This window comes from Oryx dammah, unplaced genomic scaffold (genome assembly GCF_014754425.2).
Source record: "Oryx dammah isolate SB20612 unplaced genomic scaffold, SCBI_Odam_1.1 HiC_scaffold_27, whole genome shotgun sequence".
NCBI classification, from domain to species: Eukaryota; Metazoa; Chordata; class Mammalia; order Artiodactyla; family Bovidae; genus Oryx; species Oryx dammah.
This window is the reverse complement of record NW_024070211.1, coordinates 130288782-130432960: the sequence shown is the minus strand read 5'-3', so window position 1 is coordinate 130432960 and position 144179 is coordinate 130288782. Positions and strand designations below refer to the sequence as shown.

At 42.6% G+C, this 144179-nt stretch overlaps 2 protein-coding genes across 3 annotated transcripts; one reads left to right on the top strand and one right to left on the bottom strand.

Annotated features, from left to right (window-relative positions):
• The first annotated feature begins 47813 nt into the window (after window positions 1-47813).
• On the top strand, window positions 47814-72597 carry NEMP2 (nuclear envelope integral membrane protein 2). Of its 2 annotated transcripts, none has more exons than XM_040227843.1 (9): window positions 47814-48032; window positions 55964-56079; window positions 62412-62643; window positions 62794-62866; window positions 64191-64284; window positions 65103-65217; window positions 66771-66999; window positions 70477-70653; window positions 71357-72597. In XM_040227843.1, the coding sequence occupies exons 1-9, from the start codon at window positions 47927-47929 to the stop codon at window positions 71496-71498; spliced, it is 1284 nt and encodes a 427-aa protein (XP_040083777.1). In that variant the 5' UTR covers window positions 47814-47926; the 3' UTR covers window positions 71499-72597. The 2 variants fall into 2 exon arrangements, with proteins under 2 accessions (XP_040083777.1, XP_040083778.1); XM_040227844.1 differs by lacking the exon at window positions 47814-48032 and adding an exon at window positions 49957-52475.
• Window positions 72598-80556: 7959 nt separating this feature from the next.
• MFSD6 (major facilitator superfamily domain containing 6) lies at window positions 80557-140467 on the bottom strand. Its single transcript, XM_040227811.1, has 6 exons — window positions 138379-140467; window positions 110258-110355; window positions 87436-87597; window positions 86519-86617; window positions 84857-85137; window positions 80557-82836 (listed from the first exon to the last, which is right to left on the bottom strand). The coding sequence occupies exons 1-6, from the start codon at window positions 139932-139934 to the stop codon at window positions 82633-82635; spliced, it is 2400 nt and encodes a 799-aa protein (XP_040083745.1). The 5' UTR covers window positions 139935-140467; the 3' UTR covers window positions 80557-82632.
• Window positions 140468-144179: the final 3712 nt, after the last annotated feature.

Sequence of the window (144179 nt, the reverse complement as noted above, 5' to 3'; positions counted from 1 at the left end):
AATATGAGAAAGCCTCAGAGAACTGTCTCCATTAGCAAAAAGAAAGAACCAGCAACAACAATAGGGAAGTGGCACTCAAACACCTGGTGACTGGGAATTCCGTCCACAGCTCCTGCCACCCTGTGGGTTATATACCTGGACGTATTGGGAGCTGACGATCACACAAATACATTTCCAACCTTCCACAAGAGGTTGTGGAATAAAATAAAAATCCTCACAAGAAGAGGAAGAATCTGAGAATTTCACACATCACAGTGACATCACAAGTCAAGGTGTTTTTTTTTTTTATACTAGATTAAACTCAAGAGCTATTGAAAATTGTTGAAGCAGTATGATAGGTATTTGGGGATGCTTTTTACTGATCATTCTATAACTATGTGTTTTAAAGTTTTTTGTAATAATTAAAAATTTCTTTAAACAATGTGAAAATAACAGAATTCTCCATTGAAGAGAACATGCTCAAGATAAAAACCTCTGATAGTTGAAGATGGTACAGAATATGTCTCCACTAGAAAATAGCTACTGTGGTAGGGAGAAGAAAAATACGTATTTTATCTATAGATATTATTGAAATTTTAGTTTTAGAAATGCTTGAAGTATTTTAAATATGGGGACAAAAACCTGGGATGAAAGAAAATTGAAGAATTGAATTTTACTGGATAGACTTAACTGCTGAAGAGATCTGGCATCTAAACCAAACATCACGAAGATTCCAGGGTTCACTGAGAAGAAGGAGAAGGAGCTTGCAGATGTTTACAGCAGAGGTTGCTTCCATATCACAAATGGAGCAAAACCAAACTGACCGTAAGAGGACTCTAGTCGTCCATTCTTTCATTGTCAACCGGGTATCACCACCGGGCTCGGTGAGTTTATCTAAAAAAAGAGAACAGGTTTAAAGATTGATTTTTTAAGAGAAGGGGAATGAACTCATCATCTTCAGTATTTTTCTTAAAATTATATTATCCTTATATTGCGATAGTTCTTAATTAGGATTTAACCATATTTACGGAAAGGAAGTAGAGAATGAAATCTGAAAGGGGACAGGTACAGGTGACACAGGTCTGGACTGATTCAGATCAAATGAAATGATACCTCATCAAGCTTGGGAAGTGGTTAGAGAAGTAGCTAGTAACTCTCTGCATGGGCCATCAGCAGACAGTAAGTGAGTCGTGGGAAAATTAACCTAACCTATGATTATAAAATGGTCCTCTCTGAATTATTGAAATCCTTAGAAATCCTGGAAATAGAATCCTTACTGCCCTGTTCCTCTGACCCCTGTTTTATAACTGCCACAACCCCATATCCCAGGAAAGACAGAGAAGGGTCAATAGGCTCTAAATTAAGAATTACTGGAAAGACTAAGATCCCTTAGAAAGATGATCACTGAGAAAGGGTGTTATCAAAATATGTACAATCTTGACGAAGCCCAGGAGTGCTGTGTAGCTCTGTGCCAGCTGCGCCCAGCAGGGCAGCAGGTAAGGGCATAGTGAGGGGGAGGGAGCCGGGAGGAGACCCAGCTGGGACTGAAGCTGTGCTCTGTTCACTTGGCTGTGCACTTGCTCCAAAAAGGGAGTGCCCATTCCTCCACTTGAGTGCCCAGAGGGCATGGTTTCCCTTACCCGCTTACAGCCCTGTCTGTGTTAGCTGTGGCTCTCAAGTGAGAGCATCTCAAATCCTGGAATGTTTCAGGGCATCCATTGAAATTCTATGAAAGTAGTTTAAAGACAAATAAAAGATGGCATTACTTTATACAGTGGGTAGTAAACATATGGAGCTCATTACCCTCAAGATGTTGCGTAGTTTACAAATATAAATAGGATAAAGAAAGATTCAGATAAATTCATGCTTCTTAGATTCATATGAGCTGCTAGAGCATTGTTAGAAACACACGGGGAACGTCTCCAAATGCTTTCAGGGAAAGCACCGTGTTTGTCTGCGAAATGTCCTGGAGTACCGGTGCCATGGATTAAACAGGCAGCTCTCTGACTCTCCGAGTTTCTCAGCACCCACAGCACTCGGGTTAGATTTTAAGTAACTGAGGGCTAAGCTTCTGTATCATAAGGATTTTCTTTACATTAACAAATTACATAAAAAATTTTCTCAACGGTGAGTATGAAGTTTCATGTGATCTTAAACCTTTTCTTGAGAACTTGGAATTGTCATGAGAAATGTACCTTTTGTACTGGGCTGTAAGAGAGTGCTATGTTAGGACCCAACTCAGATGTGTGGCACTATTTGACTCTCACCTAGACCCACAGACTTATTGTGGTTGTGTTTTTCATTTCTTTTCAGTATTTGTGCTTCCTTTACGTAAGATTTTTAAAATCTTCTCTCCTGTTCTTCAGGCTTCTCTTTTCAGCCTTGTGAGTGGGCTTGCAGGGAAATCCCTTTCACTCCTATTAGGCAGCTCCCACCTCTTTGACTTCAGAGCAAAGCGCCCAACTCCCTTCTGTATCATGTCATCTCAGCTGTGCAACAGACCTCCCCTTATCTCACTGCAGCCCTCAGAGACCAGGCTGCACCTTTACCAAGCTTAACTGAAGTGTGGGAAGTAACAGAAGAGCAGGACATCGTGGCACCGCTGCTGGATTTGGCTCCCTGGTCCCCACCCTCTGGGATCTAATCTGAGGTGAAAGCTAATATAATAGAAATAAAGTGCAAAATAAATGTAATGCACTTGAATCGTCCTGAAATCATCCCCTCTGCCTCCTAGTCCATGGCAAAATGGCCTTCCACGAAACCAATCCCTGGTGCCAAAAAGGTTGGGGACCCCTGAGCTACCAGATGAGCTTACCCCAAACCCAGCGAGCCTCAGACCCATTCTGAGTCCTCCACAACAACTTGCCTGTGTAGCTCCCACCACTGTCCTGCTCAGGCCGACCCCAGAAGCAGGTCAAGGTATCCACAACTCCAAGTTCAAGCCTACTGCCGAGCTCCAGACATGGGAAGGAGGTGTTTCCTTCCCCCAGTTTGGAGCCCACTTCTCCAGTTATCATTGGCCCAGCAACTGATTACTTTTCCTAAGATGACAGACCAACAAAATCATGAACTTGTCTCATGGTTCCCTGTAGGATAATGCATCAAAACACACCAGTACAGTATCAATACATTCTAGATTATTTGACCTTAGGTCGTGAAGAGTCAGACATGACTGAGCGCCTTCCCTTTCACTTTTCACTTTCATGCATTGGAGAAGGAAATGGCAACCTTCTTGCCTGGAGAATCCCAGGGATGGGGGAGCCTGCTGGGCTGCTGTCTATGGGGTCGCACTGAGTTGGACACGACTAAAGCGACTTAGCAGCAGCAGCCGCAGCAGCAGCCCACAGACAGGGCTTCCCAGGTAAAGAACCTGCCTGCCAATGCAGGGTGTAAGAGACTCGGGTTCGATCCCTGGGTAGGGAAGATCCCCTGGAGCAGGGTACGGCAACCCACTGTAGTATCCTTGCCTGGCTCCCCACGGGCCCTGGGGAGCTGGTGGGCTACAGTCCATGGGGTCGCAAAGAGTGGGACACGACTGAAGCCACTTAGCACACACACAGCCCACAGACATGAACAGTCTGGGCCCGGTTGAGGCCTACCAAGGGCATTTCTGTCCTTTGCGGGGCTGTCCACTAGTGACATGCAAACTTGCCTACCCCTCCTCCACACAGTCTCCAGATTTTGCTTCTGAACAAGGGTGTACACAGATCTCCAAATGAATTAGTGATACTTTATAGGCACATTTGCTCTTTGACAATAAACATTTATCAAGGGAAATACAATGTGCAGAGATGTAATTCTTCAGGTTACAAAACAGACATTTGTTGTTGAGTTATAAAACAAAGATGTTTAGCAACTCAGAGTCACCCTGATTGAAAATCACCAATTCAGAACAAGGTCTTTGCTTAGATTTGACACCAAATGACTCATTCTGTTGATTTTCCCAAAATAAGAGAACAGTCTACCCTGAAGGTGAATTCTAGCTGTCATCTCTAGGGAGGAAAAAACTGACTATAGCTTTTAAATCCCTTTTCTCCATCCTCTGTCCATCAAGTTTTCAAAGATCTTTAAGGCTAAGTTATTAGTGCAATCTCCTCCTTAGGTAAGTGTCTTTTAATAGATTCTAAAACACACTTATTTTATCATATTCATTTTAATTTTTACATTTCAACATCTCTGAAATCAGGATGCAATCCATGACAGTCACACTTTAACAATCACACTTTGCCAAGCAGTGTTCATGACATAGTTGCCTACATCCATGAGAAATTAGTCCATTAAAAAATGAGCCTACCGAAAATATCATGACTTGGCTGTTCCCATCAGGGCCTGATTGGATAACTGCAGAGCTTCAGACAGCAAATTGTTTGAGGCTATCTGAGACAGTATAAACCTGTTGTCTGAAAACCTTCCAGCACCTCCCAGGAGGATTCATAAAGCTCCACAGTTAAAACATGCATAATGGGTGTTACTGGTTTGGGAAAAGTTGTTGAGCTAAAAATGGAACCCTTTTAAGAAATGCTGCCTCACCCATGCTCTTGGTGGCATGGTGTCTGTAGAAAATCACAGATACCAGTTACTGATTCAAAAGTATTCAAAAGTGATTCAAAACTAAAGCCTCTACATGTACAGAAGTTTCAGAGAATACTTTTTAACCAAAATATAGTTTATTTGCAGTCTTGTTTTAATTTCTGCTGAATAGCAAAGTGATTCATTTATGCATATATAGACATTCTTTTCCATATTCATTTCCATTATCATAGGCTTATCATAGGATATTGAATATAGTTCCTTGTTCTATATGGTAGGACCTTCTTGTTTATCCATTTCGTTTGTAATAGTTTGCATCTGCTAATCGCAACCTTCTACTCCATCCCCCGCCACCTTGACAACCACAAGTCTCTTGTCCATGTCTGTGAGTCTGTTTCTGTGTGATAGATATATTCGTTTGTGTCATATTTTAGAGTCCACATATAAGTGATATCAGATGATATTCGTCTTTCTCTTTCTGACTTACCTCATCTAGCATAATAATGTTCAGGTCCATTCATGTTGCTGCAAATGGCACTATTTCGTTTTTTATGCCTGTATGTGTGGATCTCATCATCTGTGTTCATTCATCTGTGATGGACATTTAGGTGCTTTCCACGTCTTGGCTGTTGTGAATAGTGCAGCCATGAACACAGGAGTGCATGAATCTTTTCGAATTAGAGTTTTGTCCACATATATGCCCAGGAGTGGGGTGGGTGGATCGTATGGCAACTCTAGTTTTAGTTTTTGAGGAACCCCTGTACTGTTTTCCATAGTGGCTGTATGAACTTACATTCCCACCAACATTGTGAAAGGGTTCCCTTTTCTCCATGCCCTCTCCAGCATTTGTTATTTGTAGACCTTATAGTAAGGACTGTTCTGACTGGTGTGAGGTGGTACCTCATTGTACTTTTGATTTGCCTTTTTTTAATAGAAGACTTTGTGTGCACCCTGCGTTGCTTAGTTGTGTCTGACTCTTTGCAACCCCATGGATTGTAGCCTGCCAGGCTCCTCTGTCCATGAAATTTTCCAGGCAAGGATACTGGAATGGGTTGCTATTCCCTACTCCAAGGGATCTTCCTGACCCAGGGATCAGACCTGCATCTTCTCCATCGTCAAGCAGAGTCTTACCTCTGAGCCACCAGGCAAGCCCTGTGAAATACTTTAACTGATTTATTTTTATTAATTTACCCTCTTCAGCATGCAAAAGAGTGACAAAAGATTTTTTTAAATCTATGGTCTCAACTCAATTCTGAGCTATAAGAAAGCCTGAAGTCACAGTTTGACAGTGTTTCCCTCCCCCACCCCCAGCTTAGACACCTGTAAACGAATGGTTCATGTGACTGAAGAGTGTCCTCACCTGGCTGTGCTCTGTTTAAGTAGACTGTGCATGATACCAGTTCTGGCCGGAGGATGTGGATGGAAAGTGACTTGTGTTACTTTGCAACCCAAGCATAGGAAAACTAGGTCTTGATTGCTGGTCACTTTTCTCGCCTACTAAACCCTGAACCTCTCATAGAGACGATGGTGCCTTTATCACTCATGGCTCCTCAGTGACCAAGTCGAACAAAAGCCTCAAGGGACCCTGAAACAAATTTTTGTTGCGTAAGCCCCTGGTGTGTGGGGTTTGCTTTCGCCACACCCTGAGTCTAGCATATCCTTACTGTAATATAACCTATAATAACCAGTGATAGCTTACACTTGGTGAGATACAGTCCAGGCATACTTGGTGGTGTGTAAGTGCTCAACAGCCAGCACCCATGGGGGTGAGAGGAGTCCTTGACATGTAGTATTTGTCTGTTTTTGTGGTGTGGTGTAAATATTCCATCATGTCCAATTTTGAGTTATCAATGTGACATCAACCAGCTTTCTAAATTCCAGCAAATTTAATAATTGACTCCCATGACCCAATATAAGTGGACTCCAGCATGCCACCATGTAGCATACACTTTACATCTTCTCATAGAATATCTCTTGGTTTTTAACACCCAACTTCACAGAACATACATCACTCTCAGCATATCATTTTGGGGCTGATATTTTTATGGGGAAAATATATGTTTACATACTCAAACCTCAGTAGAACATTTTTATTTTTTTTAATTTTTATTTTTACTTTATTTTGCTTTACAATACTGTATTGGTTTTGCCATACATTGACATGAATCAGCCACGGGTGTACATGAGTTCCCAATCCTGAACCCCCCTCCTACCTCCCACCCCATATCATCTCTCTGGATCATCCCCGTGCACCAGCCCCAAGCATCCTGTATCCTGTATCAAACATAGACTGGCAGTTCGTTTCTTACCTGATAGTATACATGTTTCAACGCCATTCTCCCAAATCATTCCACCCTCTCCCTCTCCCACAGAGTCCAAAAGTCCGTTCTATACATCTGTGTCTCTTTTGCTGTCTCGCATAGAGGGTTATCATTACCATCTTTCTAAATTCCATATATATGTGTTAGTATACTGTATTTGGTGTTTTTCTTTCTGGCTTACTTCACTCTGTATGATAGGCTCCAGTTTCATCCACCTCATTAGAACTGATTCAAATGTATTCTTTTTAATGGCTGAGTAATATTCCATTGTGTACATGTACCACAGCTTTCTTATCTGTTCATCTGCTGATGGACATCTAGGTTGTTTCCATGCCCTGCTATTATAAACAGTGCTGCGATGAACATTGGGGTAAACGTGTCTCTTTCTGGTTTCCTCGGTGTGTATGCCCAGCAGTGAGATTGCTGGGTCATAAGGCAGTTCTATTTGCAATTTTTGAAGGAATCTCCACACTGTTCTCCATAGTGGCTGTACTAGTTTGCATTCCCACTAGAACATTTTTAAAAAGCAAATATGCAGGGAAAATAACTGATAGTCAGAATCATGTGCACAGACTTTTAAAAGTGCAAATCATCAATAAAGATGAGTTTCTGTGTCACTGGTACTAAGATGTGAAACTGATACTAAGAGCAGCTGGTAACTTCTGTGTCCGTTCTTTTATAATCAGTAAGCTTGCTTAGTCATTTGATATCATAATATGTCATTTGTTACTTACATGTACGCATCTTACTATGGTTTCATTACGTTTTCAGAAATTTGTTGGTGGTTTAGGGCCAATGTGTGACACATTATAATTTTTCCCATTTGAAATAATGGGAAACAGGAGTCCAGTCAGTTTGTTTCATGTACAACAGCTGATTGTCAGTAATGAATTACTGTTGTGAGGTGGGAGGTGTCGATTATGTAAATTCTAAGATCTTTAGGTCTTATGAGCTTCCATATGAATTTGATGACATCTATTTGCCTACTCGGGGAATTTTTTGCATAATTCTTCGTTTATAGTTGTGTTCCAGATGGACAGTACTGCCGGGGAGCTAAGTTGTGGATGGCTGAAGCAAAGAATTCCTACATTTATAATATAGTTAAAAATATATGGTACAACATTAGTTACTGTCTATTCTGAGGTGAGAAACAGGGTGGAATCTAATTAGTTCTGATTCATTGATGCAAAATAAATCAGTCACCATTGAGAAGATGGTTAACAACCTTTGCTAGTTCATGTACTCAAATGTCTTTCCTTTGGACTGAATCTTCCATCTTTTGACCTTCTCAATCCTGAGGAGTCAGAATGAGACCGAGACCCTTCTCGAGACTTCTCCCCGCACTGTCATTTCCCCCACTCCTTTCATCCTGGGTAATGTCAATCTGCAGAGATGTGAAAAGGCCATTTAAAGCAAGTTCACCTATTAAAATATACTTTTCTACCTGTCACAGGGTCTGACATTTTCCTGATAGCACCTTATCCTTTTGTGTCCTGAAGATGTGGAGTCTTACAGATTCCCCGGGGAAAGGTTGCACCTTAAATTCTTTACCGTCTATTTCATTGGAGGATGTTAAGACAATTAGTTGAGGTCAAAGCCCTGAGAGAAAAGATTGAAGTAACCTCTTAGGGAAAAGCATGTTCTAAGAAGGGAAAAGAGGGGTAAGAAGAGACTAAAACATACTTCATTTCCTTGTCAGTGTAATTTGGCATTCTCAAGACTTTGCGGACACCCTAAGAGACCATGTTATCACTGCCCTAGTTGAAAAATTTGAAAATGTGTCGGGCTCTTTGTGACCCCAGACTGTAGCCCACTAGGCTCCCCTGTCCATGGAATTCTCTGGGCAGGTATACTGGAGTGGGTTGACGTCCTTCTCCAGAGGATCTTCCTGTCCCAGGGATGGAACCTGGGTCTCCGGCATTGCAGGTGGATTCTTTACCATCTGAGCCACCAGGAAAGGAGATGCCAACCCAGATCCACACAGATTCCATACTCCCTCACAGAATAAATATTGGCCAGTGAACAGAGCCAAGTTATGGTTTTCAAATGGCATCACAAGGCTCCTTTCCTTGTATACTATGAATTTTGTGATTCCATGCATGGGGTAGTATTGAGTCTTATTCCCCTAATGCACTGTGTGCCCTTGCCCAGGCAAATAGGCGAATACCTGCAATTCCCTCAGCGCTTTCATCTGCATTGTAGATTCTACAGCCTGGCTTCTTTGAATGACCTGTGGACAAGTATCATCGGTATCTCTTTGAAATATATTGAGGGGCTTCCCTGGTGGCTCAGTGGTTAAGAAACTGCCTGCCAATGCAGGGGACACGAATTTGATCCCTGATCCAGAAACAAAGATCCCACAAGCCGCAGGGTAACTAAGCCCTTGCACTGCCACTACTGAGCCCGAGCTCTGGAGCCCAGGGGCCACCAACTACTGAAGCCCATGTGCCGTAGAGTCCGTGCTGCTCAGCAAGAGGAGCCACCGAGATGAGAAGCCTGTGCACAGCACCTAGACAGTAGCCCTGCTTGCTGCAGCTGGAGAAAGCCTGGGTGCAGCAACAAAAAGACCCTGCATGGCCGAAAATGCAACGAATTAAATAATAATTTTTAAAATGCATCATTTGATGCATACTTTAAAAAAAGGGAAATATTTTGTATATTGAAGAGAATCTTAGGCCCATCCCTTACCTACTAAGTCAGAATCTGCATTTTGATCCATCCCCAGGCACACTGACATTTGAGGAGACTTGTCAGCAGTACTCGGAAAGCTAAGGAAGCTCTAAGGACTTCTTGACTATCTCTCAAATGAGCACTTCGTAGGTATCTGTACTTGGTGCTTTGCAGATATCTGACAGTTTTTTTTTATCACTGAAGAGAACACCTGTGGTCCTCTTTCTTGCTGAGTCGCTTCAGTTGTGTCTGACTCTGCAGGCCTGTGGACCACAGCCGCGAGGCTCCTCTGTCCATGGGATTCTCCAGGGACGAATACTGGAGGGGGTCTCCATGCCCTCCTCCAGGGGAGCTTCCCCACCCAGGGATCAAATCCTTGTCTCCAGCATCTGCTGCATTGGCAGGAGGATTCTTTACCAGTGGCACCGCCTGGTCTTCTTTCAGGACTACACAAAGTTGGACTGCATGGCTCATAAGAGTCGAGGCTATTCAGGAATGACTGATCAGAGTTCCAGCCTGTTTGCATTGAATACTTCTCCCTGGTATATGACAGGGCCTTCTTCTCTATATTCAGTTTGCTTCAGGGTTACTGTGGTGTACTTGGGCCTCAAGTTCTCTCTGTATTTCTATGCTGTACATACAGCCTGTCCAATAATAGTGCTAATCACACAGAGACATTCTTTGTTAGTTGACCATTTAATACTATGATCATTTCATATCTAAGGCACTTTAATGTTTGAAATAATTCTGTATTGCTTAAAGCAATGTGTAGTCCTAGAATCATAAAATCTCAGGGTTTTTACGTAAGGCTTCAGGATATCTTAAATACATGTCTCATTTGCTGCTAGACACCCAACAACTGGTCCTCTTCCCTCTATTTGAACATTTCTAATGACATAACAAATACCACTGAAATTGCACAGTTCAGATTTAGCCTTGAACCCACACCTGGTCTCAGGACTTAATGAAACCCAGGTTCTTTATGTCTTATTGAAGAGAGAATTCAGTGAGAGACAAAGTGATAGGTTAAGAAGTGGATTTATCTACAGAGATACACATCCGTTAGAGAGAATGCAGTCTGAAAAACAAACAAACAAAAAAAAAAACCAAAGAGAATGCAGTCTGTCTCAAAAGGTAAGAGTAGTGTTGAAATATGGAGTGGCTAGTTTTTGTGAGCTGGGTAATTTCATAGGCTAATGAATGGGAGGATTATTCCAACTATTTTGGAGAAGGGGCAGGGACTTCCAGGAATTGGGCCACTGCCCACTTTTTGGCATTTTGTGGTCAGAACTGTCATGGGCCTGGTGCGTGTGTCATTTAGCATGCTAGTGTATTACATACAATAATGAGGCGCAAGGTCCACTGGGAAGTCAGATCTTCCACCATCTTGCATCTAGTTGGTTCTAACTAATTTATGTCGTATAATCTTGGACTATGTCATTCTTTTAAAGGTTAAGCCCTTTCCCCTTAGCTCTTGTTTCACCTCCTTCTAGTTTTGAATAGTTGTAATTCATGAAAATTCTTTCTCACACTGGATTAAAATTTATTATCTAGTTGTCTTTATAATTATTTGTTCATTGCAGTTATTAATTCTACATTATATTTCCCTTAGCTGGTTGATGTATTCTTTCTTGTTGCTAAGAAAATTGGGAGCCAAGACACAGAAATATTACAGCACGGTTCCAAAGGCCATCAGAAAGCACATGAAAGAAACCAAGACGAGAAACTCTCCTTTCTTTCTAATTTATGGTTCTATTCACCAGACTGTCTGCCAAGAAATACTGCTCTGTGACCAACACTATGATAATAACGCAAGCAAAAACATCAGTCCCTGGGAAAGATCATGGATCAGGGTGTGGTAAAAATCCAGAAACTGTGTCCCTCCCTTTTGGGGTCAGAAATCTGGCAGCCACCCTGGGGTAGGATCTGTGGCCAGAATCCAGCATGGGGAGCTGATGCGTTCCCACAAGGAGATCTGACTCTGGCAGCTGGCAGTTCTCCTTTGTGAAATGGGTGTTCCTGGCACTGCATGAAAGTTCTCCCGCCCTCCACACTCTTTTTTTTCCTCTCCACCCCCGCATTCCACACCCTGCAGCACACACCCTCCCACGCCTACATCAATAAAACCCCTCCCTAACCTACCTTCTGCACACACATGCCCCCACAGCCTCCTCTGCAAACATGCCCACACCCCTCTAGGAGGCCCACCGGGCAGCCCCGGGCTTTCTGTCTCACGCCCTCGTCCTCGCTTCCGCTCAGCCTCCTCAGGGCACCTTACACCACACTTACCACCCTTACCTCCAGTTCTCACATCATTTCTGTTTTACTTTGGGATTTTCCTTCACCTCATCCCAGCTCAGCCCGCTTGGCTGCCAGGGCTTGGGAAGGCTGGCACTGTACTCTTGTTCCACACATGTGTCAGCTGGAGCTGTCACAGGCAAGAGAGTAGTCAGCCTGCGTGTGCCTGCCTGTTCTTCTCCCATAGCCAGTCTAAGACGGAGGATGGCAAGGAGCTGGCAGTCAGTCCTATTTCTGGAAACTGTAAGAACTGTTTTGTTTTCCCTCTTGAAATTACTGGAGGGACAGGGCTGGCTCTACGGCAGTCACCATCATCCCTCCTTCCCTCTGACTCTGTCGCAGGCTTTTCCGACCCTCCTTCAGATGCCCTTACCTTATGGGGCCCGGGGGTGGCATCTGTTGCGTCCTGTTCATTGTAACCAATCACTCAGGGTAGGAGACCCTACAGAGGTTATAAAGGGCAATGAAAGAGGGGAATTAGTTTGATCATGTTTAACCAGATCTTTAGACTTCCCTGGTGGCTCAGATGGTAAAGCGTCTGTCTACCATGCGGGAGACCCGGGTTTGATCCCTGGGTTGGGAAGATCCTTTGGAGAAGGAAATGGCAATCCACTCTAGTACTATTGCCTGGAAAATCCCATGGACAGAGGAGCCTGGTAGGCTACAGTCCATGGGGTCGCAAAGAGTCGGACACGACTGAGCGACTTCACATTCACATTCATTTAGATAATTTAAATATATGCTAGTCTTCTGGAATCTACCTACAGTTATAATACTGAAAAAATAGTGCTGAATCAATGAAACACAGCACGTATCAGTTTACAGAACTTCTGTGCTTGTACTACCTGATATCTTCACTAGGATTTTAAAGTGGCATTCTTGGGCAAATGATTTGCCACAGTTGCTTCGGTTTCTTATTTTTCCTGGTGAGGCAGATGGTAATTTGGCTAAATAAATCTTAAGAACAATGGGCATCCTTTATTTCTTCTATACTAAGAACTCTTGAATTTTTAATAACAGCTGGTGTTTACATCAACTAAATATTAAGCAATACCCTACCACATTGCGTTGGACATTAAACAAGCAAGTAAAATAGATACTGTTTTTGTTCACTGAAAATTTACTGTCTAAAAAAAGATATCAATAGGACAAAAAAAGTGAATAAATAGCCAGAAACAGTTTGATCACTTTCGTTTCACATTAAAAGGAAAACAATTCTGAGCCAGTGTTTTCCAAAGAATGAAGTCCTAACATAAATTCGGTGTTCCAGAACTTACTGATTTGAGTCCCATGCTCTTCTTCCATTTTCCCCACTAATATAGTAGTCTACACACTGGACTCATTGCTTCATAAACATCATCTGAGCTTTCCCACACACTCCTGGGGTCCTGTCATTTATACGCCCCTCACAGTTCCCAGCCACCAAGTCACAGGTCATTTTATAGTTGTTGAATAAATATTTGCTGAAGGTAAGCTTCATGAGAATAGTGCAGTTGTATATGGGGGTGGGGGGGGGGCAGAAGTAGAACTTGGCAGCTCCTGGAATTAAAGAAAGGTACGTCACGCCCTCTGGACTTTCACAGTGCCTGCTGTTTCCTTACATTAAGCCATCGCCCTTTAAGTGTTCTTATTCACCAACACTGTTTGTTCCGTTGCCATAACTGCCCAATAGTGTTAATACCTTTCATGGCTTTAATATGTGCTTATTCAGCTCCACAGGTCCAGGCTTCACATATCTTTGGACTGGGTTTTGCCAGAGACTTAACAGGTTGCTATCGCCACATGTATCCAAAACACGCAGAAAACAACTCAGCACAGTACAAGTGGAGACTAGAACCAGACCCCCACAAACTAGCTAAATCATCCTCACTTCAGTCCATCGTAGAAACACTGTTTTCAGGGGCATATAAACATTCACTTTTCCTTAATTTCTTCCCTCCGAGGAAACAGTTCATCTCTCCCATCCTCTTAATGCTTTGGTGCATTTTGTTGCTTCCTGTTTTATTTAATATCTATATTTATTCATTTAATACTGATAATAGAGTTACATTTATAAACAGGGCACAGTAAGAAATTAAAGATGATTTAATAATAGAACAGTTACAATAGTATATTTTAGTAAAAGTTGTGTGAATGTGGTCTCCCTCTCAAAATAGCTAAGGCTTTTCTGTCCTCACTGAGTACTTATCACGTTCTATGGCTAGAACTCCTGCAGTTCGAGGTGCTACCACGAAACCAGCATGAATTTCTTTTTCCTGCTTCACAATCTCACAGGTAGAAGGTTCACTCTTACCATAGGTGTTAGGACCCTTTGCATATGATTGTGTTCTTTCCTTATTCAGTCAAGAACTCTCACTTTTTCACTTAAAAGAAGCACTCTATGGCTTTGGTCTACTTGAATTGCGGGCATCACTGCTTTTGCGCCTTGGGGCCATCAAGTACACTAAGGGTTACTTGCACAGGGGCACAGCTGCAGTAGCAGCCCCCGCTGTTGGTCTGATCACCCAGGTGGCCTCTCCATGACAAGCAGGAGGGACGTGCTGAACCAAGGGGTGACCCACGTCCCAGGCAGGATGCAGCTGGATGACGAGAGACTGTCACTCCGCTCAGAAGGGCACACAATTTAAAGCGTATGAGTTATTTCTGGAGTTTGCCATTTAATGTTTTTGTACCTTGGTTGACCATGGGTAACCACAGAAAACATAACCGTGGGTCAGGGGGGACTATTGTACTCTTTTTAACCATTAATGTCAATGTCTGCCTTTTCCTAACCAACAGTTTTAAAAAATAAGAATCATAAGAGAGCAATTTTAATTTCATCTCACCCACTTGACCACCTTATATCATGAGTTAGAGGTATCTACAAACTGTGAAATGGCTCATAAGGGAATAATGAAAGAGAAGAAAAAGTTTTGAAAGTTCTATGAACTAGATGATCAGGTCATGAACAGATGAGAGCTTTTTTTAAAAAAACTGTATATTTTGTGAATCTTTAGTAATATATCACAAGGAAATTCTGAGTTTTTAGTAGAGTAAGTAAAAGTTCCTTGGACTGCAAGGAGATCAAACCAGTCACTCCTAAAGGAAATCACTCTGAATATTCACTGGAAGGACTGATGCTGAAGCTCTAATTCTTTGGCCACCTGATGCAAAGATCCAACTTATTAGAAAAGACCCTGATGCTGGGAAACATTGAAGGCAGGAGGAGAAGGGGGCAACAGAGGATGAGATGCTTGAATGGCATCGTCGACTCAATGGACATGAGCTTGAGCAAGCTCCGGCAGATGGTGAACCAGGGAAGCCTGGTGTGTTGCAGTCCATGAGGTCGCAAAGAGTCTGACACAATTTAGCAACTGATAACAACAGCAAAGTAAACAGAATTTTAGTTTCTTACACCAGATACTTTAGAATTTAAGCTTTGGTGTTTTTTTTTTTTCAGCAATATTTATTAGAGGTAGCAGAGCTTCCTGTTGGAAGCATTTCTACATTAAGCAGAAAGATTTGCCTTTCACTCCCTGTGGTCCACTGTCGATCACAGGAGGTACATCTGAAGCAGCACATCAAACCTCTGAAAGAGTCTGTACAGGTAAGATAAATAAAACTCTGGATACCTAGCAGGACTTTAATGACCGATACAAACAAAAAGTCTAAGAACTTAAGCTTCAATTTAAAAATAATTGAACAAAGCTTTGCGGGGTTAGGTGTGAGGCTAGAGTGGTGAGTCCGTAGGGCAAACCATTTTGGGGGATGGAGGGGAACTGAAATTCTGGGAAGCACTGTAAAAACAGCCAGAGTCCTGACAGTGAATTCATAACTGTCTGGGCCTGGAGGGTGACATGGGCTGGATGGAGAGATTCCAGTGACGGCTCAGAGGTGTGGCATTTCTCTTTGAGGTCATGAAAGTTGTCTAAAATTGATGGGGGTGATAGATAACACAACTCTGACAGTTCTAAAAGCCACTGAATTGTAACTTGAAATGGTTGAATTGAATGGTATGTGAATTGTATCTTAACTGTTAAAAGACAGACAGAGACAGAGTCAGTGTTTGGTTTGAGAATTTAATCCAACTCATTCTAATCAGACTCATTCCACTCCAATTTTGAAACCATTCTTTTCTTTCTTAATTAATTTTTAATTGGAGTAGTTAATAGTTGCTTTACAGTGATGTGTTATGTTCTGCTGTACAACAAAGTGAATATGCTGTGTGTATGCATAAGCCTCGCTCCCGCCCTCCCCCGATCCCACTCCCTAAGTCATCACGGAGCGCTGAGCTGAGCTCCGTGTGCGATACGGCAGCTTCCCAGCAGCGCCTGTGTTGCACGTGGTGATGTACAAACGTCAGCGCTGCTCTCCCAGTGCGCCCCGCGCGCCCCTTCCCTTCCGTTCACTATCTGCGTCTCTGTTCCTACCATGGAAATAGGACACTGGTGAAACCATTTTTTTCTTTTTATAAGTATATAAATCTTAACTTCTGTCAGGAAAAATGTAGAAGGTATCTGAGTTCATCTTATTTCTTCTGTGGAACAAACAGGGGCTTGAATAGCAAGCTACTGTATCTTTGATTCAATTTCTGTGTATCTTTCAATAAGTTTAAGAAAATAGAGGTGTTGTTGCAGGATTAACTATCAAATTTAGAAAACAAAAGTAAAAGAAAATTCACATAATGATGTAAGTAATTTAAAAATTGTGCCATAGACTTCCAAAGGCCAGGAAAAAAAGATAGAAGGAAACACACCAGATTTGAATCCCAGCTCTGCAGCTTTCTAGCTGGATGTTAGGCAAAATACTAACCATTCCAAGCTTTGTTTTTCTCTTTTATAATGGAGGCCTTTATAATATGCAGGGTTATTCTGAAGATTAGAGATAATGTATAAAATTGCCTGGCAAATAGAGGGCATTGAATTATTGAATAGAGGGTAGTAATTAGTATTATAAAGGACATATATTGAATGCCTATCATGGGCCCAACACCTCATTCATGTTATTTTATTAATCCTGAGAAAATGTGCAGCAGTCAGAATAGGCTTGGTTATACTGCAATAACAGACAATGTCAAAGTCTCAGTGGCTTCAAAAAAACTCAAAGACTTATTTCTTACTAAGTTCACAAATCCATCACAGGTTGGCTTCAGGCTTTGCTCTGTGCCGCCCTTAGTCTAGGACTCACTTGAAGAGCTGGTATGATCTGAGATAAATAATGCACCTGCAGTCCAGGAGATGAGGGTTCGATCCCTGGGCTGGGAAGATCCCCTGGAGAAGGAAATGACAGCCCACTCCAGTATTCTTGCCTGGGAAATCCCATTATCAGAGGAGCTGGGTGGGCTACAGTCCATGGGGTCGAAAAAGAGTCAGATATGGCTTAGCAACTAAATGACAACAAATGATCTGAAGTATTTCTGATCATATGGCAAAGGCAAAAAAGAACGTGGCGTATAACACACAGATCCTTGAAATGTATGCCTGGAGGTGACACTTGTTACTTTTGTTTCCATTTCACGGGCTAAAGAAAGTCATATGGCTATATCTCTCTTCAATGGAGCAGGAAATTACATTTTTACCCTGTGCATCAGTTCAGTTCAGTGTGCATAGCCGATGATAAAACAATGTCTGTCAACAATCTTAAAAACAATATTTATCAAGAATCACAATCTTATGAGGAATTTTTTGTCCATTTTAAAATAAGGAATTGAGGCACAAGGAACTTGCCTACAGCTGTTTAACTAGGAAGTGGCAGAATAAGAGATTCAAACCCAAGTCTTGTGTTTCCTGATCATTCCAGCCAGACCTTGAAAACCGAAAATATTCTACCTACAAGGATATGTGGATATGTCTTCCTCCCCACGCTCATAGAAAAATATGCACATTTCCTTTGGGAACAAATTGATACTGCCTTCTTAGAAACCAATTTGGAACAAAAACATTAAGAGTCATACACTGTTCACATACCCTTTGACCTAGTATTCCCAGTTCTGGGAATTTTCCTAAGGGAATCATTCCAGGAAGATTAAAAAAAATACATACTTATGGAAAAATCTTTTGTGACATTGTAAAGAACTGGAAAGAATCTACATTCTCAATAATAGGAAGAGTCAAAGCATTATTGATTATACACACATTAATTATGATAAAGCTGTTGTTTTATAATTTTGAAGACCATGTAATAACATGGGGTAAAAGCTTTTGATTGACATAATGTTAAGTAAAAAGCAAAGTAAAATGGCTTTTACTGTATCACAACTCTGTGACACATTTGTGTGGCAAAGCTACACACTCCACATTTGTTCTCTCTTTTCTCCTTCTGGTAAAAGAAACCCCACCTCCAGTTTTAGCTGGTCCCAGCCATGGAGGGCATTTCCCAGCCTCCTTTGAATCTAGGTATTGCCCCATGACTAGGTTCTTACCAATAGAGCATAAGCCGAGGATATGTGTACACTCCCCAGTTTTGACCAGAAATGTTCTCCATCCCTTATTTGCCCCCCTCGGAGAAGTCAATGGCAACCCACTCCAGTTCTCTTGCCTGGAAAATCCCATGGACAGAGGAGGCTGGTAGGCTGCAGTCCATGGGGTCACTGAGAGTTGGACACGACTGAGCGACTTCACTTTCACTTTTCATTTTCATGCATTGGAGAAGGAAATGGCAACCCACTCCAGTGTTCTTGCCTGGAGAATCCCAGGGACGGGGGAGCCTGGTGGGCTGCAGTCTCTGGGGTTGCACAGAGTCGGATACGACTGAAGCGCCTTAGCAGCAGCAGCAGCAGGAAGGAAATGGTGACAACTGAAGCAGTTGCCTTAGGTTCAAAAATGAAAGTAACACATTAATGGAAAGAGGAATTTCTTATTTTTTGTAAAACTTCTTTAATATAATTTACAGCATATTAAAAAACAGAGACATTCCTTTGCCAACAAAGGTCCTTCTAGTCAAAGCTGTGGTTTTTCCAGTAGTAACGTATGGATGTGAGAGTTGGACTATAAAGAAAGCTGAGTGCCGAAGAATTGATGCTTTTGAACTGTGGTTTTGGAGAAGACTCTTGAGAGCCCCTTGAACTGCAAAGAGATCCAACCAGTCCATCCTAAGGGAAATCAGTCCTGAATATTCATTGGAAGGACTGATGCTGAAGCTGAAACTCCAATACTTTGGCCACCTGATATGAAGAACCGACTCATTTGAAAAGACCCTGATGCTGGGAAAGAGTGAAGGCAGGAGGAGAAGGGGATGACAGAGGATGAGATGGTTGGATGGCATCACCTACTCAACGGACATGAGTTTGGGTAAACTCCGGGAGTTGGTGATGGACGGGGAGGCCTGGCGTGCTGCAGTCCATGGGGTCGCCAAGAGTCGGACACGATTGAGAGACTGAACTGAAAACTTCTTTAATATAATTTTTGTTATTTTTAAAAGGTAAGAAAGTGTTTTAGCTATAGTCTTAATGTCATTAATAATCAAAACTTGCCTTTCTAAATAATCAAATATTGCCTTTCTAAAAGGAAAATAGATCTCATATTTGTGGAGCTGTTTGAGGAAAACCTAAAACATATTTCAGCTGGCTTCTAGTGGCTTCCTTGGTGGCGCTAGTGGTAAAGAACCCACCTGCCAGGGCAGGAGAATAATAGACAAGGGTTCAGTCCCGGATCAGGGAAGATCCACTGGAGAAGGAAATGGCAACCCACTCCAGTATTCTTGCCTGGAAAATCCCATGGACAGAGGAACCTGGCGGGGTGCATTCCATGGGGTCGTAAAGAGTTGGACACGACTGAAGCAACTTAGCATGCATGTAAATGACATTTTTGCTCCAGTCTGGGCAGCTTACAATTTTGAACCACTAGGAATGATTAGGAACATGACTGGAAAGGACTATGGATGCAGAAGGCATGCCGCATTGTTAGGGGTAGAGATACAAGAGTCTATACTGCCCTGGGGCAACATGAGACTTTCAGGCTGTGGTGGGGGGGGGCGGGGAGAGGCAGTGATATCATCAGTACAGGTTATTAAGGGAGAAAATGGGAGAAAGGGAGGGAAAAGAGACAAGCTAGTTACTGTTCAGTTTTACTATGTCTAACACCTTTCCTTTCATAATGCTACTGTGGAACATAGCATTTATTAGTTCAAAGCCCTGTGGTTTGTCTTCAGGGATCAGCATTTTTAAGTTATCTACCAATGCAAAACCTGGCAGATTTTGCATACCTGGAAGAATTCCTTTTTAAAATTGTATTTATGTATGTATTTTTGGCAGTGCTGGGTCTTCATTGCTACGCACAGGTCATCTCTAGCTGCGGTGAGCAGGGGCTCCTCTCTAGTTGAGGTGGGTGGGCTTGTTGTGCCGGCTTCTCTTGCTGCAGAGCGTGGACTTGAGGGTGCACGGCCTCAGTAGCTGCGCCTTTGGGGCTCTAGGGCACGTGCTCAGTAGTTGTGGCGCATGGGCTTAGTTGCTCCGTGGCATGTGGGATCTTCCCAGACCAGGATCAGACCCAAGTCTCCTGCGTTGGCAGGTAGATTCTTTACCACTGAGCCACCAGGGAACCCCCAAACCTGGAAATTCTTTAATAGAGAAGATTGTCACAGCTACCTCTGGTTTCAAAGGAAAAGATTTTAATTTAAGTAGAAGATATGTGGGGCTTCTCAGGTGGCTCAGTAGTAAAGAATCTGCCTGCCCATGTAGGAGACATGGGTTCTATTCCTGGGTGGTGAATATCCCCTGGAGAAAGAAATGGCAACCCAACCTGGTATTCTTGCCTGGGAAATCCCATGGACAGAGGAGACTGGCAGGCTACAGTCCAGGGAGTCGCAAAAGAGCAGGACACAACTTAGCAGGTAAAACAAACAAAGCTGAAGATATATTGATAGCCATCATTTACTGATCACTTACTATATGCCAGTATTCCAAGTACATTATATATTTTAACTCATTAATTCTTCCAAATTCCTATTAAATAGGTATGATTATTTTTATCTCCACTTTACAGAAAAGGAGACTAAGGCACAGAGCACTTAAGCAATTTTCTCAAGTTCACACAACTAATAGATGGAAGTCAAGCAGTTGCTTCAGAATCTGTTTTACCTTCTAGCTACACCCCCTTAATCATTGAATTATTAAATCCAACAAAAATATATAATCAAAACTTCAATTAATGAACTTGCTAATTAGTCTTCCTTAATATATATTGTGTCAGCTTTTCTGGCAGTATTTATGAAATAACGAATTGACAGATTATTTTTGTTTGAAATGAATTACACAGCAGTTACTAAAAGCATGTTGTAAAGACTGCTGTTTCCCTACCAAATACTCATTCTCCTCTGTCAAATTAATGGAACTCCTAGCTCAAGCTGGACATCATGTCACCTACCTAAGAGACCATAACTGGCTACTGAGTTTCCAGCTATTGGCCATGTGACTGCATTCTGCATAAGGAGACTTAAATGGGGATAGGACAGTGATTTCTACCAAGTCTTCCTGAAAGAGAAAGGGCATACCCTTTCCCTCCTCCATCCTGCTCTTTGAGGTGTGGATGTTCTGGCTTGCATTCCCTGAGCCTTAGCAATAAAACAGCAGGATCTTCGATGATTATGAAGCCACTATGCTAGCCTTGGGTTACTTTCTCCAGAATTCTTTTTGCAAGGGGGAGTAATCGGATTGTTTAAGCAACTATCTTGGGGTCTCTATTAAGTTCCTTGTAGCTGAATTTAATAACTCAAAATCATACATAAACTTGCTGCTGCTGCCGCCAAGTCGCTTCAGTCGTGTCCGACTCTGTGCGACGCCGTAGGCGGCAGCCCACCAGGCTCCCCCGTCCCTGGGATTCTCCAGGCAAGAACACTGGAGTGGGTTGCCATTGCCTTCTCCAATGCATGAAAGTGAAAAGTGAAAGTGAAGTCGCTCAGTCGTGACGTGTCCAACTCTCAGCAGCCCCATGGACTGCAGCCTGCCAGGCTCCTCCGTTCATGGGATTTTCCAGGCAAGAGTACTGGAGTGGGGTGCCATCGCCTTCTCTGATACATAACCCTAATGCTATGTAATTTCCAGTCAGATGTGGAAGACATTGAAAACCATCTGAAGGCATGCAAATTAAACTATTCTTATACATTTAATAAGGAAGCAACTTTCTCCAGACTTTAAAGAGCTGTCAGTCCTTATAATGGATTTTTATGGCACCTGTTGAGGAAATGCTTCCCAACCTTTTTCATGACAGGGCACTCAAAGAAAAATTATAATCAGCATTCAGATCTGCATAAAACAGGCTATTCTTGGCCAGAGGCTACTAATTCAGGGTGCCTGCCTACCCTAAGCAATTCCTAAGGGATCCTAAGAGATCAATTTCTCAACCTCCCTTCCTAAGCATAGCTGAGCTTTAATAGGAAACCACAATGGATAAATTGGCTCTAAATACTATTAGATAAAATTTGGATCTGGAACTTTTTCAAAAATCAGTAAGGCTTGAGAAAAGTCATGTAAGTAAAGTGTGTATTGCACTTTATTGTTGAAAAAAAAAATAGATTCATTGCAAAGCTAGCCAGATTACACAAAGGGTATTTCTTATTTCACATAGGATATTTTTTAATGACTTCATTATATATGTTCATGCTAGGTATTCCTTTTATACCCAAAGTGTATTGGGAAGGTCCTAGTGAGTCAAGCAAAGAGGCATTTTAAAGAATGAGTTTATGCTCCTGAACACTAGTGCCTGAGTTCTTCATCTATTAGAGGAAAGAAGGGAACCTTTATTGATCATTTTCCATCCACCAGGAGCTTCCAGATATGTTTTCTCATGAGCTGCTTACACTATGTCAAGAAGATGTGAAAGATTTTAAAGATGAGGAGCCTGCAAGCAGCAAGGCTTAGGAACCAAAGCCCTTCCTAAGTGTCTGCATGCCTGAGTTCATTCTGGCAAATTAATTGTTTTATTTTTATTTAAAAATTGTGTTCAATGTAATATCATCACAAGTCTACAAAATCAAATGGTTTTAATAGTGAAAAATCAACTCCAGTTCTATCATCCCCCCCAGTCCCTCGGAAAAAGTTTTCAGACTTTCCCTTTAGTTTTTATTTATTAAGTTATACTTAACATACAATATTAGTTTCAGGTATACAACATAATAATTTCATCCTTTGTACATTACAAAATAATTGCCACAGGAAGTCCAGTTACCATCCATCACCAAAGTTGTTAAAATCTTATTAACTGTATTCCCTATGCATTCCTTACATCCCTGTGACTCCCTGGAGATTTTTTAAATGGTTGCCTCCATAACTCAAAAATAATATGCCTATATTATTTGTCTTTCTGAAGTTGTTTATATTATTTCCATCTAAGTTACAAACGTGCAGAGTTTAAAAAGCCAAATCTCTCTTCAGTGTCTAAAAGAAAAAGAGATCACCTTTCCCTGAACTGTCTGCAAGTTCTGGTTCTTATTCCATCCCCAGGGCAACCACACTCACTCTCAGCAGTTTCTTCTGGTATTTATCTCCACATTTCTACCGCTGTTTCTTGATTTTTCAAAGTTCCGGGTGTTATCTATGACTTTTTTCTATGGAAGATGTGGATTTGGCCTCTTATCCCCTCCTCTAATTCTCCCAATATAGTTATGCCGCTGTTCAGTGTTTATATAGTGAGTTGTGTCTGACTCTTTGTGACCCCATGGACTGCAGCACGCCAGCTCCCCTGTCCTACGCTGTCTCCTGGAGCTTGCTCAGATTCATGTCCATCGAGTCGGTGACACTATCTAACCATCTCATCTTCTGCCGGCCCCTTCTTTTGCCTTCAATCTTTCCCAGCATCAGGGTCTTTTCCAAAGAGTCAGCTCTTCTCACCAAGTGACCAAAGTATTGGAGTTTCAGCTTCAGCACCCGTTCTTCCAATGAATATTCAGGGTTGATCTCCTTTAGGATGGACTGGTTGGATCTCCTTGCAGTCCAACGGACTCTCAAGAGTCTTCTCCAACACCACAGTTCGAAAGCATCACTTCTTTGGCGCTCAGCTTTCTTTATAGTCCATCTCTCACATCCATACCTGACTACTGGGAAAACCATAGCTTTGATTATATGGACCTTTGCCAGCAATGTGATGTCTCTGCTTTTCATTACACTGCTAGATTTGTCATAACTTTCCTTCCAAGGAGCAAGTGTCTTTTAATTTCATGGTTGCAGTCACCGTCCACAGTGATTTTGGAGTCCAAGAAAAGAAACTCTGTCATTGCTTTCACTTTTTACTTTTATATTTGCCATGGAAAGGCATGGCAAATTGTGTTTCCCTGATGGTTCAGTGGGTAAAGAATCTGCCTGCAATTCAGGAGGCACAGGAGACAGCGGTTCTATTCCTGGGTTGGGAAGATCCCCTGGAGGAGGAAAATGGCAACCCACTCCAGTATTCTTGCCTGAAAACTTCCATGGACAGAGGAGCCTTGCAGGCTACATTCCAAATGGTCGCAAACAGCTGGACATGACTGAGTGATTAAGCACATGGCACAATGAGACCAAATGCCATGATCTTAGTTTTTTGAATGTTGAGTTTTAAGTCAGCTTTTTCACTCTCCTCTTTCACCCTCATCAAGAGGCTGTTTAGTTCCTCTTCGCTTTCTGCCATTAAAGTGGTACCATCTGCATATCTGAGGTTGTCAGTATTTCCCCTGGCAATCTTGATTCCAGCTTGTGATTCATCCAGCCTAGCATTTCATATGATGTACTCAGCATATAAGTTAAATAAACAGAGTGACGGTAGTTAGCCTTGAAGTACTCCTTTCCCAATTTTGAACCAGTCCGTTGTTCTACATCCGGTTCTAACTGTTGCTTCTTGACTTGCATACAGGTTTCTCAGGAGACAGCTAAGCTGGTCTGGTATTCCCATATCTTTAAGAATTTTCCACAGTTCGTTGTGATCCACACAGTCAAAGGCTTTAGCATAGTCAATAAAACAGAAGTAGATGGTTTTCTGGAATTCCCTTGCTTTCTCCATGATCCATTGAATGTTGGCAATTTGATCTCTGGTTCCTCTGCCTTTTCCAAATCCAGCTTGTATATCTGGAAGTTCTCGGTTCATGTACTGTTGAAGCCTAGGTTGTAGGATTTTGAACATAACCTTGCTAGCATGTGAAAAGAGCACAGTTTTACAGCAGTTTGAACATTCTTTGGCATTGCTATGATGAGGAACTCTGTGTGTGTGGATGGGGTTTATAGGGTGGTAGTTCACTTTTGGATGGTAGAGAAAACATTTTGTTTCTTCTCTGTCAGGAAGCATTTAACAGGAGGCTTCCTGTGTGCTGTTTTGGATCTGTCAGGAATCCTCTGTTCCTTATTAATTCCTGAATATTCAGGAATTAAGAGGAGAGTCAAGCCTGTCTCAGGGCTGAGGGATCCAGGCATTTCCTTTGTTAGTTTTTCTATACGATGATAAGTATCCTCTTCCTTCTTGTGAACCATATGGTAAAAATGATTATTTACAACTCTCTTTCTCTTTAATATGGATCGCTTATGTTTGTAAGTCTGGAATTTTCATCTTTATCTTTGCTGAAAATAACTACAGTATATATGCCCACACCATGTTGATTAAAACACCTTTGCTCCATCAGAGCTTTGGTTCCCGTGTCTTGCTTTCTCTCTCTCTCTCTCTCTCTTTCTCAGGCTATTTCTTTGGAGCGCAGAGGCTCTCTGAGTTCACTTTCTTGCCTGGGCTTCTAAGACCCTCTCGAAAAGGCGCTCTGCGCCTTCAGCCCATCAGGAGGGCGCCTGAGGCCTCCGTGAACAGAGCAAGCCCCGTGCAGGGGCTTTATTGGCTTTCTGCATAAACCAAGGAATATCAGCCTGTTTCTCTCCCCTTTACTTTCTTATCAGTCGACTCTGGACCACCAGGATCCGGTCTATTAAAGGACCTCAACACTTCTCTGGGTCTGTTTAGCTTTTTTCAGAAAAACATTCCTGTAATTTCATGCCTCAGGAAGTGACTTTTAAACATTTTTGACAAAAAGAAATCATTTTTCATCATGTCTAGCTCACATATGTATATATGCACACTTATACAAGGCATGCCCATGTGTGTGTGTGTATACATATATATGTGTGTATATATATATATATATATATGGAGAAGACAATGGCCCCCCACTCCAGTACTCTTGCCTGGAAAATCCCATGGACAGAGGAGCCTGGTAGGCTGCAGTCCATGGGGTCGCAAAGAGTCGGACACGACTAAGCGACTTCACTTTGACTTTTCACTTTCAGCATTGGAGAAGGAAATGGCAACCCACTCCAGTATTCTTGCCTGGAGAATCCCAGGGATGGGGGAGCCTGGTGGGCTGCCGTCTATGGGGTCGCACAGAGTTGGACACGACTGAAGTGACTTAGCAGCAGCAGCAGTAGCATATATATATATGTATGTTTATGCAGAAAAGTTTCATGAAACAACATTTATCTCTTCTACATGCACTCTGATATTTTCTGTTTAGTCTGTTGAATTTTATTTTCTTGAATATTTTTGACAGACCTTGTGTTTTACCAGTCATATTCTCTGCAGTGACAACCTGGTTGCCACAGTTGCTGAGTACTGCTGGTGGGCAAGCTTCATCTGTCAGCCCCTCCAGGGATTCCCTCAGTTCAAAGAGTTGACATGCCCAAGGTCATACGTCCAAAAAGGGAGGAATATATTAATTTTCTAGGGCTACCATAATAAAATACTGTAGACAAGGTGACTTAAACAAGAGAAATTTATTTTCTCAGCCTTCTGGGGGCTAAAAGTCCAAGGTGAAGATGCCAGCATCTTCTTTTCTCTTTTTGGCTGCACTGTGTGACATGTGGGGTGTCAGTACCGCGACCAGGGATTGGATCCATGCCCCCACAGTGGAAACACGGAGTGTTAATCACTGGCCCAGCACGGAATTCCTTTGCTTACTTTTATTGTTTGGATGCACCGCACTGCGTGTGGGATCCTGTCTCCTGAGGCCCCTGTCCTTAGCTTGCAGATGGCCACTTTCTCACTGTGGCCTCACGTGGCCTCTTCTCTGTGCAACCCCCGGATGTTTCCTTCTTTTCTTGTAAGGACGCCAGTCACACTGAATTAGGGCTCTGCCGAGGGCCTCGGTTTAACTTACTCGCCTCTTTGAAGACCTAGTCTCCCAATCAAGGATAAAGGGGATAAAGGCTGGCGACTTTGGCCTGACTGGGGCAATTCTGAAGAGCTGCTTTAGCTTCTGTGTCCCCTGTGGGCTTGGCTGAAGTAGTCACTGGACCTTGAATCACAGCTCTACTCTCCTTTTTGTCTAGTTCTTGTTTCCTTCTATAAGTTCTGATCCCAAAGTCTCTCCCTGATGAATATTCCTGGGCTTCCCAGGTGTCAATAGTAGTAAAGAACCTGCTTGCCAATGCATATAAGAGACCCAGGTTCGATACCTGGGTCAGGAAGATCCCCTGGAGGAGGGTATGGCAACAGACTCCTGTATTCTTGCCTGGAGAATCCCATGGATAGAGGAGCCCGACGGGCCACAGTCCATAGGGTTGCAAAGAGTGGGACATGACTGAAATGACTTAGCATACAATGAATATTCTAAACTCTCAGTTCTGTCTCAGAATCTGCTTCCTGGGGAGCCCAACCAATGACAGTGTGTGTTATGACCCATTAAACTGATTTCCTAATCCACTCATCACAACTGATTTCCTAACCCACAGTTTGAAAAAGCCTGGCCTCAGGGTTAGTTTCCTGATTAACAGTGCTTTGATAGTACGGCAGTGGAGAGGGACAGGTGGTCCAGCCATTCCCAATGCAGGCCTCCAGTTCACTTGGTTGTTTCCATCCCCATGCCTTACCCATGTCTTCTAGAGATCTGATTTCTCTGATTCCCAGGCCTTTCCTAAGAGTGTCTCCAGGAAATAAATCCCTCCTCCTCCTTGACTTCCCTGGGTGCTCAGATGGTAAAGCGTCTGCCTACAGTGCCAGAGACCTGGGTTCAATCCCTGGGTGGGGAAGATCTCCTGGAGAAGGAAATAGCAACCCACTCCAGTATTCTTGCCTGGAAAATTCCATGGACAGAGGAGCCTGATAGGCTACAGTCCATGGGTTTGCTAAGAATGGGACACGACTGAGTGACTTCACTTTCCTCCTTGAAGAAGGGAGTAGCCTGGCTCCTGATTTTCTGTGCCTGGGGTTGTAAGAGTAGGTGACTGATCCATATATAAGGTTTCAACTTTTGCTTTACATCCCACACCTTACTCTTACTTTCTGCCAAATGTGGTGACTCCAAGTCCTGACCGTCTTTCAGGTTCTTCATAGTGAAATATCTTGCTTATCTTCAGCATCCCCAAGTACACATACTTTAGATTGTGACTTCCTTTCCCATTGGGCCAGTTAAATTTCCTCCATTCTCTTTCCACCAAATATTTATTGACATCTTGCATCTATTTATAACCCCTCTTCTGATTTCTGCTGAGAAGAGATAATGTGCTGTATTCCTTTCACCATCTTTAGCTGGAAGCTCACAGCTGGAAACAATGTCGTGGCAATCAGACCCCCTCTGTTGCTGTGGGGTGGCCCAGGAGGCATTTATTTCTTGCTTTTCATACTTTGCTTGCATCTTTCTATGTGAGGAGTTTTTTTTTAATATAGGGATGTATAAATCATATAGAAATTAAAAGTCCTTATGAACCATGATGAGCTCTAAGATTAAATATGATACAAAAGAGAAAGTGATTAAATATGTAAGACAGTGGACCCAACATTGTGGAAATTTAAAGGAAAAAGGTAGTTATATTCAACGTAAAGGGTAAAATAATGGTGGATGAAAAGTAAAATAAAATTGGCCCTAAAGGTTTAGTATTGATAAGAGAAATTACCAGGGTTAGGTAACAATTTTCCAGCCTTATTAGGCATGGTACTTTAGCCACCTGATGCAAAGAACCAACTCATTGAAAAAGACCCTGATGCTGGGACAGACTGAGGGCAAGAGGAGAAGGAGGCAAAAGAGGTTGAGATAGTTGGATGGTATCACTGACTCAATGGACATGAGTTTGAGCAAACCCAGGGAGATAGTGAAGGACAAGGAAGCCTGGACAGGGACCCATGCTGTCCATGGGGTTGCAAAGAGTCAGACATGGCTTAGCGACTGAACAATAACTCAGAAATATAAATACGAAAGAGAAATGGTCCTAGCCTTCCTTCAAGGAGTGCACTTCAACTTAATATTGGAGAAGGCAATGGCACCCCACTCCAGTACTCTTGCCTGGAAAATCCCATGGATGGAGGAGCCTGGTAGGCTGCAGTCCATGGGGTCGCTTAATATAGAGATAGCCAAACAACAAACCAAAACCAAAAAATATCAACACAAATTCAATTGTGCGCTTCTTAAAATCCACCCCAATGCTCATATTTCCTATTAAAGAGTGGATTTGTGATATTGAAGAATAGATTCTGTTCACACCATGTATCATATGATCTGAGCTCCTTGGAAAGATAAGTAGTTACCACAAATGGGAAGAAACTCCAACAGCCTCTTTCTAATTCTTCATACTTTAAATACTGAGAAGGTTCAGGAATGACTCTCTAATGCTGGGATTGTAGGCATGGCAACATCAGGTTGAGGGTGATTTGAGGAAGGCCTTTCTAGTAGCCTTATAAATACACACAGGGCGTACAGGCTGGCCTCTTTGCCTCCTCTGGGGCCTGCCTCCCCAAGAGTATGCCTTGGCAGGTTTTTAATGAGTGGGGTGACCCTTGTTTCTGGTGTTGGCTCTGGAGTTGCTCTGGCATGATCCACAGCCAATTAATCTTGTCAGGCAGCCTGTTGATTCCAGCTTTAGCTCAGGTACTGGCATTACAAATAACCATCCCAACGAGCCACTGTCTCATTGGTATACCCATTCTCTTCAAGATGCGAGTAAAATACTTCAGTGTGGACAAAAGATAAGGACAGCTATTGTCACTGAAAAAAAATTGCAACATGAAAATACACATATATTTTGGTAGGGTTTTTTTTTAAATAAAAAAACCCAATTACTGTGTATGAGGGAGTTTTGGAAGAGTAGTTTAAGAATCAAAGAACAGTTTGTCAACTATTCATGTGTGGATAGAGCTTGCTAATTAAATAAAACATGAAGATCATTGAAAACATTATTCTTCCCCTCCCTTAAGCCATGCTTGTGCTTTGGTTGCTGAGCAGTGGAAGCATGAATGTGTCTACCTGTGTGAAGGAGAGCAGATGCGCAGGCGGACTTGTAGGAGAACAAAGGAGAGCTCGACAGTAGGTGCCAGGTCACTGAGTGTGAGTGTGGGCAGAGGCTGGGCCTGTGAGTCAGCAAGGAGGAGGAGGCCAGGCATGTGTGGGCCATGAGTGGGCACAAAGAGAAAACAGTGCAAAGCCATTTTGCGAATGTGACTATCTTAAGAAAATACCCATCAGTTCAGTTCAGTTCAGTCGCTCAGTCGTGTCCAACTCTGCGACCCCATGAATCGCAGCACGCCAGGCTTCCCTGTCCATCACCAACTCCTGGAGTTCACTCAAACTCACGTCCATCGAGTTGGTAATGCCATCCAGCCATCTCATCCTCTGTCATCCCCTTTTCCTCCTGCCCCCAATCCCTCCCAGCATCAGTCTTTTCCAATGAGTCAACTCTCATTGGAGTTGAGGTGGCTAAAGTACTGGAGTTTCAGCTTTAGCATCATTCCTTCCAAAGAACACCCAGGACTGATCTCTTTAGAATGGACTGGTTGGATCTCCTTGCAATCCAAGGGACTCTCAAGAGTCTTCTCCAACACCACAGTTCAAAAGCATCAATTATTCAGCGCTCAGCTTTCTTCACAGTCCGACTCTCACATCCATACATGACTACTGGAAAAACCATAGCCTTGACTAGATGGACCTTCGTTGGCAAAGTAATGTCTCTGCTTTTCAATATGCTATCTAGGTTAGTCATAACTTTCCTTCCAAGGAGTAAGCATCTTTCAATTTCATACAAAAAAGCATTAGAAAACAATTCATTAGCAATTCTAATTTTGAAAAACAAAGCATTGCTGATAATGCCATCTCACAGATAGTCATTTTGAATTTTTTAAATGACGTTTTTCAGAATTATATGTGTGTTAGCCCGACGACAAACCTAGACAGCATATTAAAAAGCAGAGACATCACTTTGCCAACTAAGTTCAAAGCTATGGTTTTTCTCACATATGAATGTGAGAGTTGGACCATAAAGAAGGCTGAGTGCCAAAGAATCGATGCTTTTGATCTGTGGTGCTGGAGAAGACTCTTGAGAGTCCCTTGGACTGCAAGGAGACCAAACCAGTCAATCCTAAAGGAGATCAAACCAGTCAATCAAAGGAAATATTCATTGGAGGAACTGATGATGAAGCTGAAGCTCTAATACTTTGGGCACCTGATGAGAAGAGCTGACTCATTGGAAAAGACCCTGATGCTGGGAAAGATTGAAGACAGGAGGAGAAAGGGACAACAGAGGATGAGATGGCTGGACAGCATCACCAGTTCAATGGACATGAGTTTGAGCAGGCTCCAGGAGATGGTGAAGGACAGGGAGGTCTGGCGTGCTGCTGTCCATGGGGTTGCAAAGAGTCTGACATGACTGAGTGACTGAACTGAATTGAGTTAGCCTGATAATTAGTGGTGAACCTACCAGTGTCACTGAGGGAGAATGTTTCAGCTTACATGCAGTTCCAGCAGTGAACTCACTCAGAGTTGCCTCTATAAATGAGTGGCCCAAGGCAGAACAAAGGAGCAAGTTGAAGACCCATAGGTCATTGCGCTGCTGCTAAGTCGCTTCAGTCGTGATGTATGCTTAAATTTTCTACCTAAAATAAGCTTAAAGAAGAAAGGTGGTACTTTTCTCCTCCTATCTGTTAGGCAACAGCATCTATATTGAGTTTATTTTGTAATTGTACATGGGATTTTTTAAAATCTGCATGAAAGTGTGAAACTGAAGAATAGACTCATACAACATTAGGGTGAAGAGGAATCATAGAGCTCATCTTGATGAACAACCACATCTCTAGAGTGAAGTACAGATTCAGAGAGCTGAAAAGGACTTGGCCAAGGAATAGAGTGGGGAGTCTAGAAAGTTTGATAAATCGGTCAACCAATCGGAAGCAAGGGCACCGGCCCCCACCCACAGCAGCCTCCTGAAATAAGTGTTAAATGGGAAGCTCAGAGGCAGAAGCTGAGGAGTGTTCACAACTCCACAGAGAGGTAAGAGGCAGGAGGAGAGGCACGTGGACTGGCGCTGCAGAGAATGCAGACTAGGAGGAGCCCTGTCTGGTGCTGCAGGGCCCGTCTGTGGACCACAAGCCCGGGCAGGAGACACCCAGTCCATCTGTAATCACAGGAGCTTCCTGGCTGAGAAGTGGCTTATCAGACCAGAACTTAGCTAGAGTTCATGTCCCATTGCTACTGTTCTTAGCCTGTGTTTTCCCTCTGAGCTAATTCCGATCTGCTGGGCTTGCTGCTTGCTGAACTTCCCAAAGAGAGAAAGGGCTTGTCAGATTTTTTCTTTTCAGTCAGCCCAGTGAATCCCAAATAAAAGATTTCTTGTCTTTCTCTTCTCTTTTACTGAAATCCTTTAATTACCATTTACCAGCTCTTCATGCAATTTTTTTTTTTTTAATGTGTTGAGGACATCCAGTCAAGGGTAAGAGGAAACAGTTGGGCAGCAGTTAAGTATACAGTACTTTTTCATTTTAAGTAAAATAAAAAACTAAAACCTTATTGTTTAAAAAAGTAAAATTGGTAGCCTCCAAGACTCTCCTGGGGTGGGGGTGGGGGGCACTAAAATGGAAAATCTATCTACAATTAAGTAACTGAACTCATTATATTATGAGAATACCTGTGATGTTGTTTGTAATGCTGGTGTTTTGGCATTTACTTTGTAGAACATAAAAATGAGTTTATAAAGTCATTTATAAAAAATGATTCCTTTATAAAAAATAAACATCAATGGTGCTATGGACTAACCTAAAACAAACAGACTGCTAGTTATTTCTCTAGCAAAAATGGGCTTATTTAGTATTAACAATGAGTTGCAGTTCACAGTGTGCAACCGTGGTGAGCCTCACATGCAAGTGCCCCCCAAAATGGAGAGGAGAACGCTTATAGCGGGGGAAGAAGTGCGGGGCAAGCAGGTATAGTAAACAGGGAGTCCATGGCTTTTCAGCGGGTGAGCTCTGACTGTCAGGCTGGGCTCTTACCAGGGAAGTCTTGCTTCTTCCTATTGGGCTCATCCGAGGGCATGAGAGCTCCCCCTTCTGGTCTCTCGACTTTACTTAACTGAGATTTCTGTTCATTAATTTTTTACAGGCTGAATTTTGTCTCCCCTTCATATGTTGAAGTCCTAAACTCAAGTGCCTCAAAATATGACTGTATTTGGAAATCGGGCCTTTAACGAGGTAATTAAGTGCGTATGACGTCTTATGCTGCTGCTGCTAAGTCGCCTCAGTCGTGTCCGACTCTGCGACCCCATAGACGGCAGCCCACCAGGCTCCTCTGTCCACGGGATTTTCCAGGCAAGAGTACTGGAGTGGGTTGTCAGTGCCTTCTCCGATGACGTCTTATGAGCGGGCCCTAATTCAGTCCAACTGGGTCTCCTTGTAAGAGATTAGCAGAGAGACACGCACGGAAGGGAGATCCCGTGAAGACACAGGGAGAGGTTAGCCATCTACAAGCAAATGAGAGAGGCCTCAGAAGAAACCAACCCTGCTGACATCTTAATCTTAAATGGTAGCCTGCAGAGCTGCGGGAAAATCAGTTTCTGTTGTGTCAGTCACCGGGTCTCCAGTACCTGGTCTTGGCAGCCTTAGCAAACTAATGCCAACGGCTTCACAATGTGCTACATTGTGCCCTCAGGTGTTCTCTATCTGGGAGAGGGTTAAAGTTCAAGACAGAGATTACTCTCTCCCACTTACGGGTCTTCTCAAGTGGGATGATTGGAGAAGGTTCTGTTTGAAATAAATTATCCTAGGAGAGAAGGGGACAGGCTGCAAGAGAATGAATGGTCCTGAGGGGAGCAGAGAAAATCTGGCCCCAGGGAAAGGGCGTGCAGGCTCCCAGAAAACAGAGGTAATGGGTTGATGGGTCCTGTGAACCTCGTTGCCTCTTCCTTCCCAGTAACCTCTCTACCCCTCCTGGAAGAATCATTAAAGTGTTTCTTAATGAGTACAGTTCTGTTTCATTTGAAATATTAATGAAGTATATAAATTCTCTGGTTACCTGAAGTGCAGTGCAGTAGGGGGTGTGCAACCAATTTAGTGGATTGCATTAACTTTTCCTAGATGAACGAGATTAGGGTGGACAGTATAAAGGTAAATAAAGTTTCATCAAATTTTTATTTATATCAATAACCTCAGATATGCAGATGACACCACCCTTATGGCAGAAAGTGAAGAAGAACTAAAGAGCCTCTTGATGAAAGTGAAAGAGGAGAGTGAAAGAGTTGGCTTAAAGCTCAACATTGAGAAAACGAAGATCATGTCATCTGGTCCTATCACTTCATGGCAAATAGATGGGGAAACAGTGGAAACAGTGTCAGACTTTATTTTTCTGGGCTCCAAAATCACTGCAGATGGTGATTGCAGCCATGAAATTAAAAGATGCTTACTCCTTGGAAGGAAAGTTATGACCAACCTAGACAGCATATTAAAAAGCAGAGACATTACTTTGCCAACAAAGGTCTGTCTAGTCAAGGCTATGGTTTTTCCAGTAGTCATGTATGGATGTGAGAAGAAAGCTGAGCGCTAAAGAATTGATGCTTTTGAACTGTGGTGTTGGAGAAGACTCTTTCCCTTGGACTGCAAGGAGATCCAACCAGTCCATCCTAAAGGTCAGTCCTGGGTGTTCACTGGAAGGACTGATGCTGAAGCTGAAACTCCAATACTTTGGCCACCTGATGCGAAGAGTTGACTCATTTTAAAAGACCCTGATGCTGGGAAAGATTGAGGACAGGAGGAGAAGGGGACAAAAGAGGATGAGATGGCTGGATGGCATCACCGACTTGATGGACATGAGTTTGTGTGGACTCTGGGAGTTGGTGATGGACAGGGAGGCCTGGTGTGCTGTGATTCATGGGGTTGCAAAGAGTTGGACGCGACTGAGCGACTGAACTGAACTGATTATATAATGTGCCTATGAATTGGCATTAACACGTATTTCTTACTATAGATGGTGATCAAGGAAATTCAGAACCATTCCTCTAAGACAAAACTGACCTGTTCCCTTTCTTTCTTGAAATGCTTTATTGGACCCTCAGTGTCTACAGAACAAAGTCCAGAGATTTAGCAAAACCTTCAAACTCCCAAGATGGAGCCCCAGTCTACATGTCTGTATTTCTTCTCATGCTTTCATACTGAGGGGCACTTCAGGAGTTTGTAATGTGCCAGGAGGTACTAAGAGCCATCCGAGAACAGTCTATGTCCCCTTATCACAAAAATTTTGCTTCCTGATGTGTATGGAAAATATGCTTTTTGTATTCAATAGCACAGATATATTGTGAAATAGAACTTAAAAGTTGCACGAGGGGACTTCTCTAGTGGTCCAGTGGTTAAGAATCTGCCTTCCAGGCGGTGAGGCAATGAGGTCCACAGGACCCATTACCACTGTTTTCCTGGGAGCTTGCACGCCCGTTCCCTGGGGCCAGATTTTCTCTGCTCCCCTCAGGACCATTCATTCTCTTGCAGCCTGCCCCCTTCTCTCCTAGGATAATTTATTAAAAGGGGACACAGGTTTGATCCCTGGTCAGAGAACTAAGATCCCACACGCCCCGAGGCAACTGATCCCACACACTCTGGCTCCTGTACTGGGCAACTAGAGAAGACCAAGGACCACAGCTAGAGAAGCCTGTGTGCTGCAGCGAAGACCCAGCACAAACAAAATTTTTAAAATAATAATAAAAAGGACATGGATTTTACGAAAAGAGATTAGCATGCCTGGAGGTTGGGACAGGATTCTCTTCTCTGCCGTTCAGAGTATGCCAAGTGAACACTGGAAGAGCTGTGCTGCAAGCTCCAGAAATGCTGACCCTGTCCTTTCACATCTGCCACGAAGTGAAGCAACTCATGTCCAGCAACATGCAGGTATTGCGATGGCACATGGAGCCGCTCCAAGCGCTGCGGGCCACACAAAGCGCCCTGCTGGCACTGACCTTAGCCAGCAGGCAAAAGCAAACCACAGGCGCTGGAGTTTAGAAACTCAGGTTCAAATGCCGCTGTCTCCGGCTACAAGGCTCTTAGCCAGCCTGTGAGGGAGATCTGCCTGCAGCACCTGTCACCCTGTGGGTCCTCAAAAAGTATTTGACCATAGAGCTTGCCAGGCAGTTTCCACTTACTCCCATGTGGCTGCACAGGGATCTCTCCCAAACTGAGCCCTCAGAGGATGGGTAAACACATAGATGGGTTAAGAGTCCCAAAGCCAGTGTCCTGAAACAAGCCTTATAAGTCCTCTAAGCTCAACTGCTTCTTCTGAAAGATGGGACTCATAACAGTACCTCCCTAAGAGAGTTATTTTGAGGATGAAATAAGATAACATATATGAAAACACTGTGCAAACACACCTCCTCTTTTACTACAATGAAAATTATCATTTCTTTGATCATCAGCTTATACTTGCCTTATACCAAAGGTTTATATAAAGTTGGTTTCCATTAATACATGAAGTGAAGTGAAGTCGCTCAGTCGTGTCTGACTCTTTGCGACCCCATGGACTGTAGCCTACCAGGCTCCTCTGTCCATGGGATTTTCTAGGCAATAGTACTGGAGTGGATTGCCATTTCCTTCTCCAGGGGATCTTCCCGACCAAGGGATTGAACCCGGGTCTCCTGCATTGTAGACAGACGCTTTACCGTCTGAGCACCAGGGAAGTCCTCATTAATACATGGAGCACCTAATATTTTTAACTGGTTCAGGAACAAAGAAATGTTCTCTCTTTAATTGCACCAGAAGTAAAACAAACATTACACTGCTCCAAAGTTCTTAGGATTTTATGACATGGAAAATACATTTTCTAAACTCTGCTGAAGTTATAATAAAATTATCAAAGTTTAGGAAGTTATTAATAATTTTTGTTCCTAATTCTTGTGAAAATGTGGGCTTTACTTAAAGAGAGTAGTTTAAATCTATGTGGTGGGCTCTAGGGAGATGACTGCAGCAGCAGTGTAATTTTTAATCTAAATCTTAACATAAAATCATAGAGAATAACAACTTGGCAAAACTTAAAATCCCATGGACAACATTTATACTGATGCTTGGCTATAAGGCACCCATACAAACTTCAAAATACATGTGAGTGAGGGCAGACCACCAACAGCACCAAAACCTGAATCCTGTGTCAACACATGGACAGGAAAAGCTGAAAGAAGCAGTGAAGTTTGGCAGACTTTAGTGGACTTGAGAAGAGAATCCCTAGATGGCAAGGGCTGTTTATTGGAAAGCGAGTGGGCACGTTTTGCCCAATCTGGTAGGTGGTGAGTGCAAGGGGTCTGCTACAAAGACTGAAGGCGCTTAAGCTGCCCTAGAGACTGACCTGCCTTCCAGGACGGAGGGTCATGCTGAAGGGAAATACTCAGAGTGGAGTCAGAACTGAGCTGGGCAGAGAACAACAGAGAACATGTCAGATAAAAGTGGTGGAAGGGAACAGAATCTGGAAACCTCATAAAGCAAGGTGAGTCTTCTTAACAGTTCTTGAAAACCACAGAAGAGAGAGTTTATGCAGTTAGAAAAGTCACTCAAAGCCATGTCTCCTGCTAAAAGTTCTGTAAAGCCATTTTTACATACAAATGAGGAACGATAAGTATTGAGGCCAAATGTCTTGCAAAGTTATGTCTAAGAGAAACAATGAGCAGGATAATATCTCTAATTTTTGAAGAAGAAATGCAAAGTAAGGGGACAAAACAAATACTAAAAATTATAATTAAAGAGAAATTTTCTTTAATAAAAAACAATATGAAGTCACATATTTTTTTAAAAAACCATACTGTATAGCTGAGAATGTTGACCTGGAATTATCAACACCAAGACATATTTCTAGCAAAATTAATGAACTTTAAAGAAAAAACTTTCATTGAGTATCCAGTCAAAACTAAAAGTGACTTGAAAGGTAAAAATATGTAGATTATCATCAGGTTTTTTTGACAGCTGTACTTTGTGCCAGGAAAAAAATGGAATAACGTATTTAAGAGACACAAGAAATAAAATATAAACCAAGGATTTTATATACTGCAAAACCTACTTTCAACTATGAAAGGCACAGAACAGCAGTTATCATTATGCAACGATTCAGAGAATATTGTTCTCGTTAGCCCTTCCTGAAGAGTCTAGAGGAGGATGAGTTTTAAACAATTGAAATGATTAGATAGACAGACATCAGTAGAAGAATTGGTGGTGGACATTAAAACAGTTATCTGAAGAACTAATGCTAAGAGTTCTAATGAGAATTAAAAGAGTATAATATGTAAAAGCTATATTTTCACATAATGTAGATATAGTATAACTATAAAAATAGGATGAGGGTGAGGAGAGCACATGAAAAAAATTAAGCCATTGTTTTATTAAAAAAATTTTTTTAATGTGGACCATTTTTAAAAGTGTTTATTGAACTTGTTACAATATTGCTTCTATTTTATGGGTTTTTTTTTGGCTGCAAGGCATGTCAAATTTTAACTCCCCAACCAGGGACCAAGCCAGTGTCCCCCACACTGGAAGGTAAAGTCCTAACCACTGGACCACGAGGGAAGTCCTGAGCTGTCCTTTGTAATTATTTTGGTGGTGGTGATATGTGTATAGTTATTCTAAGCCTGTTCTGTATGCAGTGCGGGATAGTGTAAACGAGCGTTATAGGGTATTACAATTCCACCATCTACTCTACCCTTGGACACTAGAAATCATGTTATGGAGGAAGAGGGATGTAGATGAAGTTAAAGTATAAAATTGGCGAGGGTAAGATCTCACAGTACTTACTGCCTTTTGGCTTCCCAGCTGGTGCTAGTGGTAAAGAACCCACCTGCCAATGCACGAGATGCAAGAGATGTGGGTTTGATCCTTGGCTCAGGAAGATCCCCTGGAGTAGGAAAAGGCACCCCACTCCAGTACTCTTGCCTGGAAATTTCCATGCACAGAGGAGCCTGGCGGGCTGCAATCCATAGGGCCGCAAAGAGTCAGACACAACTGAGCAACTAAACACACTTTTAATTGTAAATATCAATATTTTATTTGTAAAACTACACCTATATGTATACTAATCAATAGATAAATTCCCTAACTGCCACTGAAAAGGCCAAATAGCAGTAGGTAGCCAACTCAGGAGTAATCAGCATTACCACCCAGACTGTGGTCTAGAAATCGTAGAAGAAATGAAGACGTTTGGAAACAGGACTGAGTTCTTGTCTGGCGTAGGATGCATATAAGATGAACGTAGATGTCTGTTATTAAGAATCAAGGAAGTTATTAAATCAGGTCATGTGGAAAGGACTCAGAAGCCAACCTGAAGAGAATCCTGCTGGCCAAAGACAGGACAATGTGAGCGAAAAAAAAAAAAAAAGTAATAATTGCTATTGATTGAAATTTTATGAAATATGTTGAACTCATGAGTTCATGGCAATATTTTTAAAAACAAAAGAATTAGTGACCTTCAGAGGAGGACAATAAACTGGCGGAGAAAAAAAACCTGAGCACCTATCCTACACCTTCTGTGTGAAATGTATCACTGGGTAACCAAATAGTAGATGAGAGATAATGTCTCCTTATCAAAAAAATCAGCTAAGAGTGACAAAGAAATGATGGAATTTGAATGTCACCATTCTGTAACCCCCAACAGATCTAGATATCAATAGTTAGAAGTATCACAAAATAAGAATAAACCAGACATTGTATGACTCCTCATGAAAGAGCACAAAACACCTCTAGTCTTACCCAAAGGAATAAAAGCAAATCCAGTGAAGTCTCTGAATCCAGGTGCCAGTTTGCAGGAAATACCAAGGATAGGAGAGTGAAACAGTACGACAAGAGAGACTTAAAAATATCCAAAAAAACTTTTTAATGGGTAAAAATGTCTATGGATGTGCATTTGGGTGTCATAAAGTATAAGGAAACAAAAGAAATGATCACTATGAATGTCAGGATGGTGAATACTTTGAAGGGCAGGAGGTGACTTGAATTTGGAATGAGGTACATGGAGGACTTCCGAAATATGTGAAAATGTCTGTTTCTTCAGGTCTTGGCTACAAGAGTATTGGCCTCGTATTGTAGCCAAGGCCAATATTCATTGGGGTGTCCATTTATTTTGCATTGCTTTCTAAATCTTTTACTTTACAGTAGATATAAGTATTAAAAGTAATTTTAAAAAACCTAGGATACCTATTACACAAAAAGGAGAATTTCAACAAGATCCTCTCACGTATATTATTCAAGATTGATAAAGTATCAAAAAGAATCTATAATATTTCCAGTGATTATTATATCTGGTAATGAGTAGATAGAGGGAAAAACAAGGAAAAGTCAATAAAGAACCAGGAGAGATGGTGAAATGAACGGCAATGAGAGTAACCTCTCAGCCCTAAAACAAACCCAAGCAATATTGGTAGGTTTAGGTGAGCTGTTTTTTCTAAAGTGGCTTTAGGTTTTACATAGAGAAATAAATCTTCACAAAGCCGGAATCATTTGGAGTCTGATCTTTTGAGACTCAGAGCCTAAATATTTCCTTCCTTTAACTATTGCTGAGACAATTTAAGAGCCTTTAAACATTTAGATGGATTATTTTACACATCATTGTTCGCCAAATTATCTTTAAATGAAAAAATAAAGGAGTGCCATCAGAATACGACTGCCAAGTCACATGAACATGCATTTCTAGGGGCACACCTGCAGTGTGGTTAGGACAGGCAAATTCTAACTTGCAAAATGCTTACCTGGAAAAAGGGTTAGGTTCCTTCCACTTGCCTTCCATTTGCTCCAGCGTCCTGGTGGCTTATCCTGCCCATCAGTTCAAGTGACCTAGTTAACTGAACTCTCGCATTAGACCATCCACATTAGTCATTGCTCTAGCCCGCCTTTTTTCCCCTGCCGTCTTCATTTTCTACTATTCCCATTATCCTCTCATTTTCCCCATTTTAACCCACACTCCTTTGTCTAATTTTTCCTTTTTCATTATTCTAACAGAAAATATCTGCTATTTTGGAAACTGAATGCTTTAGAATGAGGATGTTATGTAAGTCCACTAAACAAGACCAACCGAAAGGAAAAACACGTGATTTGTATAGAACAGCAGTCCCCAAGCTTTTTGGCTCCAGGGACCAGTTTTGTGGAAGACAACATCTGCATGGATCAGGGAGGGGGGTGGTTTGGGGATGATTCAAGCACACTACATTTATTGTGCACTTTATTATTATTATGACAGCTTCACCTCAGATCATCAGGTATTAGATCCCAGAGGCTGGGGGCCCCGGTGTAGAAGCAACACCCACTTTGAGTTAGTGTGTAAATTTCAAAAAGAAAACACGTTTATTAAGGTTGAGGATAATGTGTAAAACTCACTTATGAAGTCAGCATAAAATTTCAGATTAGCATTGTCAGACGTTTATGAGGGCTTTTGGAAGCGGTAGAAATACATAATAAATGCATAATAAATTTCTCTATGTGTTGCTCTTACAGTTTTTGTCTTCTGTGAAAGTGCCTCTCACCATCAAGGCTGCAAATGTGGGATATTCACTCCACTCAGGTTTAACAAGGGCGTCGGCCAGTCGCTTGCTGATGGGACCAGCGAGAGTCAGCTGAGGGGGTGAAGGTGAGAGTTTCTCATCCAGGCTTTCCTTCTTTCTTCAAGAGGCGGAAGGGGAAGCATGCTCCTGCTTTTGGTTACAGTTGTGTGAGGACCCAATGTCAGTGGTAATGGCAGCTGTTTTTCAGTTTGAGGAGAAATGCTTGAAAACAAAGTCTAACAAGCTGAGAGTGGTAGAGAACGGAAGACAACCCGAGACCCTGATACGATCCTCAAGCTGCTGCATCAGCCTGTCACGGGACTTCCATGTGACGCAATACATGTCTTTACTGTTTTAAGACACTTTTACTTGGAAATTATGTGACTTGTAGTTGGAAACATCCTAACTAATACATACTCTGATAATAATATAGACTTCTTGAACCAGTCTGTAAGGACACAGTGTAAATCAAAGCAAACAAATGTAATTAAGTTAGGGTAAAACTTGCTAAAATGTCCTGAATTGTTCTTACTTTTTTCATCCAGCTTTACAGACTTTACTTAATTTCAGGCAGATAGACTCTTATCAGCAAAATATGATCAATAACATTAGCAAAACTTAAAAGTACATTTGTTGAATCATTTATACTTTCCACAAACTCTATTGAAACGTGACCAATCTAGAAATTATGGTTTTGTTATAGAAACTACTCAGAACAGATAGACTTTCTTGTGTCAATTTTCTTCGAAAAATAAAGTATTATTTTATTATAAATTGAACATAAATTTCTTCCTGGCAGTAGTTTACACTGTCTTTCCACGCCATGGCCGCTATAACATCCTGGGAAAATAAAGAAGTCAAAAATCTGTATAACAATTTCATAATACACTTGGGTCCAGCCAGATACAGAATATGAACAGACAGTAATATTGGAAATGGAGGCTATCGAGGTCTGATTTGGAGAGGGGAGAGAAACAGCAGAAGAACAAAATGTGAGACTATTTATCTCCATGTCCCAGCTCCACATACTCTTTTTACAAAAGATTTCAGTTCTTTCCAAAAACACATGAAAGAATACTGATTGAAGGATTTTTCTGAGTAGCCTTTGACCACCGGGGAAGTTCTGAAGTACCTAGTGAAACTGAAAACAAGAGGAAAATCTCTGTTTGAGTTGAAGTTGCCCAGTCGTGTGCTACTCTTTGAGACCCCATCAACTGTAGCCTCCCAGGCTCCTCCGTCCATGGGATTTTCCAGGCAAGAATACTGGAGTGGGTTGCCATTTCCTTCTCCAGGGGATCTTCCCAACCCCGGGATTGAACCTGGGTCTCCTGCCTTGCAGGCAGACTCCTTACTGGCTGAGCCACGAGAGAAGTCACAAAGGTTGGCCCGCTGCATTGGCTGGGAATCGAACCCAGGTCAACTGTTTGGAAGGCGGCTATGCTCACTACTATACCACCAATGCTCCTTAAATTCACACAGGTCTTCTACAGTGTCAGTAAATGACTAATAAAGGCAGTTAAAGAACTTAACTGAAAGGATGGGTGTATGTGTGCTAAGTGACTTCAGTCGTATCTGACTCTTTTCAACCTTATGGACTGTAGCTCGCCAGGCTCCTCTGTCCATGGGGATTCTCCAGGCAGGAATACTGGTGTGGGTTGCCATGCCATCCCCTTCCAGGGGATCTTCCCGACCCAGAGAGCAAACCCGGGTCTCTCATGTCTCCTGCACTGACAGGTGGGTTCTTTACCATTAGTGCCACCCAAGGAAGCCCATCTGAAAGGATATCTGCAGTTTAAAGCTTTCCTTGAGAGAAGAAAAGCCTTTCACATTTAATTATCTCACTATAACTTGTTCTCACAGTGACTGCTCCAGGGAGGTGGAGCGGGGTGGGTCACCTAGATTGTGGAGAATAGCTGATTAAGAAAAAAAGTTTCCTGAGGGTGAGTTGGCAGGAAAGAAAGCTTTGGCAGAGATTCTTTAGGAACAAGTCAACTGGAGTGCGGGATTGGATAGTATCCATGTAAGAGATAAACTAGGATCCCAGTGCTGGGAAAATGTATCTATTAACACATGCAATCTTAAGCTTACTCACTGCAGTTTAAAGCTATTTCTTTTTTGCTCATTTCTTTGAAAACATAACAGATAACTGGTGACTATTTTTCTATATCCTAGTTCCTTCAGTTAACTCTTAGAAAACTGCAACTCTTCTACCTTCTTTTTCTCAGGTTAACCAAGAACATCATTTCCTATATATAACTATTTTCCAGCCATCATCAACTAATCATCAATCACTTGAATATTTTTTCCCCACAACTGGTACAGTATGGTCAGAAGACTATTTGCCTCAGAATTGTAAACGTGGATTCCTACGTCATTGCATGGACCTAAAATAAAGATCTTTGGAGATGCAACTCTTAGCCACACCAAAATCTGAGAACCACTACTTTAAAGAATTCCACAGCTCTCAATTTGAACAGAAAGATTGAATTTGACCAATTATGTTTTATCAAGTTCTTTAGCAATTTAGTTTACAGAACATATGATGTATTTCTTAATAAATTAGAGTTATTCTAATCCCTCCAAACATCATTTATTCATACTGAAAAACTACCTATCTGATGTGAATTATTAAAGTTACTGAGCTAGGATATAGCTCAATTTCAAGTCAATTTCAAAGTATTTTCTAGATGAAATATGCTACAAAAAACATGATCCAACAAGTCAATGTCTCTTTTTATTCTTTTTTGAGAAGTCTTGAACAACCTGTTTTTTTCTCTTGATGTATAAAATTCTAAAAATGGGAATTGTTAAAGAAATGATGACATACAGCTTCAGTAATCTTTGTGGCATTGCTGGGTATCATTACAGTCTTTCTAAATCTTCCTTTATGGAAGAATCCAAAGTAACAGAACTTTCCCTGTTTTCTTCTAATTCATTTAATTAAAACTTCTACCAACCTAGAAACCAAGTGCAAGCTCCTAAATAATTTCTGACATGAACTAAATTTTACTTCTGATTCATAATGACTGATTATAACCCTGTGACAGTTACAGAAAATTAATTAGTTACAAAGAGCAAGAACTCCAGAAATAAAAACGCAGAGGCTGAAATTTGAATTGTAATCTTTATCACACTATGTGAAAACAGTCAAATGGAATTAAAGAACTTGGGTCACTAAAATAATATTAAGGAATTTATTATGCATTGGTTTTTGAAAAAAAAAAAGTAGATGTCATATTCTAGCAATATGAATTACATAAAACGCACACACAGTATTTTAGTTATGAGTACAAACTTGCCCAAAATTCTACTTCCAGTCAAGCATGAAACTTGTAAAACTCATAGTCCTCATATTTTTTAATCACTTGGGGTAAATATTAAGAAGAGACATTTGGGTCTCTATGCCAAATGGACTGACTCAGTCTCAGGAGGGTATGTCCTGGGAATCTGCCTTTACAGTGTTAAATATTAACATATTACCCACACCACTAGCATTCTGCTGACAGTTCCAACTTCTTCCTTACCTATGAGATCCAGACCGGCAGTGCTTCGTTTATCTTAGAGTTTGCCACAGAGTGTTTACTGGAAATCCATAGCTGAAATCTGTAGGCAATACAATTGGGCAATTTCTTCAAATAGACAATGAATTTTGTCCTTTTTCAAGCATCTCTTTTGGGGTAGAAATGTATTGGCTGGTGTTAAAATCCACGTACAATTAATTGTCTTACATCACCTGGGCAAGTATAATGGCAACCTCCAACTACAACTTTCTCACCTCACTGATCCACTGATAGGCAAACATATTCTTTGTTTTCTAACAGAAAGATAGAAAGCAAACCTGTATAATATCCCAGAAAGCTTTGAACAGAAGATTCTGCAGGAGTCCTGTTTATATGGATTTGGTATTGGTTTGGTTTGTTTAAATCAGTATCATTGTCTGCTAGAAAGGCACCACAAATGCTGATGTAATTTAAGCACAATAGACTGCACTAATCACAGCGTGTTAATCCCATGGAAAGGAAGCAGTATTCCATAATGATGTGAAAGAACCCATGAGATTTCCTAAATCTGACCACTCTCCTTACTCTATCTTCTTGTATTTCTTTCTCCACAGTTCTTTAGTATCTTTTCATCTTTTCCCCCCCTTCATCACAAAGCTTATCTATTTTCATATGAGAGGTTTTCATAAGAGAGAAAGGTTTGGGGAGGTTTAGTTGAATTTCATCATAGTCCCCCAGTGATAAAATGGTCAGCTTCTAAGATTCTGTTATCTCTAGGAAAATATTTATTGCTATCCTTTAAAGCGGAATGTGGTGTTTTGATATAGCTTCCTTAATAAGAAGCTAAAGATATTTATTAGGAATATTCTACATGAATAGCACTTAAAATATTAATTTAATACACACTTGTTTCCTGTTCTTTTATTCCTCTACTTGATACAGATGTAGGAAAACATTTCTGTCATTTGAGAATATACCTGTTTCTTTTAGCCACATTTCATAATGCCATACAAAATTAGACTAAATAAAAATAAACATGGTTAGAAAAAAATGTGCAAGGGACAAGTGGGGTCAGGGTCTCTGCTGTTTCTCTAGAGGTAGTCTTCAGGGTCAGACAAGGTGGGAGTTCAAATAATAACAGTTTGTAAAAATCATTCTCCCCAAGAGCCTCTTATAAGGAGATTTCCGAACTCAAGAGTTCTTTATAAGATTTCTCTGAATTTGCAGAAAGCAATATTTGGGTGTACACATGGCACCAGGGGTTTGAAGGCAGTTGGTTTAACTTTACTTTGAAGCCAGGGAAATTCTAGTGAGTTCTACTCAGACCTTTGGGGAAAATGAGGCTAAACTATTTTTAGAGGATGATTTCTGTCACAACTGGGTACCTTAGCAGAAGCCCAAAATTAGAAAAGAGGAAATGAGCTCTTGTTCTACTGAATGTTTAGTGTGAAATACTGAATCATATTAGTGGGTTTCCAAGGCCTGAAGAGGATCTGTGCCTTAAAAAAAAAAAAAAGTACAGTTTAATGGTATTTCAGACTAGGAGTTCTCTACTCATTATTGCTATTAAAACCACTCGATATTTTTCCAGTTTTATTGAGATATGATTGACATATAACATTGTGCTTGTTTTAGGGGTACAACATAGGGATTTGATATATGTATATATTGTAAATATCAATTTATTTAACATCCACTTCCTCACAGTTGCACGCTTTTGTTTAAATGATAACTTCTAAGATCTGCTGTCAGCAGTTCTCAAATATAGGTTACAGTACTGTTAACTTTAGTCACCATTACATCCTCAGAACTTATAACTGGAGGTTTGCACCTTTTGACTGCCTTCACCCAGTTCCCTCGTCTCCCCACCTCTTCTCCAGCAACCACTAATCTGTTCTCTGTATCTTTTTACACACACACACACACACACACACACACACACACACACACACACAAGCTAATTTCAAGCGGTATGTTATATTGATGAGAGAATGTTTTCAGTTCAGTCGCTCAGTCGTGTCCGACTCTTTGCGACCCCATGAATCGCGGCACGCCAGGCCTCCCTGTCCATCACCAATTCCTGGAGTTCACCCAAACTCATGTCCATTGAGTTGGCGATGCCATCCAGCCATCTCATCCTCTGTCGTCCCCTTCTCCCCCGGCCTTCAATTTTTCCTAGCATCAGGGTCTTTTCAAATGAATCAGCTCTTCGCATCAAGTGGCCCAAAGTATTGGAGTTTCAGCTTCAGCATCAGTCCTTCCAATGAACACCCAGAACTGATCTCCTTTAGGAGGGACTGGTTGGCTCTCCTTGCAGTCCAAGGGACTCTCAAAGAGTCTTCTCCGAGAAACTGTTTTACATGCTCTTTGTACTGAAATGTGAGAAGTCAGTCTATTTAAGCAACCAAATGGCCAATTTGTTATTGTTATAAACAAAAAGGAAAATGAATTGATTTTTACTTTTACTATTTTTTTTAATAAGTAAGGGGGTTGCTGAAGATTGACAGCAGAAGGGGACGACAAAGGATGAGATGGTTGGATGGTATCACCAACTGGATGGACAGGCGTTTGAGCAAGCTCCAAGAGTTGGAGATGGACAGGAAGCCTGGCGCGCTGCAGTCCATGCGGTCACAGTCAGACACGGAGCGACTGAACTGAACTGATGGGCCTTAGCCTTCCTGGGTTGTCACGCAAGGAACTCTGAAAACTGAGCCCTAGAACCCCGCAGTCGGGGGTCAGGGCAGGTTTCCGCACAATTCACAGACGGTCCCTTCCGGCTCGCACCCTCCAGGGTTAGAGCGGGCCCAGGAGCCTCCAGCGTGAGACGGGGCGGAGCCCGGGGGCGGCCGCACCCTTCCTCCGCCGGGGGAGGCGGGACCTCCGCGCTTCCCGCGCGCAGGCCGCGCCGCGCCATTGCCGCTACTCTCGGCCGAGGAACCCCTCCTCCCGGGGCCGCGCGCGGCTGACCCTCGAGCGGCATGAGGCTGCCCCCCGAGACCTGCTGGCTGCTGCTCTGGCTGCCGCCTCTGGCCGCGCAGCCCGCGGGCGCCGAGCGCGGGGAGGAGGAGGCGGCAGCCGTCTCAGGTAACCGCGGGCAGGGGCTGCGGGCGCGCGCCCCCGCTCTCCGGCCTCCTGTCGCCCTTCCGCCCTCTTCGTCCCGCCCACGCCCACGCCCCGGCCCGGCGGGGACCCAGGCTCTCCCCGCCCCGGCGGCGCGGAGCCGGGCGCGGGCGGCGTCTCCCTGCCAGGTTTCAGGCTCCCTCCGCGAGCGCGGCCTGGACTCTGCCGGGGACTGGATTTTAGGATTAGAAGCAGCTGCAAAGTTCATTCTGGCCCAGTCCCCAGGTTTTACAGAAGCAACCAAAGCCCAGAGAAGTTTTGATTTGTCCAAGGACATGAGGACAAGTCATTGTTACAAGTGATCCTTGTCTCCAGACTTTCAGCACAGGACATTTGTATGTATCAATTTAGGTCGAAAAATCTTATCCTATCTAGCTGCAACTTTGGACTCAGGGATGGTAAAAGCTTAGCTTTAGAAGTACACTGAAATTCTGCTACCCTGACTAGTTCCGTGACCTCGAGTCGGTCAGGCCACTACTGGTCCCGTGTAAAACACGGATAATAATATTTCACAGGATTGTCGTGATGTATAACGTGTGCACAGTCCCTGGTCCAGAAGAAACAGGAAATGGTAGCTGCTGCTGCTGCTGGTGTAGGCTATCTGTGGCGCGCACTCAAGATCCTGACTCCGGGCAGGGCAAGAGTTCTAACTTCAGTTCTGCTACGAGCTTAACATTTCTATTTCATTAATTTTCCCCATTAAATCCTTTAAAAGATTTCCTGGACTCACTGTCCACTAACTTCCCTTCATCTTTTTGCCCACCTTCGGTTGCAAGGGAGGCGACCAGCTGTGGGCTTATAGGTGGGGAAAGCTGCCCCCTTCTGGTAAAATCCGGATTGTCTATGAATGAAGGCAGTTACCAGATTTTCAGCTGGAGCTGCCAACTCCTGCTAATCACAGTGAGGTACTTGGGGGGGCTATTCTAGATCAGTTTTCATTGAATAGAAGTTTGTCAAGTGTTTACTTTGTATTGGGCAGTGTTAAAAGTGCTTTGATTGCATTATCTTATTTAATACCCATAGTAGCCCTATAGGGTGGAAACCATTTATATACGTATTTTACAGAAGAGGGGTTGGTAGTAAGAGAGGTAACCACTATATACTGATGAAAAAAATAAAGCACAGATCTGTCTAAGAAAGAGTTTCGGAGCATGGCAGCAGCTAGAACATTACAAATAGCCTGGACCAGCATCCAGAACTTTGATTTCTTTTTCTGTCGTTACATTCAGCCACTCACTTGTAGAATTACCTTGGTCCAGGCAGATAATCTTTAAGGGCCATAGTTTTCTCATCAGTAAAACAAAATCTTCTGTTGCTGAAGGTTCTCCAATATTTTCCTTACCGTTTTCTCTTTTTAAGGGAATATTTTTCTTTTTTTTTTTTGGCTTTGCTGGGTCTTTGTTACTGCTCAGGCTTTTCTCTAGTTGTGATGAGTGGATGCTACTCTTCGTTGAGGTGTGCAGGCTTCTCATTGTGAAGGCTTTTTTTGTTGTGGAGCGCGGGTTCTAGGATGCCTAGGCTTCTGTAGCTCGTGGGCTCTAGAAAGCGGGCTCCGCGGCTGTGGCACACAGGCTTAGTTACTCCGAGGCATGTGGAACCTTCCTGGACCAGGGGTTGAACCCACATCTCCTCATTGACAGGCAGACTCTCATACACTGTGTGCGCTACCTTTTCTTTACTTTTATCTGCCTCAATGAGCCTGTTGTTTTCCAGGTTTCAGCTAGTACTTCGTTTTCAAAATAGGGCCCAGCTATAATGAGAGATGATACTTCCTGTTCTAGAAATCTGTCTTCAATAAACACACACACACACCCCATCCACCCCCACACCCCCACTCCCCCAACCACACACCCACACACACCCACACCCACCCACACACCCACCCACACATACCCACACACACCCCCACACCCCGTTCCATGGAATGGAGAACATCCAGACTGAGGCCAGAACAGCTTTTCTGGCTCCCCATTTGGAGGAAAGTCAGTGGCAATTGATACAGGAGGGGCAGATAGTTGTCTGGCTGAGAGGAAGAGAACCTTCAAACCAAAAGTCACCAGGAGTTTGGAACTAGCAGGCAAGGTCCTTAGGGGTAGTTCAGGCCGCTGCAGTGAATTCCCAGGATTGAACCATAGTGATAGGCCATTTGAAACCACAGCTTTCAAATTCATCCTCGGGGAAGAAAATCAGTACTCGAAGTTAAAATCAGACCGGAGTGTGCATTCGTATGTGACAGTTTGTTTCATTCTCTACGCACCTTCTTGGAGAAATGAAGATCAAGATTCATATTCAAGCCAGGTTAGAAAAACAACAAGTACGGTTAATAGAGAAGTTCCTTTGTAACTTTGATACTACCTGCTAATTAGTTTGAATTTGAACTTACAAAATAATAGCCCCCAAAATCCTTCTGCCCTGCGAACTCTCAGGAGTTCAAATTTATTGCTTTTTAACTCGTCTCCCTCCCTTTCCTTATCCCAAAAGAAAAGCAGTCATATAGGCCAGATGGGGAAAGTGGCAGCCTGGTTTAATAAGTGATTTTATTATTCTATCATAATTTCATCTGAAGATATTTTTTCCCATAAGGGCATGTAAGGTTAAATTTTCAGAAGGAACATTGCTGAAATACTTTTACGTTGGAGATTGTTTAAAATCTGCAAACACCTGAAGAGTGTTTGTGCTTTTTATTTTTAGCATATTCTATAAGTAGGTTTAAGTACTGTCTGCCCTTTTTTGAAGATTTGACTGAATATTTTTACCTTAAAAGGTAAGTTTAGTTTATGACTAAACTCTTTAATTATATCCTTATACTTTTAGGAAAACTAATAAATGACAAAAGTAGTACAAAAGAGTAATTTTAAATTTATTGGTTGAAGCAACTGATGTGAAGCGATCTCTTTTATATATGATATGTAGTCCTAACATTAGATTAAATATTTTCAAATTGAGTGGTATTTTAAATGAACTAAGGAATCTCAGTGGTAACGGGAACCCTGACTCACATCCTTTGGTAAACAACTGAGCTTTGTCATAGCAGTTTGGGCACGCTGGCCAAAAGCCCACTGTTCTCTAGAAGTCGGGGTTATTGAAAGGTTCAGGAGAGCCTGCTGAGGACTGCAGGTGGTTAAGGAGGGCTGTGCTCGGTGGTGGCCTTGCTGGGTCGTCATAGTAAGGATGGCACTTGGGGTCGGTCCTGCAAATACTCCCAGGTGCTTGGGAACTGAGGCAGAGATGGGCCGGCCCACACTTGCAGACCAGTCTCCTGACTTGAATCAGGCTTGAGGAAGTGAGTACCCAGGTTACGGGGGTTGGGGGACACCCCCTGGGAAGGAGATGTGTTTTAGCTCCGGGGGCAGCAGCGGCTCTTTCTGGGCAGATGTTACTCTCTTCTGACCCAGTGAATGATTGTTTTGACGTTTGTATGAATCCCTGGAAGTTCCCTTTTGTTTTCTGGATTGCCTTGTAAGGAGATGTTGCTGTTATTGTGATATATTTCCTTTTGCCCGATCTACCACCAGGAAGTTCCAATGTTACCTGAATGAATGGGCAACGACCGAGGCTGCATGAATAAATGACACCTGCAGACGTGCCCGCAGCCTCATAGCCTTCAGTGTCAGGGCTTGAACAGGTGACAAAGTTCAGCTAATCAGTCAAGCTGGCTACAGTTTTTGTCCCCCGTCCCCACCCCGGTGGAGGTAGAGGAAGTAGAAACTGCCTAATGAAATGTCTCTAGAAGAAGATAACTGAAAGGAGCTGAGGCCTAGGAAAGACATGACCTTTATAAATCATCTAAAATGAAAAGATCTGGTTCCCTCTAGGAAGACAGTAGGCCAGCTGTGTTAAGAACCTTGGTTGTCAAAGTTACTGTCTTACTCTGGTCCAGCTAGTCCATGACTTAAGACTCCTCGGAGTGAACTCCCTTGGAGCTAGGGTTGCGGTTTCTTGCGGCTTGAGTTTCTAGCTCCTTAGGTAGTTAGGAATTCTTGTGTGGGTTGACTGAGATGCAGGCACCTCAGGAGACAGGTGGAAACAGTGAGAGCAGCCCGAGAACGTCACGAAATCATGATGTTCATGAAGTCATGATGAAATGCCAGCGCCTCATCTGTGATGTCTCCTGTTCCGTGTGAGTTCAACGTGAGTCTCACCTCCAAGGCCAGACGTTGCTCTGGAGAATTCCAGGGGACACGCTGTTTGCAACATGCTCTTAGCAGTGGATCTGTAGCTGTCAAAAATCAGGGCAGCCTGCCTCTATCTGTGCTTTCCTTAATCTGGTTGAAGGCCAGGTGACATGAGAGCGAGTGCTCGTCCTCCAGCTGGGAGGTCCCTTCCACAGAATGCACTGACGCACCGTGTCGAGCACAACGACGGCAAGCGGATTCCTACCTCTTGTCTGCCGCTGCCCTCTGCCTGGTGAGGAGAGAGAAGATGGTTCCCAGCTCGAGGGGTGTTCAGGGTTCGTGCCCTCACCCTGTAGTTCAGGGCACACGGATGCTGGGGTAGGGAAGGGGCAGTGGAGCCTGCAGGTTCTGTGCGGGGGGATGGCCCTGGTGCAGGCTGGACAGGTGTCCAGCATCAGGTTGCTTCAAGGGGAGCCTGGAGAGCACCCCCTCTTACGGTGCCAGCACTGGCCAGGCCCTTGTGAAGACGGGCCGTTGCAGGGAAAGAGCAAGTTGGCCAAGATGGCGTCGTCAGGCTGTCTTGTGCCTCGTTTTGTAAATAGTGATGATGTGACCGCTGAGATCACTTAAAGTGGTGCACGTTCACATCACAAGCTACCCGCTTGGCCCTGGGCTGCTTTTGTTCTATGAGCACATAGAAGCTCCACCTGGAGACGACCTTGTGGCTGCGTTGGCTGCGCTATGTCTGTGTCCGCTGGGTCAACCACGAGAGGAGAGAAGACAGTGTGTCTGCAGTTCCCCTGGCTCCTCGAGTTTTCTTCCAGCTTCCCTGCTCGTGTCTTGCCTGCCATGGGTTCAGCAAACAGCACGCACAGTGAGATACAGCGAGAGGGCCTTGCCTTCACTAGGTCAACTCTGCATGTCCAAATCCAGGCAAGAGTACTGGAGTGGGGTGCCATTGCCTTCTCCAAAATAACCCACCAGTCCTCTGCAATGAGAGCACACGTGTAAAAGGCGAGTACTTAAATGTGGGGCTACAGTAATGAAAATGCCGTGTCCCGAACTTCATGAAGGGAGAGTGTCAACTAAAAACTATGTAATATGAAGAGAAGAAAGCAGAGTAAGAAGGGAGGGGTTGGAGTGTGCCGTTTTAGACAGCGGGGTCCGAGAAGGCCTTGCTGAGAAGGGGACGTTTCAGCACACAAATGCTATCTATTGGAAGGAGAAACTCTGCCAAGATCTGGGGAAAGCAGTTGCAAGCGGAGGAAACATGCATGCAGGAAAGCTTGAGGTGGGGGCAGCTCAGCGTCCTGAGGACAGGTTGACCAATAAGGCCGGAGGGAAGGCTAGAGGTGCCTGGGTCCCAGGAAAGGAGAGCAGCTTTTGCTTTGAGAAGTCATTTGGGGAGGGGGTGGTTGAGCAGGTAAACGATGTGCTCTGTTTGATGTTTCTAAAAGGTCCATGTGCTGGTAAGAGGATAGGTTGTGGCGGGGAATTGAGGTGGTTCTGGGAGCCAACCAGCTCGCAGTCCTTTACATTCATCCAAGTGCATGAAGCCACCGTCTGCACGACAGGAACATTTACTCCTAAAGTCAAGCTATTGCACTGTACCCAGATTGCATCATCTTGCTCTTAGCTGAGGAGTTACAAATATCAAATGATTTAGGAGACAGTCTTAGGACCAAAATGAAAAAAAGCCTCAGTGGAAGGTAACGCTTGCTTGTGAAGCTCAGGCTCCACAGCACATTTCCTCTGCCCACTAACAAGCCCACTAGCCATCAGTTCCTATACTTGTGTGAACTGATCTGACCTGTGAAGTAGTGGAACTCTCTGAGAGGAAGGACCCTGGAAGGACCACAAGAAGAGCCCCTGCAGTGGGCACACGTGGCTTGAGGAGCAACCCTGAGGGAGGAACAGGCTGGAGTTCACGTTCTCGTGGTGGTCTGGTCTGCTGGGGTCTGCAGACCACTCGTCACCTGCCTCTCCCCCGCCTCCACGTGTGCTCCCTCTGCAGTGACAGGCAGGGATCCCCTCTTTTATTGGAGACTCCCAGCAGAAAGATCTCCGCTCTGGCTGACCGATTCCATGCGGTTCCTCACTAGTCATTAACGGTCCCCCTGTCCTTCCCCAGCTTTGGTGTAGCAGGCGGTTCTGGCTTCATTTCAGATCTTCCTGGAGAAACAGCTGATCACACCCTCCTTAGAGGAGTCGGGGGTTGGCCTGTAGTTTCTCTGTGTGCCCTGTTGACGTTCCATATTTGACAGATGTAGTGGTACCCTGTCCTGGGTCAAGGACTGGCTTTTGACTTTCATCTCCCTTTATTTGAATTCAGTAGCAGCAGCTGCAGAGTAGAATGAACCCCATTACTTTATAATTTGGTTGTGGCATTTTCTACAGTCGTCTGCCATCTGTAATGCCGCACTTGTCTTCTGTTTTACTGTGTTTCGCTGTGTTATATATTACATACTATATATTGCATATTACCTACAACACACTCATATGTACATACTGCACCTGTTTTGAGCCAGACTTCTCCTGTGCTCCAGACCTGTCATCTTTACCTAGTCGCATCAACCAAGCCTCAGTACATCTAGAACTGAACTCATTCCCTTTTCACTGGACAGACTTGCTTCTTCTCTGGTATTCCATATGTGGATAAAGGGCCTCACCGTCTCTCCGCTCACCAGAGCCATCAGGTTGCCTCTAAATTTCTGTCTGTGGATTCCACTTCCTAGGTGTTCTTTGATCTGCTCTTTCTCCCTCCTGCTTGGCTCATTTCTTACTCAGATTGCTTCGGGAGCCCCCACAGCTCCACTTGCCCTGCTCTTCCCCTCTGACATTGCACATGGCTTCCAGAATGCTCTTTCCAAGACAGGCCTGTGTTTTCTGTCTCCGCAGGTCCATTCCCTGCCTCTCCCCTGCGCAGTGCCAGGGAGCTGGCCTCTGCGGGCTTCTCCGCCCTCTGGCTTCCCACTGGGTCTGGCCGATGAGAGACTGGTCGGGGGTGGGGGCAGGAGAGGGCTGCCCCTGGAGTCCTGGCAGTGTCTGTGTCCCTTGGATTGCTGTCCTCTCAGGTCTAGCACCGCCAGTGACAGCGGGCCCCCCTTTGGCATCTCAGGCCTAGGAAGGTTGAAGGCTTTCTGTTGTTGTCAGCGCCTGGGAACGCCTGGCCACGTCTTCACTGAACTCTTCTCAGTTAAACCCTCTGGCATGTCAGCAGCTCCCTGCTGAAACTTTGTTTGCCTGAAATCCCTCAGTGCTCTGCTTTCAGCCAGAAGTCCGTGTTACTCACTGTAATGATAACTGCTGCGTAGCTCTCTAGCTGCAGGTGTTAAAATGCCCTCGTGTATTCCCTGCATTCCATCCTCGAGAATGGCTAGACCACTTCCATCGTTTCCCTCATCTCCGTGGATCTCTGCGCACTTGTCACCCCCACCCGCTGACTTCTAGGTCACTGCCTCCAACTGTAATCAGTGGTCCACTCACATTTCCTCCTCTCCGGGAAGCCTCTCAGTAAGTCCTTGCCCTCTCCTTCAAGACTGAAGATGTGCCTGTTCTCCTTGCTCTTACCGTCCTTCCATCTATCATATGACTATTCATATTAGATTGTAATATTTTTGTCTCCTGCTAGGCTGGAAAGACTGAAGGACTATAATTACTGCCTAGAAGAATTTAATGTTCATAAAGTATAAAACCAGCCATCATTAACCCTGTGGATGAAAAAGAAAGATTTTGGGCAATAATATATTTAGGAAATATATTCTCTTTTCCATCTCTCAGTTTCTAGGTGTAAAGCTTTGAAGGAGATGGATTTAATTAATGCTTCTCTGTCAGACTGTTACTGCTACAATCAAAATGCCCAAGTGAAATGGAAGTATATATGGTCAACTGTGCAGGTAAGAGCTTACTTTCAAATTATGTCTTAGGAGCAGAGACTTTAAAGGTACTATTTCAAGAGTAGAAGTAGACATAGAGCTTTTATATGACACAGAGCTATTGCCAGTAGGAAAGCTGCCTGGGGAATCCCACGACAGTTCAAGCAGAGGGATGTGGTAGAAGCATAAACTCTCTGTACTTTGCATCAGCCCTTCTTCATCCACTCCAAGTAAATATACTGTATGATGCAGCAAGCTTGTTGTTTAGACGTGGCTCAGGACAACATCCTCTCACATGCTTTCAAAATAATTGCTGCCTCAAACCTGTCTATGTGTATTACAAAAATTCTGAAGTTACCTATGATCTCACATATGGTCAAGATAGTCATCCTGGAGTGCAGAGTCAAGTGGGCCTCAGAAAGCATCACTACGAACACAGCTAGTGCAGGTGATGGAATTCCAGTGGCGCTGTTTCAAATTCTAAAAGATGATGCTGTGAAAGTGCTGCACTCAATATATTGTCAGCGAATTTGGAAAACTCAGCAGTGGCCACATTCCAGTTCCAAAGAAAGGCAATGCCAAAGAATGCTCAAACTACCACACAATTGCACTCATCTCACACGCTAGTAAAGTAATGCTCAAAATTCTCCAAGCCAGGCTTGAGCAATACATGAACTGTGAACTTCCAGATGTTCAAGCTGGATTTAGAAAAGGCAGAGGAACCAGAGATCAAATTGCCAACATCCGCTGGATCATGGAAAAAGCAAGAGAGTTCCAGAAAAACATCTATTTCTGCTTCATTGACTATGCCAAAGCCTTTGACTATGTGGATCACAACAAACTGTGGAAAATTCTTAAAGAGCTGGGAATACCAGACCACCTGACCTGCCTCTTGAGAACTCTGTATGCAGATAAGGAAGCAACAGTTAGAACTGGACATGGAACAACAGACTGGTTCCAAATAGGAAAAGGAGTACGTCAAGGCTGTATATTGTCACCCTGCTTATTTAACTTCTATGCAGAGTACATCATGAGAAATGCTGGCCTGGAGGAAGCACAAGCTGGAATCAAGATTGCCAGGAGAAATATCAATAACCTCAGATATGCAGATGACACCACCCTTATGGCAGAAAGTGAAGAGGAGCTAAAAAGCCTCTTGATGAAAGTGAAAGAGGAGAGTGAAAAAGTTGGCTTAAAGCTCAACATTCAGAAAACTAAGATCATGACATCCGGTCCCATCACTTCATTGTAAATAGATGGGGAAACAGTGACTGACTTTATTTTTTGGGCTCCAAAATTGCTGCAGATGGTGACTGCAGCCATGAAATTAAAAGACACTTACTCCTTGGAAGGAAAGTTATGATCAACCTAGACAACATATTAAAAAGCAGAGACATTACTTTGCCAACAATGGTCTGTCTAGTCAAAGCTATGGTTTATCGAGTAGTTATGTATGGATGTGAGAGGTGGACTGTAAAGAAAGTTGAGCACTGAAGAATTGATGCTTTTGAACTGTGATGTTGGAGAAGACTCGTGAGAGTCCCTTGGACTGCAGGGAGATCCAACCAGTCAATCGTAAAGGAAATCAGTCCTGAATGTTCATTGGAAGGACTGATGCTGAAGCTGAAACTCCAATACCTTGGCCACCTGATGCGAAGAGCTGACTCATTTGAAAAGACCCTGATGCTGGGAAAGATTGAGGGCAGGAGGAGAAGGGGACGACAGAGGATGAGATAGTTGAATGGCATCACCGACTCAATGAACATGAGTTTGAGTAAAGTCTGGGAGTTGGTGATGGACAGGGAGGCCTGGCATGCTGCAGTCCATGGGTCGCAGAGTCAGATGCGACTGAACTGAAGTGCCAGGAATTATTCTAAGCTCTCAGGGTCCATAAGTGAACAGAATGGATCTCTGCTCCTGTGATGTTAACACTCTTGGGAATGGGGTAGCTGGGGCGGTAGGGCAGGGCTAGCCGTATGTGTAAAAGAGGAGAAAATTATAAAACTGGTAAGGGCTATGAAGAAAGAAAATGTAGAGAAAGATAAGTAGAATGACAGAAGCAGGGGCAAGGTGCAGCATTGAAAAGAGCGCTTGGGGGAGTTCTCATCGGAAAGGTGAAGTTTGAGTACGAGTTCAGTGATGTGAGTCAGCCAGCAGGAAATCTGAGGAAAGCGTGTTCTCAGCTGGGGCAGAGCTGGGAAATCATCTTCGTCAGTGGGCACGTGATGCTGCTTTGTACCGTTCCTGATAATGTATACCACTCTGGTCCCTGGTGGCTTAGAGGGTAAAGCATCTGCCTGCAATGCAGGAGACCCGGGTTCGATCCGTGGGTCGGGAAGATCCCCTGGAGAAGGAAATGGCAACTCACTCCAGTATTCTTGCCTGGAAAATTCCATGGATGGAGGAGCCTGCTAGGCTACAGTCCATGGGACCGCAAAGAGTCAGACATGACTGAGTGACTTCACTTTCGCTTTCACTTTTGGTCACTTACTTAAGGTGGTGTTTATCAGTTTGCAGTTTTACTCCTACAAAATGACTATTTTCACCTCTGTGATGAATGAATATTTTGAGGGGATAATTTGAGACTAGGTATATATTCTGTTTCCCCATCTATTTCCCATGAAGTGATGGGACCGGATGCCATGATCTTCGTTTTCTGAATGTTGAGCTTTAAGCCAACTTTTTCGCTCTCCTCTTCACTTTCATCAAGAGGCTTTTTAGTTCCTCTTCACTTTCTGCCATAAGGGTGGTGTCATCTGCATATCAGAGGTTATTGATATTTCTCCTGGCAATCTTGATTCCAGCTTGTGTTTCTTCTAGTCCAGCGTTTCTCATGATGTACTCTGCATAGAAGTTAAATAAGCAGGGTGACAATACATAGCCTTGACGTACTCCTTTTCCTATTTGGAACCAGTCTGTTGTTCCATGTCCAGTTCTAACTGTTGCTTCCTGACCTGCATACAGAGTTCTCAAGAGGCAGGTCAGGTGGTCTGGTATACCCCTCTCTCTCAGAATATATTCTGCTGCTCATCAAACTTTCACCCTCTAGTTTTATTATCCATTGATGATGCTTGCTTAAATCAGTTATCATCACAGTGTTTATCAAATGGTGATTGGCATTCTTCTGTAAGGAAGAATTTACCTCTCCAGTTTTATTTGGATCCATATAGTCTCATGGATTGCCAGTTCATTCACTGGACTACAGTTCATTCCTTGTGTTGTTTATTTTCATATTCATATTGTCCTGGATTTGGCCAGTAAGAGCCCCTTCAAACTAGCTCCTATGACTTTTACCTTATGTTTATCATTATTTGAGCACTTCTTTACCTTCTGGCAAATAAGATGTTCCCAGGCTTACCCTGTGATTTCTTAGACGTAGCTCTGGAGTCATACATTTTCTCAGGAGCCTTAAATGTTAGGTGTGTTCATTACTACTGGGTATCATTGTCAAATGTGTGTGCACACACATACACATCCCTACTCCAGTACACATAACTGTTCTTTCCTTCCTTCCTTCCTGTCTGGCAAAAACCATGCATTCTTATCTCTCCAGTACCACTGGATTGTAGAGTCTTCAGCCTTTCCATCTCTGTAACTCTCTTCTTGGATTGTGAGAAACCAGGTTCCCATTGTCCTCAATATATTGATTTTTCTATTCCTAGAGTAATTTCAGAGTTGCTAAGCCATACTGTTGTGAAAAGCAAACTTAGTAACAAGAACTCAGCATTTGTTTACAGTGTTTCATCCTCATAGTTTGCACCATCTAAATACTAATGGGCTTACAAATCTAAATACCGTGCTCAGAAGTTACTTGGGTTCATGCATTCCCACCCATCTCCCTCAAATCTGGTTATATTTCATTTGGAATACATTTGTTCCTATTTGTTACCATTTCAGAATTTTTCCTCATCCTAGTTGATTTTATTGTCATTTTTTTTAGTGTGTACAATATTAAAAAGGTACAATATTAAAGGCCCGAAAGTCAAAACTACACAAAGATGTTCTCAGAGAAGTGTCCCTCCATCTCATCCCTCTAACCCTTTCCCACTCGATACATGCAGGGAATCAGGTTTGTTATCTTTCCTGGGTTTCTTTTTGCAAAAGCAGCAGTGAGACATATTTAAAAGCCATGAGGCTAAGCAGTGAATTTAGATAGAGAAAAGGAAAGGACCAGTGACAAACTGGGTCAGTTTGCTATCAAGAGGTTGGGGGGTGGAGAGGGTGCGGGGTGCACCAGAGGAGAGAGAAGGAAGAGCAGGTTGAGGAGGTACCCTGGGAGCGCCAGGAAGTGCGACAGGGAGGAGGTGGGGAGGGCCCAGCCCTGCCGGACTCTGTTGATGGGTCAGATAGGATGACAGGGAGTGCGTTGACCATCCAGTTTAGCAACATGGAGGTCTCTGGTGACCTTGTCAGGGGCAGCCTGTTGGGAACGAAAGCCTGACTGAAGCGGCTAAAGACAGAAAGAGGGGAGAGGAACTGGAGAATGCAGAAAAATTTTATTTCAGTAAAAGGAAGCGAGGAAAAGGGGTGATAGCTGGAGGGTAAAAGGAATCAGTATATATATATGTGTGTGTATATATTTTTTTTAATGAGAAAAATACTGGCATGTCTGTAAGCTGATGGGAATGGTCTAGTAAAGTGGGAAGAGGGTAAAAGGAAGTCAGTATATATATATGTGTGTATATATATTTTTTCTTTTAATGAGAAAAATGCTGGCATGTCTGTAAGCTGATCGGAATGGTCTAGTAAAGTGGGAAGAGGTTCTGGTGGGATGTCCTTGAGCAGCCGATTGGTTCGGATCCAGGGCACAGGTTGGGAGCTTATCTTTAGAATGGAGTATGTCAGTCTCCTTGTGGTAGAAATTTCCTCTGAAATGTACAAGCCAGAAGCAGAGCACTTCCCTGCAGGCGCTGACAGGTGGGGAGATATGGGGATAGGAGCCCGTCCGGGTTCTCTTCGATCTCTTCCATTCTCTGTGAAGTTGGAAGGATTCTCAGCCAAGAGTGAGGAGGGGAGGAGTTACTGGGGTATTGAGGACGGAGAGCTGTGAGGTCGGGGTTGGAGAGAAGGGAAGAGTGACCGGACAGGAGTGTGTGGTGTGACGGCAGGCAGCCCTCTGGTCCCACTTCAGGTTCCCAGACACGGGTTTGAAGAGAGAGCACTGCTGGTTTTCCAACACAGTGGTGCAGATGCAGAAGTGGGAAAGGTGGAGGGTTGAATTTTGCGAGGGAGTGTGACAGAGCACGAGGGGCACAGACGAGGATGCATGTGAGGGAATGTTTCACGATTGATCGTGGAACTCAGCGGGAAAAGAAGGGGCTGAGGCCATCCAGGGTGCGGAGGAGGGCAGAGAGGCGTGATCAGTGCTGGGGTCCATGCTTGCTGGCAGCTGGGAGTCAGCAGGGCACGCTGGAAAGATAGGTGGCGGTTATCTAGTGGGGTACATTTCATGCAGCCTGTATTTGGGGCTGCAGTTTGGGACTGACAGGATCTAGCCCGTGGCCGCGAGAGTGATTACCTGAGGGGTGTGGAGAACAGGAGCTGTAAGAGGGGAGAAGTTCGGGGAACCAAGAGGCCAGAATATTGGAAGGACAGGATGTGTGTATTGTGTAAATTTAATCCCAGAGACTTATAGCAGGAAGTAGTATTTGGAGAGCAACGGTGAGCCAGGAGCTGAAGTCCCCAGAGGTTTGGGGTGTAGGTAGACAGATCGTGGGTGATGCCACCTGATGCCGGAGATTCAGGGCTGGTGCTCTCCCCTTTTCAGGCTCGCCCTCTCCTTGGACAAAGAAGAGAAGGATAAAGGCAGCAGCAGAGTGTCGTTTAATGGTCCCTGGGCTGTTGGCCTCTGCTCGGCATTCTAGATGGCTCTTTGCTGCAGGAGTTGAGTAGGACCTGGGGTCGGGTCCCTCTTCAGAGGACTTGGAGACAGAAGCCTGAATTGCATATGCTCAGCTGGCCCGGAAGATAGAAATGTTTTTTCTCAGTCACAGTGGGAACGGTGGAGAGACAGATCCTCTTCTCATGAGGTTTATAACCCAGTAGTTGGTGCCCATTATTTTCTCTCATCTGTTTTCATGCGGCCTTTGGTCACAGTAACCTGTTAGAAGAGGGCATTAAATCAACCACAACTCAGGAAGAAGCATCCACTCTCAGAAGTGTCTGTGCTCCCGTATGTGTTGGCTAAACCAGAAATCCAGGTCCATCCCTGGGATCAGAACGTGACCAAGTACACTGAGTGTTCTTTACTCAGCCAGTTCTGGGCTCTGTTTATTCCTTTGCTCATAATTTTGAGAAGCTGATAAGAAGTTTTAACTTCTCTGTTTGAAAATTTGTTGATTCTCGTTTCATAGGTGAAAATTACCAGTCCAGGCCCGTTCAGTGTTGTATATATCACAGAAAGGTATAATTGCCAGTATCCAGAAACCATTCTCTCCATCATCAGATGTATGATTCATAACTTTTGGACACCAGAGGAGTCTAATGATACAACCATAATCATCCATCCATACGGACAGACTGTCTGTTTCTCTGTGAAGCCAGCCAGGAAGCTATTTATCTATACAATACATGTGAAACAGAACAGTAAGTCTGTTTTTATTATACGTGATTTTCTGGTTCAGCTTTTCTGGAGTGACATTTCAGTAAGTTGCCGGTCTTTCACTAACTGCATTGACACAGAATCCTTGTTTGTTGTGTGTCTGTGTTTTTGTTTTGTTTTTTTTTTTGCTCCAGTTGTGGATTTCAAGCTCGTCTTTGTGTTTGTGGTGGGCATCTTCCTCTTCTTTTACGCAGAGACCTTGAGTCAGTAAGTATTCATTTTTACAGTCTTAATTTCGTGAGTCTTAAAGGGTAGAACAGGAGGATTCCCTGGTGGTCCAGTGGTTAGGACTCTGGGCTTCCACTGCCAAGGGCCCGGGTTCAGTCCCTGGTCAAGGAACTGAGATGGCATAAGCCACAGGGCATAGCGGGAAGGAAAAAAGAAGAGTTGGACGCGTTCGACCTTGTGCTAAACGTTTCCATACTAGTTGTAGTTCCTGCTTTAGGTTTTGCCAACAAAAGGTCTCAAGATAGTTTTGAAAAGGTTTTTAAAACCAGTGAGAGTTATTTGTATAACATGGTATGTTCCGGTTACACGGTGCTTTCACATGCATTATTTTGTATCAGTATACGTTATTTTAATTGGTCTTAACAACTGTGTGAGCTCTGGATTATTATTCTCATTTTATGGATGAGAAAACCAACATCCATCATCACAAGACTAGTCTTGCCAGGGCTGAAATTCATACTCAGGTTTTCTCATGCCATGCCTTTCTCTCTTATATTTGTACCACCTCCTAGATTTGTGATTCTGATACAAAAGGTTGAATTTAACATATTATCCGGATGCTTTGTTTCTTATAATTTCTTTTTCGAAAAATTTCTTTTCAGTAATATTTTACTTCTTGACTTGCTATTCTGAACATTGTTTATTTTTGAGCTTTTTGTTAGAGCTTAACAGTGTGTATTTAATGTCCTCCATGGTCTTAATAAACTATATGTTGCTTGCATAACCTGAAGAGTGAAGCTTGGATTCAGAGGAGCTGGGCTGCAAGCCTGAATCCTTCCAACTGGCAGATACTGACTTGAGGAAGGACTTTAACTTCTTGGCGCCTGGGTTTCCTCCCACTTAAAACTGAGACATGGATAGATATTGCACACGGAGTAGGAAATGGCACCCCACTCCAGTATTCTTGCCTGGAAAATCCTGGCAGGCTACAGTCCATGGGATCACAAAAGAGTTGGACATGTCTGAGCAATTGAGCATACACGTAGTTCCTATACAGGGCTATTGTGAATGCATGTAAAGCTCTCAGACAAGTGCCTGCCGCATGATAGGTGCTCCAGTAATTACTCTTGGACCAGATTCTGAACACAGAAGATAACTCAGACATTCTGTTCTGAGTCAGTGGGAAGCTATTTACCATAAATTTCAAGTAGAGATTTCACTTTTTAAGAGTATGGGCTATAATTAAAGCTGCCATCTTAGTTTTTCCTCTTAGTATTCTTTATGGCTTCTGTTGAATTCAACGTTTCTAATATTGAAAGTGTGACTTGGCATTTAAATGACCTTTTTCTGCTTGTCTTGACAGAAGCCCTCTTTTCTTTTACTCTTCGGGGACTGTGCTAGGTGTTCTAATGACATTAGTCTTTGTCCTGTTGCTGGTGAAAAAGTTCATTCCTAAGGTAGGTATATCAGGTACAGATGAATTAAAAAATGGAAATCATGATCTCATAAACATGAAAAATTGATTAAAATTAATTCATGTTTATTATGACAGTTCCTAATTTCTGCATTGTATAAACTGGCTTAAATCGTGTCTTTTCTTAGAGATTCTGTTTTCATTTGCTACAGTGTGTAGGTTTCAGTATTACCTTTTGGCCATACTTTTTTTGAGACCCTTTTATCTTCTAGGTAGTGCATCTTTTTTATGAGTGATAGGGACTCATCCTATGCTGAATGAAAATTTCTCTTGGCATAGTTGAGGAATGTCATGATGCTGAACCATCAGGGCCTTGAACAACAGTGTTGCCACACCTGGGGGTTTCTTCATCATTATTAGTTCCCCCAAAACACCTTCCATAAAAGAATGGCCTGCACTTAGTTGAGAATACTTATGTATTCGTTCAGGATGCTAACGGTGGGTTTACTCTGATGAAAGCCTACAACACCAGCATTATTTTGAGATAAATTTATTCTTTAGAACAATGTTTCTCCAACTGTAACGTACATGCAAATCACCTGGGGTCCTGTTGAAGTGCAGTCTCTGACTCAGGAGTCTGCTGTGGGCCTGAGAATCTTAGTTACCACCAGATTCCTAATGACATTGAAGCTGCTGGTGCATGGACCATACCTTTAGTGAGACTTGAGAAGAGTGTCTTGTCTTGACTTCAATGTAGTTTGATATACAGATTTCAAATAGAAAGGGTTTTGTTTGTTTACTTCTACTTTTATGAGAGTGAATGAACCAAAAACCATGTGATTTATTTTCTTCCACACACAGTATAGCACCTTTTGGGCTCTAATGCTTGGTTGTTGGTTTGCTTCAGTGTATATTCTGGGGCAGCTGATGGAAGAGCTGAAGAGACTGTGGTATGAAAGCAGAATGTGTGTATTAGGTAGGTAAAGATTTAAAAAATACAGTCTGTTATTGGTAAAGCTGAAAAGTACAGCCAGGGGCCTCCTCTTGACATACGCTCCAGCATTCAGATTTTCATTGTGAACTAAGGAGAAGAACTGTTAAAAATAATATTTTATTCCCACAGTCGGTGGTTTCAGTTCGTTAGATATCATTTTAGACTATTTCTCTTTGACATTCTTCCTAGTTTTCTGCTCTGGTGATCAAAAGAACAAAACAGCACTTGCCCTTTTTGACTGCATATGCTTTTAAATTGCAGTTAAGCTCTAACCACCTCTAAATTGTAATGAAAAAATTGCTCTAAAATGTGACTCTTTCTTTTTCAGGGTATTTATTACAAAAGGTAAGAAATTGTAAATATAAATGACCAATGAAAACTTGACTTTTAGAAACAGAGAGACTTGTTCTTGTCATTTAAAAGAACAAAAATATCAACTTTTTAGAGTGTTTTAATTGGAAAATAACAGAGAATGGGAGAATCCATTTTCTCCTAACCTCTTAGTGCCGAATTTCTCATATAAGTACACCCACCCAAAGCAAAAGCAATCGATTTTTGTTTCACTTGAAGCTTTTATGTTTTTAGTCCATTTTTCTTTTTATAGTGAAGTATTTTCAAAGTAAATTACTGGTGCTATGGTGTGTTTCTTTAAATACTTGACTTAATTTTTCTATAAGGCAAGAACATTTTCCTCTATAGTTCAATTACTAAGTCTTGAAAAATTAATAGTTACATAAGATTATCTGTTACCTAGGCCATGTTCAGGTTTCCTAAACATCCCTGATGTTTGGTTTTATAAGGTCAGATATAGTCCAGAATCACATCTTGCATATATTGTGTCCCATAAGTCTCATTTCATCCATAACAGGTTTCTGGTTTGGGGTTTTTTTCCCCCATCTCAGTGATATGCTGAAGAGACCAAGTTAGTTGCCCTGCAGCAATGCTCCACTTTCTAGGTTTCTCTGATTATTCCTTTGTGGTATAATTTAACTTGTTTCTCTCCTGTATCTTACATAAGCTGGAAATTGGGTCTGGAGACTTGCTTAGATACAAATGAAATGCTCACTGAATACCTAAGAGGTGATGTGCTCTCGACCTTGGCGCACCACTTGTTCCTCTGTTCAGAGCACAGAAGCCGAGCACCAGAATGCAAGGGTGATATCCCTTCCCTGTGAAACCACACTTTGATTTAGTGATTAGAAAAGTAAAAATGGGTTTTGTGGCAGACTATGACGTACACTAAGGCTTATTCCTGACCAAAGCAGCTGTGATAACATCTGTCCTCTACAACTCTGGGCCAGAAAACAGGTATACTTATAATAATGTATTATTATACATCCTTAAGTACTGCAGAGGCCACCCAGCACTCACAGGGGAGGAATAACTAGCCCTACATGCATTTTTCAGCTTCACTGGGGAAAGAAAAATGCAGGTGTTCTGATATGTTCTTAGCTCTAAGTCGCGACTCTGCCAGGTTTTCCCCGTAACTTTGCAAATTTGGCGTTAGGTTATCGTACATCTTTCTGCTCTTACAGGCTACGTCTTGACAGTTGGCTGTGTCAGCTTTGCTGTCTGCTACAAGCACGGGCCCCTGGTGGAGGAGAGGAGCGTGGTGCTCCTGGCATGGCTGCTGCGGCTCCTGTCCCTGCTGCTGGTGTACTTGGGGGTGTCCGCGCCCCAGTTCGCCTGCACGGCCGCCCTGCTCCTCATCCTGTCGTCCGGGAGTCGGTGCTATCTGCCGAGCGCACTCGCCTGTGTCGGGAGGTGTGTGGCCTCTTTTCTTTCCTCCATCATAAGTTTGATGTTTTGCGCTCTGGTTTTATTTATTCTTTGGGGGAATTTTTTGGACATGTCTTATTTGATATCACAATTCACTCCACTTGATCTGGAGATCTCAGATTTCCCTCTGAGAAGGGGGTGGTTAGAGAATGTAAGTGCCTGATCCAACCTCCATTGCTAGCCGTCGTTAATCTTCCAGAGCCACCGATGACCAGGTAATGACGGCTCACCCAGAATTCACTAAAATCAGTGACAAATTACTTGGGCATGGCGTCACCTAACAGTTCTACTTTCATTCTACATTTCCTTTCTTTGGGGCCCAAGGACTGCTTTGGGGCTATTTGTTGTGCTTACAAGATACGAGGGAACAGAATTGAGTAACAAATTGTTGAAAGTTATAATTTATATAATCAGGGCTTTCTTTTTTCTTAGGTTTTAAGATAAGGCTTAAATGTCCTTCAGCCATGGAGTCTGAGCCCCTGTTTTGTGCCAGGTACGCAGGTGAAGGAGTGGCCCCTACCCTGGCGGTGTGCTCGTTGAGACACAGGCATATTGTTGCTAGTGCAAGTGTTCAGATAGGCCTGCCCAGGAAGTATGCTTGCTTAGTCACTCAGTTGTGTCCAACTGTTTGTGATCCTATGGACTGTAGCCTGCCAGGCTTCTCTGTCCATGGGGATTCTCCAGACAAGAATACTGGAGAGGGTTGCCATTTCTTCCTCCAGGGGATCTTCCCAACCCAGGAATTGAACCCAGGTCTCCTGTGACGCAGGCAGATTCCTTACCACTGAGCCGTTGGGGAAACCCAGCCAGAAAGTGTAGCATGTTGGAAAAGTTCAGGAAAGTTCCTGGAAAAGAGACTCATGGGCTAAATCCTAATGAATCAAAACAGCCAGATGAATAAATGTAGGAAAGGCCTTCCTGAAAGGGAGAAAGCCCCGTTTGCTACCATCCCAGAGCAGGCGAGTGAGGTGGGTGTCCACCAGGATGTGGAGGCCTCGCAGGCAGTGCTCGAGAATCTAATCTGATCCTGTACATGGTGGAGGCACTGCCCTTTCTGCATTTCAGGCAATGCACTCTGACTGTTGCCCGGACAGGAGTTAGAAATCAAATGCTTGGGGCCCCAGGAGGTACTGAGTGAAGGATTCCGAGCAGAGGGAAGGCACTGGTGAGGATTGTGCAAAGTCTGCAACACTGCCCCAGAGAAATGGGGTCGGTTACCACTCAGCTGGAGCTGATGATTGCCATTTGGGAATATGGGCCTTGCCAGATCACCTCATTTTCTAGAAAAGCTGGGAACATGGATCGAATGTCAAGTCTTACGATTTTTAAATGTTGGCAACTAACTAATATGAAAATAAAAACACAATCAACAAGCCAGAATCCAAGCAGAAGCCACAGTCACTCACTGGGCGGTGCGATGGGGCCCGTCTGTCTTCGGGTGCAGAGGGTGGAGGTTAAGGGCAGGTTTGGGGGCGGGAGACCAGTCATCAGACGTCACAGTGGTCCAGGCAAGAGGTGAGCAGGGCCTGGAGCAGGGCAGTGAGAGCAAGGCTAGAAGAGGGAGTTAGTGAGTGTTCACGAGGTGAACTTGACTGTGAGGAGGAGACTGTGACAGCTGATAGTTTATGGATCTGCTGACTCCACGGGTGGTGACGTCACAGGGTTAAAGAGGCACCAGAGGCAGGGCAGGGCCTCTCTGCAGAGGATGCTGGCAAGGCTGCTGCCAGCTGCTTCTCTCTGCCTTGTCTCAGAGGCAGACGGTGACTGGGGCTCTCAGGGATCCCTCTGCCAGGAGGGGACTGGCCGCTGCACACCCTTGAGGCCTCGCATCCCTTGTCTGGCTTGTGGCCTGAGGAGCCCAAGAGAATTCCTTCCACTTTCCTGGCCAACATCCGCCACCCTGCCGAGAGCCGAGTGTGTTCTCTTACCTGCACAGTGATGCTCTTATGCGTTTGCTGTGCGTTCTCCTAATACAGACCTAACGATCAAAATGTACCGTAACTTCCTCAACTTTTCATAGTGCTGGTGAGTAATGATTTGAAGGATTAGGAAATAAAAGAGGAACTCACAGGGTAAACAATAAGCCAAAGAAATAATGCTTTGAATGTATAGTACTGTCTAGTTTACAAAGAGCTGTTTGAATACATTTTGATAATATATGGTTATTTTATCTCTGTTGAACACTTACTGTAGGCTGTTCGCTGTGCTAAGCATTCGATACAAAGTAATATTTTTCATCTGTCTAGTGCCCTCCCGAGGTAGACGATGTTGCTTTAACTTTTTTTCCATGTGGGCGGAGTGAGGCTCAGAAAAACGGTGAAGGAGCTGCCCGGCTCACACAGTGGGTAAACCTCACAGCTGAAACCGTGTCCCCGTCTTGTGCTCCGAGCTCGGGCATTTTCCTCCATGGAGACCAGACTAGGTGTTCAGAAAAGGAGGAGGAAATAATGTCAGTGGTTCTCTAATCCAGCTTATCAACCACGAGCTGCAAAAGTTTAAAGATTTTCAGGCCCCAAACCTCAAGAAAACAAACATACGTTAAAACACCTCCTGGTGACTGTGTTGCTCATTTGTATTTGGGAATCTTTGGTTAAATTTTAAACCACCTAAAACATTTTTTTAAAACTCACTGATAAATATACGTGTTAAAACCTCTTCATTATTACCATTCTTTATGAGATTCTTCTCTTTAGGACTGTTTTGGTTGGAAAAAAGTTCCGATCGTGAGCCCCCTCTATATGTAGCAAAAGAAAAATGATTTTAATATTATGAATTACTGTGTGTACATGACCCTTGTACTCAGGGGAAGTGTGTTTACTTCTTCTGAGGTTAGTCAGCGTCTCCACCACTAGGTGGAGGCCATACCCCGCAGATCTTCCCAGCTTCTCTGTTTAGACTCGGTGGCAAGTGATTCTGCTGGGTCTCCATAAAAGGTCATTTCAAAGGTTTGCTGCTGTTGGTGCCCAAGAAAATCAGCAGGGCAGGCAAAAAGAAGCCAGGTTTTAAATTGCCTGATTTGAAATCACCGAGGAAGAAAAATACAGTTATGTCTCTATCAGAGATTGATGCTTAGGACTTCTTGGTGATCCAGTTGTCTAAGGCTTTTGCACTGCCAATGCAGGAGGCCCAGGCTCAGTCCCTGGTTGGGGAGCTAGATCCCACATGCCACAGCTAAGTGAGACCCCATGGGCTGCCATGAAGCTGCCACAGCCCCCCAAAAAGGATCCTCACTGCCTTAGGACATTATTTCAGCTGGTCCAGGAAGAGGGGGAATGTACAGTTAGGCCCAAATTACTCGTTCTATAAACCTCAATTGGGATTACAAGAGAAATAAGTATAGTATGATATAGAGGAAGTTAAGAATTATTACTTTCTAAGAAATGTATTTTTATAAATCTTAAGAGTTGAATTGAGCAACCAGATATGGCCAGGAATCTGGCAACCAAATGCTGCCTGTTTTAGGAAAATGAAGAAATGGTTTACATCAGAGAAGCTGGTGGTGAAGTTTCTTACTGAAGACGAGTACAGGGAGCAAGCTGATGCCGCCACAACCTGCGCCCTGGAGGAGCTCCGCCAGGCCTGCCGCAGCCCCGGCTTCCCCTCCTGGCTGGCGGTCTCCAGGCTCCAGGAGCCGAAAAAGTAAGCCTTGCCCCGCTGCCCACATCAGAGCTGGGGTGGCGTTACCCCGGAAGTAACATGACAGTTTGGATCAGGTGCTTAAGGCTAGAAACACAGCTTCCCGGGTAACATGACATGGAAGCTATCAAGCTTCTTTTGTTTCAGTGCTCTGCATTGCACCATAGAACTGCCAGGGTCGGAGTAAATGTTGATCTGATGTATTATATAGGGAAGGCCATAAAGACCACTCATAGGAGAAGGGAGACAGAATGGGATGCGTCATTTGCTTCTCATGCTTTACGGGTGGAAACTCATTTATAAAGTTCACCAAGAAAGAAATCTCTGCCCCAGCCTCTTTTCTTTACTGTTTTTCCTTCTTCATTGCTTTATCCAAACAGCAGTGCCCTCAAATTAAAAATCGAAGGGGGAAAGACACTAAAGTAGTGAATAAATAATACATTTAATAAGAGAGAAAAGGAATTAGAAAACTGGAGTGGGTCTGTTTAGTCGCACCTGGTGCCTCCAAGTCTGCCTGCTTCCTGATCCTTCCCTGAGCGTCTGGAGGAGCACATAGCCATTCTTGTTTTCACACCCACTGTGCAAATGCCATCCTCTACTGATGCAAAGCCAAATTTAATTAAGGGGGATAAGCAGCCAGGGAACATGATATCTTCCAAATAAAGCTTTCTGTGATAACATTAACTTTATTTAAAATAAATACTAGGTTTGCAGACTTTGTTCTGGGAGGAAGCCACTTGTCGCCTGAAGAAGTGAGGCTCCATGAGGAACAATATGGCCTTGGGGGCGCCTTCTTGGAAGAGCAGCTCTTTAACCTGAGGACTCCTGACAGTCTGCCTGCACAGTGACTTCATCCTGGACAAGGAAGTAGGCATGCGCAGAGATGCAGAACTGTTCCAAGGAACAGTGGCCAAAGCATTCGCCACAGAGAAACATCGAACCATACGGGAAAGGAAAGCTAAACTTTATTGAAGATAAGTGATCCTTCTTAGTCAGTTCTGTGTATTGTCCTGTAGGTGGCCCCTGAGATCGTGTGACGGTCATTGTCACTTTGCTTGAATGAAGACTCTTGTTAGGAACAAGGGAATCGTGTTGATCTTCAAAGGTCCAATTAATGTGAATAAGTTCCTTGTCAACTCCAGGGCATTAAAGCGTCTCTTAAACCCCAGAACCTGCAACAAAATAGTGCATTGCTCTTCCTGTGTGTTATCAGTGTAAGGGCTGGAAGAGACCTGGGATATGCTAGACCAATGTTTTCCAAAGTGTAGTCCACAGGATGCTACCGTGTTAGCAGGTAAGGGGTCCTGAGGTCAACCAAGATGGATACATGATTAGACAAACGTACTGCAGGACTTCTCAGAGCCTTAAGTAATGCTAAGGCCTGTTGTGTGAACCTCCTGAAGAGGGGAAATGGTGTGTAGCAGTCTCTGACTAAATTTGAAAACAGAACCCTTCTGTTTCTTGGACAGAATATTCCTTGGACAGAATGTTTAGAAAATGCTGATGGTGGAGGAATGGAGACTTGGAAAAGTTAAATAAATTATCCAAGACCACAGAAATTTTTAGAGGCAGCCCTGGGACTAGAATTCCAGCCCTACTCTTTCCTGTGATTCAGGTAGAGGAGACTTCTAGAAGCAAGCTGAGGGGCCATCTCTCCACAGCCTTGGGTCTTACAATATTGCTGACCTGTTTTTTTACTTTTTAATAATACCCAAGTAACTGATCACTTCAATAAAGAGAAACATTTCCTAAGGTTATATTTTAAAGTTTTGGCAGGACTTTTATAGACATATATTAAAGATTAGAGGTTAGAATTACTTTTCTAAATTTTTTGTGTTGTGTTGAAATTGTTGAACTACTTTTTGTATTTCTTTGTATGTTGAAATTTAACCTCAAGTTTACTGGCCTATTTTTTAAAATTGTGTAATTATATATAACAATTTCCTACAAAACAGATTTGTGTTCTTCCTTATAGAGAACAAATCTTTTTCTTGGTTCATGATGTTAATTCTGGAGTGAAGTGAGGGACTGATTGTGAGCTTTGACCCTGAGGAAAAGAGGCCAAAACATAGGTCTGAGGAAAGATCTGGACGTGGCACCACCACCCAAGGGTTCAGATGTTGTTGAACTGATTCTCTTTAAGAATCAAATTTGGACTCTCTTGCTTTGGGGGGCCATGAGGAGTAGCAGCATAAAGAATAAGACATCTCCCGTCTCTCATCTGCATTGAGTAAAGGGGTTCTGCCCTTCTCAGGTGGTTGGCATGGGTTCTGTGCCTCATGCCACCGTGGGCGTGCAGCTGGGGAGCACAAGGGAAGCTTTGTTGTGTTCCTGCTTCCACAGGCTGCCTCGTAAAAGCTCACTGTTGCTAGCAAATTGGACTGTTTGACACCAACATATGTGGGTGAGATGTAGTGTAGGTGGCCATGTTTGAATAATCACATCATTCTATATTATTTTTTAAAGGTTTTAAAACATATATCACAAAAATTGCTTTGCAAACTAATAATACTCAGGGCTGGATTACAAGAGAGTATCCATCTGACATTTAGGACAGTATTTGAATTCATGACTTTTTTTTTTACTCTAGAAATTTAAGAAATTTTAGGTTTTAAGAGGTTTGGAATATTTGATATCTAGACATGTGAAACAGTTAAGACCCCCAGAATGGCATCAAGAAAAGACATAGGATCTTACATTTTTCTGTATGTGATTATTACTCCAGAGTTAAGAGAAGTACAATGTTTAAATTACTTTTTTTTTTTTTTTGGTCCAACTGAAAGAAGGATCCTATGCAAAAATGACAGAATGGATGTAGAATTTTGAAGACACTTGCAGTGAGACAGGTATTTTTAGCTGACCCTAAGAGCCAGATGCTTTCTGTATTTTTTTATTTCCTCTTTTACATATTTTTAATAACTTTTATTGAGATATAATTTATATACCATATAGTTCATGTATTTAGAGTATACAGTTCATGATTCTTAATATCTTCAGAGTTGTACAACCATTGCCATAATCAATTTTAGAACATTTCCGTCACTCTGAAAAAAACCACTGTGCCCGTCAGCAGCCACTCACTGCTTGGCCCCCGTCTTCTTTCCCTGAGCCACAGCACCTAGAGGTCTGCTTTCCGCCTCTATACGTGCATATTCTGAACGTTTCATATCAGTGCATGCATGCACACTCTGTAGCTTCAGTCAAAAGCCTCATACAATTTGTAGCCTTTGGTTTCTGGCATTTTTCATTTAGTATAATATTTTTTTAACTTATTTTTTAATTGAAGGACAGTTGCTTTACAGAATTTTGCTGTTTTCTGTCAAACCTCAACATAAATCAGCCAGCCATCAGTTCACTTCAGTTCAGTCGCTCAGTTGTGTCCGACTCTTTGCGACCCCATGAATCGCAGCACGCCAGGCCTCCTTGTCCATCACCAACTCCCGGAGTTCACTCAGATTCACGTCCATCGAGTCAGTGATGCCATCCAGCCATCTCATGCTCAGTCGTCCCCTTCTCCTCCTGCCCCCAATCCCTCCCAGCATCAGAGTCTTTTCCAATGAGTCAACTCTTCCCATGAGGTGGCCAAAGTACTGGAGTTTCAGCTTTAGCATCATTCCTTCCAAAGAAATCCAGGGCTGATCTCCTTCAGAATGGACTGGTTGGATCTCCCTGCAGTCCAAGGGACTCTCAAGAGTCTTCTCCAACACCACAGTTCAAAAACATCAATTCTTCGGCACTCAGCCTTCTTCACAGTCCAACTCTCACATCCATACGTGACCATAGGAAAAACCATAGCCTTGACGAGACGGACCTTAGTCGGCCAAGTAATGTCTCTGTTTTTGAATATGCTATCTAGGTTGGTCATAACTTTTCTTCCAAGGAGTAAGCGTCTTTTAATTTCATGGCTGCAATATCTCCTCCCTTTTGAACCTCCCTCCCATCTCCCGCCCCATCCCACCCCTCTAGGTTGGTACAGAGCCCCTGTTTGAGTTTCCTGAGTCATACAGCACATTCCTGGTTGGCTATTACATATGGTAATGTAAGTTTCCATGTTACCCTCTCCATACATCTCATCCTCTCCTCCCCTCTCCCCATGTCCGTAAGTCTATTCTCTATGTCTGTTTCTCCATTGCTGCCCATTTTCCTAGATTCCATATATATGTGTCAGAATACGATATTTATCTTTCTCTTCCTGACTTACCTCACTCTGTATAGTAGGTTCTAGGTTCATCCATGTCATCAGAACTGACTCAAATGCATTCCTTTTTATGGCTGAGTAATATTCCATTGTGTATATGTACCACAGCTTCTTTATCCATTCATCTGTCAATGGACATCTAGGTTGCTTCCATGTTCTAGCTATTGTAAATAGCGCTGCAGTGAACAGTGGGATACTTGTGTATTTTTCAATTTTTATTTCCTCAGGGTATATGCCTAGGAGTGGGATTGCTAGGTCATATGGTGGTTTTATTCTTGTTTTTTAAGGAATCTCCATACCGTCTTCCCTAGTGGCTCTATCAATTTACATTCAACAGTGCAAGAGCATTCCCTTTCCTCCACATCATCTCCAGCATTTATTGTTTGTAGCCTTTTTGGTGATGGCCATTCTGACTGGTGTGAGGTGATATCTCACTGTAGTTTTGATTTGCATTTCTCTCACCACTTCATGGGAAATAGATGGGGAAACAGTGGATATGGTGTCAGACTTTATTTCTTTGGGCTCCAAAGTCACTGCAGATGGTGATTACAGCCATGAAATTAAAAGACGCTTACTCCTTGGAAGAAAAGTTATGACCAACCTAGATAGTATATTCAAAAGCAGACATTACTTTGCCGACTAAGGTCTGTCTAGTCAAGGCTATGGTTTTTCCTGTGGTCATGTATGGATGTGAGAGTTGGACTGTGAAGAAGGCTGAGTGCCGAAGAATTGATGCTTTTGAAGTGTGGTGTTGGAGAAGACTCATGAGAGTCCCTTGGACTGCAAGGAGATCCAACCAGTCTGTTCTGAAGGAGATCAGCCCTGGATTTCTTTGGAAGGAATGATGCTAAAGCTGAAGCTCCAGTACTTTGGCCACCTCATACGAAGTGTTGACTCATTGGAAAAGACTCTGATGCTGGGAGGGATTGGGGGCAGGAGAAGGGGACGACCGAGCATGAGATGGCTGGATGGCATCACTGACTCTATGGACGTGAGTCTGAGTGAACTCCGGGAGTTGGTGATGGACAGGGAGGCCTGGTGTGCTGCGATTCATGGGGTCGCAAAGAGTCGGACACGACTGAGTGACTGAACTGAACTGAACTGAATAATGAGCGATGTTCAGCATCTTTTCATGTGTTTGCTAGCCATTTGTATGTCGTCTTTGAAGAAATGTCTGTGTAAGCCCTTTTCCCATGTTTTGATTGGGTTATTTTGTTTTTCTGGTATTGAGTTGTATGAATGAGCTGCTTGTGTATTTTGGAAGTTAATTCTTTGTCAGTTGTTTCATTTGCTATTATTTTCTCCCATTCTGAGGGTTGTCTTTTCACCTTGCTGATAGTTTCCTTTGCTGTACAAAAGCTTTTAAGTTTAATCATGCCCCACTTGTTTACTTTTGTTTTTATTTCCATTACTCTAGGAAGTAATGGGAGAAGGCAATGGCACCCCACTCCGGTACTCTTGCCTGGAAAATCCTATGGACAGAGGAGCCTGGTAGGCTGTAGTCCGTGGGGTCGCAAAGAGTCAGACACGACTGAGCGACTTCACTTTCACATTTCACTTTCATGCGTTGCAGAAGGAAATGGCAACCCACCCGAGTGTACTTGCCTGGAGAATCCTGGGGACAGCGGAGCCTGGTGGGCTGCCATCTCTGGGGTTGCACAGAGTCGAACACGACTGAAGCGACTTAGCAGCAGGAAGTAATGAGGATCTTGCTTTGATTTATGTCATCGAGCATTCTGCCTTTTTTCCTCTAAGAGTTTCTGGTCTTATATTTGGGTCTTTAATCCATTTTGAGTTTATCTTTGTGTATGGCGTTAGGAAGTGTTCTCATTTCATTCTTTTACATGTAGCTTTTACAGTTTTCCCAGCACCATTTATTGAAGAGGCTGTCATTGCCCCATTTATATTCTTCCCTCTTTTGTCAAAAATAAGGTACCCATAGGTGCATGGGTTTATTTCTGGGTTTTCTATCTTGTTCTATTGGTCTGTATTTCTTTTTTTATGCCAGCACCATACTGTAGCTTTGTAATATAATCTGAAGTCGGAAGGTTGATTCCTCCAGCTCCATTCTTCTTTCTCAAGACTGGTTTGGCTATTTGGGGTCTTTTGTGTTTCCATATGAATTGTGAAATGTTTTGTGCTAGTTCTGTGAAAAATGTCATTGGTAATTTGATATGGATCACATTGAATCTGTAGATTACATTTGGTAGTATAGTCATTTTCACAATATTGATTCTTCCTACCTAGGAACATGGAATATCTCTCCATCTGTTTATGTTGTCTGTGATTTCTTTCGTCAGTGTCTTATAGTTTTCTGTGTACAGTTCTTTTGTCTCCTTAGGTAAGTTTATTCCTAGATATTTCTTTTTGTTGCAGTGGTGAATGGGATTGATTCCTTAATTGCTCTTTCAGATTTTTCATTGTATGTAGAATGCAAGTGATTTCTGTGCATTGAATTTGTACCCTGCAACTTTGCCTAATTCACTGATTAACTCTAGTAATCTTCTGATACTATCTTTAGGGTTTTCTATGTACAGTATCGTGTCATCTGCAAACAGTGAGAGCTTTACTTCTTTTCTGATCTGGATTCCTTTTATTTCTTTTTCTTCTCTGATTGCTGTAGCTAGGACTTGCAGAACTATTTGAATAATACAATAGTGGTGAAAGTGGATACCTTTGTCTTGTTCCTGATCTTAGGGGGAATGCTTTCAGTTTCTCACCCCTGAGAATAATGTTTGCTGTAGGCTCATCGTATATGGTCTTCACTATGTTGAGGTAGGTTCCTTCTATGCCCATTTTTTGAAGAGTTTTAATCATAAATGGGTGCTGAATTTTGTCAAAGGCTTTTTCTGCATCTATTGAGATTATCATATGGTTTTTATCTTTCAATTTGTTAATATGGTGTATCACATTGATTGATTTGTGTATATTGAAGAATCCTTGCATTGCTGGAATAATCCCAACTTGATCATGGTGTATTAGCTTTTTGATGTGTTGCTGAATTCTGTTTGCTAAAATTTTGTTGAAGATTTTTGCATCTATGTTCATCAGTGATATTGGCCTGTAGTTTTTTTTTTTTTTTTTTTTGTCTTTGTCTGTTTTTGGTATCAGGGTGATGGTGGCCTTACAGAATGAATTTGGGAGTGTTCCTTTGTCTTTGATTTTTTTGAATTCTTTTTTGGGAAGGATAGGTATAAATTCCTCTTTATATGTTTGGTAGAATTCCCCAATGAAGCCATCTGGTCCTGGACTTTTGTTTGTAGGGAGTTTTTATTATTTCAGATTCTTCTCTAGTGATCGATCTGTTCAAACTGCTTGTTTCTTTTTGACTCAGTCTTGGCAGGCTCTATGTTTCTAGAAATTTGTTTCTTCTAGGTTGTCCAGTTTGTTGGCATATAACATTACTTGTCATTTATCCCCCCATCCTCTTCAACTTATGTTTTGATTAATTTTATCCCTTAACTAATATCTCTAACCACTTAATGTTTACAGTGCATGTTGGAACTGAATGCCTTATTAGACAGCTTACTGGGTATATGTAATCATGTAACATAGTACTATAGTCTGGGAGCATACAGTGGATTTAAATGTCACAAAATACTCAGAGAGCTAGAACTTGATTGGAGAAATGAGACAGCATTTGTGTCTGTTTGCCACACAAAAATGCTGGCAGTATTTAGGGAGTGTGTACTGTGAGTAAGGTATGTCATTTACACATCAAACGTAAGGCGGATGCTGCGATGGCCTTAATTTTACAGAGGAGGTCCCTGATGCTGTGCAGGCTACTTACAGGTGTGAGTCCCCACTGGCAGCAGTGAGATGCATATCCACACAGTGGCCCCATGGCCAGCACCGTTAAGGTGCTTGGGTTGCCGTCCGAAAGTGGGGACCTCCCTGGAGCCACAGTGGGGCAAGTGGTCCTGCATTCACCAGCTGAAGAAGGTGGGAGCTGAGTGAGAGCGAGGTACTCACCTGGACTGGCTCATATCTTCCCCCTCTGGACATCACCAAGTTTCCGGCTACTGTCTTATTTTAGACCACCGTTTGTCCTTGCATAAGGCAAGTCGCTTTGTGATTCGAGAGCCCACTTCCCCTTCCCCCTATACTCTCTTTCTGTTCAGACACCAGCCTCTCTCCGGTCTGCCTGATGATTTGGGATTCTTGAGCCAGGGGTTCACAGGAGTGCTCCGGGGCTTCAGAAGTAGCTTTCTCTGTTTCTTGGACCCAGGAACAGAAGAATTTCTGAAGAGAAAACCATCTTTTGCTTCCCTGCATTCAGCTCTGTCACAGCCTAAGAGTCGATGTGGAGTTAGGCAGTGATTCTAGGTTAGTCACTCACAGGAAGCCACACCCATTGTTACGGGGCGCTTGTTGTGTGCTGATGACCTTGTCATCTTGTCCTTAAAACCACACCAGGTGGTGTAACGTAATGCCTCTTCACAAAATAATGTTAATTTTAGGGGCCAGCCTTTCACAGTGAAGATGAGAAAACTAAGACCCAGAGATCTCCCAAAGGTGGTTTCTTCCTCTGTTTCTGCATGTCCAGCATAATAGCCAGGAGCCACACGTGGCTGTTTAAATAGCAAGAGAAATGAATTCCTCGGGTGTCCTAGCCACATGGCAACCACTTAAGAACCGCCTGTGGCTAACGGCTGCCACACTAGAGGGCGCTCTTCTACAAGGCTGTCGCCTCAGAACATCGAGCAGTGGACGTGTCTGCTGGCCCTTCCCGACTCCACGGCATTGGTCTTCAGGATCCATGCTGACCTCCAAGTTTTCTCTGCAGGTTGCCAAACCTTCCAAGTTACCTCCAGGGTGGCACTCACCACTAACAGCCGGAGTTTGAAGGTGCTGGACTTCCACGTATCTGGAATATCTAGGGATCCTAAGTGGAGCTACAACCATGCCATGTGAGTACCAGGCACATGAGGGGCAGATTCGGAAGGACCAGGGCTTTTCTTCAGGCTCACGTCACCACAACAGAAGCAGGGAAGGCCTCCCTGCCTCCTGGGGTCAGGGAAGGTCCTGGGTGGACATTAGGTGGGTTTGAGTTTTGAATCCTGGCTTTGTGACCCGGGCCCCGTAACATAAGCTGAGTTAGCTGCAGAATCCTCATACTTAACGTGGGGACAGTGATATATATCACAGTGGGTGGTTGTAAGGCAGAAAGACAAGGTCATCAGCACACAACAAGCGCTCCGTAACAATGGGTGTGGCTTCCTGTGAGTGAGTAACCTCCTAGAATCACTGTGTAACTCCAGATCCACTGCAAGGAATACTGCTTAAATAATGGTCCCAGCGCCGTTGGCAGCCTCCACCCTGGCAGTTTTGGAGGAACTGCCATCAAAGGGAAGCAGTTCACCAGCATTCTGCTTCCTGTGGCCCATGACAAGATGAATAAGCCAGTAAGGCTGTGATGTTCTTCCTGTGAATTCCTTATACTGTTCATGAGGTTTTTTGGTAGGTGGAAGTATATGTGTTAGTGTCTGTCATCTGTTATTCTACTGAAGGCTTTGAGCAATAGTTTACTAATTTGTAACCTCTTCAGATACCACATGAGCTCAGCGCTTTGCGTAATTTACTTTTTCTACAATTAAGGGAAAAATAAGAAACAGGTCATTAAGGCAGTGTGGCCAGCCTGGGCTTTGTGACTTCCCTAGGTATTTCCAGGAGTTCTCAAAAGGGATTATAAAATTATAAAACCAAAATTTAATTTGCACTCTATTTTCAATGGCACTTTAAGGACAGAAGTCACAAAGTCTACAAACCCATGAAGGTGTCTATTCTGAAAGGTTGGAAATTACTGCATTGTTGAGTCAGCTCTCACAGTAAATGTCTCGTAATAAAGGCCTGTAGAATTTGATCTCATTCATTACAGAGCAAGGGACTTTTATTTGTTTGGTCACATCATTATCATTTTAGGAAATATTTAAAAATGGTATTTAGTTTTATTTGAACATGTCAACTGTGCATTTCCAAAACAGCAGGCTTTTCAGAGGAATAAATCAGAACTGTAAACACAAGACACAGAAGTTTTTTGACTTCTACAGTCAGTTTCACAAATCCACATACTGTATATTCATAGGTGAGGTTCAGCCTGTCACCCATCTCTCTATTTCTATAATTACATAAGCATAATAAATACATCTGATTTTTAAAGGTCACTTAAAATGAGTTATGATAATTTACAGTACAGTACATTTCAGTCAAGTGCAAAAATAACTATTTGCTAAATTCTATTCCTTCCCATTATTTTATTTTTAGGCTGTGTTCTGTGGTGAAGCTAGATATCCAAGTGGAGAGTTCCTTCTCCCAGATGCTGTTGTGGGCAGAAGTGTGGGTGTCATGGGGAAGCCCTTACTTTACAGTTGGTCCTGCCTAATCAGGGTCAGAGAGTAAGGTGAGGTTTTCATTTTTAACTGTTCTTTTCTTTCCTCTCCTCTGTGCTCATCCACAGTATTGTACATTGTGGAACTGACCTTCCTTGCGCTAAAGCAGTGCTCCCTTGTCCACAGCCCTCCCCCAAGGCTTCCTGTAACCTCAGCGTTCATTTTAGCAGCAAGCTTGATGCAGGAGTCACCTGGCCACTGTCCTGACTGTAGCTGTACTATTTACAGTAGTGTGCTCATACCTGAACTGTCCAGTGTCTGACTGTGTCTTCATGGGAAAGAATATACTGATATTTGTGTCTTAAGTCATTGGAAAGTGTACTTATTTCTGTCTTCCCCACTCCTGGCTTCCTGTTGACCACCTTTTTTTTTCCCCTCACCAAAAACTAAACAAAAAACTGAGCCATTATGTAATTTTAAAAAGTTGTATCCCTCCCCCAGGCACTTAAATTTCATACGGGTCTTTGTTAGTAGTACTGCTTAATTAAAAGAAACCCTTAGGAATTCATTGATTTTGCGTTTGTTTTCGTCCATCAGCTAATTAGAGCCCAGATCACTAGAAAGCTGTAAATAGTGATAGAGGCTATTTACAGTATCAATATATTTAGTAAACCTTTGTCTATCAAGCCACAGCATACTGAGTTGGTTGGTTTATTTCAAATATTCCTTCCTCTGGTCTTAAAGGCCATCTAAAACAGAAGGCATTTTGAAGCTCAGCTTAGCTTGCAGTGGTCAGTAACAGCTTTTGCTGCTCCAAGAATTGACTATTTTCCTTATATACCATACACATATAAAAATATATTTCCTAGAGATATCCCCAGTTTCTGACGAAACTTTTTCCTTGGTTTTTCTTTCTTCTTAAACAAAAACATAGATGCTACCAACTTTTATCTGGTTACTTTTAAAATAAGTCTTATAATTTTTAAATGGTTCTTTTTAAAAGAAACAAAATTATAGATGTATTCTGTTTCTTCTCCGTTTGCATTAAGAACCAAATAATTAGAGTAAATAATCAGAAGAGGGCACTTATGTCAGCATTTACCTTGAAACACTTTCTTCCCCTCCACGCATTCAGTGTAACTGCTGTCTACAACTCTTACTGCCCTGGCAGAGAAGTCCTGTGGTCCTCAACCTATAAACCCAGAACCGAAAGCCCTCACTGAACTCCATTTTCCTCCTGTGACTCTGGTAGGGCTGTGGGAGGTGGCCTGTTTCTGCCAATATGTACTGTAGCTCCTTTGTGTGTGAGTGTCTCCATGGTGATGAGTTCGGGTGTTTAGAAGCGTGTGTGGTGCTATGCTCCTCAAGTGAGGCGTGTCCTGGGTTCAGGTGCCTCTCCCTCTGTCCTGGCAGAGGAGCCCAGCTCCATGCAGGGTGTGAGGTGAGCAGGACGCCTCAGTGTTCCCCAGCGGCAGGCGGAGCCTGGTGGTCCTCACTGTCCTCTGTGCGTGGGTCCACACTGGGGTGAGCAGGGCTGCTCTGTGTCTGAGATGCGGCTGCTGGAGGGGATGGCTGGCTTCTAGGTGGGTCAAGGGGAGCCTCACATGGTCCAAGCTCGGCTCCACCGGCTGCAGAATTTTTCTGATTCTCACTGGTCCCCTGGAAGGTAAAGATAGGACATGCCCCATGGTCAGTGCTAGCAAACGTTTTATATACTTTCAAGTAAGATAGAGGCAGCATGGGGAGAGCATCCTGAAGCAACCACTTCAGGAAACAAGTAATAGAGGAATAAGGGTGGAACAGCTTACCTTTCATCTCCTTTCCTATGTGCAACTGCCAAAGCCGCATGAAAAACATAAACACTGTAAGCAGATGTATCTTGTGGATAAAGGATACATTACTACCAACATGCCCGTTACTCCTAGGAAAACAGTCTACATCAACAGATGTTTCCTGGGCTCCCACTGGCCATTGTGGCAAGTCACTGGGTGTTTGCTGAGGCCAAAGCCTTCAAGGCTGGAAGGCACCTTGTCTAACAGGGAGTGAGGAAGGCATTCGCGGTCTTGGAGAAGGGACCAGGAAAGAAAGGTCCTGAAATGAAGAATCCTGATTTGTATTTAATTAAACAAGTAAGACAGAGCATCCATGTAGAAAACAAGTAAACGAGCCCCTATGTGACCAGCTGGTTTGAGAGAGTACCTGTCACTCCAGAACATCACCTGTACCATGTCTATAAAATACCACATTCCTGGTTTCTGAAAGTCAGAAAATATGTTTTTGTTTTCTTTAATGGATTGCTCTCTGAACTAATACCCATCACTTCAAAAAGTTTTGTTTCTGTAATTGATTCTAAAATGTGAAAGAAAAAAAATTGTATGATGACTTCTTTATAAGAATAAGTAATACCAGCTAGTTTTAATTAATCTTAACATACCAGAAAAAAAATGTTTAATGATGCTTAAGCCTCATGCTGCTGCTGCTAAGTCACTTCAGTCGTGTCCGACTCTGTGCGACCCCATAGACGGCAGCCCACCAGGCTCCTCCGTTCATGGGATTTTCCAGGCAAGAGTACCGGAGTGGGTTGCCATTTCCTTCTCCATTAAGCCTCATAGGCTTCTGTGAAAATGAGGATAAGTGTCCGAAGTATGAAAACACTGCCATTTGGGCAGAAGACCTCATTTTTCCTCCTGCTTCACCTCCTTCATACGCTCTTCCCACCCTCTTATCGTCCCTCTTGACTTGTGAGCAGAGGATTTGCATGAGTTTATTATCTTGATAGACCAATAAGATCATACATGGACTAGATGTTACCAGCAAAGAATCAGATTTGGTTTAAGCTATAGAAATATTATGTTAGTTTATAAAATTATGATAAATTAATTAATGTATTTCAAATTAAAGAAATTATCAAATTACTCTTTAAGTCTTTCTCCTTTTTTTTCTCCTATGTCCTCTGAAACTGCTCTAGATATAAAACTGACGATTCATCCCGTGAAAGAGAATGATTTGATTAAAAAAACACAGGGACGTTAAACTCGTTACTTTGGCTAAACTGTTCATAGAAATCACACTTAATCATTTTCCAAAAATATTAATATAGCTTCAGTGACAATTACCTACAATGTTTTATCCATGAGTTTCGACTCTACTCAGGAGAGACCACAACTCTAAGGATAAGAAACACCACACTTTTTATCTTTCAGGTGAGCCCACCAGCAAATCCACACTCCACTCAGTTGGGTATCCTATAAGACCCCTACAGTGGCTAGAGTACTAACTAATTCATCAAATGTTTACTGACGTACTACTATATAGAAAGTCCCCACTAGAAGTTTTAAATTAGAGATTATATAATCCACCAAGGCAAGAACCATATATCCACACAGTAACTAGTGTCCATCAACACAGACATTTTAAAGAAATATAGAACATCAGAATGAATTTCTTTCAAGAAGTACTGTCTTCTCTGTGAGGCCTTTCTGAATGGTGTAAGGCAGAATTTTCCCTCTATGAGACCTTGTATACAACCTCTGTAACACACTTGTCACAAAAGTACAGTGTGCATGTTTATTATTACCTGTCTGCATGTTTATTTCCCCGTCAGACCTCCCAGAAGTTTCACGGAGCGAGTATCGGAAACAACCAGGCCTGCGTAAGGGGGACAGCAGAGGCCCTTTACCTGTAGAGGCTGAATCTCAGAAGCACGGTTGTCCCTTGTGAGCTGCATCATCTCTTTAATCTGGTAGAGTGCGTAGGCAAAGGTCACCCAGGGAGAGGAGCTGACCCCCCAGGCTGGCTTGTTCACATCCTCCTGTTCTTCCTGGTGCTTGGTTTTCTTGGGTGGAAGTCTGGGCTCAGTGCGTGGCATAACATCTTCTGTCTGTTGCTGGACCAGGTCGATGGTTGCTATGGGGACAGGGCTAGAGGGAACAGGAATCCTTTCTGCCAACATCGTCTTGTCTGGAGAGAAAATCATGTTTAAATCATTTGTCAGTTTTCAGCGTATTTAAACAGATGCATGTAAGTATATAGAAATAGTAAAAAATAGACAACCTTGATAAGCCCATGCCAGTGTGCTTGGGAATGGCAGCAAGTGGCATTGTAGCAAGGGTGGCTTCCCTACCTGGTGGAGATTACTGAGCAAATGAATGTGACATCTGCCTTCCAGGTCTCCTTACAGAGCCTAACAGACACGAACCTATTTATGAAATGTATTGTTGGTGTATCAGTATGTCGTATTTGTGGGGCATAGATTATAGCTTCGGTATAACCACTTACAGTACTGAAATTGTAAAGATAAGCATCAAAACAGGAAAATCACGTGGCAGATGCTTTTATTAGACTTTTCCTGAAGGCATGGACCAAGCTACGTAAGAGATATGATCTGGTTAGGATTATGGAAGAACAAGAGTGAGAAAAGTCAGTACTGGTCTATCTTTCTGACTCACTTGTTGGAATTAAAATCTGTCACTGGGGTTTCTGTAACAAGTTAGTGTTTCTCTTAATAGAAGCCCTTTGAGTACTTGAGGCAAATGCTCCTCAAAGGACAAGACACCGTAGAAGATGAGCCTGTTTCAGGACTCAAGAGCTGAGAACGAATATTTGTTTTAATGGCTGGCCTTCTTCATTCAAAAAAAAATTAAAAAGTTGATTGCCCAAATAAGTTGAAAACTTGTTTTCATCCATATATTATACTGAATGTAACCTTCTTGCTGTTTAATAATTTTAATGAAGTCCATACCTAATCTGCCTGTAATGCAGGAGACCTGGGTTCAATCCCTGGGTTGGGAAGATCCCCTGGAGAAGGGAATGGCAACCCACTCCAGTACTCTTGCCTGGAGAATCCCATGGACCGAGGAGCCTGGTGGGCCACAGTCCATGGGGTCTCGAAGAATCGGACACGACTGAGCAGCTACCACTTTCACTCTCATGCCTAATTAAGGGAAAACTTCAAATTAACGTTTAGGCTTTTTTTTCAGATGAAGGTAAGGCACAGAGATGAATGCCACTTCCTGTCCCTAATCATAAAATTACAGTATAGTCCTTTATGTATTTAAAATTTAAATCTCTTTAGAATATCAGAGAAATTTAAAACAAATACTTTCCCCAGTACCTTGTACCATAAGACAAAACAAAAGGAAGAAAACCCCAAGCTATTTAAACAACCAGTATTCTTTTCAACACAGCAAGTGGCACCTCTCCACCCATGGTGCACACGAGCTCAGAGCCATGCAGGTCTGTGGCACACTGTTGTTACCACCTCTGGGTTTCTCAGGGGTATGTGCAGAACTCCCCTTGGCTTCAGCCTTTAGAACCATTAAGGACCAATGCACATGTCTACCTTCTTCCTCATCTGGTACTGCCAGCCACTGGATCAGGGCAAAGAGCAGGAGGATCACCAGACAGGCCATGCCGATTCCTCGGAAGGTTGCAGCAGCCCCTGCGAAAACAAGTGACGCTCTAGAGAGTAGCTCCTGGAGAGGCGGGTAGTCCTCACCCAGGCCTGTCCATGTTCTAAAGCTGACAAAGGCAGCAGAGCAGAGAACGACAAGTGGCCATTAGCTTCATACCAAAGGAAAAACACTGGTCTGGATAGTTGTCAAGAGACCCAAGAGCTGGTACTGGATATCTGTCATTGATCAGATTTTCAAACTGCATTTATAAAATAAAAGACTGTCTCTGAGTGCCTTTTTAAAATGCAGTGGGCTCTCTTCTTCATAAGGGCCATCTACCTATTAAACAGTCCTATTAATCTGTAGTTAAAACAGCCAAGCTCAATGGGTGCTATAAATTCAGACATCTCGGAGCCCACTGAGTAGTGAAGATGCTGGAGCAGAATAATCCCACCTCCACCTCGGCCCCTGTATTTCCAGTAAGAGGGAACCGATGGAGCACAGACTGTTATCACAGATGCAGGGATGTCACTAAAGTCAGATGGAAAAACTGATGAATTATCTTTTCTCCAGCATTTTCGTCAACAGGTCTAGGGCACTTCAGACCAAAAGCACGTGGGATTATTCCTTGGTTTGACTCCTCTGAGGTATCTGTGTAGCACTGGTTGACTGTCTGTCTGCTCTAATCATCTTAACTACGGACGTACACTGCACTGCAGTTCTGACTACTGTGAAAGCTAGAAAAAGAATGTGAAAACGAGAGTCTGGCCGTCTTCAGTAATAATCTGAGTGTTTATGGAGGTGTTGCTGAAAAACTGTAAGGTTTCATCAATGAAGAAAGGGAAAGAAAGCAAGCCATTCTTACCAAAAAAGTTGACTAACACGCCTCCGATCATGGCACCGCAGCCTCTCCCGAGACCCAGATGAAGGCCTTGCAGGATGCCCTGGGCAGACGTCCTCAGCTCAGGGGGAACCGCGGCACTGAGATAAGAAATGCAGGCCGCCCAGATGGCCGCGTGTGTCACTCCTGGCGAGAGGGGAGCAGGCGGGATGGCTGATCAGCACTCCTCAGGCTACTCTTTTTTGGAATGTGAGTTACTAATGAGGAACATACATGTGTACACGTACAGACATATATACGCATCTAACAAAGATGTATACTGTTTTGTGGTAAAATACACGTAACAAAATTTGTCATTTAACCATTTTTAAGTGTACGGTCCAGTGGTTTTAAGTACAATTCCAGTTTTGTGCACCCATCACCACCATCCATCTCCAGAGTTTATTTTCAGCCCAAACTGAAATTCTGCACCCATTAAACAATACCATCCCCTGGCCTTGAGAACCACCATGTACTCTGTGTCTCTGTGAGTGTGACTGCTTGGGTACCTCATACAAGTGGGCTCATACGGGGTTGGTTCTTTGCTGTCTAGCTTCTTTCACTTAGCATACAGTCTTCAGAGTTTGTCCATGTTACATATGCCAGAATTTCCTTCCTTTTTACGGCTCATGGATATGTAGCCTTGTAACACTGTTTATCCATTCATCTCTTGATGGATACTTGGGTTTCCACCTTTTGGCTGTTGTGAATGCTGCTGCTTTGAACACTGAGTGTCTGAGTCCCTGTGTCAGTTCTTCGGGGTATATACCTTAACGTGGAATTACTAGGTTACATGGTAATAATATATTTAACACTTTGAGGGGCTGTTTTCAACAGTAGCTGCACCATTTTACATTCCCACTAGAAATGCTCAAGAATTGCAGTTTTTCCATATTGTACCAGATGTTATTTTCTGTGTTTTTATAATAGCAAAAATACTAATGGGTATTCGGGCTTCCCAGGTGGCGCTAGTGGTAAAGAACACCCTACCAGTGCAGGAGACATGAAGGGATGCGGGTTTGATCCCTGAGTCGGGAAGAACCCCTGGAGGAGGGCATGGCAACCCACTCCAGTATTCTTGCCCGGGGAATCCCCAGGGACAGAGGAACCTGGCAAGCTGTGGTCCGCATGGTTGCATACTGTCAGACACAACTGAAGCGACGTAGCACAATGGGTGTGAAGTGGTATCACACTGTGGTTTTGATTTGCATTCCCTAACAGTTGACTCATTGGAAAAGACTCTGATGCTGGGAGGGATTGGGGGCAGGAGAAGGGGATGACTGAGGATGAGATGGCTGGATGGCCTCACTGACTCGATGGACATGAGTCTGAGTGAACTCCGGGAGTTGGTGATGGACAGGGAGGCCTGGCGTGCTGCAGTTCATGGGGTCGCAAAGAGTAGGACACGACTGAGCAACTGAACTGAATCGCTACTGATACTGAATGTTTTTCATTTATTAGCCATCTATAAATCTTCTTGGAGAAAATCTATGCAAGTCTTTGCTCACTTTCAAATTGGGTTGTTTGGGTTTCTTTGCTGTTGTAGTCTTTTTTAAATATATTTTGGATATTAAAACCTTTTATTGAGTACCTATTTTGACATTAAGAACAGATACATAGATCAGTGGAACAGAATAGACCCCAGAAATAAACCCATGCACGTATAGTCGATTAGTCTACAACAAAGGAGGTCAGAATATACACTGGAGGAAAGGCAGTGTCTTCAACATGTGCTATTGGGGAACATGGACAGTTACATGTAAGTCAATGAGATTAGGGCACTCCCACACACCGTATACAAAACAAGCTCAAAATGGTTTGAAGACCTAAATGTAAGACATGGCACCATAAAATTCCTAGAGGAGAACACAGGCAAGAACATTCTCTGACATAAATTATAGCAATATTTTCTCAGATCAGTCTCCCAAAGCAATAAAGAAAGAAAAGCAATAATAAACAAATAGGACTTGATAAAACTTAAAAATATTTTGCACAGCAATGAAACCATCAACAAAATAAAAAGACAAGCTAAGGAATGGAAGAAAATACTTGGAAGTGATGCGGCCAACAAGGAGTTAATATCCAAACTCTCCAAACAGCTCATAAAACTGAATATTGTGAAAACAACACAGTCAAAGAATGGGCAGAAGTCTTAGACAGACATTTTTCCCAAGAAGCCAGATGACCAACGTGCACATGAAAAGATGCTCATCGTTGCTCATTCTTAGAGAAACGCAAGTCAAAACCACAGTAAGGTGTCACCTCACACTGTTCAGAATGATCATCATTTAAAAAGTCTGAAAATGCCGGCGAGGGTGTGGAGAAAAGAGAGCTCTCCTGCCCTTTGCTGGGGATGGTGCAGCCACTGTGGTCAAAGAGGTTTGGCGGTTCCTTAAAAAGCTAAAATAGACCTAGCATGTGATCCAGTAATCCAACTCCCGGATAATGATCTGGAAAAGACAAAAATTCTAATTTGAAAAGATATGTGTACCCTAATGTTCACGGCAGCACCATTTACAATAGCAAGACAGAGCAGCAACCAAACGCCCGTCAGTGCATGACTGGCTCAGAAGACGCGGAGCACAGACCCACAGTGGAGCACAGCTCAGCCCCCAAAGGAAGTGTTCCCGCTTACACAGCAGGCATGGGCCTAGAGATAGTATAACGGAGTAAGTCAGACACAGTTACTATATGATATCACTTATATGTGGGACATAAAAAATAATACAAATGAATCTATATACAAACCAGAAACAGGCTCACAGACACAGAAAACAAACATATAGTTATCAAAGGGGAGAGGGAGGGAAGAGGGGGCTACAAATTAGGAATATGGAATTAACAGGTAAAACTACTATACAAAAAGCAGATAAGCAATAAGGATTTACGGTATAACAGGAAATTCAGTATCTTGTAATAACTTGTAATGAAATATCTAAAAAAATCACTTTGCTGTACCTCTGAATATAATGCAGTATTATAAATCAAGTACAATTTTTTAAAAAGATTATTTCCAGTTTTTTCGTTATATTAGCACTATGATTAACATTTTTCAGAGAGATAGCTTTTATGTATCTTATTTACATTGGCTATAATTCTATAAGTGGGGTTAATGACTCGAAGGATATAATCATTTTTCATTTTTGCCTTTTAATAATAGTTTCAGTTTGTTTTCCAAAAGACTGCAGGGACTATTTACAATGCCTCATTACCAGTTTCATTATATCTTCACCATTGGTTGGCAGGGAGAGGAGGATAAAGACAACAGGTTGGAAAAAAATTGATCATTAATGCACAGCAACTACACATTGTATGAATTTAAATCTTTATTAGAACACAGCATTACATGTAACAGAAAGATATTTGTCACAACAGGTTTTATAAATAGCTGCAAAGGATTAAGAAATCATCTGGTACTGCTTACATTAAGATATGGACTTGCTCCTGAAAAATAATCTCACTTGGAGATAATATCATCAGAAAGTTTTAACCCATGTTTTGGAAAGTTAAACTGAAAAATTAATATTCACTTAAGATTTAATCTGACAATCTACTTCTGGCCAAACTGGAATAACAGGTACTGGATTTACTTCCTTCTTGAAACAACCAAAAACTGGACAAAATATATGAAACAATAGTTCCCAAGTCACTGGACGTCAGCTATAAGGACAGTGATCTCTGAGAGACGGGAAGCAGTGCGGGGCCCAGCCCACTGGGTCAGGGTCCGACAGCTGCAAGGCACAGAGGGGACGAGGAAACTGAGGAGATGGGGCAGACAGACTGGGAAGATGGGGCAGCTGGGACCCCAGGTCACGAGCCAGAGAGGAGAGAGCTCCACAGGGACTCCAGAGGCGCGCAGGTGGCTTCCCTCAAGTGTGCAGCAGAGCACTAATAACAAGTGCGTGTGTCAGGAACCATCCGAAGCCAGGTAAAGAACTGCCCAAGACAATACAAAAACACTCCTCAGAACCCATCCAGGGCTGGGAGTACTACCTGTTTCTACGAGCCAAACTGGAAAAACTCATGAATCCTGGGCTTGCTAGATTCAAAAGGGTCATGTTTTAGGACAACCAGCAGGGACCTTCTGTATAGCACAGGGAGCTCCGCTTACTGTTACATGGCAGCGAGGGTGGGAGGGGTGTTCGGGGAGAATGGGTACATGTTTCTGTGTGGCTGAGTACCTTTGCTGTCCACCTGAAACTCTCACCATGTTGTTAATCAGCTACACTCTAACACAAAATAAGTTTTTAAAAAAACAGGATAAAAGCAAGCAAACAAAAGGTCGTGTGTTAGTACTATGAAAGAGTTAGCCCTAGTTTAAACAACGTTCTGGTCCCATCTAAGTAATGTTTAAAGGCAAGACTGGAGGGTCATACTGTTTCTAAGTTTAGTTATGTTCCAGAACAAAGCTCAAGAATATTGTAGGAAAGCAAAAATATCCAGCACCTAAGGTAAAATTCACAGTGCTCAGCATGTAATCAAATACACTGCTATTCAGTTGCTAAGTTGTGTAGGCCTCTGTGACACCTCATGGACTGCAGCACACCAAGCTCCTCTGTCCTCCACTATCTCCCAGAGTTTGCTCAAATTCATGTCCACTGAGTCGATAATGCTGTCTAACCATTTCATCCTTTGCTGCCCCCTTCTCCTTTGCCTTCAATCCTTCACAGCATCAGGGTGTTTTCCAATGAGTCAGCTCTTTGCATCAAGTGGCCAAAGTTGCAGCTTCTATTTCAGCATCAGTCCTTCCAATGAATATTCAGGCTTGATTTTCTTTAGGATTGACTGGTTGGATGTCCTTGCTGTCCGAGGGACTCTCAAGAGTCTTTTCCAGCACCACAGTTCAAAAGCATCAATTCTTCCTCACTCAGCTTTCTTTATGGTCCAACTCTCACATCCATACATGACTACTGGAAAAACCAAAGCTGTGACTAGACCTTTGTCGGCAAAGTGATGTCTCTGCTTTTTAATACACTGTCTAGGTTTGTCATAGCTTTCCTTCCAAGGAGCAACGTCTTTTAATTTCATGGCTGCAGTCACCATCTTCAGTGATTTTGGAGCCCAAGAAAAGAAAATCTGTTACTGCTTCCACTTTTCCCCCTAATATTTGCCATGAAGTGATGGGACCGGATACCATGATCTTAGTTTTTTGAATGTTCAATTTTAGGCCAGCCTTTTCACTCTCCTCTTTCACCTTCATCAAGAAGCTCTTTAGTTCCTCTTCACTTTCTGCCATTATAGTGATATCATCTGCATATCTGAGGCTTTTGATATTTCTCCCAGCAATCGATTCCAGCTTGTGATTCATTCAGTCCAGAATTTCACATTTTGTACCATTCATATAAGGTAAGTAAGCAGGGTGACAATATACAGCCTTGTCATACTGCTTTCACAATTTTGAACCAGTGAGTTGTTCCATGTCTGGTTCTATTAGGTTAGTGCAAAAGTAACTGCAGTTTTGCACTGTAGAACTTTAGCATTTGATATCAGAATACATTCTTAAATATATGTGGTTATGTTACATATCATTTTAATGGGCATTTCTCGCTTCATTTTTTTGCTAATGACATTATTTGCTGTTTATACTTATCTTAGGGAAATGATGTTAGACAGAAAGCAAATTTGATCAGTTTTCTTATTCAAGTTCAAAATGAGTCATAGAACAGCAGAGACACTCACATCACCAACGCATTTGGCCCAGGAACTACTAATGAACATACTGTGCCGTGGCGGCTCAAGAAGGTTTACAAAGGAGACAAAAGCCCTGAAGACGAGGAGTGCAGTGGCCCGCCATCGGCAGCTGACAACAACCAAGAACCATCATCGAAGTTGTGAAAGAACTCAACGTTGACCATTCTATGGTCATTTAGTATTGAAGCAAATTGGAAAGGTGAAAAAGCTCCATAAGTAGTTGCCTCACGAGCTGAAAAAAAAATTTTAAAAACCGTTCTGAAGTGTCTTCTCGTATTTTACAAAACAGCAAACCGTTTCTCCATCAGATTGTGACCAAAAGTGGATTTACATGACAGGTGGTGATGGCCATCTCAGAGGTTGACCGAGAAGCTCCAAAGCACTTTCCAGAGCCCCAAACTTGCACCAAAAAGGCCACGGTCACTGTTTGGCGGTCTGCTGCCAGTCTGATCTACTATGGCTTTCTGAATCCTGGTGAAACCATTTCCTTTGAGAAGTATGCTCAGCAAATTGGTGAGATGCAGTAAAAACTGCAGTGACTGCAGTCAGCATTGGTCAGCAGAAGGCGCCCAGTTCTTCCCCATGACAACGCCCGACAGCATGTCGTGTAATCAACGGTTCAAAAGTTGAACAAATTGGGCTCTGAAGTTTCGCCTCAGTAGCCAGGTTCACCTGACCTCGTGTCAACTGACGACCATTTCTTCAAGCATCTTGACAACTTTTTGCAGGTAAAAGCCTTCCACAACCAGCAGGAGGCAGAAAATGCTTTCTAAGAGTTCACTGAATCCTGAAGAAAGGATTTTTATGCTACAGGAATAAACAAATTTATTTCTCATTGGCAAAAGTGTGTTGACTGTAATTGTTATTATTTTGATTAATAAAGATGTTTTAAGCCTAGTTAAAATGATTTCAAGTTCACGGTCTGAAACTGCAATTACATCGCACCAATCTAATAAGTGTTACTTCTTGACCCACATACAGGTTTCTGAGGAGACATGTAAGGTGGTCTGGTATTCCCATCTCTAAGAATTTCCCACAGTTTGTTGTGATCCACACAGTCAAAGGCTTTGGCATAGTCAATAAAGCAGGTTTTTTCCTGGAATTCACTTGTTTTTTTTTTTTATTATCCAATAGACATTGGCAATTTGATCTCTGTTTCCTCTGCCTTTTCTAAACCCAGCTTGTACATCTGGAAGTTCTTGGCTCACATACTGCTGAAGCCTAGCTTGAAAGATTTTGAGCCTAATCTTGCTAGCAGGTGAAATGAGAGCAACTGTATGGTAGTTGAAACATTCTTTGGCATTGCCCTTCTTGGGGATTGGAATGAAAACTGACCACTTCCAGTCCTATGGTCACTACTGAGTTTTCCACATTTACTGGCATACTGAGTGCAGCACTTTAATGGCATCACCTTTTTAAGATTTTAAATAGCTCGGCTGGAATTCTGTTACCTCCACTATCATTGTTCATAGTAATACTTCTTAAGGCCCACTTGACTTCACACTCCAGGATGTCTGGCTCTAGGTGAGTGACCTCATCATCACGGTTATCCGGGACATTAAGACCTCTTTCTATGTAGTTCTGTGTATCTTGTCACCTCTTCTTTATCTCTTATGCTTCTATTAGGTCCTTACCATTTCTGTCCTTTATCATGCCCATTCTTGCATGAAATGTTCCCTTGGTATTTCCTGAAGAGATCGCTAGTCTTTCCCATTCTACTGTTTTCCTCTATTTCTTTGCATTGTTTGTTTAAGAAGGCCTTCTTATCTCTCCTTGCTATTCCCTGGAACTCTGTATTCAGTTGGATATATTACTCTTTCTCCTTTGCCTTTGACTTCTCTTCTTTCGTCAGCTTTTTGTAAAGCCTCCTCAGACAACCACTTTGCTTTTTTGCATTTCTTTTTCTTGGGGATGGTTTTGGTCACTGCTTCCTGTACAATGTTATGAACCTCCATCCATAGTTCTTCAGGCACTCTGTCTATCAGATCTAATGCCTTGAATCTACTTGTCACTTCCACTGTATAATCATAAGGGATTTGATTTAGGTCATACTTGAATGGCCTAGTGGTTTTCCCTACTTTCCTCAATTTAAGTCTGAAGTTTTCAACAAGGTGCTCATGATCTGAGCCACAGTCAGGCTCAGGTTTTGTTTTTGCTGACTGCATTATAGAGGTTCTCCATCTTCAGCTGCAGAGAATATAATCCATCTGATTTTGGTACTGACCATTGGGTGATGTCCATGTGTAGAGGTATCTCTTGGGTTCTTGGGAAAGGGTGTTTGCTAAGACCACCATGTTCTTTTGACAAAACTCTGTTAGCCTTTGCCCTGATTCATTTTGTACTCCAAGACCAAACTTGCTTGTTATTCTGGGTAACTCTTGACTTTCTTTTGCATTCCAGTCCCCTATGATGAAAATGACATCTTTTGGGGGTGTCAGTTCTAGAAGGTGTTGGCGGTCTTCATCAGTTCTGTAGCTCAGTCATGTCTGACTCTTTGAGACCCCATGGACTACAGCACGCCAGGCTTCCCTGTCTATCACGAACTCCTGGAGCTTGCTCAGACTTACATCCATCAAGTCGGTGATGCCATCCAACCATCTCATCCTCTGCCGTCCCCTTCTCCTCCCACCTCCAATCTTTCCCAGCATCAGGGTCTTTTGTAATGAATCAGCTCTTCACATCAGGTGGCCAAAGTATTGGAGTTTTGGCTTCAACATCAGTCCTTCCAATTCAGGACCGATTTCCTTTAGGATGGACTGGTTGGATCTCCTTGCAGTCCCAGGGACTATCAGGAGTCTTCTCCAACACCACAGTTCAAGTATCATTTCTTCAGTGCTCAGCTTTCTTTATAGTCCAACTCTCACATCCATACATGACTACTGGAAAAAACATAGCTTTGACTAGACGGACCTTTGTTGGCAAAGTAATGTCTCTGCTTTTTAATTATGCTGTATAGGTTGGTCATAGCTTTTCTTCCAAGTAGCAAGCATCTTTTAATTTCATGGCTGCAGTCACCTTCTGCAGTGATTTTGGAGCCCAACAAAATAGTCTGTCACTGTTTCCCCATCTATTTGCCATGAAGTGATGGGACCAGATGCCATGATGTTAGTTTTTGTAGGTCTTCATCAGTTCAGTTGCTCAGTCATGTCTGATTCTGTGCGACCCCATGGATGGACTGCAGCACTCCAGGCTTCCCTGTTCTTCACCATTTCCCAGAGCTTGCTCAAACTCATGTCCACCAAGTCACTGATGCCATCCAACCATCTCATCCTCTGTCATCCCGTTCTTTGAATGTTGAGTTTTAAGCCAACTTTTTCATTTTCCTCTTTCACTTTCATCAAGAGTTTCTTTAGTTCTTCTTTGCTTTCTGCCATAAGGGTGGTGTTATCTGCATATCTGAGGTTATTTATATTTCTCCTAGCAATCTTGATTCCAGCTTGTGCTTCACCCAACCTCGCATTTTGTATGATGTACTCTGCATATAAACTAAACAAACAGGGTGATAATATACAGGCTTGATATACTCCTTTCCCAATTTGGAACCAGTTCCATGTCCAGTTCTGTTGTTCCATGTCCAGTTTTAACTATTGCTTCTTGACCTGCATACACGTTTCTCAGGAGGCAGGTAAGGTAGTCTGGTATTCCCATCTCTTGAAGAATTTTCCACATTTTGTTGTGATCCACACAGTCAAAGGCTTTGGCATAGTCAATAAAGCAGAAATAGATGTTTTTATGAAACTCTCTTGTTTTTTTGATGATCCAGTTTCAATGTTGGCAATTTGATCTCTGGTTCCTCTGCCTTTTCTAAATCCAGCTTGGACATCTGGAAGTTCATGGTTCATGTACTGTTGAAGCCTGGCTTGGAGAATTTTGAGCATTACTTTGCTAGCGTGTGAGATGAGTGCAGGTGTATGGTAGTTTGAATGTTCTTTGACATTGTCTTTCTTTGAGATTGGAATGAAAACTGACTTTTTGAGTCATGTGGCCACTGCAGAGTTTTCTAAATTTGCTGGCACATTGAGTGCAGCACTTTCACAGCATCATCTTTTAGGATTTGAAATAGCTCAACTGGAATTCCATCACCTCCACTAGCTTTGTTCATAGTGATACTTCCTAAGGGCCACTTGACTTCACATTCCAGGATGTCTGGCTCTAGGTGAGTGATCACACCATCGTGGTTATCTTTTTTGTACAGTTCTGTGTATTCTTGCCACCTCTTAATATCTTCTGCTTCTGTTAGGTGCATACCATTTCTGTCCTTTACTCTGCCCATCTTTGCATGAAATGTTCCCTTGGTATCTCTAATTTTCTTGAGATCGCAGGTCTTTCCCACTCTACTGTTTTCCTCTATTTCTTTGCATTGATCATAGAGGAAGGCTTTCTTATCTCTCCTTGCTATTCTTTGGAACTCTGCATTCAGATGGGTTTATCTTTCCTTTTCTTCTTTGCCTTTAGCTTCTCTTCTTTTCTCAGCTATTTGTAAGGCCTCCTCAGACAACCATTTGCCTTTCTGAATTTCTTTTTCTTGGGGATGGTCTTGATCACTGCCTCCTGTACAATGTCATGAACCTCTATCCATAGTTCTTCAGGCACTCCGTCTTATCAGATCTAATCCCCTGAGTCTATTTGTCACTTCTACTTTATAATCATAAGCTCTAGATAGTCAGCAAAAACAAGACCTGGAGCTGACTGTGGCTCAGATCATGAACTCCTTATTGCAAAATTAAGAGTTAAATTGAAGAAAGTAGGGAAAACCTCTAGACCATTCAGGTATGACCTAAATGAAATCCCTTATGATTATACAGTAGGTCTCTATAGATCTGGTCAACTTTAGCTTCTTCAGCATCAGTGGTTGACCATAATAGAATAAACATTATTTTCACTGGGTACACTAGATTATATGCCTTGAGAAATACCACAATAATTTTTCTTATGTATGTTTCAGTAATCATTTAAAGTAGGTTGTTTTTTAACTAGAAAGATGAACTAGATGATTAGAGGCAGTATGCATACTTAATTAATTTCAACAGAATTCACGTGAAATATTTGCTTTATCTGGCTTAACAACTACAGTACCTTAGATAATGCCAGCCTTCTCCGAATTGAACAATGTCTGGATAGAATCTTGATTATAAATGTTGACAGTAATATAAAATTTAAATATTATTATATATATCTATGTAAACAATAATTATTAAAGATGCTGCTAACTTTTCAGATATAACTTTTTTCATTAGCACTTAGGGAAAAACCTCAAAAATATTCCAATAAATAAAATGAAATTTATTCAAAAATCAATTCTAATTAATAACCAGCATAGGTTTTAGAAGTCATTTCTTAAAGATGAATCATCAAAGACCTGAAACCACATGAGATGGTTTTAACTTAATTTTAATAGTGATGCCAGCTCTATTGTTAGGTCTGTGTTTCAGCAATCAATGACAGGATTTACAAGGAGACATAGATTGGTCTACATATTTATATGATGCTCAGTTGTGTCTGACTCTCTGCAGCCTCATAGACTCTGTAGCCCACCAAGCTCCTCTGTCCATGGGGATTCTCCTGGCAAAAATAGTGGAGTGGGTTGGATCTTCCCAACCCAGGGATCAAACCCAGGTCTCCCATACTGCAGGCAGATTCTTTACCAGCTGAGCCAGCAGGGAAGCCCGTTCTGTGACCACATGGTAACAAATGTATTTTTGCTATAATTCTATATCAAATATAATTCTAGCAGTTATTCTCTTAAATGTGAAGGCTTGGACACACACAAAATCTTTCAATAATAAAGAGTTTCTTTTCTTTTTTTTCCCCAGTCCTAAGGGCTTTCTAAAACTTTGAGTCTTTTAGGATAATTAAAGCATTTTCCAGCAGGATGACTGAAAATTAGGATACTTTTAAACTAAATTTGTTGGCTGGTATTAAGTGGCAGTTATAAAAAATTCTCTATAGTTAGAATTCTAGAGTTTCCTTATTGCTTTTGGGGACTGATTAGATAATTGGAAACTACATTCTTTAAAGCAACTCAGGGCTTTAATTGAAGGGAAAAATAGTAAAGCGTTTAGAGAAAAAATTTTCTCTGGTACTAAAAGCAGAAGAATGAAAGCAATTCTGTCTATATGCTCCAACATTTTCCAAGGTAGATGTAGAATTAAAATTGGTTTATCTGAAATACCTTATTTCAAAATATCATGTAAATGGAAGAATCCATATTACTTCCAAGAACTAGTAAGTCTAAATCCACAAGAGAGCACTTGGTTGACAACAACACCTTGTATACAACAGACAATTGTGGAGTTGTGGTTCTTGTTCTTAAACTAATGCAAACTTCTAGTAATTATATTAATAATCTGAAACCCTTGCCAATATTTTTACTACACTTGTGTTCTGGTCCTCTAAGTTTGAATCATAAAGCAATCTAGAAATCTAAAAAAAAATCCCACCATTTTCCATATTTGTAAAATTGTATTTTAGGTATAAAAAAAACCTTCCTTTAAAAGGGTAAGAGACATCATAAGCAGGAAGAAGAAAATGTTTCTTATGTGCTTGCTTTTTTATTAGATAACAATGAAAAGGAATAGATGATTATTCTGTGTATAATGAAATAAGCTAATGTACTCAGTGGCATGGGTAAATATGTTTATACTAGAGTTATCCATTTTTAAACCTTGTAGTGTGAGATGACTAAGTTGGGGATCAAACAGCACAAATAAAAAGATGTTACCTCCCTGACTGATAATAGTAACAAAAGGCACATGAACCGATTCTCCTTGCAATATGTATTACTCTTCCTTGACTGCTTGTCATCAAACCACTGGTAATTTTGAGTGGCAATTCAACACCAACTCACATAACAGGTTCTTAATAAATGTGTTTGACTGGCAATTCAACACCATAAGTTAACTGACAACTAGTGATTCTCCAAGATCACTCAGGTCATGAAAACTTAGCTTCTCAGCCTTTTTTACCTTCCCCGGGGTCCCTCAGGATCACCTTCAAGGCTAACAGAAATTTAGAGATACTTTCACACCACCTCCTGCCAGGACCTTACCTGTTTGTGAATACACTACATTTCAATAACCTTGAACCACTGGAAAGAATTAAGATTCATGTTTAACTTTTCCCATTAATAATGATAATTTTCAAGTCAGTGGTGGCTGAGTGGTGAAGAACCTGCCTGCCAATGCAAGAGACATGGGTTTGATCCCTAGGTCGGGAAGACCCCCTGGGGAAGGAAATTGCACCCACTCCAGTATTCTTGCCTGGGAAATCCCACGGACAGAGGAGCCTGGAGGGCTACATACATGGGATCACGAAAAGAGTCGGACATGTCTTAGCAACTAAACAACAACAATAATTTCCATTAATGATGTTATTACAGCAGCTTACTCTACCAGGAACAGTGCTAAGTATTTTATATAGCATTATCTCATCTGTTGTTCTTAGGAATAGGTACCATTTTTTTCTTCATTTTCCAAAAGGGAAACCAAGGCACAGAGATTAAAGTGCCTTCTCCAAAGGGATACAGACATCAGGGTAGTGGGACAGAATTTGAAGCACTTCAGTGCTTAAGAAATATACTGTACATTCTCATAACTATTGAAAGTATTCTATAATAGTGTGTGTTAGCCGCTCAGTTGTGTCTGACTCTTCGTGACCGTATGGACTGGACCCCTCCAGACTCCTCTGTCCATGGGGTTTTCCAGGCAAGAATATTGGAGTGGGTTGCCATTTCCTTCTCTTTATTATTCTATAATAAAGGTAATCATCTAATTTGAGAGGTTTTTTTGATAATATCAAATATGCCAAACAACCTATCCATTTTTAAAAATGTATATTCTTACTGCCTTCTTCCCCTCCCTTCCAGAAGTGCTCACAGCACACATAATGTCAAGTTTTTTATATGCCCCAAAGAGCTCTATACCTTATAATACTCCACGTTCCCACCTGATTCTGCCACATGAAGTTCAAGATTGGTCAGTCTTGGCTGACAAGCATGCTCTATTACAATACATGGCAGGTATGAACAAGAAAAAGTCCTTTCTTCCCAAGTAGACAGCTGCTCTTTGTACAATCCTGCTTGGCTTGGGGAAATCACATCATAATGGCAGGGAGGGGTGAGAACTGACAAAGTACTGGGAAACAAGGATTGGTTTGTTTTTCTTGCTCTGTCACTGACATGCGCTTACTCAACAAAATATACACATCCCTTTAGCACTGGCACGCTAAATCACCTGTGACAAACCTTTTCTATGCATGGACCAAAGCAGGCATTTCAATTAGTTCACTGGACCATTCAAACGTTGAGATTAAAAGACATTTCTGAGAGATCAATGTGGTAAAAATCAGTAAGAGACTCTTCAAAAAAAACAACACAAGAAAAAAAGAAAAAAACAAAACCTCCATTGGGCAGGCAATACAAAAAGCAGTCAGTACTGGTTACGGCCATGCTACTGTGGTAGATACAGGCCTCGGGGCCCCAGTGGTCTTCCCCACTGCGTGGTTTCTCTCCTTGCTCATGTCAAGCCCAGTGGGCAAGGGGTCCCTCAGGGCCCCGAGGCAGGCTCACTGCTGCGCTCCACACACGGGCACCTGGGCAGCGGTGCCTGGTAGAGGAGGGAGGAGATGACGACACGGGGAAGCCTCTATGGGCTGGGTTTACAAGCAACATCATTCCTGCTTACTACCAGACAGAATCAGTCATCCGCTCATACCTAACTGCCAGGGAGACAGGCAAGTGGAGTCCAGCATGTGTCTATGAAGAAGGGACACAGCAGGTAAACAGCAAGCCAGTCTCTGCCGAAGTCAGGGCCACCAACAGCAAGGGACCTTCCAAAAAGAGTAGAGGACCCCACAAAGAACAATGGTCCTAGTAGAAGCTTCAAGAACCTTTTGCATCTGGCGTGAAGGTGACTTTATGAATGGCAGGCGACAGTCAATGCTCCCAAGCCCACCCACACACTTAAGAAACTGCTGCAAGAACCTGCTTCATTTATTCCTCCACCAGCACTTGCCGAGCAGCCAGACTAGGTGCCGGAGCCCCTGCTCTGCACTGAGACTGTGACGATATGCAGAACACGTCTCTAAGCACTGCAGAGCTTACAGTCTCGTGGGTGGAGGGGGTAGGATGCACCTGAGGTAGGGGCTGACCGAGTTCCCTGAGGATGAACGGGCTAGGGCCTGGCGCAGGGCTTGACACATACTGGCAACTGAGCAAAAGAGCTGAAATGAAACTCAGCAGGCAGTGGCCTGCAGGCTGGGATGTGAGGAAAAAGCATTTGTGGAAAAAAGGTACCCTGGGTAAGGATGGAGAAAACTAACTCCCATGTGTGAGTGAAAGTGGAAAGAAGAAATCAAGCGTCTATAAACTTCACTTTGCAAAAAAAAAAAAAAAAAAGACTTATAAGTTGCTTTTTATAAAAAAAAAAAGTCTATAGTTACTACACCAGTGTTTTGGGGGCCTTTGTGAATTTTACATGCTGGCATAATACCCGTGCATCTGTGCTAAGTTGCTTCAGTCATATCTGATTCTTGGCGACCCCATGGAGTATAGCCTACCAGGCTCCTCTGTCCATAGGATTCTCCGGGCAAGAATGCTGCAGTGGGACGGCATGCCCTCCTCCAGGGGGTCTTCATGACCCAGGAGTCAAACTCGAGTCTCTTACACTTCCTGCACTGGCAAGCGGTTCTTTATCACTGGTGCCACCTGGGAAGTTGTTATACCCTTCAGCTCAGATCTGTTCAGTCGCTCAGTCGTGTCCGACTCTTTGCGACCCCATGAACCACAGCATGCCAGGCCTCCCTGTCCATCACCAACTCCTGGAGGTTACCCAAACTCATGTCCATTGAGTCCATGATGCCATCCAACCATCCCATCTTCTGTCATCCCCTTCTCCTCCTGCCCTCAATCTTTCCCAGCATCAGGGTTGTTTCAAATGAGTCAGATCAGGTGGTCAAAGTATTGCAGTTCCAGCTCAGCATCAGTCCTTCCAATGAACACCTAGGACTGATCTCCTTTAGGATGGACTGGTTGGATCTCCTTGCAGTCCAAGGGACTCAAGAGTCTTCTCCAACACCACAGTTCAAAAGCATCAATTCTTTGGTGCTCAGCTTTCTTTATAGTCTAACTGTCACATCCATAAATGATGACTGGAAAAACCATACCCTTGACTAGATGGACCTTTGTTGGCAAAGTAATGTCTCTGCTTTGTAATATACTGTCTAGGTTGGTCACAACTTTCCTTCCAAGGAGTAAGCGTCTTTTAATTTCATGGCTGCAATCACCATCTACAGTGATTTTGGAACCCAAAAAATAAAGTCAGCCACTGTTTCCACTGTTTCCCCATCTATTTCCCATGATGTGATTGGGACCAGATGCCATGATCTTAGTTTCTGAATGTTGAGCTTTAAGCCAACTTTTTCACTCTCCTCTTTCACTTTCATCAAGAGGCTCTTTAGTTCTTCTTCACTTTCTGCCATAAGGGTGGTGTCATCTGCATATGAGGTTATTGATATTTCTCCCAGCAATCTTGATTCCAGCTTGTGCTTCTTCCAACCCAGCATTTCTCATGATGTACTCTGCATAGAAGTTAAATAAGCAGGGTGACAATATTCAGCCTTGACGTACTCCTTTTCCTATTTGGAACCAGTCTGTAGTTCCATGTCCAGTTCTAACTGTTGCTTCCTGACCTGCATACAGATTTCTCAAGAGTCAAGTCAGGTGGTCCAGTATTCCCATCTCTTTCAGAATTTTCCACAGTTTATTGTGATCCACACAGTCAAAGTCTTTGGCATAGTCAATAAAGCAGAAATAGATGTTTTCCTGGAACTCTCTTGCTTTTTCAATGATCCAGCAGATGTTGGCAATTTGATCTCTGGTTCCTCTGCCTTTTCTAAATCCAGCTTGAACATCTGGAAGTTCACGGTTCATGTATTGCTGAAGCCTGGATTGGAGAATTTTGAACATTACTTTACTGGTATGTGACATGAGTGCAACTGTGTGGTAGTTTGAGCATTCTTTGGCATTGCCTTTCTTTGGGATTGGAATGAAAACTGACTTTTTCCAGTCCTATGGCCACTGCTGGGTTTTCCAAGTTTGCTGGCATATTGAGTGCAGCACTTTCACAGCATCATCTTTTAGGATTTGAAATAGCTCCACTGGAATTCCATCACCTCCACTAGCTTTGTTCATAGTGATACTTCCTAAGGCCCATTTGACTTCACATTCCAGGATGTCTGGCTCTAGGTGAGTGATCACACCATCATGATTATCTAGGTCATGGAGATCTTTTTTGTACAGTTCTTCTGTGTATTCTTGCCACCTCTTCTTAATATCTTCTGCTTCTGTTAGGTCCCAACCATTTCTGTCCTTTATTGTGCCCATCTTTGCATGAAATGTTCCCTTGGTATCTCTAATTTTCTTGAAGAAATCTCTAGTCTTTCCCATTCTATTGTTTTCCTCTATTTCTTTGCATTGATCACTGAGGAAGGCTTTCTTATCTCTCCTTGCTATTCTTTGGAACTCTGCATTCAAATGGGTATATCTTTCCTTTTCTCCTTTGCTTTTCTCTTTTCTTCTTTTCACCCTTGGCATATCTTAAAACGAGTTTGAGAAGTTGCCACCACAAACTGCTGTGTTTAAGGTCAAGACTGAACAACACTATGTACTAGTCACTCAGTGTCTCCTCATAGCAGCCACACAGGAGAACTTCTTTTTAGCAGAGCTGGTTAACATTTCACTTCCCTGAAGATAACTTTAAAAAACTCTTCACTGACTAGTCACTTATGGCAAGGCTTTAATGCATAGTTGCAATTTAACTTTTTAGAGTAGGATCTTCTAAATTATATTTCTCCTGGTCCTAATTTTTATGATAATTCTTTATTTTACTTTAATGCATATTATTTAACACTTATTGAAAGCTATGTGCCAGGTAATATCCTAAATACTTTGCATAAATTAATTTATTTAACACTCATTTCAGCCTAATGTGTAGCACAAAAGTCTAAGAGGCTTAGAGTGAGTGATTAAGCAGTTTGTGTACAGGACATAGACCTACAGGTGGGGGAGCTGGCAAGATGATCTAATTCAAGGCTAAGCACTGTATGGTTTCCAGATTATTGCATATTATGGTAAGCTGCCTCAAATAATATACAGGACGATGCAGGAGCGTAAATAAGTAAATAATTTAGATGCACCGATGTTTTTAGAAAGGTGCAATGGATGGCAGGATGGCATCCTAGGGGAAAAGCTAGCAGATTAAAGATTCAACTTTTAAACTTAGTTTTCAGCTTTTCTTCCCATATTTGTAAGTCTCTGAGATAGAACCTCTTGTATTATTCAAAAGCATTACTAATTAGGAAACATCAACTACAGTTCATTTCTCGGGACTGTGAAACCAGAAAAACAAGCATGTATAGTATGTCTTCCTATGATCATGTCTCTTTGGAAAATTCAAAAAGCATATGTGGTCTCAGCTCTTAAGGGTTAAAACCAAGTCAGGAAATAATATTTGTTCAATAAAATATCTGGGTAACAAGTAAGTGCCAAACTGTACCATAGTCCCTAAGTTTGAGAACAGTTCAGAAAAGGAAGAGCTAAATGTCAGATGCAATTTGCCAGCAAAACATTGTTGGTGCAGGAGATATTTAAATTCTAAAGGGACAAAATAATGTCTATTTTGAAGATGCTATGTATTAATAAGAACTTTTAGTAACTGTAAAGCATGGGAGCGATAAAGAATAAAACTGCTCTGTTACAATTTATAAGATTCTTCTGATTAAAAATTCACAGTAACATCAATGACCTTCGTATGTCAGTCTACCCACTGAAATACCAAGAGCATTCTGTATATATTATATATTCATGTGACAAGCTACTTGTGTTTCAAGAGTTAAGTCAGACAGAAAATTTCCAATATGGATGATAGCAGCCTAGAATCACAGCTAGAATTTCCACTGTCAGATAAGGACCGCAAAGCTAATGCTTTCATAATTCTTCTGCACTCTACCAGAACATAGAGGAGGGGAAACGTGATGCTCACTTGGCTGAGCAGGCATACTAAACAAGAAAGCCAAGCTTCATAAATGTCAGTTCAAGCCTTCCTACTGGTGACATTAAAAAACTGTCTTCTATCAAAATCTTAACCCACATCTTACTGGTCAAGCATCCTGCAGATGAGGAACTGACACAGACCTCATTTTCACGCTTCAGTGCCTGAGCCATTAAGGTGAGCGCCAAAGAAGGGCCTCTTCAGTTACAGCAGCCCTGGCCTGGCCTGCCTCTCCTTAAATACATTTTAATAGCAAGAATAATTTGGATCACGTGCATCTCTAAGTCTTGCAAGGGTTTATAACTAACACCCACATAAAAATGAGCATAACAAATCTGACCTTGATTTTTACCAAAAGTGTATACTCCTGCTCACAATCCAGAATATATTTAAATGCTTCTCATACAGAAGTAAAGGAGAAAAACCTGTGGGTTTTGAAAATGAGATCTTTAAATAAGTATGAACTATCCCACCCCCTCCACTGCAACCAGCAATGCTTTGAGGCACTTAGACTCACCATGTCTTTTTAAAATAAATTACAGGCTCCTTACTACTGATTACCAGTCAGTGAAGAATCGACCTGCATTGCAATGCAGGAGACCTGGGTTCCATCCCTGGGTCAGGAAGAGTCCCCTTGAGAAGGAAATGGCAACCCACTCCAGTATTCTTGCCTGGAAAATCCCACGGACAGAGGAGCCTGGCGGGCGACAGTCCATGGGGTCAGAGAGTCTAACACGACTTAGTACTAAACCACCACAGGCTCCTTATGAATAGGAAATGTATCTTTCTGCTTCTTTACATGGTAGCACCAGTTGCCTACTGAACAACATGTCTGCTGCAAGAGACACTGGCTACTAAATGTAAGAAAGAGCATGGAAAAGAAACATGCTCGTAATCCCCAACAGTGTCCAACAGTCTTACCCACATGGCCTCCTTCCTGCGGGCCTAGAGGAGAAGAAATATGTTTTATCCCCATCCCATCTGCCAATGATTATCAGCACGGCCTGAGGAGCCAAATGCTAAGATGATGATAAACAGCTTCCAGGAATGTGGATAACAAGACATCCTCCTCCATCAGTTACAGGCAGCCCCAAAAAGGAAGAGAGGAGCAGCCCGAGATATGGGTTCAAGCACACCCCTCGTCTCTGCCCCTTTGGTTGCTTGGAGGGTACTGGTTCTCATGGTGTTTGGGGAACGAGGCAAGGAGCGAGAGGGACGATGAGGAGCCAGCCCTCACCTCTTTTGTTTAAGAAGACCATCTCGTGTGGCGTGGGGGAGGAATGAAAGAGTGGAAGTGCTGTTGTGACCATCAGGGTGAAAGCCAACCTCCCAGCCCACCCCAGCCTCCCCTCCTGGGGCTAGGTCTTTGGAAACTGTCAGGGAGCAGTTCCTGTCACGGGGTTACGGGGCCTCTATCATGACAGCGGGCTGGGCCTGTAATTAAATCGTTCCTGCTTTGTCATCATTTCTGGCCTGACTGCATTGCCCGCAGAGCTGCCTAGAGCACCAGAACTTGACAATCATTTGGACAAGCCTTGCAAATATGGAAGAATCCAGACTGGAAAACAACCCTGTTTGGTCAGAAGTGTGTTCCTAAAATGCAGGATTTATTCCACACACATAAGCCACTGTTTTCCGTGGCAGGCATGGGTCAAACAAAGGCAAGGGAGTCTTTGGTGTACAGCCAAAACACTGAGGCCTCACTTCCGCCAGGGGATGGACCCGTGCCCTCCAGGCTTAGACACAGAGAGCCCTGTGGAGCCCGTCCCAGAGCCCTGTTAGGCGAGGAGGCTCTCTGTATTTACAGAGTCCCCCTTTTTACTTACTTCAGATCAGTAACTAGGTCTCTGCTGGCACAAGGTGAAATAAAATCAAACACAGAGGTATACACTGCAGCCTGCCACAGGAGGCAAGGGTGACTGCCTGGAGTGGCACGTAAGTACACTTTATAAAACCAGGCCTGGGTCAGCAGCTGAGGACGACAAACCCACCGAGCCCTCGCCAGGGTCTCCCACTCGGGTTCCCGGGAAGGCTAGTCTGCTCTGCACAGACTGCTTCGGCAGGGCGCTCTGCTCTAAGCCAACATGTCCACTTCTCTTTAGGTCCCCGGCTGGAGTCCTAGTCCCCCTTCAACATCCTGCTCATCTGTGATCTCCTTGGGGAATCTTTTAACAATACCTCCATCCTCCCACTCTCTGCTTCACAAAGCTGATCATCCCCTCTCTGCAGCATCTCTGGTACCTGGCACATTGCTCCTGATTCTGTCTAACACACAGGGTAGCAGGCATGTGTTTACACATCTGCCTTCCAGAACAGTCAGCGAGACCTTGAGGGCTAAGTTAACATATTGTTTTTTAATTACATTCCCAGCACCCGGCATCCTGCTTGACTTGTGGTGGCTGCTAAACATTTCTTTGATAAATTAACAGGAAAAAAAAGTGTCTCAATTCACAACAGCATTTGTTTTCTTCCCTCTTACAAAATTCTTCTGTTATAAATATCTTCTTTAATCCTGAAAAAAAAACTTCTCTCCCTAGCTCTATTTTCTTAAGTCACTAATGCAAACCATCTTTTTTCATCTAATTCATATTAAATTAAAAGGAGAGAAAAAAGTATATGCACGTATTATTATGACAGGTATACCGGTTTTTTGTTTGTTTTGTTTCTTAGTTAAGGGTCTGCACCTGATATCACAGCAATAAATAAAGTAGTTAAATCAAGTGAGCATCCTCCTCACAGAACAGAGGAGGAATTAGAGGTGGAATTCCTAAGAGCTGTGCTGCATGTATCTTGTTATCACTGCACATTTCTTTCCTGCGTTTCATATTTTGTGCTTTTTCTTATATGACGGAACACTGAGATGTATGCTCCACCTTAAGACTCTTCAAGAGTTCTCATGACTACAATTTCTTACCATAAGACCAAACTTCCATTTTATATATATATATTTATAAATAGAATCTGTTTTCATCATATATACCACTGCATCAGACCTGAGAAAAACATCTTTAAAGTGTGTACATACTTGAATTTTATAATTATCATATGACTATAAATTATGTCTCCTTTCAATTAGGATAATTTTTTTTTCTTGAAATGATGGCATTTGATGAATGGCCTTGCATTTAGTACATTTCATTTAGATATATAATTGTGAATCTTTCATCTTCTGTATTGTGATAGAGAATTATGTTGATGGTACTGTATTTGCATCTCCAGGGTTATGGAAAATGATAACAGCAATCCATAAAACTAATGAAATTGTATATAGTCACAGATTATTTGGTACAACTAATGATTTAGGAGCCTGGGTGGTCCCAGAAGACCTCAATTCCAGTGATGTGGTCCTGAACCTTTATTTTAATCATAATACCAATCACCAAATGGAACAGCCAAGCTCACCAAATGGAACAGCCAAGCTGCTAACAGAACTTTTCAGGATACAGTCTGGATTATATAGAGCTAATGAATAGAAATCTACGTTTTCACTGTTTTTAAACCACATGGCAAGAAATTTTTTTCAAAGTTACATGTTTCAGGGAAACAGTCCAGTGAAGCAAAGAGAAGAATTAAGGTCAGGATATTTGAGCAAAGATTTTAAAGGTTCACGGGAAAACAACAGTCTGACTGTAACGCTTCAGTTACAAATCACTAGCTGTGATCAAAGTAACTGAAGAAATAAAATAATTATGGCAAACATTTTTATCAATTAGTTAATCGACAAAAACACCAAAATCTTTAAAACATAGATCCTTTTCTACTTAAAACCACCTTTGGACGTGCACACCTCCCAGTTGTATGTAAGAGTTGATTGCAGAGTTCCTCTTTCTTTGTTGAATCACAGGGTGTGGGAAATAATCCAGCTTTGTTTGGCTCGACAAACACAGAGCACTCAGAGGAGCTGAGGAGCCAGGCCCGCTGATGTCACCTCTTCCTTCACAACCATTTCAAACTCATATAAAACAGTGGGTCTGTCCTTCCTCTGTAGAGTCAGATGCTGAAGGCCACTGAACTTTCATGTACTCATAACTCGGGTGGAAAAATAATCCTAACTCCAACTATTAACTTACCTTGAAGAACTTCCATGGGCAGGACAGTCCAGGCGTTTTCCAGGTAGGAAATATAAATATAGCGAGCTGTATTGCAGGCCAGACCAATGTACAGAACCCTAAAAAAAAAAAAAAAAAGAAAGAAAAATGAGTCACTAGTAGAAATACAAAACACGCAAACATCAACTCCTTTTCCCCCTGCCCAGAATATCCCTGATCCAGCAGATGGCTTTCCAAACTCAGGAGTGGAGGAACTAAAGGACAATTAAACGCAACCATGAACTCTTAGGAATAAGAAGATTGCTTCTAACATATCTGCTCTCAGCCTTTTCAAAATGCTTGTTAATATAAAAGCGAACGTCGCCCTTCCTGAAACTTAATTAGTCACAGAGAGGATGCTTTTTTAAGATAGTTTGGGCACACTGCCATCTGTAATGACATTGCTGGCTTCCTTCCAGGTGGCTGTAGGGTAAATACGCCTAGGATTGTAGCTACCTCGCTATGACGGGGAAGGACAGGGTAAAAATGAGAACGTATGAATATGTGGCCTCACTTCCAACATGTAAGACACTGAGTGGTTTCCCAGGGAGACTCAGGGTCACTGAAAACTACCCTCCAATGATGAATAATAAACTACTTGGAAATCAAATACTTTTTTCCTATGAGTTCAATTGATACAAGCTCATTATTTTTAAAAAATCTATGATATCACATGCTTATGAAATTGATAAATGTATATCAGCCTCTAGCTTTCACCCTCGCAATCACCACCACCAAAATTACGAGTGAAAACCAAATAAACCAAAGCCTAAAGTGGTGAATCTGAGCACAAGTTTACGATTTCGCTCTTCTGAGACAGATGGGCTGGTTTACAAGCAAACGGTGGCTTCTTCTCTCTACAAGATACAGCCTGGGGGGTTTCCTTTTCTTGGTTGTTTTCCATTTCTTGGGTAATTTTCCCAATGTTAATACTTTTCTTGTTTTCTAAACCCAAGTGAATGAAAATTGGAAGGTAAAAGAAAGAAACCAGTCTGACAGCAGTTATTTTCCTAATTTTGCTCAACTGTGTTTTTATACCAAAATCATTCCTATAAACAATATTCTCTGTTTCCAACACTGGATTAAGGAAAGGAAATGCTCGGAGCTATCCAGCTGGTATTAACTGCAAATATGTACAGAAGATGGGGTAAGACAACAAAAGGACTGAGGTGGTGGGGATGGGCTAGGAAATGGATATTAGGCAATTTAGGAGATCTTCAACAGTGAAATGGCCTGGGTTATCATAACCTTTGGATTCTGTGTTCTTATTTGTATGTTTTGAGGGAAAAAGTATGTCTCAAACCAGTTTGATAAATAGTCAGCTGAACAAACTTGCTATAAATCCATCAACCAGGGCCTTTCTGCTAGGAAATAACAAAATTCCACAGGCGATTAAAATGTAAAGTACACTATACAAATAAGTTACACCAATGTTTCCTTCCAGGTTCTAAGGCAGCCCTGATGATGACATCAGCTTCACCTCACTCACGCTCAGCAAACATGCTTTATAAAGGGCCGTATAGTAAACATGCTTTTGGATCTTCTGCAACTACTCAACTCTGCCGTTGTGGCGTGAAAGCAACCATAGGCAAAACGTAAATGAATGAGCATGGATGGCTGTGTTCCAGTACAAATTGAATTAGGAGCACTGAAATTTAAATTTCATGTCATTTTCATGTATTGCAAAATAGAGATTTTTTTTTTTCCAACCATCTCAAAGGGTAGAAACAATTCTTAGTTCCTGGACCCTACAAAATCAGCAGCAGGCCAGATCTGGCCCCTGGGTCACAGCCAGCCAACCTCTGACCTAGCTCATTAGTTCTTATTAACTTTGTACATCAGAGCTATTTGGGCAGCTGTTAACAACTACAGACGTCAAGGCCCACGCCACTCTCGATTAGGCGGAACCCCAAGCTCTGTGCTTTTAAAAGCTCCCCAGGTTATTTGGATACTGAGCCAAAGATGGAGAACCACTGATCTAGCCCTTTCCAGGCAGCTCCCAGTAATTCTTGCCCATAATCCCATCATGAAATATTGGGTAATACAATCTTCCTCGTGTTCTTATTGCCAGTTCGTGGTAAGTTGCTTCAGTTCTGTCTGACTCTTTGAGACCCCATGGACTGTAGCCCACCAGGCTCCTCTGTCCATGGGATTCTCCAGGCAAGGATCCTGGAGTGGGCTGCCATTTCCTTCTCCAGGGGATCTTTCTGACCCAGGGATCAAACCCTTGTCTCTTATGTCATATTGCCTATCCTGAAGCTTTCTTTTAAGCCCACTTTTGAACCAGTTACCACAACAACCACTATTCAATCAGGCCACGGTCCATAGTTCTTGGCTCCAAGTAACCCAGAATAGACAGGCCCAGCTTAAGGGGTGGACTGTGCTATGCCTTCAAACCTCTGCCCATGTGGAATTCAGTCACCGGAATCTGTAACTTTTGGGAGCTTTAGCTCTCAGATTAAGGCCAATAAACCCAGTGGCTACAAATTGATACATCCTTCTTTTCCACACTTCTAATCTCACAACTGATAGGCCTTCAGGACCAAACATGTGCCTTAAAGGAAAAACCACAAAGAAAGTATCCAGGGCAAGTTACTTCATGTCTCAGAGCCTCAGTTTACTCATATATCTAGTAGATCGTAACATCAGCTCTGCAGACTCATGGTGATCATTACAACACAGTGAGTTGCCCATAATAAGCACTCAGTGAAAGGTGTTATTATTACTAGTCTTATTAAAGAAAAGTATTCAAGTGTCTGTTTTTCTGATAAAACTTTGATCCCAGAATTCCAAAAGAGAGTGCGGACATGAGCTTTCCTTCCTCACCAACCATTCTGGGGAAGCCAATGGCTTCAAAAAATCATCAAAGGGAAAAGGATAAGCAGAAAGGAAGACAGCATTTTGGTCTATGAAAAAAAGAAAGGAGTAGATACATATTTATTGAATAATCACTGAAAAGCACTGCAGCAAGCTAAGAATCTCTCTAGTATATGAATGGGATATTTAAACTGAGACGTTATTCACCGCCTTGTGTGCTGATTGTGTCCCCTCTAAAATGCATATGCTGAAATTCTAAGTCCTAAACCCTAGGATTTCAGAGTATGGCTGGATATGGAGGAAGGACCTTTAAAGAGGTAATTAAGGTAAGATGATATAACATCAGTTCAGTTGCTCAGTCGTGTCTGACTCTTTGCGACCCCACGGACTGCAGCACGCCAGGCTTCCCTGTCCATCACCAACTCCCAGAGCTTGCTCAAACCCATGACCATTGAGTTGGTGATGCCATCCAACCATCTCATCCTCTGTTGTCCCCTTCTTCTCCCTCCCTCAATCTTTCCCAGCATCAGGGTCTTCAAGTGAGTCAGTTCTTCACATCAAGTGGCCAAAGTATTGGAGTTTCAGCTTCTGCATCGGTCCTTCCAATGAATATTCAGGACTGATCTCCTTCAGAATGGACTGGTTGGATCTCCTTGCAGTCCAAGGGACTCTCAAGAGTCTTCTCCAACACCACAGTTCAAAAGCATCAATTCTTCGGCGCTCAGCTTTCTTTATAGTCCAACTCTCACATCCATACATGACTACTGGAAAAATCATAGCCTTGACTAGACGGACCTTTGTTGGCAAAGTAATGTCTCTGCTTTTTAATATGCTGTCTAGTTCGGTCATAACTTTTCTTCCAAGGAGTAAGCATCTTATAATTTCATGGCTGCAGTCACCATCTGCAGTGATTTTAGAGCCCCCCAAAATAAAGTCTGCCACTGTTTCCATTGTTTCCCCATCTATTTGCCAGGAAGTGATGTAACATGGGTGGGCCCTAATCCCACGTGACCGGTACCTTGATAAGATAGGGTAGCGACAGACACAGAGGGGAGACAAGGTGAAGACAGAGGAAGGCAAGCCAGGGAAAGAAGTCCTCAGGAGACCCGCATCCTGCCAGCACTGTGACCTGGGACTTTTAGCTTCCAGAACTGTGAGGAAATAAAATTTCTGTTTTGTGGGATGACAGCTCTAGCAAATGAATACATGCACACTCGTGGAATTAAGAACTTGCTAATAAAAAGGAATTTATAATATGTTTTACTAAATCATCTTCTGGACAATCAAATTCATACTGCATATAGAGCACACGTTTGAGGTCCAAAAATTTTCCTGAGCATTAAGAGGTCTGGAAATACAGAAGAGTCTGAAAAATGCCTCTCAGTGAGATGTGGAGACCTACCAAACACCTAGAGTGAAACAGCTCAGAAACAATATCACTGCTTTCCTGTTTCACAGCAGGAAGTCAGTAAGTATAAAAGTAGACAGGAAATAAAGACAATTTTAGAAGTGGTGGCATAGATAAATTATCTGTAAAGAACACCGTTGGTAAGGAGCAGATGATTCAGCAGAAAATACCACACCATAGAACACTCAAATCACACGTCAAACTCCTTGATTTGATACTTGAGCAAAATATAATGGTGGGAGAAAAGTACTCTTGAGATTCTAATTTCTTACAAAACCACAACTCACAGTATTAACAAGATAAGTTGATTGGTGATTCTCTTATAATAAAACTGGTACTTCCCCCCCGAGAAAAACAGTATTCAAGATACAGATATAATTAATTGTGAGTCATCCTTCAATCCCTAATACAGTTGCGGGTTAATTATGATGGCCTACTTTTGTAATTCAAACCATCGATAACATGGCTGGATGCCCCCTGAGAACATTTCTAAACCACAGAGAACATGACCTTTGCTCAATAAACATTAACTGAAGTAACACTCTGTGCTATACGCTATGCTGGACTAAAGGGGAATTTTAAAAAATGAAGTGAAATTGGGATTTCCCTAGTGGTCCATGACTAACACTCCATTCTTGCAACTCAGGGGGCCCAAGTTCAATCCCTGGTCAGGGAACTAGGTACCCTGTTGCTGCAATGAAAAGATCCTATATGCTGCAACAAAGGTCGATGGTCCTTCATGACATTACAGATGAATAAATGAGTAAAAATACACATTTCAAAAATGTTTCTTAAAAAATGGAGAAATCCTCCATGCCTTCAAGTAACTTAGTCTAGTGGGGAGACAGACACAGTAGCAAGTTAAGTTATATACAGTATTCCAGGAGGTCTGCACAAAGTGCTAAGACTGTGACAAAGGAGACGTTCCAAGACACCTGCTGCTGCTAAGTTGCTTCAGTCACGTCCGACTCTGTGCGACCCCATAGATGGCAGCCCACCAGGCTCCCTCGTCCCTGGGATTCTCCGGGCAAGAACACTGGAATGGGTTGCCATTTCCTTCTCCAATGCATGAAAGTGAAAAGTGAAAGCGAAGCCGCTCAGTTGTGCCTGACTCTTAGCGACCCCATGGACTGCAAATTTTCCAGGCAAGAGTACTGGAGCGGGGTGCCATTGCCTTCTGCACAAGGCACCTGGGTTAGAAGCAAATGGACAAAGAGGGAGGGCTGAGCATCACAGGCAGAGGAAAGAGTAGAAGGTTAACCATGAAACCTCAAGCATGTGTAGGTAGAGAGAGTGTTTGAAAGATATAAGAAGGATCAAAGTCTCAGGATTTATGAAGAGGTGAGTGAACCTCTCCAGTCCAGATCCACTCTGGAAATTATCCTCTGTTCCAGAGACAATACAGGTTATGAGCAGCAGAGGAAGACTGAAGAAGGATTATGCTACAACGCTCTCAAACGAATAAGACAAAAGAGCAGTATCACGGGGAGAGAACCCATTCTCAGCTGAATGAGTAACCGGCAGCAAGCATGTTGCCAAGCCTCTAATGGAGAAACAGAAAAGTTTCTCAAAAAGGAAAAACCATGGGATGGGACTTTCCTGTTGGTCCAGTGGTTAAGAGTCTACCTGCCAATGCAGAGGACACAGGTCCGATCCCTGGTCCAGGAAGACCCCAGCAACTGAGCCCATGCACCACAATTACTGAGCCCACACACTCCCGAGCCTGTGCTCTGCAACAAGAGAAGCTGCTACAATTAGAAGCCTGCACACTGCAACTAGAGACAGCCCAAGTGTAGCAATACAGACCCAGCGCAACCAAAAAAAAAAAAAAAAAAAGGTTTTGTTTTTTTAATTTTAAAGAACACTGGATGAAAACAAAATATCCTGGGTAAAGACGTTTTTTATCAACCAGACATGAAGTATTTGCAGATGGAGACTGAGCATGCGCTCAGCCTGTGGTTCAAGTCCTTTGCACAAAGACACAGTGTTCCGACGCACACAAGTGTTGCTCCAGGACTGGAACAAGCTAAGATTCAGAAAGTAACATTTTGACAGGTCACAGACCACTAGGACAATGTCCTTAGCTACACCTGGCTGGAGTTTCACAGGAAGACCAATTCCTAATGGGGAAGAAGTGGTCAAAAGTACCAGACGCTTGGAGTACTGTCTGCGGTTTGCCTCGTCCCTGAGTCAGCTTAGGTTTGCTGAATGGTGAACAGTATATGGGTTCACCCTTAGGCTGCGTTATTCCCATTATTCCCAGGTCGTTCTTTTCTGGTCTATATAAACCTGTCAGAAAAACAAACAAATTCCTTCAGACACCATTACAGATGTCTTTCTAGAGCAGGCAGACACCAGCTGCTAATTAGAGTCAGCATTCAGTGTAAACAGTGAATGAAGAATGAAGCTTATTTCCAGTGGAATTACCAGTGCATACTGACAGCCTCATAGTAAGATGATGTTCCCGACTGTCGGCTTTAAAAGGTAGGAAAACATACATACAGACTTTTTAGAAGACAACTAAAATAGAAGATTGAAGCCCTGAAGAGTTACATTTTAGCTAGAGAATTCCTGGTTCCTCATATCCATCCCCCTCCTCCCATCCCTCCTCCATGAGGGACCCTCACTGTGGGTGTGCTCCTGTCTAGTGGGAAGGGGTTCACTGTCACTGTCTGCAGCCTCTTGTCCTGCCTCCCCTTTCTTGCCCCATACCCAGGGCTGGCTGGCTTGAGTGGATCCTAGCTGGCATTCCTGGGAATTCCCACCCGAGCTAAATCATGGACACGTCTCATGCTGCGGTGGTAGCAAAAGCAACCCGGCAGGGCGTGGAGGTGTGGCCCAGAGCCAGGGCCCTGAGCAACGTGTGGCAGCATCACCCACGCCGCGTGCCCGGCGCTCACCCAGAGGTGGCAGGCCGGTGACACATCGCCACTTCCTTCTTCCAAGACACGACCTTGGGCACCAGTATCTCTGACTGTGAGAGTCCGACCCTTGAAAGGGCTCATCTCTTCTATGGAACCTTCTCAAATGTCCCCAGGTATGACTGATCCCTCTCACCCTGTTCTTCTGTTAGACTCTGTTTCCATTCGAGTGCGTGGCACAGTCTGCCCGCGCTGTGCAGAGAAGACTGAGCGTTCTTGGGAGGCAAGGGCTGGGTCTGGTTCACCGTGTTCTCAAAGGAGCCCCTCTGCTCACGCACTCTGTGAACCATAGTAACTTAATAAAATCTACGTAGCCGGATAAAACCTGAGGACCAAAAGCAGCACTATTCTCAAGAAAACAGGATTTCAGGATGGGCCACTCTCATTTTGGATGGCATAATTTTTCATCATACGGGACACACTCATTCACTGGGGGATGTTTAGGATCCTGGCTCTTGGGCACTAAATGTCAATCTCTGGAAAAACTAAAATGCTCTCCCCTCCACCCCTGACACACATACACTTCTAAACCTCCTTCTGGGAACTATTAGAAAGATCCCTCTGAAACAAAGGCCTCCTGGACACTGTGTTATAATGTTGAGTGTGTGTCTCCATATTCAAGTTATATCAGTACATAAACAAATCTACAAGGAACAGACACTAAAACATGATCGATGGTTATCTTAGAGATTTGTGATAATAGACCATTCATAGTCTACGGAATGCAATTCTGTAGATTAGAGTTTGTATAGTGGGTTATGCACTTTTTGATAATCATATAAAAATTAAGATTTTAAAAGATGGGAAAAACTATAAAATTAGGCATGGGAAACCAACCATTAAAAACCTAGGTTAAAATAATAGGCTAGTAGAATTCCATATTCAGACTGTCTTTAAAGTATCTTTACATCTGTGTTCCACACTAAAGAAACCAAAACCAATGGAAATCATAAACCCCAATAACAGAATCATTTTCAAGGAAAACGTTTGGCCCTACATCCAAAGATTAGCAAATGTTTTTATATTTTTGTGTTTTAAAATGCTTAAGTTGTAAATATATCACGTTTCATCAATAATCCACCAGCCACTAACCACTTGATGCTGTCACCTAAAGCAAGCTAAAACATTCCGTTCAGTCACTCAGTCATGGCCAATTCTTTGTGACCCCATGGACCGCAGCACGCCAGGCCTCCCTGTCCATCACCAACTCCCAGAGTTTACTCAGACTCATGCCCATCGAGTCGGTGATGCCATCCAACCATCTCATCATCTGTCGTCCCCTTCTCTTCCCACTTTCAATCTTTTCCAGCATCAAGGTCTTTTCAAATGAGTCAGTTCTTCACATCAGGTGGCCAAACTATTTTGGATTTTCAGCTTCAGCATCTGTCCTTCCAGTGAATATTCAGGACTGATCTCCTTTAGGATGGACTGGTTGGATCTCCTTGCTGTCCAAGTGTCTCTCAAGAGTTCCCCAACACCACAGTTCAAAAGTATCAATTCTTCTGCACTCAGCTTACTTTATAGTCCAACTGTCATATCCATACATGACTACTGGAAAAACCATAGCTTTGACTAGATGGATCTGTGCTGGCAAAGTAATGTCTCTGCTTTTGAATATGCTATCTAGGTTGGACATAACTTTTCTTCCAAGGAGGAAGCATCTTTTAATTTCATGGCTGCAGTCACCATCTGCAGTGATTTTGGAGCCAAAAAAATAAAATAAAGTCTCTCACTGTTTTCATTGTTTACCCTTCTATTTGCCATGAAGTGATGGGACCAGATGCCATGATCTTCATTTTCTGAATGTTGAGCTTTAAGCCCATTCCTACCTGTGCCCCGAGGTCCCACTCCTCCTTCAGAGCTCACTCAGCTCCTTAGATGTGGTCACAGTGTCGTGTGCTGCTCACAGCCCTTTTCTGAGTTGTAACTGTACCACTTGACTGTATGCCCCATGCAGGGTGATGTCTATTCAATATTATGTTGACGTAGATGTATCCACTGTGCTTGACACATAGTACACACTCAATAAGTACTCATGGACTAGTGGGAATACTCATGGACTAGTGTTCTTGCCTGGAGAATCCCAGGGATGGCTGCCATCTATGGGGTCGCACAGAGTCAGACACAACTGAAGGGACTTAGCAGCAGCAGTGGGAAAATATCAATACTTTAAATAGAACATCACACAACAAATATTCATTGAACATAATCTGTGCTAAGTGCCAGGTATAGGGCAGTGAACAAGGTATAAATGTAAACTATGCAAAACTATCCTTGTAATTATATGTATATGTAGGCACCTATTGGGCTTCTCTGCTGGGCTTAGCTGGTAAAGAATCCACCTGCAATGCAGGAGACCTGGGTTCGATCCCTGGATTGGGAAGATCCTCTGGAGAAGGGAATGGCTACTCACTCCAGTATTCTTGCCTGGAAAATTCCATGGACAGAGGAGCCTGGCAGGCCACAGTCTTTAGGGTTGCAAAAGAGTGTGTCTGACTCTTTTGCAACACACAGGCTCCCATATATTGGTAATTATATATGCATACTTGTAATTACATACATATGTATAATATAATAAGATACTTGATCATGGTATAGGAATAAGTGATGGGTATATGGGTTTTCCAAGTGGTGCCAGTGGTAGAGAATCCACCTACCAATTCAGGAGATCCAAGAGACATGAGTTCTATCCCTGGGTCTGCAAGATCTCCTGGAAAATGAAGGGAACCTACTCCGGTTTTCTTGCCTGCAAAATCCCATGGGCAGAGGAGCCTGGTGGGCTACAGTCTATGGGGTCGCAAAGACTCAGACATGATTGAATGACTGAAAATATATGTACTTAGTCAAAGGCTAAAGGTCTTTCTTTTTCTTTTCATGTGAAAGAATGAACTGTCTTATAAAAGAGGCCTACAACTAGGATGATTAAAACAATGGATGTCCACATTTGGCAGTATTTTTGATTAATGTTAATAGGCTACGCTTAAAGATAAATATCCAGTCATTTATGAACAAACAATAGTTCAATGAATAGTTGACTGCAGTTTGTATTTTGGGGGGGCATCCTGAAGTAGTATTCAATGGAACCTCAGCACATGTGCACAAGCGGATAACAAGGCTCTTGGGTACCCACAGGCCTATCTCACCAGGGTGAGAATTAGCATACAAGCCACAAAGCTCAAAGAGTCAGTCAGTGGTGCTGCCATGCCAACCAGAGCACAGCCAAAGGGATCACCAACAGGGACTCTGGAAGACATCAAGCTTCTATCGCCAAATACAGCTGGCCACTAGCCCATCTTTGTAGAACACGGCGTAAGACTCATACCATACGTCAGAAGAGTAAACCCGGGGGGTTGGGGAGAATATCCATTTAGCTGTGTATGTTTTCTATAGCTACTAATATTTCCTTCTATTTTTTTCTGCTGGAGAAAGAAAAGGTAAAAGTGAAGTCTTAGTCATTCTTTATTTGCTGCCTTCCAATCTTTCTTCTCCAAATGACCAATAAGCTAAGCTAAGAGAATGATAGTGGGAACCATCAGCCAGGTCAAGGTGCTGGTTCCTGGCCATTTGTACATTTCTCCATTGCTCTTTTAGTTTTTATCAATCTACTTTTCCTCAGCTTGTGTATATCTCTAGGTAGAAAAATAAGGATGTTTAAAATAAAATAGAACAAAACCAAAATAGACCCCTGATTAATGGAGCCCAACCAGCTGAAAGGTACAATATGCTGTTTTGTTGTTATACTTTCCATTTGGGCAAAAATCACATGACCAAATACACTTACATAAACATACACATACATATACATCACACACACCACGATTTTGTTTAAAATTTTTCCATAAGTATACATAAAATACAAACTCTGTAATTTCCAGACAAGAAACACTGATATCTGTCATAGCAATTAATTTGAAAAAGGCCTCAGGAGTTTTAGTTGACCCTATTTCACTTTCACGCATTGGAGAAGGAAATGGCAACCCACTCCAGTGTTCTTGCCTGGAGAATCCCAGGGACGGGGGAGCCTGGTGGGCTGCTGTCTATGGGGTCACACAGAGTCAGAAACGACTGAAGAGACTTAGCAGCAGCAGCAGCAGTAGCATGCTATAAACAAGTCCATCAAAATTCAGGCTGAAGGAATATCATGACCAAACCAAAAGGACATAATAATCCTACTGTTTGACTTTGGCCAGACCACAGCAGGAAGTGGTTACAATTAGGAGATCACTGACCAAAAAAAAAAAAAAAAAGGAGTCTGAATGAGTGGGAAGATAAAAAGAGGAGAGTCTAGGATAAGATGTTCTGCGGAAAATCCCTGAGGGAACTGGAGAAACAAAGCTGTGGGAGGGACATTCAAATATGTGAGGGGCTTTTCTGCTGAACAGGGAGTGGGCTGGGTGGGCCCAGAGTCATACCTGTGAGCAGTCAGCAAAACAGGCACGTTGTTTCAGCTGCTAAGCAGAAACTACAGGAGTGCAGCACTTTGTCCTTTTAGCTGCATTTGATCCTGGGAAGATGTGGGCCTGCCTGGGACCGCCGGTGAAAGCCTAGAATATACCCAATAGGAGACAGAGCTGGTAGGAGACAGCAGGCTCTAGTCACACCTTTAGAGACCCAGTTATAGCCATACCTCTGGACTGTTCAGCTAGACAATATGCTCCTTGTTTTGCTTAAGATACCCTGGGTAAGCTTTTCTGCCACCTCAAGTGAAAGAGTCCTAAGTGACCCAAGATCTTAGCTGCCTTGTGAGGTAGCAAGTTCCACATGATTAGAAGGGTCCAAACAAAGGCTAAGTAACCATCTACCAAGGATTAGGGGGAGAGAACCCAACTGGGCTGAACTTAGGCCCCTGTGATTTTCCTGGGGCTACCATAACAAATGGGCTTTCCAGGTGGTACAGTGGTAAAGAATTCACCTGCCAGTGCAGGAGATGAAGATGTGGGTTTGATCCTTGGCTCAGGAAGATCCTCTGGAGGAGGAAATGGCACCCCACTCCAGTACTCTTGCCTGGAAAATCCCAAGGACAGAGGAGCCTGGTGGGCTACAGTCCATGGGGTCATGAAGAGTCAGACACAACTCAGCGACTAAGCAATGGACACCATAACAAATACCCTAGACTGGGCAGCTCAAAGAACAGAATTTATTTTCTTCTAACTCTGGAGGCTCTAGGTCTAAGATCACGGTGTCGCAAGATCCGGGTCTTCTGAGGCATCTCTCTTCGGCGTGTAGATGATGTACCCTCTGCTTGTGTCCTCACATGGCTCCCCCTGCACGTGTCTGTGCCCCACTCTCTTCTCAGAAAGACATCGGTCATATTCGATTAGGGGCCACCCTAATCAGTCAGTTCAATCACTCAGTCGTGTCCGACTCTTTGCAACACTATGAACTGCAGCACACCAGCCCTCCCTGTCCATCACCAACTCCTGGAGTCCACCCAAACTCATGTCCATCGAGTCAGTGATGCCATCCAACCATCTCATCCTCTGTCGTCCCCTTCTCCTCCTACCTTCAATCTTTCCCAGCATCAGGGTCTTTTCCAATGAGTCAGCTCTTCGCATGAGGTGGCCAAAGTATTAGAGTTTCAGCTTCAGCATCAATCCTTCCAATGAACACCCAGGACTGATCTCCTTTAGGATGGACTGGTTGGATCTCCCTGCAGTCCAAGGGACTCTCAAGAGTCTTCTCCAACACCACAGTTCAAAAGCTTCAATTTTTCAGTGCTCAGGCTTCTTTGTAGTCCAACTCTCACATCCATACATGACTAGTGGGAAAACTATAACCTTGACTAGACGGACCTTTGCTGACAAAGTAATGTCTCTGCTTTTAATATGCTGTCTAGGTTGGTCATAACTTTCCTTCTAAGGAGTCAGCATCTTTTAATTTCATGGCTGCAATCACTATCTGCAATGATTTTGGAGCCCCCCCAAATAAAGTCAGCCACTGTTTCCCCATCTATTTCCCATGAAGTGATGGGACCAGATGCCATGATCTTCGTTTTCTGAATGTTGAGCTTTAAGCCAACTTTTTCACTCTCCTCTTTCACTTTCATCAAGAGGCTCTTTAGTTCTTCATTTTCTACCATAACAGTGGTGTCATCTGCATATCTGAGGTTATTGATATTTCTCCCAGCAATCTTGATTCCAGCTTGTGCTTCTTCCAGCCCAGTGTTTCTCATGATGTACTCTGCATAGAAGTTAAATAAGCAGGGTGACAATATATAGCCTTAACGTACTCCTTTTCCTATTTGGAACCAGTCTGTTGTTCCATGTCCAGTTCTAACTGTTGCTTCCTGACCTGCATACAGGTTTCTCAAGAGGCAGGTCAGGTGGTCTGGTATTCCCATCTCTTTAAGTATTTTCCACATTTTGTTGTGATCCACAGTCAATAAAGCAGAAATAGATATTCTTCTGGAACTCTCTTGCTTTTTCGATGATCCAGAGGATGTTGGCAATTTGATCTCTGGTTCCTTGCCTTTTCTAAAACCAGCTTGAACATCTGGAAGTTCATGGTTCACGTATTGCTGAAGCCTGGCTTGGAGAATTTTGAGCATTACTTTGCTAGTGTGAGAGATGAGTGCAGTTGTGCGGTAGTTTGAGCATTCTTTGGCATTGCCTTTCTTCGGGATTGGAATGAAAACTGACCTTTTCCAGTCCTGTGACCACTGCTGAGTTTTCCAAATTTGCTGGCATATTGAGTGCAGCACTTTCACAGCATAATCTTTTAGGATTTGAAATAGCTTAACTAGAATTCCATCACCTCCACTAGCTTTGTTCATAGTGATGCTTTCTAAGGCCCACTTGACTTCACATTCCAGGATATCTGGTTTTAGGTGAGTGATCACACCATTGTGATTATCTGGGTCATGAAGACCCTTTTGTACAGTTTTTTTGTGTATTCTTGCCACCTCTTCTTAATATCTTCTGCTTCTGTTAGGTCCATACCATTTCTGTCCTTTATTGAGCCCATCTTTGCATGAAATCCTCCCTTGGTATCTCTAATTTTCTTGAAGAGAACTCTAGTCTTTCCCTCATAGCCTCACTTTAATTTACCTCTCTAAAGACCATATCTCTTAATGCAGTCACATTTTGGAGTACTGGGGATTAGGACTTTAACAGGTGAGTTTCAAGGGCCACAATTCAGCTCACAAAAATGACCTCTAAGCCTGCTTACAACTCTAACATGAAAGAAAGTTGAGTAAAAAGTCCTAGTTTGTTTTCCTCAAAAGCCATCTAGGATTTCCCTGGTGGTCCAGTGGTTAAGAATTTGCCTGCCAATGCAGGGGACCCGGGTTTGATCCCTGCTCCAGAAGACCCCACATGTCCTGGGGCAACTAAGCCCATGCATCATAACTACCGAAGCCCGAGAACCCTACAGCCTGTGCTCCACAACGAGACGTCACCGCAGTGAGAGGCCCACGGATTGCAACTGGAGAGCACCCCCCATGCCTTCTCATGTGCAACATAACAGCAAAGACCCAGCGCAGCTAAACAGAAAAAAATATATACACTTGGCAAGTGTGACTGTAAAAAAAAAAGCCATCTGCTCCGTGGCCCAGAAACAGAGCCTGTGCAAGCAGAGGCAGCTTCTCTGGGCCTCAAAAGTCAAAGTGAGTCTGCAACCTTAGGGGAGGATTGTTAGCATTTTGTATAACCCAATCTACTGTATTTACTCATTTATGTTATCTAGGGCATTGCTATTTACTCTTTCAGAGGTTGATGTACAATGAAAGGCTTTGACAAACAGTGCTAATTAACACATTTTCACAAGGGGCAGTGCAACAGGGCGCCTGCTGCACCCGGGCTGAAGTGGTGGCATCCAGGGCACAGGCCACAGGAAGGGGACTTTTCTCAAGAATGGTCATAACTGCCTGGGTCATACTACAGGCATTCCGAAAAGATCAAATAGCATGTTAAGAAAAATGCAAATGTGTAAACTACCATTAGATACAATGCACATATTTCAGCGAGAGTAGCCAAGTCTTTTACAAATTCCATCTGAGCCAGCACATGGAGAAATGTTTAAGGTTTAGGATTCTAACATCCACTGAAGTCAGCTGGTGCTGGAGAAAGAAATTCTCTACACAGATCCCAGTGACTGCTACCATCAGTCCCTTCCCGCATCGCTGACTCGACAGTCTGTTGCCATGGTATGGCCTGGATGAGCTGGCATGAGTGGCTCTGTGTACATTTCTGACTCATCAGCAAAAACCATGAAAGCCTAAGTCCCTGGTGGGGTGGCCAGGGAGGAGTGGGATCTGACGTGTGGTTTTTCACATAGAGAAACCAAGCAAAGTAAAAACTTAGATGAGTAGCAAAGACACATCATCAAATCCAACCCCCTTGTTTCACAGAGACAAGAAAATACAGAGAGGCAGGATAGGGCCACCATTCGTAGGCCAGTGGAAGGCCAAGGGCCCTCTGCTCTGTTGCCCTTAGGCCGGTAACAAAGTGCTCTGCTCCTACTGCAAGGTGCCTGCGCAAAGTCAAACTACACACGGGCTCGAAGACACACCTCTGAATTGGATTCAGGAAGTTGGGTGTATGTTTAGGTTGACTTTAGAAGATGGTTAAGATTTTAAACTTTGAATGAGGGAAGAGGAAAGTAGAAAAAACAAAGGCCACTCAACAGCTGCCCAATATCCTGGATCACAAAAGAAACATTCACCCAGAAACAAAATTTTGGGTTCCTAGAGGGAATGGCTCAAAAGACCCTTTCTACTGATGCAGAACCAGAGACCTCAAGTACCAGTGCTGTGGCAGGACACAGGGTGGACCAGCATGTCTGCCTCCACCCAAGGGCTGGAAAAGGGCTGCCTCCAGCAAGCAGACTTCGAAATCAAATAATCAGAAGTTGACTGTATGGTTTGGGTTGGGTAAGGAGCGGAGGGATTGCCCTGGTGGCTCAGCAGGAAAGAATCCACCTGTGACGCAGGAGACCCAGGTTCCATCCCTGGGTTGGGCAGACCCCCTGGAGGAGGAAAGGGAGAGCCACACCAGCGTTCTTGCCTGGAGAGTCCCAAGGACAGAGGAGCCTGGCCGGCTGTGGCCCATGGGGTCACAGAGCCAAACATGGCGGAGTGACTCAGCATGCACATGCATTCAAATTATAAAGCCTACAAAAATATCGTTTAGATTTAGTTCTGTTGGTGATCTAGGAATTGGAAATGGAAACAATGATTTTCTGATTTAGCCTAACTAGGACACTGAACATAAAACTGTTCCCCTATAAAAACTACAAGAATCTTCTTTGTGGAATAAAGTATATTACAGCTATTAGTAGCATTCCTGAGGTAAGGTAATAAAAATCAGTCCTACACTTGGGCATTTGTGTTAAAAAACAATAATAATTGATTTGTTTGCTGGTCTAGTCCTGGTTTGTTTTCTTTCCCAGTTTAATCGCACCTACCAGCTAAACACTAGCCACAGAAGATAACGCTTAAGCCATTAGGCCATTTGGCGCATCACATTCCCTCTGGTATTGCGTTTCTCCAGGCAGAAATGAGGGGCCACAGTCCTAAGGGTGAAGGGAGACTCACTCTAGAATGAAGTCCTTCAGTTATGAGTTAATAACCCCAAAAGAGCATTAAAGATATAGCCACGACTTCATGTCCTGACTTTAGAATATAATTTTCTTCCCCTTAAAGCACTAAACTTGTCACTTCCCGAAAGTCCTGTTCCATGGCACAGCTTCCAGAAGTTAACGCTGATAGCGTCATGTGTATTGCTTGAGGTAGGTGATTGCCCCAGATAGCTTTACTAGCTGAAGGGAAGGGAGGAGAGTGGAGGAGGAGGATGGTTATAGAAACCTCGGGCTGAAGTTAGCTGTTCTAGCTATGTGCCAAGGTTTCCCACAAACATCTCTGGCTTCATTCTCTCTCCCAAGATCTAGACTCATAAACACAACTTCCCAACTGGCATCTTTCTCATCTGATAGGACCTCCATAAGTCCCATTCTTCAGCACTGATAGCTCTTCCCTGGGTTTCCTTGCTTGGTGAGTGGCACCACCACCCATTTGGTATCCAATTCACAAGATAACTCTTTCTCACTCCACCTACACTAGGCCCTGCCCCCCAAAACTCTTGATTTTACTTGCTTTACTCTTTTCCAACTCCCAGTGTCTCAGGTACCTAAGCTAACACTTCTGTAACATCTAGTATTTTCCTTTTATGCTATGATCATCCACCCCCTACCAGAAAGTGAACTCCGTGAGAGAGGAACCTTACCTGTCTGGTTCAGCACTGTATTCCCAGAATAGAACCTGGTCATTTAATAAAGACTTCTTTAAAGAAACACTGGAAGAACATAATATTTAATTGTGAATTAACTCTGTTAATGATGTATGATACCTAGTCATGTCTGATAGCTAGTCATCATACATACATTTCTGTGTGATGCCTAGTCATCATTAAAAACATTTTTGCCACTTATATACAATGTGAATTGGTTTAATCACATTACTCTTTTCCTAACACTTCTTGAAGGTAGTTAATCCGGAGGAATGACAATTTCACTGGGGGTAAAAAAAGATAATTTGAGAGAATGGAGTATTTTAGAGGAATGGAGAGCTTACCAGGAAGACAAAAGAGGGTGGTTGGAGCAGATGAAAAAGTTGTATCGGACACTGGTCACTCAGAGCAGTCCGAGATGTGAGGCTGGGCTGCATAAAGGGACAAAATACTCGCCAATCTAAGACCATGCCTATGAACCTACAAGGTAGCTGAGAACACAGGCTTTGAAGTCTGAGTGGTTGAATTCTACCTCTGCTAGTTACTAGCTGTGTGACTGTGGGCAACTTACCTTAGCACCTTGAACTTCCCCTCTCTATGATGGACATAGCAATGCCTAACTCACAAAGCTATTACAAGGATAAATGGGGGCTTGAAGGTAAAGCATTTCACACAGTGCCTTGGAGGGCACTTGGATGTAGTAAGCGCTGAAATGACAGTGTTAACAACTATTATTATTTTCTCAATATTATACTATAATTATAATGTTTGTTAAGTTTGGAGATTTCTTAATTTAAAATTTTTACTTTTCAAGAAAATTTAATTTTTTTAATTTTTAATTTAAAAAATTTGCTATTCTGCAATTCTATTGCTATTCTGCAATTTTGAAGTTGCTAAAAAACAAAACAAAACAAAACACAATTTTATCTGGGATTGGTGGAAGGCACAACATCAACAAAGGTCATGCATGAGTCACCAGCTTGTGACTCAAGCAAGAAAGGACAACTCATTATTTATCTGAAACTCAGGGAACGAAGTAAAATGGGATTCTCTAAAGTAGGGCAGAATAAACAATAACAAATGCTCCACCCAGAGAAGTGTTGCAGAAAGGGAACCCCTTCCAGGACCTGAGAGTGGGTTCTTGTCTAACATTCAGAAAGGAATTGTCCGGAAACGAATGGTCCATGGAGACACAGCTGACAAACCATAGAACCCAAGATGGCGAGCCACGCAATAGAGTCCTCCTGGGTTCCTTTAGCCTGTTGCTCTCCGCCCTTCCCAGTAAAGTCACCCTCTGTCAGCCGTGTGTCTCCTTGGACAATTCATCTCCAAGTGTTAGACAACAGCCCCCTCTGGGGCCCTGGAAGGGGCCCCCCTTCTGCAATAGAAGTGTTTTAAAGAAACATCAAGGCAGACATCTGTTCATGTCACCTCTTGCTCAAACTCACCAATGACTTCCCATTGCTCTTAGGGAAACACCCTCTCTCTCAGTGGGACCCGGAGCCCTTGCACGAGTCCTGCCCACCTTGCTGACTTTTATCACTCCTCACTCCTCGTTTGGGCGATATGCACCCTTGTGGTTCCCTCATCTTCCCTGGGTGGCTTCTGTGCAAACACCACTCTGCTCAGATGTCTCTTCCTTAGAGAAAGCCTCTCTGTTAGCTCAAGTGGAAACAGTCGCCTATTCTCGTCGCTCGGGGAACCTGCATCCTGCATGAGTTTTGCCACGTCGTGATTCATCATGATCAGAAATGAGATAATCTGTGCACTGTTCACTGTCTACCCCGATAGAAGGCTTGTCCTACGAGGACTGGCCTTTGTCTATCTCATCACACATTCCAAATATTCCCAAGACCTACAAAAGTGCCCGTCACCTAGGGCATGTTTAAGAAATATGTGTTGAAGGAGTGAATTTATAACAGGAATAACACCACCTGTTGTTTACAGCTGAGCACTTACTATCTGCTATGCATTATCTTATTCATCTTAACAATGGTATGAAGTCAGATACAGTTATTACCACCATGTTACAAATGAGGAACCTGAGGCTTAACAAAGCTAAATTGCTGGCTTATCCAAGGTCAGACACAGTTGAGCACCTACTATATGCAATGCATTATCTTATTAATCTTAACAATGGTATGAAGTTAGACACTGTAGTAAGTGTGGGATTTGAACCCAGGTCAAATGCACACATGCACACATGTGCACTCTTTACAGGTAAACCAGCAAAAAGAAGAACACAAGGAAACAGGAGAGTTACAAGACTACCCAACACTCCTACCAGGGTTTGGGAAGATGACTAGAGTCAAACCTGGGCCAATTTACTTTCTGCTCCTGTTCATTCTCCTAGGTGGAGTGAATGCCCGACCGACACCCACAGTTATAACCAAGGACCATGCCGATCATCCATTGCTGAGATGACCTCACTGCACTCAGCAGCCAACCACACCACACAGGATCATGGGCCAAAACTACGGTCCCCAGACAAACACAGCTCGACACTGATTTTTTCTGAAAATGTCTGAGCTTCCTTCTACATGTTATCTTTTTAGAGGAAAGAAAAAGTTAACAAGTTACTGTTTGTCAGCCCCCCAGACTACTATTCAAAGATGTTGTTGACGGCAGACAAAAGGCAAAGAAAAGATGATTAACACTTGAGAAATAAGAACGGGGTGCGGTTCTTCCAGTTGGAAAGGGTTCGGAAGGGTATGCTATGAAGGAAGCTTGAAGAAAAATTCTTATCTACTATTCAAAGTGTCCTATTGTAATTATATAATTAAAATCTACCAAGCATCACAAGAATAAGTAGAAATAAGTTAGCCACACGGCTTAGGCTTTTGACTTGCACAAAAAAGGCAGTAATTGACACTGTATGACTCAAGATAATGAAACAGCTGGTGCAAACACTCATACTTGGACTCACGTCAGCAATAAAATGCAATATCTCTGCGATATCACTTGACTTGACTTTTTAGTACCTTGATCTCTTAATATATAAAGAAATATTATAATTACTGCCCAAGTCAGGGTTATTTGATACATTTTGATATTAATTCTTAATGAGGTACTATAAATTTACACCTGATTTCATTTTAAAGCAAAAGAACTAAGACTTGAAGCCATGATAACTATGTAAAAGTAGACTTTTAATCATTTAAATGTATGCTACTTAGGGAAAGCTATACAGGAAACCCAGATGCTCAATGGTAAAGGGTCCTGCCCAGGCAGGAGACGCAGGAGATGAGGGTTCAATCCCTGGGTCAGGAAGATCCCCTGGAATAGGAAATGGCAACCCCCTTCAGTACTCTTGCCTGGAAAATTCCACGGACAGAAGAGCCTGGAGGGCTACCGTCCATGGAGTCGGAAAACGTTGGACCCAACTGCTGCTGCTGCTGCTGCTGCTAAGTCGCTTCAGTCATGTCCGACTCTGTTCAACCCCATGGACAGCAGCCCAGCAGGCTCCCCCATCCCTGGGATTCTCCAGGCAAGAACACTGGAGTGGGTTGCCATTTCTTTCTCCAATGCATGCATGAATGCTAAGTCGCCTCAGTCGTGTCTGATTCTGTGTGACCCTATGGACAGCAGCCCACCAGGCTCTTCCATCCATAGGATTCTCCAGGCAAGAATACTGGAGTGGGATGCCATTTCCTTCTCCAGCTGAGACACATACATATTAACAGCGCAAAATCTCAATGTTTATTTTACCTGATATATAAGGATACAATATGTCTCCTTAGAACATATACAGCTTTAAACACCCACACGCTCTCTCTCTCTCTCTCACACATACATCTGGTTCTTTTATGGGAAGATAATTATATTGATCCACTATAAACTGACCTAAGCTTCAAGCTATTTTCCAATCTAAAATACCAAAAAAGGGAGAGAATATATATATCTAGCACCAAGAATGGAAACTGAATATCTTGCTGTACTTCCTTAAAGAAACAAAATGTTACAGATAAACGGAGGGCTTCCCCGTCCTCTTTCTTCCCCAACCAGTCCCCTTTCTATGTCCTGTCCAGAAAGCTAGGGCTATATGAACTCAGGATGCATTTTCCCTCCATAAATTTAAGTGGTTTATTTTCTGTACAATTAGGCATATCCATAAAAGTATGTATGACTTTTGAAATGCATTGTTAAAATTTGCCTAAGTGTACCAAACTGCTTTCTCCCCCATTCAACACCACGGTTGGAGAGCTTTCTATGTTGACGTACTGACATAGTCCGTTCCTTTTCTGCATAACATTCCATCTTACGACTATCCTACACTGAGTGCATCTATCCCCCAACTGATGAATATTTAGACGAGTTCTCTTTCTCACTGTTAGAAAGCTGCAGTAAGCAAGTAGCATCTTTGTACATGTCTTTCTGCATGTGTGTAAAAGTTTCTCTGATGGCTCATAAGGTAAAGAATCTGCCTGCAGCATGGGAGACCTGGATTTGATTCCTAGGTCGGGAAGCTCCCCTGGAGGAGGGCATGGCGACCCACTCCGTTAGTCTTGCTTGGAGAATTCCCACGGACAGAGGAGCCTGGCAGACTATAGTCCATGGGCTCACAGAGTCGGATACGACTGAGCGACTAAGCACAGCACGCAGCAAAAGTTTCTCTAGGCAGGTAAGTATCTTAAATTGCAATTATCAAGCCATAGGAAATGTCCAACTTGTACATTACCATGGACTGCTGAATTGGTCTCCACAGTGGTTATCAAGCAACATAATCTACCAGAATATTGGCTAAATAATAATTTTCAAAATCAAGAGAACTAATATATGCAAGTCACTGTTCTGAGCAATTAATGTGCTTTATCTCATTTAGTTTTCATAAAAAAAGTTAATACTAATGATATTCCTACTTATAGATGACAAAACAGAGATACAAAAAGTTATATAACTTCTCCAAGACCACATGGTTCCAAGAGGCATAGTCAAGCTCTAAACCAGGCAACATGCCTCCCAGTCAGTCCATGCTTGTAACAACTATGGACACTGCCTTTCATGAATAAGGACAGGAAGAGACCTTTCCCTGGAGACTGCAGCTATTTCCTTTCTCTATTTTCTTACTCTCGATCCCTGTTTCTTTTATCCCTTGTCCCTTTATTTTTCCCTCTCCCTTACTCGTGTCTCCCTTGGTCCACTTGTAAACATGTCTAGAAGACCGAGGCTCAGGTGATGGCATTGGAGGGGTGCTCAGAAAGGCATTTGCTCCTGAAGCAAGATGTGGAAACAGGTTATAGTATCATACAATTCCCCATAAACATGAGGATACAAGGATACCTACTTTAAACCATAAAACAGAGACCAACATTCAAAAAGATCAGAAATTCAGAACAGGATCTTGGAGACAAGCATAACTGACTTTCCTCAGCCCATTTCTCTTCTTCCACAACAAGATTTCCTTGCTCTCTCTACTCATGTTCCTGGTTTTAACTATCCCAAATCTGTATTCTCAACCCTAACCTCTTTGGGGGCTTTTATAACAGCCAACTGTCTGTTAGACATTCCCACATAGATGTTTCAATTTTAAGGTAAACCAACCGATAGCTGGATTCTGACAAACTTCCACTCTCTCCTCTATTCTCTATCTTCTCAAATTTCCTCCTGGATTTGGCAGAACCACTACACCCAAACTGAAATACGAAGGTCTCTACATCACTTCTCACATCAAACCATTCCACTGATTCTACCTCCCACACACTCCTTCCCTCAACTTCTGCTGCTACTGCTGTACTCCAGGCCTCTATCATCTCTAACTTGGACTGTTTTAAGAACCTTCTCAGGGGGCTTCTGCTTCAAAGTTCCCCACTTCATTCCAAATAAATGAACACCGCTGGCTCGCCTCTGCTCCGAACCTCGCCACAATGCCCGACTGCACCCAGGATAAAGTTCCTTTCCTAATCCCAGCTCCTATCTGGCTTTTAATCTCCCCATCTTTTCCGATCCCCTTCCTTTTAGTGTTCATCCTTGCATCCTATTAAACTGGGTTGTCCAGGCCTAATTAAACTCTTCAATTAAACTTAACAAGTATGCAGAGTTTTGATTTTTAAGCGATAAGAATAATAGCTACTCCTTTAGATCATGTATAATTTCAAACGAATGCCATCACCGACTCAATGGACATGACTCTGAGCAAGCTCCAGGAGACGGTGAAGGACGGGGAACCCTGGAGTGCTGCAGTCCGTGGGGTCCCAAAGTCGGACACGACTGAGTGACTGAACTACAATGACAACGTGAGAAATGAGCCTTAGCATTTTTTTTCTATTGTGGTAAAGTCATTTTGTAAATAAAAAATAACATCCCATTAAGAAAAGAAAAGGAAAAAAGCTTCAGGTCCATCCTCTGTTATTTTTTAAATCAAGAATTGAGTTATTCTATTTCCATTGTTTCCCTTCATTGTAGCGATTGCCAGTTAAGCAGTTAAGGACTGTGGATGTCAGGATATGATCAGGGAAACAGGGAAACAGGCACCAACCTTAATTCAGGGTGGTTAGATAGACGGCGAAGAGCTGAGAAGCCAGAGACCCTGGAGAAAGCCGCAGCCAGCCTACGCAAGGCCTAGGTCTGAAGGACGGGGTGCGGGCCGTGTTACCAGAGCTCAAGGTCACCCACAGCGTGCAGAGCCACAGGTGAGAGGCGACTTGGCAGGGCATGGAGGACTCGGGTTGACAGAAGGCAGGGCTGAGCCTGGGAGCAGGGCTGAGCACCGCAAAGGACAGAACTCTCAGCACATCGAGTGGGGGCTGCAGAAGGTGGCCCTCAGTCTCCAGCTGAGTACTGATCAACACCTGCATCTGAGCAAACCACCGAAGCCGGGGCAAGACACGTGAAAGGATTAAAGGGAACAATCGCCAAATTTCACCCAAGACAAAAGAGGGAAGGCTTTTCCCTTTCTTCACACTCTCTCATCCTCCACCCGGCCTCTCACCAGCCTGGCGGTTACCACCCCGGCTGGGATACCTAGGTACACACCCCCAGACAGTCTAAAGCAATTGGTCTAAGTGTAGCTGGAGCGTTAGCAGTTTTAAAAGCCACTGCAGCAGTGGAACCCAGCAGACTAGGGGCTGGGAGAAGCAGCTTGTGGAAGCCTGCACCGGCCCCGCAACGTGCAGAGAGGCCCCAAGAGCCAAGGGGGCCAGGATCAACAAGGCCCGAAGAGGCAGGTAGAAACAAGGGAGAGGATACGAAGCAACACAGTCATAAACGCAGTCCTAAATCTCCAGCTCCAGGTCCGCTCCCCTGATCTCGCCAGCTGCAGTTTCCTCCCCATTCTGACGCTGACGGCTAACCCTCCAGTGACAGACTGCTAACACTGTCCCACGTGTCCTCAGCTGTGGGCCAGCGTCTTGCTATCTGCTCTTGCTCTTTCTGCAGTGCCCACCAGGAATGTCTGTGTTCTTCCTCTTGCTAGTAGCGTCATGTATCTCCCTCCCTCCTCCCTAAATGACCAGCCAACTCATTTGGATACTTAGTAACTATTTAGTAGTAATTAATGGCTAATGATGGTTAATATATTACTGCTTCCAGATAGTATTTGCATGACAAAACTGAGTATAAGAATTTAAGGTCAAAGTTAGAATTGCTTGAGTAGATTTTTGTGTGTCCCTTAAAATGTAAATCAATTTGAATCACATAACATAGGTGATGGCCTAATATTAACTAGTAATGATTTTTGTTGTTCCTCTTAGTCACTCAGTCATGTCTGACTTTTTGTGACCCTATGGACTTCAGCATGCCAGGCTTTCCTGTCCTTCACTATCTCCTGGAGTTTGCACAAACAAATGATTAATTGAAATGTATTTTGATCACAACTCTACTCATGGTTGCTGAAACATTCAACAAGGTGAATATAGCCTTAAAATACATTTATATTTCTAAAGAAATCTAGTCATTGTCATTACATATATTAGCCTAGAAATGTACTTGCTGTAAATACCAAAGTCTTGTGGTTTTGAAAGAAAAGAAATTTAAATTTAAAGTCAAAAGAAATTTACTTTAGTAGAAATAGGAAGCATTATCCTATTTACCTGAGATAGCCACTTTCCAGTGGGGACAAAATCCAAGATTGAAATCAGAAATCATTTACTCTGTGTGTGTTTAGACTGATAGATATGTTAGTCAATGAAAAATGGGGCCCAAGCTGCCTAACTATTACAATAGTAAGTGTTCAAAATTGGACATGCTGTTTTAAAAACTGTTTGCTGGTATGATGGTTTCTTCACTATGAACCTATATAAACTTAAGAAAATCTACTTTTTAAAAATTCTTTTTGTTGTTGTTTTTTCTTAATTTCTTTATTTTTAATTGAAGAAAAATTACAATATTGTATTGGTTTCTGCCATACATCAACTTGTGACTACATTAGGATAGTTACAATTTTTGTGATTATGCTGACTCCTTTAAACAAACCCCCATAACCAGGCTCCTCCATCCATGGGATTTTCCAGGCAAGAATACTGGAGTGGGCTGCCATTTCCTTCTCCAGAGGATCTTCCCAACCCAGGGATCGAACCCGGGTCTCCCCCATTGCAGGCAGACGCTTTAACCTCTGAGCCACCAGGGAAGCCTAAGATAGTCACAGAATACTGAAAAACATGCGTGCATATATACAGGCCAGACAGATCTCTCTGTATGATACTACAAGGAAAACATAAAGGCTATGAATTCATAGAAAGATGATTTCTGTTTATCAACTAGCAACATGATATTCTTCTAATTAAAAAGTAAAACTGTCATCACTACATTTTTAAGCCCTCAAATCTCAACCACCACTAACCTGACTCCAAAAATTCTCACCAAAAGAAACATATCCATTCTACTACCTAAATACATGGGCATAATCTCACTACAACTATCAGAATCTTTTAAAAGTAGTTAATTCATTTCAATGAACAGGATAAAAATCCAAAAGCAGTAAATGACCACAAACTGATGGAATCCCAGTAGGCTTCTGGGAACAACTATGTGACCACAAGAGCTTTCTTCTTCCATTACATCATTTAAGGAAAAAAGATGCTTTTGTATGTAAAACTAGAAAATTAAGGTTAAGTGAGTCATTCGTCTTTACATAAGGAGATATTAGCGTTCATGTAATGAGTTTTTATGTAATGAGTTCTCAAAAAAAGAAAACACAAGTGTAAAGCTTATGTAATTACCAAACCTAATAGTAAACCCACTAGGATTCTATCATAAAGCTATATACTTTAGACAACAGGCAAAGGTAGAAGAGAAATTACTTTTCTTAGCATGTGAGAAGACCTTAACAATTTCTGTGAAAATAAAACCTACATGCATACTGTGTACTGAGTCGACATTCAATTAACATTATTGAGTGATTAAATCATGATGTCTAGGAAAGTCACTCATGAGTAAGACCTGACAAGGTACCTTTCTGGGAATACACGGCTGTGGTTTTTAAACACACTATTAGGTGAGGGGAGAGCCTGCTCATACAACCCAACCAAGCTGAAGAAATTCATCACTGTGAGTCTAATTCATCACAGCTCATAAACATAACCTGGACAAGGTTAAAGGACAACCCCAAACCATAATATCAAAAGGCTCTTTGAGTGTGCCTCAGGGACCCTGTGTCTCTGGTGGCTGTCCATACAGTGCCTGACTTTGTTTGTGACAACAAAGGGGTCAGAGATTTGAGATGGAGAAGGAATGGGAAACAGCTTCCCAAAGCAAAATCGAACAAGGAAAAATAGTCACAATTGCACTGGGAAAAGAAAGATTCTAGGTTGAAACTTGACATTAGAAAATATTTTCTTCAGTTAGTCAAAGGGATATTAGAGGAAAAAAGATCAGTGTTTCTCAGACCTTGCCAGTGTCTATTTCTCCTTTCTAATTTCTCATAGAAACAATAGATTTAAAGATTACCACATACACACAAACACACACGGTTGCTTTTAATTACAGCAACTTCAAATTTTAGGGATGGACATGCCATGCTTTTCTATGAGGTTTAAGTGTATCTGGCTCCACATTTTAGAGCCAACAGCAAAGCAGAAAGACATAAAGAGCAAGGTACTATTCAAACAACTTCAGACAAACATTAGTGGTAAGAAACATTACATAAAAAACACTAAGTATTTCTAGATTTTTTTGCTTAAAAGATTACATGGGAAATTTTAGGAGGAAGAAAGATTTTTAAGTATCCCATGTTTTCATGGCAGATAAAAATGCAGAGACCCATGTAATAATCAGAAAAAATTATATAAGATGCTCTTCCATGTAATATCATGGATTAATGATTTTGGTGTGTCACATCACAGCCTTATTAAATATAATGGACATCTTCAATTCACCATATATTCAAGGTCTTTCTGCATCAGCAAGTGGCTGAGAATAACTGAAGGCTGAAAAAAAAACATAATCCTCTTTATCTACTTAAACTCTTCTTCATAAATGCCTTAGACAGCTGGACCCTTCAAGGTCCATGGAGTAACAGAGTTGACTAAATTGGTGCTTTTATACCTGAAAACATTTAATGTAAGAGTCTCTTAGCATACAGAAGGGAAACATCATATTTTGAGATAATTCAACTAGGTTCTTCATTTCCTTCCTTTTGATTCTATTTTAAAGAGAAAGAGCAACAGAAATCCCCACTCCCACCTAAACCTTACCCCCAACACAAATTATAATATCCATAAACTGTGCTCAAAGGAGCTATAAACTATGAAAAGGTGAAGTTCAACTGCTGAGGGGCAGCAACAGTAGGCATGCTCTTACCTGATGTGGCCAATCAGTTCAATAAGCTTGTGACTAAAAAAATAAGCTGTCAGCTCAGACACATGGCTCAGCACTGAACAGACCCCAAAGAGAGTTGTTGTTCCATTGAGGTCCTCCAAATGCCAGTAGAGAAAGGTGAACACGAAGCCATATCCGAAACCCATAAACCAAGCCACGAACAACACGGAGCCGTACTGCACGCTGCAAAGCAGCCGGATCAAGTCCCAGAAGCTGAAGGCCTGCGAGTGGCTGGTGGCGGTCGGTGTCTCCTCAGAGGACTCCGTGGAGCTGTTCCTCTCCACCTGAGCGATCTCCACCTCTTTCCCTTTACTTTCACTGGTTTTGAAGTGGCTGTAGCGGAACCGGAACTGGGTAGCGACAATCAAGGCCATGGTCATGAGGACCCCGAAGACGAAGAAAACAATCTGGTAGTTCCGGTACTCGGGCGGCTTACAGCCCTTCCCCTCGATGAGCACGTCCACGTGCGTGTAGTCGATGCCGATGCCCACAGACAGCATGGCCAGGCCCCAGCCCAGGGAGCCCCACATGCGCTGCAGGCCGTAGCGGTCCCTGTGCTTACCCAGGTACTGGAGCGTCACTGTGTCCACGATCGTCACGGAGGAGGCGCTGAAAAACTCTCCTACTACAACGACGACCAAGACCACCAAGAATATGGCTTCCACTTCTTGCTGATCATAAACAAGAGTGACTCGGTCAGAAGGTACAGGCTTGGTGGTAGTGACCATGGACGTGGTTGTCTCCCTGGTTGCATTTCCTGGGGGGGCAGAGGAGGTTGCCGTGCTTGGGTTCAAGGTCACAATATGGTCAGTAATTTCATCAGTCTGAGGCTGCAGAGTGGGTGCACTGGTCTTGTTTGGAGCTGTCGGGAAGATGACAGTTTCTGTGACATTGGGCCCCGCTTCTGACATCACTGGCCCATCATAAGGAGGCAGGTGCCTTTTCTCACGAATTCTTGGGGAGGTGGTGATGAAAGAGACGATGGAGGAATTTGTCGGCAGGATAGTGGATGGGTGACTTGAATTGGTGGGATGAGCTGTTGGGGGAATCTTTGGTACACATCGCAAGGTGGCAGGTTTGACAAATCCGATGCCCAGGTTGAATAGAACCCAACACAAAAGAGAAAAGAGGAGGACGATTTTGCCTTTTTTAAAGCGATCTGCAACTACACCCCAGAAGGGGGCACTGCAGAATTCAATGAAGTATCGAATACCGACCAGCAGTCCACTCTGGCTGGGTGACATCCCCAGCTGCTTGTAATACACAGGCAAAAGGGGGTAGAGAGAGCCATATGCAGAGTAAAAGAAAAAATAAAAGACCTTGGAAATGAGAAGATCATTGTTTATCTTAACGCAGTGTTTCTCTATCCAGTCTATTTCCTCCTCAGAAATAGCAGCTGTTTCAGATGGGGACGGCGTTTCATTTGAGGGTGGTTCTGGTTCCCTGGAAATACCATTAAAAGGATCGGCAAGCACGTATTTCCTCTTCTGTTCCTCTTCATCATCGGTTAAGATGGCAACTTTATCATCTGTCGCCATGGCTTATCACCACCATCAGAACGCTGACGGCCTTCAAAATTTTGGCTGTTGATCTGTAAAGGAAAATTTAAAAGAAGGCTTAGTATGAAAATGATAACATTTAAACATAAGAGTTTCACCTGGCAGGATACAGAAGAGTTTCAAACTACAACTAAAAATAATAATTGTGAGAGAGAACTATCACCATTCACTTGGAGCCATACAATAATGGTAAGGAAAAATAACTTTACAAAAATCAAGTGCTCTCTCTGTGGCCACTGACTGGCTATAATTACATCTTCTAATGGTTCATTCTTCAGGTTCATTCTCAATCTTTTCACTGATTCCTATGGAAAATGTACAAATAATAGGGATTATGTCTAAACCAAATAGAGGGTAAACAGTATTTATAGTTTCTCGATTTTACTTTTCAAACAAATCCATTGCACTATGAAGTCTAGAATGCTTAGAAAATAAAGGTAGCTAAAACCATTTCAGCTTCTTGGGGGGAAAAAAAAAAAAACAGAAATAAGCCCTTAACCACAACTACAAATGTGATGAGAAAAAGGGACCCAATTGCACACTTGCTCTGCAGTTGGTCACTACAGCCATAACAACGATATCCTGATAAGGAAGTAGTCTTTATGCTGCTGATATTACATACATTTTCCAGATGTACTTTTATAGACTGTAGTTTAAGAAAATGTCAGAAAAATAGCAGAGAGCATTTACTGAGTACATACTCTGCACCAGACAACGCTGAAAGATCTTTAAATGTGTTAATTCACATCCATCACAATATCTCTATTGTCTCCTCCATTTTACAGATGTTGGATAATAAAGTGCTATTAAATCTTTTTATGAGACAGGGTGTTTCATATGAGAGATAAGCAATAGAACAAAGGCATAAACTTATCGGAATGATGCCACATTCCCCAGAATTTCCTTTTCTTCTATTATACAAATGATTAAAGAGTCAAAAGGTCTTGCTTGCATCAAGATTTCTCAAGGTGCAATGAGTATATTTGTATGTAGGAGGTATACATATTAAATACCTATTAATTCCTTTCATCTTCTTTACTAGAGAGAAATAACTCCACCCTTTGGAATATATTTTGCTCTCTGTTTTCCCAAAATGAGAAGTGAATTTCTGAAGAGCTTCCAAAAGCATGCTGGTAAACATTTAAAAATCTCTGCTCCAGGCAGACAGTAGGAACATAACGTAATGAGGCCTGTGAAATAAGTCAAATAAGTCAAATTATCTTTTACCACCCAAAGCCAGGTGTCAACATAGTTCTAGCTTTGAAAATGTCCATATATTTCTCTTTTTTTAGGTTAAATTGTTTTTTTTTTTAATTTGAGGTAAAATTCATGTAACAAAAAAGGAGCCACTTTAAAGTGAATAATTCAGTGGAATTCAGCACATTCACAATGTTGTACAACCATCACCTCTCTCTAGTTCCCAAATCACAGTTTTCTTAATCATACTGGAAAACTTTTTTTCATCTCCCACAAAACTTGAAGGAAAAGCAAAACCCAACCTTCTGCTGCCAGGCTAGAAGATTTTCCTCACTATTCTCTATTATTTTCCTTTCATCATTAGGGCCTCCACCTACTCAAGGCAGCACCTCCAATTCTATTTCATCACCTGAAAAACAGTCATTCTCCTTTGGACTTATTTTCTAAATTAATTTCAGTTTGAGCTCAAACTTCAAAGAAATGTTTGTCATTTTTAACATGTATAAAAAGTACATGACATTTCTGGTAAAAATGGCAGATTGAGCACATCTGTTTCACTGCATCCCTAAACCTGACTCAAACGGCAACACCAACGAACACCCACGCTTTAAAAGTCATAATCCAAGCTGTGAACATTAAAAGGTACATAACAGCACTAAAATAAAATTCTGGAAGCCAACACATAGACAACTGGTAAATAATGGTGAATCTGAGAAAACGGAAACCCTGGTTGACAGTGGGGAAAGCCGAGAACAACAAATTACAATTTATTCCTCAGAGTCCCTCAAAGGCTCATGGGTTGGCCATATTAGGTTTCTCTGCAAGTGAGAGGCTATGTGTTTAAGAAGGGGTTGCTGCTAACAACAGAGTTAATGGAAAGTCTGGACCCCAGCACAGAAGGCTCAGTCCCCTTCCCCTCTCCACCAGCTAGCCAATCAACTAGAGGATATCCCTCTGGAGAGGATAAAACGGAGTTCCTGAGTCATAGAGGACCAGTAACAGCTGAGAGTCTGGGTACCATACTGAAAAGAGGGGGGCGCTGAGTGAACATACACATCCTGGATTCAAGCCCTGGCCTGGACCCCAAGCCCTGTCCCACTTTCCACCATAGGTTCTCAGAGGCTGGAAGGTTCTTCCCTGGAGAATTTGACCAACCCAAGAGAAATGACCTCTCAATCATGATATTGAAACCTCCCCAACTAAACAATCCAACCAAATCACTCCACACAGGAGCTCAGGGTCTTAACAAGCCCTGTCACTAAATGTGAGCAGTCATCAAGAATTACAAGACATTTAACAAATGGCTCTTACAGGAAAGATGGAATCAAGACAGACAGGAAAAAAATCAATATGGAGAAAACAGAAGTTCTATGAGGAGGAAAATAGTTCTTAAATATAATATTGATATTTTCATAAATAAGATACATACATGCTACAAACATGCTTGAAACATGAAAAAAATAGAAAGTTGAAGAACAGAAATAATAGAAAGTCTCAGCAATGTAAGAAATATATATATATATATATATAAAGAAAAACAAAATGGAAATGTTAGAACTGGAAAATACAATAACCAAAATACAAAAACTTTATGGACGGACTCAACAGCAGAATGGAGGAGGGGGAAGAATCAGTGAACTGCAAGTATAATAGAAATTATACAATCTGAACAACAGAAAGAAAATAGATTGAAAATAATTCACAGAGCTTCAGGGACCTGTGGGACTATACCAAAAGACTGAACATTAATGACATCATGGTCCTTGAAGGAGAAGAGAAAAAGAGCAGCACTGAAGCACGCAAAGAAACAAAGGCTGAAAACATCTCAAAACTGGCAAGAGACATAAGCCTACAGATTTAGGAGGCTGAATGAACTCTGAACACATGAAATCCACACAGAGACACAACACAGTCAAACTGTAAACACCAAACACACAAAAAGATCTTGAGGGCAGAGACAGAAATCACAACTTACCAGCAGGGGAAAAGCCATTCAAATGATAGTATGTTCGTTTCTTTAAAACCAGAAACTAGGGACCCAAGAAGGAATACAATATTTTTTAAATGTTGAAAGAGAAAAATTGTCAAGCAAGAATCCAGTATCCAGAAAAAAAGACAGTCCAAAACCCAGGCAACTATGGACCAATATCCCTTATGAACACAGACACGAAAATCCTTAACAAAATATTAGAAAGAAAATTTAGCAAGAAGAATTGTGCACTATGACCCTGTGGGATTTATTCCAAGGATGCAAGGCTGCTGCAGTACTTGAAATTCAATCAATGTAATCCACCATATAAACAAGCAAACGAAAAAAAAAAAAAAGGTAACAGGATCCTAACAACTGATGCAGAAGAAGCATTTGACAAAATTAAACACTCATTCCTGAAAAGTCTCAGAAAATTGGAATAAAAGGGATCTTCTTCAACTCAATAAAGATCTCCTACAAAACCCCACAGGTAGCATTACCTTTAATGGTGAAAGACAATGCTTTTTCTCTAAGATAGGGAAGAAGGGAAGATATTCTCATCACTCTCAGGCAACGTTGTGGTGGAAGTTCTAGCCAGTGCAATACAGGGAAATACAGGAAACAAAAAGTATATAGATCAAAAAAGGAAGAAACTGTCTCTGTTTACAGTGGCACAGTTGTCCATGCAGGAAATCCCAAGAAATCTAAAAAGCTTCTAGAAAGAAGAAACATTTCAGCATAAATTAACAAAACATGTACAGGACTATACGCTGAAAAACTACAAAATGCCAGTAAAAGAAATAAATCTGAAGAAATAGAGAGCTATATCATGTTCATGGGCTGCAACACTCAACACAGTAAAGACTTCAATTATTCTCAAATTTTATACAAGTTTAACACAGTCCCTATCAAAATCTCAGGAAGGCTTTCTGGGAATTTGGGTGAGATCACTCTAAAATTTATCTGAACAGGAAAAGGAATTAGAATAGCTAAAGCAACATTGAAAAAGATTTATCACCTGAAGTGAAGTCACTCAGTTGTGTCTGACTCTTTGCGAC

Excerpts from the sequence above, each read along its gene's own strand:
- NEMP2 (XM_040227843.1), top strand. The coding sequence starts at position 47,927 with ATGAGGCTGCCCCCCGAGACCTGCTGGCTGCTGCTCTGGCTGCCGCCT. Across the intron at positions 48,033-55,963 it reads GGAGGCGGCAGCCGTCTCAG|TTTCTAGGTGTAAAGCTTTG; the intron begins GTAACCGCGGGC and ends TCCATCTCTCAG. Across the intron at positions 67,000-70,476 it reads GCACTCGCCTGTGTCGGGAG|GAAAATGAAGAAATGGTTTA; the intron begins GTGTGTGGCCTC and ends TGCCTGTTTTAG.
- MFSD6 (XM_040227811.1), bottom strand. The coding sequence starts at position 139,934 with ATGGCGACAGATGATAAAGTTGCCATCTTAACCGATGATGAAGAGGAA. Across the intron at positions 86,618-87,435 it reads CGTGTTAGTCAACTTTTTTG|GGGCTGCTGCAACCTTCCGA; the intron begins GTAAGAATGGCT and ends TTGTTTTCGCAG. Across the intron at positions 82,837-84,856 it reads CTGAGATTCAGCCTCTACAG|GGGACCAGTGAGAATCAGAA; the intron begins GTAAAGGGCCTC and ends TTTACCTTCCAG.